At 37.6% G+C, this 144,179-nt stretch overlaps 3 protein-coding genes across 3 annotated transcripts; 1 reads left to right on the top strand and 2 right to left on the bottom strand.

The window, feature by feature from the left end:
• Positions 1 to 70,635: 70,635 nt before the first annotated feature.
• LOC140167886 (spermidine synthase-like) lies at positions 70,636 to 96,337 on the bottom strand. The gene is made up of 8 exons (XM_072191172.1): positions 96,121 to 96,337; positions 92,748 to 92,868; positions 87,676 to 87,768; positions 83,081 to 83,234; positions 82,377 to 82,460; positions 80,459 to 80,604; positions 78,727 to 78,849; positions 70,636 to 72,675 (listed from the first exon to the last, which is right to left on the bottom strand). The coding sequence occupies exons 1-8, from the start codon at positions 96,258 to 96,260 to the stop codon at positions 72,646 to 72,648; spliced, it is 891 nt and encodes a 296-aa protein (XP_072047273.1). The 5' UTR covers positions 96,261 to 96,337; the 3' UTR covers positions 70,636 to 72,645.
• A 5,693-nt stretch (positions 96,338 to 102,030) lies between these two features.
• Positions 102,031 to 108,323, bottom strand: LOC140167164 (ciliogenesis and planar polarity effector 2-like). Its single transcript, XM_072190537.1, has 5 exons — positions 108,232 to 108,323; positions 106,959 to 107,093; positions 105,880 to 106,032; positions 104,494 to 104,618; positions 102,031 to 102,712 (listed from the first exon to the last, which is right to left on the bottom strand). The coding sequence occupies exons 2-5, from the start codon at positions 107,059 to 107,061 to the stop codon at positions 102,257 to 102,259; spliced, it is 837 nt and encodes a 278-aa protein (XP_072046638.1). The 5' UTR covers positions 107,062 to 107,093; positions 108,232 to 108,323; the 3' UTR covers positions 102,031 to 102,256.
• Positions 108,324 to 130,614: 22,291 nt separating this feature from the next.
• LOC140168681 (uncharacterized) lies at positions 130,615 to 143,578 on the top strand. The gene is made up of 9 exons (XM_072192091.1): positions 130,615 to 130,747; positions 132,515 to 132,687; positions 132,916 to 133,149; positions 134,123 to 134,387; positions 134,425 to 134,535; positions 135,322 to 135,418; positions 137,502 to 137,558; positions 138,264 to 138,386; positions 139,376 to 143,578. The coding sequence occupies exons 2-9, from the start codon at positions 132,525 to 132,527 to the stop codon at positions 140,315 to 140,317; spliced, it is 1,992 nt and encodes a 663-aa protein (XP_072048192.1). The 5' UTR covers positions 130,615 to 130,747; positions 132,515 to 132,524; the 3' UTR covers positions 140,318 to 143,578.
• Positions 143,579 to 144,179: the final 601 nt, after the last annotated feature.

Here is a 144,179-nt window from a genome sequence, read left to right as displayed (position 1 = left end):
CCTCGTTCCAAATATACGCATCCGCACACTACCAACTGCACGCGTGCTGCATGCGGTGCGGCACGCGTGCTGCTTGCATGCTGCATGCGTTCAAAAACTGTGTGCCATTTTCGTAAGGGCACTGGCTCTCTGGTAAATCCGGTATTGCCAAATATTTCTTGTCCATTACCCGTGTTAATCTATTTATTTATTAAAATGAACCATCTATTAAATTCCTATAATACAATGTATAGGCCTATGTAGTGTATTTGATAACAAATTTGTTTTTATTTTTGATTGGAATTTGGGTTCCATTACACGATTTCATAATAAGATATGTTTGGGCATGGCGGAATTAGTATATGATTAAAAATAGACATACTCTTAGGCCCCCTTTTTTAATGTTTGTAGGCCTACATTATTGATATCAATATTTATGTACAAAATGCAAAAGAATGTATATATATTTGATAAACATTAAATTTGATGTTTACTCATAATTATGTCTGGAAAGTCAGGGAAAAACTAAGGAGTATCGGTATTTAGTTTCCTGGGAAAGTGGATCAGATGAGCAGTGAGTAAAAACATTTGCCCTAAATATTTATTTGATTTTTATTGTTTTATGAATTTATTAGGGCTACTGGTAAAGTGCAGAAAAAAACCTCCAAACGCACTCTAGGATTTTTCATCAGCAGCAGTAGAAATTTCTCTTGCATAGATTTTCTGGTGACCTCGCTTGGATTTAGCAAACAATGAACCGTCAGGGTTATAGCGCGTTATTTAATCTGCTTCAACTCGTCATGGCACGTATATATATTTATTGCACGTGTAATACTTTTTGACGTCACGAAAAGTATTGTACATACAATATTGTACGTACAATACGGAGTCTGAAGCTAGCCTTAGCGAGCATGAAAAAGAGCAATGGTGAACAGAAGAAAAAGATTCACCCGTTCACTCAATCATGAACAAATTGAACTGGAGCACGCAATATATCATGTCTTGAGTTAAAAATGATATAAGAATAATAATAGTAGTAAATCAATAATAAATATGAAGTATAAATAAATTAGATTAAAGCAATAAAAGTATTTAATGGAGGATATTTATAGATAGAAAAAAAATATAATTGAACAAAGTGCAAATAAATTAATTGATCCATGGATAAGTAGTGTAATAATCAGCATGGTAAAAGAAGATGGTCTCACAAACAGAGAGTTTGCTCTGAAAGAAATCAGTGAATGGATGGTACAGCTAGCAGGTGAAAAGGGCAGTTAGACCAAACAAAATGGGTGCAATTTCCATTGTTCTTTGCCCTACAGTGTGCGTACGCATCGTAGTTTGCTCAGGGCACGTGCATTTTAAATTGCCTACCGCATTTCATATACAAGAAAGCCATTGAACAGTGTAGCGGCTCGTTCATGCATATCGGTAGACGATGTCAAGTGGCCTATAAATAAAACCATGAATGAAATAAGATTGTATAACTATTTGCCGTCGTACATGTAGTGTGATGTCAAAATCGATCGATGCCAAGTTAAGGTTAAACAATATCTTTTCACGCTTTGTCAGCTCAAAAAATATATTATCATCTTACACGTAAGAAAACATGCATACCAATCATGTGAAATAAAAAAAATTCAAAAAAGGTGTAAAATGACCATTTTAGCTTATTTTGTCACCTTCAGTCATCTCCTATTGTTAAATGTGTTTACCGATGCTTGGTAACAAATTTGATTGACAGGCAGTAGCTTGTCATCTGTCATGCGCAACACAATTATCTCTATTATAAAACATACTATAAAGATGTCAGCCTTATGTCAAATCATTGCAGTTGCAAGCTCGACCGGCCCAAGACGCACTCGGCCTCAAAGACACTGCCCATTGTAATGCAGCCAGAAAAACCCGACCGGCCCTGTATAGTTTTTGAGGCCTGTGATTGGTGGGGTGGAGGGGGCACCCAGGGGGAGTCGGGTGGGGAACATCTCCAATTTTAAAATGAAAACCTTAGAATACTGACTGGATGAGTCGGCTAGATTTGAGAGAGATTGCGATTTCCAAACGAACGTAGCATCGACCGTACGTGGAATCTATTCAAAATCACTCTCCTGTGATGGGATTTTGAATAGATTCCACATACTTCGATGCTACGTTTAGAAATCGCTATCTCACTAATGGTACTCATTTAACATGCAGAGATGTCACATTTACGGATTTTTCTCAAATCTCAGAAAGTTTCCGGATCTAAGAAAATCTCCAATTTTAAAATGAAAATTCCTTAGAACCCTGACTGGACGACTCGGCTAGATAATGGTACTCATTAAACATGCATGTGGTCAAATTTTTATGTTATTGAGACCACCTTTTCATGCCCAAAATTGATGAATTTTAGTCCATTATCGGCCCAGCAGCTATACTGATTGTGTCGGGTTTTGCGTTCAAAAACTCATCTCTTTTTCTTCAATGAATATTACCCAAGTAAGAAGAATGTAATGTGTATTAATGAACGATGACGTTTGAGATGATGCTGGACTGATCGTATAGGCCTATGTATACTCTAATATCAAGTCTAGTCATGTTTAAGTTTAAATGGAAGCAAACTTGGGTCAACAGGTTTGATATGAACCTTTTAGCTGTATCCTTTGGCTTTATGTGGCTGTCGGGGTGGACTTGGGGTGGGGGTGGGGGAGGGTGGTTGGGGTGGGTGAGTGTGTGTAGACCTATGTATTTCCCTTGGGATAGGCCTACTATTTTAGTCCCAATTTGTAGTGCTAGTGACATCACTCTATATGTTTAACAAATTACTCTTATCATACAATGTATTCTTCATGCACACTAGTACCCCCCATGTGGCCCCTCCCACACACTCGAAGTTGAGGGGGGTCAAAAATTTAATGAATCATTGTTTTTATATTGCGCATTATATATATATCAATAACGGTCATGTAGGCCATGTTATTAGGCCAATAAAAGACTTTGAAGAATGTCTCTCATGTACAAAAGTATAGGAAACTGAACATTTAAAACCACCTGTTTAGGGTGAAGGAAGCATTTTTTCAATATATTTTCTAAAACAGGGTTTTATGTCAAAAATGGTCTCTTTTGGGGTGCTACATCTGCTAAAATGTTTGTCGTCCTGAAATTCTAACTACTGTCAAGGCCCATGGTGGGGTGCCTGCCGGTTGGTGGGGTGGGGTGGGGGAGGCAGTGGATGTGTATTTCCCTTGGGATAGGCCTACTATTTTAGTCCCAATTTGTAGTGCTAGTGACATCACTCTATATGTTTAACAAATTACTCTTATCATACAATGTATTCTTCATGCACACTAGTACCCCCCCCATGTGGCCCCCTCCCACACACTCGAAGTTGAGGGGGGTCAAAATTTAATGAATCATTGTTTTTATATTGCGCATTATATATATATCAATAACGGTCATGTAGGCCATGTTATTAGGCCAATAAAAGACTTTGAAGAATGTCTCTCATGTACAAAAGTATAGGAAACTGAACATTTAAAACCACCTGTTTAGGGTGAAGGAAGCATTTTTCAAAAATGTCTAAAACAGGTTTTATGTCAAAAATGGTCTCTTTGGGGTGCTACATCTGCTAAAATGTTTGTCGTCCTGAAATTCTAACTACTGTCAAGGCCCATGGTGGGGTGCCTGCCGGTTGGTGGGGTGGGGTGGGGGAGGCAGTGGATGCCCAGCACAAAAAAAAAAAGGTTAATTATTGTCTTATTATTAACTTCACATATACTCAACATCAGCCATATTGTTCATGTAATAAAGCCAAAAAACTTTTTTTAAGAGTGTCTCTTGTACATAAAAGTATAGGAAACTGAAAACTTTAAAGCATGTTTTCTGGAAGAAGGAAGCACTTTTTATTAAAAGTATAGAACAAGTCAGGAGCTTTGAACTGTTCTTTTTACCCTCTGAAATGGCCTTTACTGTGGTGCTAAATGTGCAGAAACCATCTGGCTTCGGGGGGCTTCGCCCCCCTCGACCCCTACCCCATGATCGTACATCCCGACCTCCATCATCAGGCACGATTGTTTTATTATGCTCGGCACTCGACCATGCAATCATGTGAATGAGAGGGAAATTCGTAAAAAAAAAATATAAAAGGTAGCCCACCTTATGGACCCAGGCCCGTTAAAAGCAAAGCCGAACGTAACAGAGACCTTAGGCCTATATCCGGGAGGCCTATAAAAGTGAGTCCGAAAAAAACGAAAGGGCCTTTTTACGGGCTCCTCTGACCCTCCAAACTCCCCGGCCAAACTGGACCCTTTACCGCTCCCTACTCCCCTCCCCCCATTTTGGGATCCGTGCAAAATTGGTGCAATGGCCAACAGCAGTGTATAGGGGGGGGGGGGGGAAAGTTATCATTTGATCTTTTACAGGAGGCGGAGGGGCTTGATTTTTACACATACGGGCCTACATTAGGCCTATTCTCCTACCCCGTGCGCACTACCAATGTATTCATGAAACTCCCTATTTACTATTAGGCCTAGGCCTATTTCATTGAAGTTTTGCAATAATTTTCATGCTCTTTTGCTATTGTATTTCTTCTATGATATATTTTGTTCTTCTTTAATATTAAAAAAATATACATATTTATTGCTTTACGTAGGCATATTTATCTAATTTCCTTTATTGTATAGGCTATAGATTTATTTTAGAGAAAGGGAGCTCTCCAGTGGTGTGGTCATAGGGGCATATTCCCCAATCGATCTGTCTTAAAAATTCCCGTAGGAAAATTGTCGAAAAACGGCTCGTGCCCCTCCCCCCAATCAGACCCCGGTGCGCCCCCAATAATGGTCGGTGCCCCCCCCCCATGTGATGACCCACACTACGCCACTGATCTGTGGTCATACATGTAGGGGCACAGGGTCACATATGCAATCTGAACATTTAGAAAATCCCATAGGAAAATATGGTGACCTACGCTACGCCACTAAGAAGAGAGGGTGCATGAGAAATAAGTGGAGGCGGAAGAAAATAAATAAATAAATAAATAAAAAAACGGCATAGAAATTGGAAATAGTTGTTTGTCATAGTGGCGCAAATTGGTATTGGGTCGAGTTAGTCTTGGCCATGCCGTTAGTGTCACCCGAGGTCGTGACCTCTTATTTATCGTGTTTATGAAATGTGTGTGCCGGAGAAACATCTCGAGGAAATAATACAAAATTGTTAAATTTTCACCATTATGCTGAAATCATGCAAGTATTTAATTGTTGGTTGCAATGTCACACTAATCATTAATTACCATGCCCATTGTGCAATCAACAGATTGAAAGATAAAGCTAATACAAATGATTTTGTTCACGTGTTTGACTTGTCATGGCCGTAACCCGAGTCTTGAAATCCGTGAAAATGACAGCATTGATGTGACAAAACGCACAGATATTTCATTTTTGGCGAATCCTAGTGAAATTAGCATACCACGTGTGGGTTAAGAAGGTATCATAGAAATAATGTAGCTAAGAATTTTGGCGATAACATCAGACACAAAACGAATATTATTGTTGCAAAATGACAATAAAGTGGTACCAGATTTCACTCAAATTCTGTCAATGCATAAGCTTATAAAATGAAATTCACACAAGCTGTGTTTTAAATTGGTAGCAACATTATTATATTGACCTGTTTATAGTCTGCAGCCAAATCGAGAGAGAAATCGGGGCTTGTGTCAATAAATTATGGCCTCTGTCACAAAAATCTTCATGCTCATGATACGTGAACAAAATTGAAACACTTTCAAAGTACATTTGTGTATGAGCTAAATTAATAAATAATAATTAGTAATAATGCTTAGAATGTTAGCTTCGAGATGACCTATGATTTTTAGGCCTACGATGTTTATTTTCTGAGGAAAAAAAATGGTTTAGGTGGCTGCGTAACAGCCAATTTGAACCTAGAACCATCCAAATTCAGCGTAACCTTAACTGGTTTACTCACGGAACCACGATCAAAACGAACACAACACAAAGCCAGTGGATTTAAATTGGCACAAATTCGTACAAACTGTATAAACTCTGTTTTTTACTGATCATAGGCCTACTCCCTTCGCCATCCGACACCAAACTCTTATTTTGGTTATTTAGACAACTCAGTTAGCAACCTGGACAACCGATTCTTTTGTTCTGCAAGGCTCACTCAGTCATTTAATGAGGCAATACAAACGATCGAATTTGGTGTTGAAATGAGCTAAATTTTGAGTTACACCTTTTCAATGTAAAATTAATTTTCTCGGCCAAATAAAAAGCAATCATTTTCATTTTTTCAGTAAATGTCAGGTCAAATTGTAGTGCTTGATACTGTATTTTTTTTTTCAAATCCTAGTCGTAAACTTAGGCGTGAAATTCAGTCATTTCGTGTAAGATTTTCGATTTTGATAGGCTTAAACTCTGCCCGCGAGCCTTTTTTGGATCAACCTTTTAGCTTTTCAAAGTAATATAGTTCGCTAATGAAGGATTTTTCCCAACTTTCTAACGCACATCACCGTGAGCGATATATCATAGTTTTGTCAGAATTTCCGTTTTGATTCACCATTTTTACTCCCGCCTGAAAATTTTTCAAAATCAACGCGTGAAATCTAAGGCTAATACTAGCATTGTGGATCGATATCCCTGGGTTTAATAGGAATACCGGCATGGGTACAGTGTTGCCAGAAGTTCAATATAGCAACGAAATTCCCAGGCCTATAGCGCTCCAACTGATCACAGCGGCGTAGCTGGGATTTTTTCCAAGGGGGCAAGCCTGTATGGGGCGGGGCCCAAATCCACCAAATTTCCCTGCACTTGGGGGGGGGGGAGGGGGCGGGGCCCAAATAGTCCATTTTTGCCAGGCTTATTGAATATAATCGTATGGTATACAAATATTAACCGTCTATGAGTGTGATGGTCGAAATATAATCACGAGGTGAAAGATGGATTGTTCCATTCCACGAGCCGGAACGGCGAGTGGAATGGAACAATACATCTTTCACCGAGTGATTATATTTCGACCATTACACGAATTTAAGACAGTTAATATTTGTTTTATATCACTCATGCATAAATTCTATTACTAAAATACTATTTAAGGTAGGAAATACATTTTTTCATCATCATAACACCATGTTTTGCCGTGATATATTTCACATTTTGGGGTCCACCCCATAACTAAATCGGCGAGTCCAAGAGTCAGCGCACGGCTTGGCGCAGGCGCACTACGCCAGAGCACATGATGGTAAAGACTATCACACGGAGTGGGTGATAGTAAAAATGGTAAATGGTAATCAACCAATGAACTGTCTAGAATTTATGTATGAGTGATATAATATTGCATATCGTATGGATTCTCCATCTCTCTGCCCCTCTTCTCCCTCTCTTCCCCTCTCTCCTCTCTTTTTTCTTCTTTCTCCCTCCTTTTTCCTCTTTTTTTCCTTGCACTAGGGGGCGGGGGCCCAAATAGGGAATTTTGCCAGGGGGGAAATTGCCCCCCTGCCCCCCGGCAGCTACGCCACTAACTGATCATGTTTATAGCACGATGAGGATCTTTCATCAAGTGAGTGATTAATTATTTGATTTCATCATCACTGTGATCATCGGACCAATGTGTTGAAATTTGCTTCTCCTCAAAACAACTTTGCCCGACAATCTTACATGCAATTGGGCAATATTTTTAACAAAACTTTCTTTTACAAAACATAATATTACGCTGTATGTTTTATGATCAAGCAAACTGTTTGGAACACACTTCCAAATAACCTTCGTAACGCCCCCAGACTTTTGTTATTTAAACGCCAGCTTAAAACCAATCTTTATAAATTGATTGTTTTCATGTTTGTTTGTAAATTTCGTGCTTTACGCGCTTTGAGTTCCTCATCAGAGATTGTGCCTTATAAGAACCATTCATTATAATTGTTAACTTAAACAGGTTTTTGTTTTTTAACAAAAACCTGTTCAAGCAATTATTTAAAATTGCTTGCCTAAAAACAGAATAACTTGGATGTTAATACTTGACGTAGTGTTTCAATTGTCACGAAGGTGACTGGGTATGGTGCCTTTTGTTTGTGTTTGTTTGAAACTGCCCTAATGAAGCAGCCAAAACAATACAAGGTTAAACATGGAAGTTTATAAAAACCTATTAAATAACCTTAAGGGAAAAAAACATTTGTGGCAACAATCATGACAATAAGCCTTGCATTGGAAGTCATGGTTAAAGTGTGTTGAGTACCACCCCAAAGTTTCCCTACATACACCCCACTACCCACCTCACACACCTCTGCACCCACCCCACCCATAGGCCTACATGTACATGATATTACATAATAATATATAGCATAGCTATACATTTAGGTATACGCCTACATGTCAAATTAAAAACAAACCCGAACACAAGTCTGAAGGTAATGAAAATGGCAACCCGCGATGGGGGCGGGGGGGTAGGTCATACAAAATTCACCTGGAGATAGGAGGGACAGAAGATTAAAATCCCGTATAATAACACGCTAATTTTTCTAGGTTTGGACCGTGGATTTTCTCATGGACCTCAAGCGTGCGTCTCTTTTAAGAGAAAATACGGACTAACCTAGGTAAACAAACAAACAGACAGACAAAATGGTTTTCATAATCATGGAATCCATATAAATTGAAATTGCAGGCTATCACGGGAGCAAATTTTAAAATTCACCTCATTTACCAGAAAACCCAATTGGGGATTTGGGCTACTAAATCGCTGGTCGGGCAATATTTGCTTTTCAATGGAAAATTGCCCTGGATGACAACAATGAAAATATCGACTATTTCTGCTGGTTGCTCACGAGATAAAAGTACTGAGTTTGACATTTTCGGAGCATGAAGGGAAAAAGGGTAAAATAAAAACGGAAATTCTGACAAAACTATAATATATAGACCCACACGATGTGCGTTACAGAGGTGGGAAATATCTTTCTTTAGCAAACTATATTAGTTTGAGACGCTAAAAACCAATTCCGTAAAAAGCTCGCGGGCGAACTCAAGGCCTATAAAAATCAAAAATATCACACTAAAAGACACAATTTGATGCTTAATTTTAACACCAGGATTTCAAAAAATATATATATCCAAGCACCAAGTTTTTAACTGACATTACTGAAGAAAAAAAAATATTGCTTTATATTTGACCGTGAAAATTAATTTCATAGCAAAAAGGTGTATCTCTGAATTGTGCTGATTTTAACATGTATCGATCGACTTTTAGCGCGACTAAGCATTTCTAAAGAATCGGTTGTCCAGGTGGCTTACTGAACTAATGACATACACCTGTTAAAAAATACTCGTTTAAAAAACCCCGCAAAACATCTTTATTGAGGTTATGCATATAACGTATCAAACCGTGAATATGACGGACTACTCAAATGCATTCAACAAAAGCATGATCCAATCTACCGCGATATTTAGTCTCACACACAATTTAGCAAATGCACTACGATCATATAGGTTGATGACAACATTTGATTGAATGGACTGGACTGCGCCATGACTACGGTGAAGGACACCGGTTAAAATCCTTTGTTTGGAGCCAATCGATAAAAGCATGCAGGGCATCTATAGATATATTTGTTTCAGCATAGCGCCACCATAAATTTATTGTAGTTAAGTTTCCAGGCGAACGGCATTATGAGGTCCGCCCGCACAATGCCGTAACAGGTAACCCGTATGGCGTTTCCAGTGAACGCCTCTTCGCAATCTCTCTAATATCTCAACTATCCGACGCAACAATATCTATTTCTCACTCAGGGTTGTCTAATTTGCTAAATCTTTCTCTACGAAAATATTGAAACAAAATTGATACATTGATAATAGTGACCGCTTATGGGTTCGAATTTCAACCAGCCTAATCATGAAGCTCCCGTGGCCAAGTGGTTAAGGCATAGGTCTCGTAAACCTGAGGTCCTGGGTTCGATTCCCAGGCGGGATCACTTTTTCTCCTTGTCTCCTTTATTAATTGCGACGGCGAACCTGGTGAAAATTAATGTTTATCAAAATTGATACAATTGGTGATTTGCATCTTCCTTTTGGTCTGTTTTATAGACAAGCGTAAAAACATTCAACCAAGCCAAATGTCCTGGTTTCATTGTTCATTATAAAGGTTTCATGGTATCGATAGTCAACCTTAACTATCAGCATCTGGTGATAAGGCTGAGATGGTTGGTGAGAGTCAAGGTTGTAAAGGAGGGTGTATGGAAGGAGGAGGATGTGGAAGCCTCTTTGTCTAGAGGTTGGGTCCCAGGCGAAGGAGACGAAATGTAGTGACGAAGGTGCATGAAAGAGATATGCGGAGAGAAAACCAGTACTGGGAGGGGGACATAGTGGTGAATGAGATGTTTGTGGAGATCGTTTACTATGGAGAGCATTTGGTGTCCCCCGCGTATTGTCTAGTCAGTGAAAAATCAGTGAAACCAACTGGCAACTCTAGTAGAAGACCTTCTAGAAACACTGATCTCAGCAACATCTCACACACCATTACCCACTGAGGAAGGAACAAGTTTGTTCCGAAATATTTGGGAAAATAACCTGGTGAGTGCAGTTGAATGTTTTAATCTTTCTACTTCTTAAATTAATAATGTAGTTAGTTTACCTGTTTTTACATTGCCAGAGACCATTAATCTTCCTACATACAAGTACAGTAATAATGTAGTTTTACCTGTTTTTGCAACCTGTCTTTGCAAGTAGAGTAATAATGTAGTCTTACCTGTTTTTGCAATGCCAAACACTAATCGTCGGCTGTATTCCACAGTGGCGTATCGTTGGGCAGAACGACGAAAAAACTTTTCTAGAAAATCGGGTATAAAGAAATGGCAATATAAAACCGAGTTATGTAAATCAGTAATAATGTAGTTTTACCAGTTTTGAGTCAGGATTGACCTAGAGTATGGTAACTCCACCTGGAGTGGAACTTCTGAGCGTAACTATGAGGTTCATGAGAGCGTCCAAAAGGAGGGCGGCTAAATTAATTTTGGGCTACCCAAATCTTGATTACAGGGAGTTTGAATAAATAATTATTATCTCTCTTGCCCCTGATTTTGAGACGTGAAATGTCCGATCTATTTTTGGATGTAAAAAAAACGCAGTGATTTATAGTGCGCTACACACACGCACAACGCCGAGACGTTGGTCCACAATCCTCAGTACACTTTACAGGTTGTTGCTGACCACTACGGCCCCACATCATTCCATAAACCATTTAACAACAAATCAAGGACTTTGCTGCTTCAAAAGCGCACACCCTAGATATCCATAAATAACCCTCGCAACCAGGATCAGCTCCCCAAGTTTCGCACGGGTTTCGACGAGACAATTAGCAGTTAGTTCCTTGTCCAGGGGAATTTCAAGCTAACTCAATTTTCCCACGAGAGCGTACTAGGCACCGTCAGGGTTCGAACCCGCAACCTCTCGCACAATAGTCGAACGCCTTATCGATTGAACTTGACATGTAAACATGGTCAGCATGATTTTATTTGGTGCCAAATATGTGCAATTCTACTCAACTGACCAGGATCATCGCACCAATAGATTATCGTCCGATCACTTGAAACTTATATACAACTCAAATTTCTAAATCCGAGTCTCACAGGCTTACCTATTTACAGTCAATGGTCTACTTGGGGAATCAGCTTCTCCGTTATATCTGCCGTATCTTCATCCAATTTAAAGTCTCAGGTTCAGTATTTTCATAAGGCAAAATTTCTATATTGGCCATGTTCCTGCTGATGTTGCGCATCTGTTCATCCTGGTCGATCACGCGTTCTTAGTTATCATTCATGTATGAGCTTTTAACTATTACATTCCATAAACGTTCGCCTAATGACACAAACTAAAAGTGCCATCCCATAAAAATCCCACCAGCTAATAAGGGCACATACCCTGAATTCTTGCTGGGATTTTTAGAGGAGGGAGCTCTCTATTGGTACATGACATTTACCCCAAGGCAAAGGAGCCCAGGTGCGCCAATAGGCCTACGTTTACGGTAATGTATTCTAATTGTGCAACAAGATCACCTGATCACTTGATTTATCTTTTATATCTCTTAATATTTGTATGCCCAAATTGTTATGAAGTGTAATAAATAAATAAATAAATAAATAAATAAATAAATAAATAAATAAATAAATAAATAAATAAATAAATAAATAAATAAATAAATAAATAAATAAATAAATAAATACAAGCATACATACATATACGAATTTTTATTCAATAATGAACAAATATATTTGGGCCACCAAAGCGGCATTATAAATCATTACATGAATAAATTACAAACAACATGAAAATGAACAAGAAGAATTAATTGATTTTGGTGAGCCTATTTCGCAGTCTCCAAATGATGTTGGTTCCAATCATGGAACAGAAAGAGGCATACTTGGCAACAGCCTTGGAAACACGTTCAGGGAAGCCAAGTTTCTTCAACCCACTTCGGAAACGGTGATGAATATGACCGAGTGACCCAATCACGAAGACAAGGATTTTGCAATCAAATCCGCACAATGTGAGCAAGTTACAAAGAGGAGTATACTTTTGGAACTTTGTGTTGTAACTTTCCTCAATGAAAGCATCCAAAATGAAACACTTCATGTTTTCGTGATCAATGAGAAATAAGTCCTGAAAGATGTTTGCGAATTCAATTTCATCATCGTCATTCGTGATCAGGGCACCCGAGATGATCTTTTCACGGTAGATATCACACCTGTTGTATTTTTTAATTTCCTTTTCAATGATATTGATGATCCGGTTGTGTCTTGAAATGTAATTGTAACGAAATTGCTGGCAGCCGTTTGCTACATGATTTCTGCAAAGAGGGCACGACTTGCTGACCTGCATTATACATTATTAAATTAATTTATAAATAAAACATCGTACGTAACCTATGAATGTTATTGAACTATTTTCTTGGAAATTAGACCACTTTGTCAATATTTTGACGTCTTTAACTAAGACACACGTGACACAGTAAGGATGACAGAGCATCATTATTTCTTCGTATATTTTACCTTATTGTATAAGTTATAGTAATGTTACAAAGATATCATCTAATATTGTATGGAATCTCTTTTGCATATAATTAGTGGAAAAATATACCTCAAAAATTATTTCACTGCGCGCGGGTTATTAAGTTAAAGGCTGCCACATTTGGTCACAATGTGGAACAAAAAATGGATAAAATCAGTCATGCTTCAAATATTACTCTTGCCCGCAGTTTTAAAGTAACTTGTCCATAAAATTTGGCACATTTGTTAAGAAAAATGTAGTTAAATACCTAAACGAGCTCGTTAAAATTTGCAGACAATTATCCATATTTAGGGCCTAAAGACCTTAACACTTTTTCAAAAAAATCTCTTCATTGTTTGTTGGAATAACAAACAACTGTAGGCAAATATTATCAAGATCTGTTGGCTAGAAGTACTTTCAAAACTGCGCGCAAGGGTAAAAAAGCCGATATTGGATGTTTCGGTTAAGAAGAATGGTTAATCACTAAAAAGTAGTAAATATTTAAAACAAATTGCACCTTTAAATAACTTTAAAAAATGCCAAACAAAAATACATAAGAAATACCACGAATATTACAGTTTGGTTATAGTATAGGAAATTGACAATTTCGTCAAATTTCGCGTGCACGAATTACACTTTACATAAGTGCAATTTATAAATCGGATTTAAATGAAACAAAGCATTTGAAAGCGACAAGTGTACATTCTCATAATATATAAAAACCTAAAATGGCATTTCTACTACTACTCTATTTCCTGATTTTACCTGGCAGGCTTTTCATTAACAACACCCACCTGAAGGCCAGTTTGTAGTCAGACGTTTTTCCAGGCGAAAACCGCAGCGACATACGTCGCGTTTCCGTTTCTCCACAACGATTTGCGGTTCCCCGCTGGGATTTGGGTTATCGGCTGCGATTTTCAATTCAATTTGATTTGTTTTGGAACTTTGTTCTCCTTCGATCTCTGGTGAGTAATTTTTGTCGCTGCAGAAGTCGCTGCGAAAACTTAGCGACAACGGTAAAACACCGGCAAGACGTCAGACTATATACCGGCATTTAGGTGAATGGAATGTAGAACAATTGCATTTGTTTGAATGTACAGTACAGCCTTTCAAATCACACCCAATTTCATACAGTCAATGTATGTCCATCATTCCAATTTCTCTTTACATAGACGTAATTTTTGCTGTATCTAATAATTATACATTACATAATACACACACATACAATATAATTATCTACTATTTAGACAAGTGTACGATACCAAACTCAAACTTCACTACTTTTCTTCCAAGGGATAGGCACTCAAGTATTTACATATGTGATCAGGCTATTCTAGTTGAAATCCATACACACAATGTGAAAGACATGACCTTAATCTTCTACACAGGGTGTGTGAAACTTTTAAAATGGGATTGCCTGAATGGGTGCCTCCATTTGAAATATACACCCTGTATAGGAGATTAAGCATGATGCAGTCATGTCTACAGTAGAATTCATCTCGACCTTTGCAGGACTTAACCCCATTAAAAGCTATTAAACCAAGATAACACTCATTGAAACAGCTCAACTGATTAAATCGAATCTTCTCTGGTTGTGCACAAGTGACTGTTTTCATGTGCGATATCGCAATAAAGCTGGTATTCATAGCTTCAGTTGGGTAACCGATTATAAAGGAAACGAAAGGAAACAATGTTATGTGTGGCTTTGTTCACGAAATCAGACAATGTCGTGCTTTTTGTAAACCAGCATTCTTGAAAATGAGCAACATAATGATTTTTGACTTAACACGGTTTAGAAATAATTTCTTCATATTTTTGGTGTTATCTGTCGTTCACATGTCCTTCCTAAAACACAAAAGTACGACCCTCTCCAAACACCTAAATTAGCTAAAAATTTAGGACATGTTACAAAACTTTATTTTCTAGAACCTATTTAGAATAATTTAAATGTAGCTTTTACCGGTTTTTTTGTTGTATTCTTCAGAAGTGAGCGGTCCGATACCAATATTTTCGGTCAAATCTCCATTCAAATAACACGGGGAGTTGGCTAGCTATGCCTTGCCCTCACTCATATTTTACAAAAGTGCGACCATTTCTGAACATCTAACCTAGCTGTAATTTTAGGTCATGTTAGAGAAATATATTTGCTAGAAGTTTTGGAGAATAAATAAAATATTGGCTGGTTATTTTTCACACAGTGATGTTAACTAGGCAAGTGTCCATTCTCCCAACATACATCATTTGTAGGGGTCACGCGTCAATGGTGAGAGCACTGTGTATTGTGTATAGGAAAACGGACAGTAACTGCAGTATGGGTCATGTCTTTGATATCTGGTGTATAGATTTCAACTGGAATATCCCGTTTAATATTGTTATCAATATCCTAATTAAGTTACTATCAGCGACCGTACACAAACTAATTTCTTCTAAGCAACTATCATTTCTTTATAACCCAGTGTTTTGAAACTTCTAAACGCGTAACGTGGTGTACTTGCGCAGTTTCTAGAAGAACCCCCTTTCTTGTCCCACATGTGTGAGTGAGTGCCATCCCCTTTGCTTTGCTAATCAGAATATCTAGTTCTAGATATTCTGTTTGATGATTTTACATTCTATTATTTTTTAGAAAACAATAAATATAGGTGTGCTTACATAAATATAATACATGCAAATAACAATTACCGACATCACTTAAGGGATCTAAAATGAGCGTTTATTGCGTTTCGACAGTATTTTTTGTGGGACATGAGAGCACCTCAGACCTATCGAATTGCATTCTGAATACGGCGCATGTCTTTCTGATATCAAATAATTTTCATTTTTTGAATATCACAATATAATACCAATTTTATGACAAATTATAAAAATTTGATATTTTTCAAATTTTTGATATATAACAGTCCTCGAAGTAAATTATATAAATCTAATGATATATTCTTAAAGTGTATGTAGCTGGAAGGAAAAGCCGACGGTCAATTGAATATTTTGACCTTTCATATTGAAGATATGGATTTTTTCCCAAAAAGACCTAATTTTTTTTTTTGTTTTTTTTTATAAATTCATTTCTTCTATACGATATGTCTAAATTTTCTATTGATCGTTGGTTTTTCATCCCACATACATACACTTTAAGTATAAATCATCAGATTTATAATGTTTACTTCGAGTACTGTTAAATATCAAAAATATCAATTTTAATGATTTGCCATAAAATGTGTATTAAATTGCGAATTCAAAAATCAAAATTATTTGATATCAGAAGGACATTCTTCGTATTCAGAATGCGATTCGATATGTCTGATGTGCTCTAAGGTCCCAAAATAAATACTGTCCAAACGTTCATACCCCAGCCCTTAACGAGGATACATTTGATATTTTAGTCAATGATCTTTTTGTATATATCTGTCCGTACGGACACTCACTGTAAAACGAAGGTACATTTCATTATTTGACAGTTGGCACTAATGTTTTCTTACTTGATTTGTGATGTTTTCAGAAATACTCCATGAGATTACTATATTCCTACTTATCCTTCACTTTTAAGCTTCACCTTCAATTTTACAATTATTTACACTTTTTGAGCTCAAATCATCGGTAATAAAACAGTTTATATCAATCATTTTCAAGCAATACATTGAAGTAAAATTGAAAGGCATTGTAAGTAGGCCGATATCAAAATCGCTTTCAATAATATTATTACTTATTTTGTTTTTATCGCATCCCAAATATATGCCTATTTACTGGAAAATAAACTCATTTCAGTTATCACTGGTTATAGCGACACAATCTTCAAACTGGTCCCGTGAGCTTGAAGATATTCTTATAGTCTGGTTAAGTAATTGAAAAAAAAACTCATGTTGCATTTTCACAGAGTAGAGTTTATAGAGTTGATGCGGCTAGCTAACCTGTGTGTTTTAAACATCCATCTCTTGAAGAAATTGGAATCACTGAAATTTTTCATCGTAAAAGGAAATTAATTGCTGTCCAATAAACGACACATTGGCTCAGTTCAATCGACATGATACTTTGGTAGAAATCTATTTGTGACTCATATTATATTCCAAATATGATAGTGAGATACACCCCCGTGGCGGATGGTTATAATTGAAGACCGAATTAAAAAGACTAGTTTGCGTCTGACGTCAGGGCAACGGTGCAGTGTGATTGGTTGCTGACCTGCGCAGTACGGCATTTTTGGTCTGGTTTACAGGACGTCAGACGCAAACTAGTCTTTTTAATTCGGACTTCAATTATAGGCGTGAATATCACACCCACTCTCCAAATACGGTGCTACGGTTCCTAAACTTGCTTATTTCTCTTTCGTAATGTTTGTATATTTTATACAATAATTAATAGGCTACATATTCTTTTATTCATTACTTTGTAGTTATGTACTGTAGGAGCTTAAGGCTGCAGGCAGGATCGCTCCAAGTGTGAAATTTTAGACATTGTTTTGTATTGTATCTTTAAGTGTAGTGATGATAAGTATATATAAAAGTATACATATAATGTGTCACACGGAGGGCTGATAAAATGACAATCAACCAATGAACTGTCTAGGAGTTATGTATGAGTGATATAATATTAGTCCATTCGCTTAGCGCGGCGTTGCTCCATTTCTAACTCTAGTTGTTCTCTTGCATTTCTCTCTTTCTTTTTCTTCTTCCTATAATCTGATATCTCACCATGAATCACGTACAAAAATGGATTTATAGATGAATTTATAGGTAGTATGAAGCCTATTATCCATGCGTACATTTCTGGGGATATCTCAATAACTTTACCCTGTGCAAGGATGCACGCAATACACAAGGGAACCCAACAACAGAAGTCTGTAAAAACAACTGCGATCATTTTTCGAGCCTTATAAAGTTCATCCATTACGGTCAGCGTTCTTCCTGCCTGTTTTGCTGAATTTCTCATGTTTCGAAATATTTCAAAATAACAAATTGCTACTACAATAAAACATAAAAGGTTAACCCCGATAAATATCACAATGGAAAATAATGGGGAAATACGGCTGCCTATAATTTCAGCAAAGACATGTGTGACATTTTCTTGAATTGGTTCTTCATGTATAGTAGCATTTTGCAAGAAATCCACAGAGGTACCGTCACCACTTAAAACTGCTCTAAAGTGTCCTTTGGTATCAAAAATAGTCGCATTAATCATTTTGTAATCATTCTTTAATATGGTTACGTCTCGGCGAATTATTGGGATACCAATGCATACTTCAGAAATGACAAATAGTTCATCGTCTGCATTTGCAGCAACGATGGAAATTACACCAAACAATATGGCTACCAACCAAGCGAATGCAATACAACTTCGAGCCACGTTTATCGTCATTTTGCGTTCAAATGGGTATTTTATTGCCAACATACGATCAATACTTATCAAGGTAATAAAAAATACAGATCCCTCACTAGATAATATTGATAAAAACCCAGCAAGTTTACAAGTAAGCCCTAGTCGCCATATATGGGTATATGATGGAAAGAACTTCCCATAGTATAAATCAGCAATAACTAAAATGAGCATGTTAACACCCATGAGCATGTCTGACAGTGACAGGTGTGATATGAATAAGGTTTGTACTTTGTTTGTTTGTGTTTCACGTGTCCGTAAGTAAAAAGCAATTCCATTTGATACACATGCGAATAGTCCAAGAATCCACATTGAAACCCTGATAGAATAATACGGTAGCATTCTATTGCAAGTTAGATATTCAGGGCGTGGTTTTTGAGATATACATTGCGCATTACCAATAAAACAGCAGGTTGAATATTTGTCTACCAAAACAGTAGAAGTTCGTAAATTTTTGAAAGATTTATGCGTTATTTTGTACAACCCATTTCCTCTGAGGTCTATGGTTTCAACTTTGCTATAGAAGGCTTTATGCTTGATTCTTTGGATACCATTTTCAGAGATGTTAAGAATTTGAAGGTTATGTAAGTGAAGAAAAACATACATCGGCAGTTCCAAAATATGGTTATTTGAAAGAAACAGCGATTGCAAATTTTCCAGTCCGCGAAAAGTTTTTGATGTTAAGTTTTTAAGTGTGTTCTCACTAATATCCAATACCAACAAATTAACTAGTGTTCCAAATGAAGGTATAGTTTTAAGTAAGTTTGCGCTCATATTCAAATAACTCAACACGACAAGAGTTTCAAATATATCAAAAGGAATAGTCTTCAAACTGTTTTCAGATACATCTAAGCTTAGTAGATTTGAAGTAAACATAAATAAATCCTGTGGACATTGACCTATGGAATTTCTGCTTAAATCAAGCAGTTCTAATGCAGAGAAGGAACTGAAATTTAAGATCGAATTTATCTTCAACTGATTACTTCTTAGTCTTAAAAACACCAATTTCTCAAGTCGTGCAAAAATGTCACCCGATATTGTGGTTAATTCATTATGACCCAGGTCAAGGTATTGTAGTTCTTGCATTGAAGTGAATAATTCACCTGGTAATGTTACCAAGGTATTATAACTAAGGTCAAGGGCTCCTTTAAACCAAACTAGTGAGCCGAACATTCCATCCGGCAATGTGGTCAAGACATTATAACTCAGGTTAAGGTGTCCCTGTATAAACCTAACTGAGGCGAATACACCATCCGGCAATGTGACCAACTCATTATGACTCAGGTCAAGAATTCCAAATAGGGACTCAACTTTGGCGAATATACCATCCGGCAATGAGGTCAAAAGATTATAACTCAGGTCAAGCGTCCCCCCTCCAATGTAAGTGAGGTTCGCGAATATCCCATTCGGCAACGTAATCAATTCATTATGACTCATGTCAAAAGTTCCATGATAAACGGCGTCATGTATTAGTATTTCCTTAAGTGAGGCGAATATTGCATTCGGCAAAGAGATCAAATCATTATGACTCCAGTCTAGAGTTCCTTGTAGACTCATAGTTGAGGCGAATATTCCATCCGGCAATGAAATCAATTCATTATGACTTAGGTTGAAGGTTCCAACCATATACTCAACTGAGGCGAATGTGCCATCTGGCAATGAGGTCAAGTTATTATAGCTCAGGTCAAGGATTCCCCAATTATGCAGTTCCCGAACTGAGCCAAATATTCCATCTGGCAATGTGACCAAATAATTATGACTCAGATCAATGGTTCCATATATATCCCGTACTGAGTCGTAAATTCCTTTCGGCAAGGTGCTCATATCATTATAACTTAGGTCAAGGGTTCCATAAATTTCTACTGCAGATGTGAATATTCCATCCGGAAATGTGATCAGATCATTATGACTCAGGTCAAGTATTCCGTATAAGTCTGTAACTGAGGTGAATTTTCCATCGGACAATGTGATGAAGTCATTATGACTCAGGTCAAGGGTTCCAAATATTGCCAAAAATGAGCCGAATATTCCATCCGGTAATGTGGTCAAGTTATTATGGGTCAGGTTAAGAGTTCCGTGTATGTTCCTTAATGAGGCGAAAATTCCACCTGGTAATGTGATCAAGTCATTATGACTCAGGTCAAGTGTTCCTTGTATGTCTGTAACTGAGGTAAATTTTCCATCGGACAATGTGATCAAGTCATTATGACTCAGGTCAAGGGTTCCAAATATTGCCAAAAATGAGCCGAATATTCCATACGGTAATGTGGTCAAGTTATTATGGGTCAGGTTCAGGGTTCCGTGTATGTTCCTTAATGAGGCGAAAATTCCACCTGGTAATGTGATCAAGTCATTATGACTCAGGTCAATGGTTCCAAATATTTCCCAAACCGAGCCGAAAATTCCATCTGGCATTGTGATCAAGTCATTATGACTCAGGTCCAGTGAACCCTGTATACCCGTAACTGAGGAGAGTATTCCTTCAGGCAATGTGGCCAACTCATTATGACTCAGATCAAGGGTTCCAGGTTTTACATACCATGTGTCGAATATTCCCGGTGGCACTATGGTCAAATTATTCTGACTTAGGTCAAGGGTTCCCATTATTGCCCAAACTGAAGTGAATATTTCATCCGGCAATGTGACCAACTTATTATGACTCAGGTCAAGGGTTCCACCAATAACCCATAGTGAGGTGAATATTCCATTTGGCAATTGGGTCAAATTATTATGACTCAGGTCGAGAGTTCCCCATATTTCCTCTAGTGACGTAAATATTCCACCTGGTAATGTGTCAAGGTCGGTACTATTACTCAGGTCAAGCGACCCAACTAGTATTCGCATAGAGAGGAATATTTCATCTAGTAATGATGTCACGTTATAGTGACTTAGATCAATTATGGGTCCCCATATATCTTCTATTGAGGTGAATACTCGATTTGGTGATGTGACCAAGTCATTATGACTCAGGTCAATGGTTATGTCAATTACATGCACTGAGGCCAGTATTCCATAGGACAATGTGGTAAGGTCATTATGACTTAGGTCAAGGGTCCCGTTAATCACAAGTAATGAGGGGAATATCTCATAATATACTGTAGTCAACATATTATGGCTTAGGTTAAGTGTTCCTTCTATTTCCTCTAATGAAGTGAATACTAGTCTATTATCTGGGAGCCTGTTCAAGTTATTATGACTCAGGTCAAGGGTTCCCCGTATTTCCCGTAGTGCATAGAATCCACTGTGTGACAACTCGATCAGATTATTATGACTCAAGTCAAGGGTTCCCCGTATTTCTTTTAGTACGTCGAATCCATAGTATGGCAGCTCTTTCAGATCATTATGGCTCAAGTCAAGGGATCCCGTTATACTCTCTAGTAAAGAGAATGTTTCACGTGGCAGTATTTTCACAATCATATTATAACTCAGGTCAAGAATCCCGTTAATAATACGTATTGAGAGGAATATCTCATATGTAGTCAATCTATTATGACTTAGATCAAAGGTTCCCCGTATTTCTTGTAGTGAATACAATCTATAGTCAAGATAGTAGTGATAGTATGGCAGCTCCATCAGTTCATTATGGCTTAAGTCAAGGTTACCCGTTATTATCTCTAGTGTAGAGAATGTTTCACTTGGCAGTGTTTTCAAATTATTATAACTCAGGTCAAGAGTCCCATTAGTCATACGTATGGAGAAGAATATTTCATATGGTACTCTAGTCAATTTATTATGACTTAAATCAAGTGTTCCCCGTATTTCTCGTAGAGAATAGAATCCATAGTATGGCAGTTCGATAAGATCATTATGGCTTAGGTCAAGGATTCCACTTATCATATCTAGTGATGAAAAGAATGGTTTACTTGGAAGTATTTGCAATTTATTATAACTTAGGTCAAGAATCCCCAATATTCTTGTTAGAGAGGTAAACATTCTATGTGGCCATGTTATCATGCCATTATGACTCAGGTCAAGGGTTCCCCATATTTCTTCTAGTGAGGTTAATATTCCATCTGGCAAGGTGGTCAGGTCATTATTACTCAGATCAAGTAAAAGAACCGTCATCTTATTTTGTACAATGAATATTTCGAACAGGTTCACGCGTAGTCTGGAAATCTTATTTTGGCTCAGGTCAAGATAATACAAACTACCCAATGAACTTAATATGTTAGATCTCAAATTAGTCAAAGAGTTGTAACTTAAATCAAGTACTTCTAGATGTATTAGGTTATGAAAAACAGATACATGGAGTACTTGAATGTTGTTGTGGTATAAGATTAAATATTTCATCCTGGTAAGATCTACAAACGCATCTTGTTGAATGTTGCGTAAACCGGTGTTAGCAAATGATAAACCTTCAACATTTCGTTCATACACTATCAAATCTGCAGTCTTTTCATCTATATTGCATGAATACCGCCATTCTCTATAACCCAATGTACACACGCAAGGCACGGGGCACTTACATTTGCACATGATTAAGTGTCCAGTTACTTTAAACAAGATGTGGCCATCATCGTCATCGTCATCATCATCATCATCATCATCATCATCATCATCATCATCATCATCATCATCATCATCATTTACAATATATGACGAGGATACTTCAAATGATGATGAGGACGAAATATACGATTGGGAAGATATTTCAAATGATGACGAGGAATGGTCATATGAACTATATGACGAGGAATAGTCATATGAACTATCTGACGAGGAATAGTCATATGAACTATCTATACTATACGATGGGGAAGGTTTTTTAGATCCCTTAACATTTGAAATATATTCATCCTCATACTTCCAAATACCAGTTTTATATGACTTTATTTGTTCTATTTGCCTGACATTATTTCTATAAAGGGTCACTTCACATCTAGGTATCTCATTCAATAAATCAGACGAGCTTCCAAAACATGATGACGTTTCAACATCTTCACTGCGTAATTCGAGCAATATCTCGGTGTTCTGAAAGTGAAATCTGAAATTCTTCCCACTGATCACTGTCATACAAGGAACATAGTCACCTGATATCAAGACATATCGACCTGCGCAATTCTGGGTTTCATTTGCAAACACTTCTATATAGAAATAAGAGTACACGGTTTGAACACCGATATGTAACATCTTTATAGAAAGAGCGGCACTGGTGTTGGTAGTAACCAGTATACTGCATTTTCTAGGGCCAGTGAATGCTCTCAATTGGATCGGATGATTAGAAAGTGCAAATACTTGATTAACGTCACATACATTACTTGCATTTTGGTAGGTCTCAGAAGACACCAAAATGTCTGGTGTAGTGACAGAAACCAAACTGGCTTTCGTAACATAGTCTGTCTCACTTGGGGTGTACGGTTCCGTGGAGGTTGGGGTTCCATCGTCAAAAGAGTCTTCACAATTGACACTTGTTAACCAAATCATCAAAACAAGAATTATTCGTGTTTGGAGTGCTGCTTTAGATGATTTTGTAAACAATGTGCCAAGCGGATTTCTCTGACGGCGTTCACACATCTTTATTTGGATGGAATTCACTACAACGACAGATTTGCTCTTGCTACGGCCTGTCAATAAGTATTATGTTCCTTAAGTATCCACTTCTTGATAGTAATTACAGATATACATGTACAAGAAAATAAATAGCTTACATCATCCCGACTAAGTACAAACTGCTCATTGTTATTACTATTATTATATGATATGCGGCACACTACATACAAAAAAGACGAAAACTTGTCCAACGGCGAAGACTTCTGATACTTCTGGCTGATGGCATCCGTATTTAACACTGCTTTGACCTGTCAATGACAAAACGATCGATATAAACTTACTATCACTCAACAAACAAAACAATAATAAAATTAATCAAATAAAACGAAATGTTATTGATTCTACTGTTTTTCTTTAAAATTCATGCTTAGTATACCTTCCATTGTCTTTTGTAGGCATGTGTTGTTGATTCTTGTATTGTTTGTAAATGTGTTGTTGATTATATGCATAACATGCAAGCGACTTTGACCAAACGAAAGACAGTCGAACCTCATTATGCATGCACGCTATTGTTGAATATTAAATATTCATATTCACATTGCGGTCCAATAAGTACGTAAGTAATTAGTATTTGATCTATTAAATATACGGAAATAAATACTAATTAAACTAATTCATCATTCTTGGATCTTGAATATGCATATCTGTGATGAGAAGTTTTGAATGAGAAACCGGACATTTTGGTGAGAAACGGCTAAAATGGAAAGAATTTAAATTTTCTCATTCTTTTGGATGAGAAACTTCGTGGTGTGTGTGTCAATCATTATTGTCTTATTAAAACTGGTTAGAATTGGTAATCCCCACTGAGCTCAAAACAAACATTATTATTTTCTCATCCAAAAGAATGAGAAAATTAAAATTCTTTCCAATTTGGTCGTTTCTCACCAAAATGTTCGTTTTCTCATCCAAAATTTCGTCCAGTGGATGGAGTCATATTTTATAGTACGTGTATAGTGTCAGCATCATCGCGTGAATCGGAAAAGTGGTGGCGCTTCGGAAAAGTGGCAAGTAAATGATTTTAAAACGATAATTTATTTGCGGTGCAATGAACAATATTTTGTGGTATCTTCTGATTTACGTGCAGTAAGCAATATGTACAGAGAAACTGACTCAGGGTCGTTTTATCTTTTCAGTCGGTTCCTGTTTCAGTTTTGGGTTTCGGATCTCATTGTTATTTTGAAGTGTTAGCATGGTACGTGTGAACAACCCTTTTATTGTAGTCTTTTGTTGCTCACTGAAAAGTTGAACGAAGACAATTTCTGTTTTCGGATTGGTGATCGAGTTATGTTAATTTCTGACATGAAAGCGTGAGATGAGAGGGTTGGTGCCAATCTAGACAAAAGAAGTGTCTAAATTTTACGGTCGTAAATTCGTGATAATTTGTGCGGCTTCAATTGAATTGCGTTTGGTGTATAGGCACTTCCGCCTGTCATAATTGGAACAAGCAGTCAATAACAGTCAATATAGTTGCGTCTTTTAGCTCGAATTTTAGACTTCGTTCGTTGAAATCGTTCAAGAAATAAAGACACGACATCAAAAAACACAACGAAGATGCCAATTTAAAGTTGCAGTTTGCGCCATTGCAAGCCCTATTGATTTGTACACAAGGCACACTGCAGTTACTGTCCGTTTTCCTATACACAATACACAGTGCTCTCACCATTGACGCGCGACCTTTACAAATAGTCTATGTTAGAAGTATATTGCATTTGCCTAGTTAACATCACTGTGTGAAAAATAACCGGCCAATATTTTCACTATTCTCCAAACTTCTAGCAAATATATTTCTCTAACATGACCTAAAATTACAGCTAGGTTAGATGTTCAGAAGGGGTCGCACTTTCGTAGAATATGAGTGAGGGCAAAGCATAGCTAGCTCATAGCTAGCCAACTCCCCGTGTTAATTGACCGAAAATATTGAGCTATATTGGTAACGGACCGCTCCGTTCTGAAGGATGCCACAAAAAACGGTACAAGCTACATTTAAACTATTCTATGAAATTCTCGAAAATATAGTTTTGTAACATGTCCTAAATTTTTAGCTAATTTAGGTGTTTGGAGAGGTCGCACTTTTGTGTTTTAGGAAGGATATGTAAACGACAGATAACACCAAAAATATGAAGAAATTATTTCCAAACCGTGTTAAGTCAACAATCATTATGTTGCTCATTTTCAAGAATGCCGGTTAACAAAAAGCAGGCCATTGTCTCATTTCGTGAATAAAGGTCCACATACCATTGTGTCCTTTCGTTTCCTTTATAATCGGTTACCCAACTGAAGCTATAATACCAGCTTTATTGCGATATCGCACATGTAAAACAAGCTTAAAACAGACACATGTGCACAACCAGAGAAGATCCGATTTAATCAGTTGAGCTGTTTCAATGAGTGTTATCTTGGTTTAATAGCTTTTAATGGGGTTTAAGTCATGCAAAGGTCGAGATGAATTCTACTGTAGACATGACTGCATCATGGCGTTCTCGATCAAGAGAACTAAGGCCGTGCTTCCATTAATTAGCATGTTAAAACTAACGTCCGTTTCTTTAATTCTCAACCAATTTTAACAAATAAGGTCTTAAATCAGAACTAAAAAGTATAGGTAGTGACTGCTTGTTTTAATTTTGACATATTTGTCTTTCTTAGGATGAGGGGTGAACATAACTGGTACCTTAATTCTTTGGCTTACTGTACACCCACCGGCCAACCTACAGCACACCTATCTACCCACCGTACAACCTACAACACAGCTATCATCCCACCTATTTACAACACACCTATCCAGCGCCTATCTATAACACACATATATACAATTATCTACATACAACTCACCTATCCACCCACCGTCCAACCTACAGCACACCTATCCACCCACCGGCCAACCTACAGCACACCTATCCACCCACCGTCCAACTTACAACACACCTATCCACCCACCGGCCAACCTACAACACACCTATCCACCCACCGTCCAACCTACAGCACACCTATCCACCCACCGGCCAACCTACAGCACACCTATCCACCCACCGTCCAACTTACAACACACCTATCCACCAACCGTCCAACTTACAACACACATATCCACCCACCGGCCAACCTACAACACACCTATCCACCCACCGTCCAACCTACAACTCACCTATCCACCCACCGTCCAACCTACAACACACCTATCCACCCACCGTCCAACCTACAACACACCTATCCACCCACCGTCCAACCTACAACACACCTATCCACCCACCGTCCAACTTACAACACACCTATCCACCCACCGTCCAACCTACAACACACCTATCCACCCACCGTCCAACCTACAACACACCTATCCACCCACCCTCCAACCTACAGCCACTTATCCACCCACCGTCCAACCTACAACACACCTATCCACCCACCGTCCAACCTACAACACACCTATCCACCCACCGTCCAACTTACAACACACATATCCACCCACTGTCCAACCTACAAGACACCTATCCACCCACCGTCCAACCTACAAGACACCTATCCACCCACCGTCCAACCTACAACACACCTATCCACCCACAGTCCAACCTACAACACACCTATCCACCCACCGTCCAACTTACAACACACCTATCCACCCACCGTCCAACCTACAACACACCTATCCACCCACCGTCCAACCTACAACACACCTATCCACCCACCGGCCAACTTACAACACACCTATCCACCCACCGGTCCACCTACAACACACCTATCCACCCACCGTCCAACTTACGGCACACCTATCCACCCACCGTCCAACTTACAACACACCTATCCACCCACCGTCCAACCTACAACACACCTATCCACCCACCGTCCAACCTACAACACACCTATCCACCCACCGTCCAACTTACAACACACCTATCCACCCACCGTCCAACTTACGGCACACCTATCCACCCACCGTCCAACTTACAACACACCTATCCACCCACCGTCCAACCTACAACACACCTATCCACCCACCGTCCAACCTACAACACACCTATCCACCCACCGTCCAACTTACAACACACCTATCCACCCACCGTCCAACCTACAACACACCTATCCACCCACCGTCCAACCTACAACACACCTATCCACCCACCGTCCAACTTACAACACACCTATCCACCCACCGTCCAACCTACAACACACCTACAATCCATCGCCCAACCTACAACACACCTATCCACCCACGTCCAACCTACAACACACCTATCCACCCACCTATTTTCAACACACATATCCATCACCTACCAACAACACACCGATTTACCCATCTAGTTACCCACCTAATACAAAATACCTATCCAGCACCTACCTACAAAACACCTATCCACTACCTACAATACAACCTTTTCATTATTTCTCCAAAATCTACCTACTGACATATTTTTGACCTTCTACCTTTTCTTGTTTTTGATGGAGTATAGATATTTGGTTCAGTAAAGCTTAAGACGGTTATGTGAAAAAAAAAAAAAACCGAGATATGTAGATTTTCCTAAATTATATTGAGTTATTAGTTTTTACCATCTTACTGAGTATATTCTACACTTACTTCTGTTAGTAGTTGTCCAAGCCGGAATTGAAGCTATTGAAAGATGATCGATCTCTACCCAAACTGTAAAAATCAATAAAGATTTATTAGTTCCATTGTAGTATATACCGTAAAATACCGAAAGTGTGTATTTATCCCCTTTAATTTTGGGGACCGTTGGCCGATAACACCAATCTTGAATCAAAACGGGCATCTTTCATACCAGTGGCAAAAATGTATTTTTACCTTCACCTACATGTAGCACGACAAGTAACTATATTTTTATTTTTTAATTATTTTTTATGTCAAGAATGTCTAGGCATTTTAAAACAACTGCAATCTAGGAGATAACACTGACGAAACTCCGGCGGACAGCACAAGTGAGAAGGTGACGGGGGGCGGCGTTGGTCGGGCCATGTTTACAGACAATAACAAAACCTAAGGGACCGTTCACAAACACTTGTAAGGGGGGGGCTGATGTAAAAAAATTTCATCGCGAAATTTTTCGCCCCCCCAACTTACAGACCTCAAAAATTTCAGGGCCCCCTTTTTGACATGAAAATTATGGGTCAACCCCATAGAAAAGCATATAAACTTAATTTTTCCAGGAAACTGTGTGGTCATTTTTTTCAGGCCCCCCTTGGGAGGGTCAAAAATGTTCAAGGCCCTCTTACAAGTGTTTGTGAACGGTCCCTAAGATCAAAAGTGCTCTGAAATATACTTCATTAATTTTTGGTCAATTTTAGTTTTTGTGCTTGATAAATTATGTGAAAACCTTAACAATCGTAGGCTAATTACATGCATAATTCTCAATGTTCGTTCAATCTGCACAAAATTACACAGGATTTAATGATATACATAAAGATATATTGTTGGTTGATGCATTTTGGTATCTGTTATTTTGTATTGTTTTGGACAAAATAAGGGTTTCTTAAGCTTAATATTGACTTTTTAAAACATTCTTTGACGCTTTTTTTATTGACCAAAAAGGGCTTTAGATCGCGTAATTATTTGCTCACTTAATAATGGTCGTTGCATGCTCACTATTCAATTTCAAAAATTCAGTTGTTAATGTGTAACTACTTATATTTCGTCGCCAGAGTGCTACACTATCGTAAGTGACATTTTTGGCCAAAATGAGATTTTGACGAATTATGGAAGGCCATATAAAAACGCACATTTTAAACCAAGTTTTAAGTTTCAAAATTGCTTAATTATTTTTTAATTAATAAAATAAAATATCGTAAGTGCAATACAATTTTAATTAATGCATACAAGACTATCGTATGTGCCACTTACGATAGTCTTGCACGCTAATTATGTTTTTCATTTGCTGCAAGACCATGTGCCACACACGCTACTTTATTGGGCCTAAACAACAAAATCACGGAATGCTACACCACCGTAAGTGCAAAACAGTCTCTAACACATCACTGGCTGTGACGCTGACGGCTGTATGCGTTGTCATCATGCTGGCTAAGTTCATAGCTCCCATGACTGGTAATAGAGACGATAAATCCGGTGTTTTTAGTTTTAGATTCAGTAATAATTCTTGAGAGATTACGGCAAAAGCTGTCTTGCTAATGGAAATATTATGTGCCAAAATAAATTAACACTTGTTAAGAAACATAAAATGACTAATTGGGCCGATATTACGCATATCCTAATTTAGCAATGAATGCTACACTATCGTATGTGGAACATGCGATAGTGTTGCACTCAACACTTATTTCTATTTGAGTGCAACACTATCGTATGTGGCACATACGATAGTGTTGCACTCTACACTCATTTCAATTTGAGTGTAACACTATCGTATGTGGCACTTACGACATCTAAATCAGTAAATAATTCATCGATTTATTAACTTTAACACCATTTATATAGTTTATATTATTAAAATCAAATTGCTTTACATTCCCATGTCATTTTATGGCTACTTGGAAACAAACGGCTACGCTAAACCATAGATATATTTTAGTATCTATGTTTTCACTTAATCATTGATGGGAATTCATTGATGGAGATAGAAACAATGTACTCACCAAGTTGTATGCTCGGGGTTGTATGTATTGGTCGTCCTTTGGACCCTCCGAAACATCACCACGGACTCAAAAGTAAGTATATAATGAATATACGCGTATATCGAGTTTAATTTAAAACCCAATTTAATAGCAAACCAAAATTTCGGATTCCAGGGCTAGAGCCTCAGTAAAACTGAAATACCTTTGCTACAGAGATAATAGAATACCTCGATCCCGTGCAAAGAGAGACACAAATGTGTAACTATTAAAGTTGAACAGATACTAAGATTTGTAAATCGGTAATGTTCAGTTACTGAGATAGCAGCGACGCTTTAAGTACACTAAGAAGATGCGACAAGGCACACGACTGCTAACGTTAGTAAAAAGTAGCAATAAGGCGTGGTAGCACCCACGTGATTACGTCATCGATCTCAGCCAATGACAATCATCCACAATGCTCGGCGTTGTTAATAACTCCATGGTAAAATTCTGTAGGGTGGTGTCTGAAATGAAAATCTTACGATTTGGATCACTTGCTCTGATAGTCACGTGTTTAACTTAAAAAAAGAAGAAGAAGAAGAACTAAATTCTAAACCTACGCATGTTGATAGGCTATTCCACTAAAATTCACACTCCCCTGTGGAAAATTTAGCTAAAGTCTTCCACAGAGGGAGTATTATGTTTCAAATACAATAGACAATTACATAAATTCCAGTTGAAATACTCACTCCAGTTGCGGGAGATATCGGTAAATTCATGCACAGGGGGAGTATGGTTTTCAAAATAATCAACCATAGCCAATTCAATTTGAGAAACATACTCCCCCTGTGGAAGACTTTTCTTACATATTACTCAGAGGTATTGAATTTTTCATATGGAATAGCGCAGGCTTTATTTATCCTTGGAGTGACAGGCGAGTAACGTGAAATAAATGACTTCTTATTCTCTGCATAAACTGCGCCAAGGCTCAGAAGGTATTTTTGTCGGCGCAACGAAAAAAATCGTTGATAAATATGAAGAAAGAGTTAGAAAGCTAATGCTATTTCAGTCGAAAAAATAAATAAAAATCGATTGTGGAACACCGTGAGCTGTGCACGATAAATATCTAAATATGATATTTCTAGTGATAGCTTCGTGTTTGTCTGTTAGTACTGCGCAATATTCAATGTATGATTTATAATCTTTGTAATTTCGAGCCTGGCTTTGCTGGGCAAATTTACCAATTTTATTATTAATGAAAATATATAAGAACTCAACGCTCATACCTCATCCAATTTTAGGTCTCTTACGGTTTCTTTTGTTTTCCTATTCTCTCATTCCTACATTCGTATTATATTTTCTTTTCTTTTTTTTAAAGTAGGTGTTTGGTGGTGGTGGTGGTGGTGGTGTGTGTGTGTGTGGGGGGTGGGTCAAAATACCGTGCGCTGCCTTCACAAAGCTGTTGTATTTCTTGTAGAATCAAAACTAAAAGTAAAAGCAATTGTTTCTCTTTTATCATATTTGAGCACAGCGAAAATGATAACGTCGGCTTATGCTATTTTCTTATTTAAAGTTTAAAAGCGTATTCTCCGGGAACTTTGGTTTAGTTTAGGGGAGAGGGGACCTTCTCAGCAATCAGGTGTCCTCCATGTAGTAAACTACTGTCTCACCGAAATACCCTCTTGCAATTCGGAATGTAAAAATAGTTGGGTAATTCGTAAAAATAGTTAGGTAATTCAAAGCTATTTATTGCTTGAGAAAAGTGACATCAAATATGTTCGCAAAATAAATAACGGAACTGGAAAAATGAAACTCACACGTAAACCAATACAATACAGGGCGCTATAATACAGTGATTTTTGGGTTTGAGTTAGCATCTAGCTTTCCTACATCAATGGAATCAATGATTTTGGGCAATCTTACATCTGAAAGGATAAAACTAGAAATGGTTCCATTTGTTCTATGCCCCATATGCTTCCCACGAGGGGTCGAAGGTCAAAATAGGACCATAATTTAATATTTGTTCTATCACGTTGTAATGATGTTCCTCTTATGGCTTGGAATAAAAAAAAATTCATATTGCACTATAGGGTGCTTAGTTCAGGAGTTATGTAATAAATATCAAGTAAAAGGAATGTCAAATATCTCATGTACAGAAGCCACAATTGCAAAATGCACTGATTCAATCGAATTTTGTCTCAAATTACTCCTCTCGGCAAACCAAATATGAAAATAATTTATTTGAGAAATGTTTAACCTCAGAATCGGATGAAAGCATTGGTCAAATGTTATGCTTGTACATGCAAAAACCCTGAAGAGGGACATGACAATACAAAAATGCAATAAAATTATGAATTAAGTACCATAAGTACCAGACTTGAGTCCTGTTTAGCAGGGACAGTCTGTGTAGCTCAGTGGTAGAGCGCTCGCCCGACAAGCGAGAGGTCTGGGGTTCAAGTCCACGCACAGGCAGGTATATCCGGAGTTTTTACCCCGGTGTGTCTGCCTATGCATGTTATGTTTCCATTTGTAAATTCATGTTTAAATATGCTAGTGTGCGATGCGTAATTCTTCTTTCCCCTGTAAATGAATTAAGTATATGATTGAGATTTCTTATGTTAAGGGGAGTAATTTGAGACCAGTTTCGATGAAATCCAACCATTTTTAATTGTGACCTGTGTATGATATTTTTGACATTTGACCTATTCGACCTTATAACCATGATAACTCCTGAACTAAGCACTGTAGAAAAATATGCAATTGACTTGTTTTATTCCCTGTGATGAGAGTAACAATTTGAGATTTCCTGTGTCATTTGCTAAGCTTCGTCAAGGTGGTAGTTCTGTAAAATCCTGCCGTCCATTGAAGATTTTGGTGTAAAATCGCTCGCTAGAAATTGAGTTTGGGCGAGCGGTGGCGAGCGAGAGCGATCGCTCGTCTCAAACGGCAAGGCCTGTTTAAGGATGCCAAAAAACATCGGTTCCACGAATGTAGGAAAATAAAATCCCAAACCCATAGTGCCCTGTACTATATAGAGTTCCCGTGAAAACGACTCTAGCTATTTTGATGACAATCAGGACGTTCTGGCATGGATAGCCAAGTAGGATGGCCGTGTGGCATAAAATAATGTCTCAACTATTGAAAGATTTGCAGACAGTTGTAGGATAAGGGTGTGACTGTTCTTTATAATTATGTTCTGGTGCGGAGATAAATAAAATACAGTTGAAACTGAAAAAAGCAATATATGTACATCTGGTTGTGAACAAGACACTGAAAGTCGGGTTCTGTTCCCGCCCCATCCGTCTTAACATAACTCTTCGTGTTTCAATTTTTTGGAACTGGGTGTCACCAATGGCCACCTGAGATACAGATTCAACATACTCAGTCCAAGCAGGTATATTAAAATCACTCTCTCTCTCTCTGTGTCAGGTGGCGCTGTGTAGCGCTGCTGTGGTCTTCACAAAAGTACGCCATCTCACTCGATCTGATGCCAAGTGCGTTGCACCTTGCATTCCCTGGTTAGAAACCAGCTTCACGTCATTAGTCCAAGATGTTGGTGGACGTCCTCTTCCTCGTTTGCCTTCCATAGCCCCTTGCAAAATCTGTTTTTCTACACCTCCATGTTTCCTGACAATATGGCCAAAGTACTTCAGCTTTCTCTCCATTATGCCGCTTCTGATGGTTAGACTTGTACCAATCTTGTCGAGGATCCAGGAATTTGTTCTCCTGTCTTTCCATGTCACTCGTAGAAGCCTCCTGTAACACCACATCTCAAAAGCATCTACTCTTTTCCTATCATTCTTGGTCATAGCCCAAGACTCGCATCCATAAGTGGCAATGGAAAACACAGTTGCACGAAGTAGGCGTACCTTGAGGTCAATGGATAGGCCTCTGCTTTTCCATATGCTTGACATGCCCTGCACAGTTGTCCTTGCAATAGCCAGTCTTCTCTTAATTTCAGTTGTGCTGTCACCACTGTTGTTAATCATTGAACCCAGATATTCAAATTGCTTCACCTCCTCAATCTGCTGTCCATCTATCACAAACTCATCACTTTTCCGCTCTCTGTCTACAACCATTATTTTTGTCTTCTTTGTGTTCAGGAGAAGGTGTTTTTCTTCGCTGGCCTCTTTGATGCGCTTCAAAAGTTCAATCAGCTCTACTCTGCTGCTACAAATAAGAGTGGTATCATCGGCGTACCTCAGGTTAGTAATTCTTGTACCGCCAAACTTCACTCCACCTTCAAACCCCTCCAAAGCTGTTCTCATTATGTCTTCAGAGTAGATGTTAAATAGGTTTGGTGATAGCACACAGCCCTGTCGTAAGCCTCTTCCAATCTTGAACCAATCTGTGTCTCCACTACTTGTTCTGACTGCCGATTCTTGGTCTTCATATAAGCAGCTGATCAGATCCACAAGATGACTTGGGAAACCCATCTTTTCATAGTTTCCCACATCTGAGGGTGGCTAACACAGTCAAAAGCTTTACTGTAATCTATGAAGCACATGTAAAGAGGAAGTCTATGCTCTCTGCATTTCTCAATCACATTCCTGATATTGACAATTTGGTCCCTAGTACCCCTTCCTTCACGAAATCCTGCCTGCTCATCAGCTATTTCTTCCTCCATTTTGTTCTTCATTCTCTTGATGATGATCTTCAGAAGCACTTTACTTGCATGACAAATCAGGCTGATGGTCCGGTGATTGGCACACTCTTTCAAATTTCCTTCTTTGGCAGTGGAATAAATACTGCCCTGCACCAGTCTCTCGGCCATTTCTTCTTTTTCCAGATGATACCACATAGACGCCACATTAGGTCTATCCTTCTTTCCCAGTTGCCTTCCACAACTCAGAAGCTACATTATCAATGCCAGGTGACTTAGCATTTTTCATTTGTTCCATGGCAAGCTCAACTTCAGATCTCAATGGTGGAGGTTCTTCCTCACTCGTTTCACACTGTACATACACCTTTTCATCTTGTGCCTCAAACAGCTGGGAACTATACTGAACCCATCGCCTTTTGATGTCTACACTTTCGGTAAGAGTGTTACCTTTCTCATCATTTATAACATCCATCCTGGGGGTCCACTTCTTGGTAAGTTCTTTGGCAATACCAAAAGCTATTTTTGAGTCACCCTTACATCTTTCCATTTCCACACATTTCCTTTCGATGTAGTTTCTTTTGTCCTCCTTAACACTTTTGGAGACCTCTTTGTTTAAGCGTGCCCATTCTTCCTTTCCTCCATCTGCCTTTGCTCTCTTCCTGTCATCAGCTAGGTTTAAGGTCTGCTGAGAGATCCACAGCTGTTTCCGTTTCATCTTTCTAGGGATGTACTTCTTTGCTGTGCTCTGGACTGCTTCTTTCATGTCTTCCCACAATTCATTTGGGGTCTGCTCCTCTTCATTAACTTTCAGTAACTCGTCAAACCTGTTCTTCACATCTACTGAATATTGAGTGGGAATGTTGTCAACATCATACCTGGTAGGTGGTGCATTGCCTCTCTTAGCTCTCAGTTTTAGTTTTACTTTGGCTACAAGTAGCTGATGGTCACTACCACAGTCAGCGCCTGGTCGTGTCCTGACATTTTGGAGTGATGTTCTCCACCTCTTCCTGACCATGATGTAATCGATCTGGTTTCTTGTTCTATCTCCTGGGCTCATCCAAGTCCACAGTCTCCGTGGATGATGCTGAAATAACGTGTTCCCAATGACTAGGTTATTAGCTTCACAAAATTCCTCCAGTCTGTCTCCACGTTCATTTCTGATCCCAAGTCCATATTGGCCTATACACCCAGTTTTCTCCTTCATTTTGCCAATCTTAGCATTCCAATCCCCCAGTACGATGAGTAAGTCTCTTCTAGGTATACTATCCATAACTCCTTGTACCATCTCATAGAAGTCTGTCATCTCGCTCTCTGATGCATCTGATGTTGGTGCATACACTTGTATGATAGATACATTTAAAGGATGTCCTTGCAGTCTTACAGTCATCACTCTTTCATTTATTGGATTATATCCCAAAACACACTTGGCTGTGGTTCTTTCTATTATGAAACCCACACCTCCTCGTTTCCTTCCAGTATCTTTTCCAGAATAGATGAACATACTTCCATCATCTGTAGTGAACCTCCCTTGACCAAGCCACCACAACTCTGTTACTCCTAGGATCTTAATATTGTTTGCAACCATCTCCTTCTCCACAACTTCAATCTTTCCTCCTGACATACTGCGTACATTCCATGTAGCAATATTTATTAGCTTCCTTAAAGGGGTGCTGTTCCTTTCCTTCCTGGGACCATCAAGAACAGGACTTCCTGTAGCAGGCTTTAATCCTGATCTGTCATCACCAACAGGTGTACTCTGAGCAGCATCTCTCTCTTCCCCAGTAGCCATTGACGTATCTTCCGGCCTGCGGGTCGCACCTTCCGATACCATCGTTTTCTTTTGACTTTGTACTCTCATGCTTACATTCAAGGCCAAATAGTACGGTGGGTGGCCAGGTCCTTCCGTACCAACAGTAGAGGGCCATTCCTGAGTTCTTACAGTACTAGCCTCCTCTTGACACAAACCATCTCCCTGGATGCCAGATATGAGCTTTGTGTAATTGTGTTTTGTCGTTGACCATACGGTTGATTCCTCCGGCGCAACACATACATCAATGCTGTTGACCACTGACGACTATTTAAACCATAGCTAGTATTCGCTATTTACCCATAGCTAGAAGGTTCACCCTACAAAAAGTGTCCCTTCCTTCTGCCTACTCATACCACACTGGCGAGGTAACATGGTAGAGGCTGGATGAGCTCCGAGTTGGAAGAGAGGAGTTCTTGAAGTCAGCTCTTGCTGTTATACTGACAGGGGTCTCAGCGCCCCTGAGAATCCACATCCTACACAAACACTATGATTGGGACAGCAAGAAAGAAAGATGAAGAGAAGAAGTAAAAGTCACAACACAAGCTGGCACCCACACTAGCTTTTACCCGACAAAAGGAAATGGATGATGTTGTCCGTCTGTGGACAACCTTTTAGTCCACAGTCCGGATTTAATTTGACAGTATCGCCCATTTCCTGATGCCCGTGTGGGGTTACGCCGTCACACAGACATATAAAAAATATAAAGGCTTGCTTGCCATCCCGCCAAAATAGTGTCAGAAGTGGGATTTGAGCTAGATTTATAGTATGCATTACCTATGTCGGGGAGAGTAGGAGAGGAAGTAGAGGAGGGGGTAATGGTTGTCGTAAGAAATGATGGAAAAGGCATCGGAGAACGTTTTGTAATTTTCAGGAGGCGTATGTGTTGAGGATAGAGGAGAACTCGGGCCATATATATTAGGAGGAGAGAGTATTATTATAGAAATGGCATTGTTGGGAGAAGTATTAAGGGGTTACCACTGATGGAACGCACTGATGGGGGAAGATAGTGGCACAAACCTTTAAGAAGGCAAGGAAGTATAAACTTTAGTTTGGAGGGAGATGAAGGTACATAAGATTTGATCAGAGTGATTGAGGTGAACAGAGGGTTAATGATGGAGGAGTTGTGAGTGTAAATGGGACGGAAGGGGTAATTTATGACCAGATTCTGGTATTTATGTGATTAATGTGAAGATGATGGAGGTAAATAGGGAAATAATGAGGGAGGCGTGGTGAGGGGGGTGATAGAGTTACGCAATCTAATGTTCAGATATCGGTAGGCCTATATTTTAAGCGAATAGATAGGTATAGCTATATATTTTACCTTCATGCAAATTCATTGCTAAGTTTTAGGTAAAAAGAAACTATGTTTTTGCTATGCAAAAAATGCGTATAGAGGTTGTAATATGGGTGGTTGTGAAGAAATTCCAACCAAATGGCCATTAATTCCGTATAGGAAAATAGACACTTGAGTTTCTCTATTTTTGAGAAACTTATAGAAAGCTATCGTAGGACGCGTTTCGATTAATGGTGATCAAGGCTTAGTTGATCTTTTATTAATCTCATCAGCTACATTTTGCTCAGCTTAATTTTAAGATCACCTAGTATTTTGGTATATTTGTTCACAGTAGAAACATGGATCTGCATACCTAATTAACTTAGGTCTAAAGTGCCTAACTTTTGACATTTGCAGTTTGGTCCATTTTTAGTGACAGAGTTTTTCTCTAAAATGGCAAATGCAATGTCTATTATGACATTGTGTAGGCCTATGCTAATATTTAGTGGCAGAAATCATGTTCTACTATGAAAATTAAGCATGAGTGGTTTTGATTTCATTAAAATTGATGTCTTTTCTTTATTAGAAAAGAGTAGACCTATTACTAGGCCTACATGATCATGATAATGAAAATCTAGTTGGTACAATAGGTATAAAGTTTGTATTTGGTATAAACTGAGGAGTAGGCTCTATAATTTAAGTGCCTTCATAGTGAATCAATAAGTAGGCCTTTATGATTATGCTACTTTTAGTCCATTTAATTAAATCCATTATGTTGCGTTGCTTAAGCGCATTTTATATAATGGAGTAATTACTGGTCTCAGTAAAAAGCATAATGTTTGAAAAGGTCACAATAATGAAATCACGGACAGTTTAACCAAAAACTAGTGTCACGAAATGTCATAAACCCGTGCTATAAGAAAGAAAGAAAGAAAGAAAGAAGGAAAGAAGGAAAGAAAGAAAGAAAGAAAAAGAAAGAAAAAGAAAGAAAGAAAGAAAGAAAGATTAAGAAAGAAAGGAAGAAAAGAAAAAGAAAAAGAAAAAAAAGAAAAAGAAAAAAGAAAAAAGAAAGGCTGAGAAAAAGAAGGAAAGAAAGGCTGAGAGAAAGAAAGAAAGAAATAAGAAAGAGAGAAATAAGAAAAGAAAGAAAGAAAGAAAAACGAAAGAAAGAAGCAAAGAAAGAAAGAGAAAGATTGTAGTATCCCTGTCAAGCAAAATTGCTTTGATTTTTGGGATATCTACAAATTTCAAATGTCTCCCTAACACAAAATATTCTGCATCAGAAAATGTTTTTCATTTGCTAAGTTTATGACGAATTTTTTGTTTTTTTTGGCCAAGTCCTGAAATGTTTTGGACTTCTTGGATTTTAAGAGTATTTTGGAATTTAAGTGACAGTTTCTGGACTTAATTTTGTCCTTATTTTGTCTCTTAACACCCTTGTTTTGAAACTTTCTTTTATTTGCCATTTTACACTATCAAGTATCAAACTGTTGATATTTTGTTTGACTCAAGTAGCATTATGGTATTTTCTCGCATATTTGACACATAGATCTCTCTAAAAAGAGCCAACTTTAGATTTTAAGTTGGCGAGCTGCATCTGCTTTGGTTTCTCTTCTAGTCCTTCTTGGTCTTGAAACTTCTTCATGATTGGCTTGGTGATTGGTTTGGTGATTGGCTTGGTGCTGCATGCCTTTGGTTTCTTCTTCTTGTCCTTCTTGGTCTTAGAAGACTTCTTCAGGATTGGTTTATTCGGCTTGGTGATTTTGCCGTTCTTCACAGGAACTACTGCCACTTTTCTTTTTGGTTTGGTGGTCGAGTCGCTGTCGTAACTACTACTGGTAGGGCCTATAGCTGATGCTGAGGTCATGTTGACGGTCAGATGGCCAGTGATGTGATAAATTTATTATTGAGAGAGGAATGTGTCAATTCTCTAAGGTCGCGCTGTCTAAAATGTTGGCGTGAACGTGCGTGTACGCTGCGTAGTAGCAGTTGCGTATACGCGTTAGCGAGTAGCCAAGTTTAATTAGACAGTTGCGGGCTGCTGAAATGACTGCATGGAGCCAAGACAGCAAGTTTAAGAGAGGCAAAATTCAATTGAAAGAGACGATCAAAACTGAGTACCGATCACCATCATAAGAGCATATACGCATGAGTATTTTAGAAGACATAATCTGATTCCATGCTTCCTATTTTTGGAGTATGGCAATCAGAATGTAGATATAAGTAACCATGATTTAGGTGACTTTGCTAGGCTAAATTAGTCCTCAGTTCTGTCTATTTGAGTTAATATGCCTTAATGTTTTAGGCGTATTTGAGAATAAACAGGAAAGATGGATTTAGCCTATAAAGAAATGTTCATGATATTATGGTTTGTATGAACATAATCTATTCTCTAACCTGAAATAGGTTAGGCCTAAAGACAGGTTTGTGATATCGAACGTATAGAGATTCCTTCGCTAATGATAGAGTCATCAGGAGAGAATGCCAGCGCACTTTCTATCGGATGTCCTATGTCCAAAACGAAGGAGCATAAAACGGAGAAAAATGGTGAGGGGGGTGATAGAGTTACGCAATCTAATGTTCAGATATCGGTAGGCCTATATTTTAAGCGAATAGATAGGTATAGCTATATATTTTACCTTCATGCAAATTCATTGCTAAGTTTTAGGTAAAAAGAAACTATGTTTTTGCTATGCAAAAAATGCGTATAGAGGTTGTAATATGGGTGGTTGTGAAGAAATTCCAACCAAATATAATTAATTCCGTATAGGAAAATAGACACTTGAGTTTCTCTATTTTTGAGAAACTTATAGAAAGCTATCGTAGGACGCGTTTCGATTAATGGTGATCAAGGCTTAGTTGATCTTTTTATTAATCTCATCAGCTACATTTTGCTCAGCTTAATTTTAAGATCACCTAGTATTTTGGTATATTTGTTCACAGTAGAAACATGGATCTGCATACCTAATTAACTTAGGTCTAAAGTGCCTAACTTTTGACATTTGCAGTTTGGTCCATTTTTAGTGACAGAGTTTTCTCTAAAATGGCAAATGCAATGTCTATTATGACATTAATGTAGGCCTATGCTAATATTTAGTGGCAGAAATCATGTTCTACTATGAAAATTAAGCATGAGTGGTTTTGATTTCATTAAAATTGATGTCTTTTCTTTATTAGAAAAGAGTAGACCTATTACTAGGCCTACATGATCATGATAATGAAAATCTAGTTGGTACAATAGGTATAAAGTTTGTATTTGGTATAAACTGAGGAGTAGGCTCTATAATTTAAGTGCCTTCATAGTGAATCAATAAGTAGGCCTTTATGATTATGCTACTTTTAGTCCATTTAATTAAATCCATTATGTTGCGTTGCTTAAGCGCATTTTATATAATGGAGTAATTACTGGTCTCAGTAAAAAGCATAATGTTTGAAAAGGTCACAATAATGAAATCACGGACAGTTTAACCAAAAACTAGTGTCACGAAATGTCATAAACCCGTGCTATAAGAAAGAAAGAAAGAAAGAAAGAAGGAAAGAAGGAAAGAAAGAAAGAAAGAAAAAAGAAAGAAAAGAAAGAAAGAATAAAAGGATAAAAAAAGGAAAGGAAAAAGAAAAGAAAAAAGAAAGAAAGAAAAAGAAAGAAAAAAAAAAGAAAGGCTGAGAAAAAGAAGGAAAGAAAGGCTGAGAGAAAGAAAGAAAGAAAAAAGAAAGAGAGAAATAAGAAAAAGAAAGAAAGAAAGAAAGAAAAACGAAAGAAAGAAGCAAAGAAAGAAAGAGAAAGATTGTAGTATCCCTGTCAAGCAAAATTGCTTTGATTTTTGGGATATCTACAAATTTCAAATGTCTCCCTAACACAAAATATTCTGCATCAGAAAATGTTTTTCATTTGCTAAGTTTATGACGAATTTTTTGTTTATATTGGCCAAGTCCTGAAATGTTTTGGACTTCTTGGATTTTAAGAGTATTTTGGAATTTAAGTGACAGTTTCTGGACTTAATTTTGTCCTTATTTTGTCTCTTAACACCCTTGTTTTGAAACTTTCTTTTATTTGCCATTTTACACTATCAAGTATCAAACTGTTGATATTTTGTTTGACTCAAGTAGCATTATGGTATTTTCTCGCATATTTGACACATAGATCTCTCTAAAAAGAGCCAACTTTAGATTTTAAGTTGGCGAGCTGCATGCCTTGGTTTCTCTTCTAGTCCTTCTTGGTCTTGAAACTTCTTCATGATTGGCTTGGTGATTGGTTTGGTGATTGGCTTGGTGCTGCATGCCTTTGGTTTCTTCTTCTTGTCCTTCTTGGTCTTAGAAGACTTCTTCAGGATTGGTTTATTCGGCTTGGTGATTTTGCCGTTCTTCACAGGAACTACTGCCACTTTTCTTTTTGGTTTGGTGGTCGAGTCGCTGTCGTAACTACTACTGGTAGGGCCTATAGCTGATGCTGAGGTCATGTTGACGGTCAGATGGCCAGTGATGTGATAAATTTATTATTGAGAGAGGAATGTGTCAATTCTCTAAGGTCGCGCTGTCTAAAATGTTGGCGTGAACGTGCGTGTACGCTGCGTAGTAGCAGTTGCGTATACGCGTTAGCGAGTAGCCAAGTTTAATTAGACAGTTGCGGGCTGCTGAAATGACTGCATGGAGCCAAGACAGCAAGTTTAAGAGAGGCAAAATTCAATTGAAAGAGACGATCAAAACTGAGTACCGATCACCATCATAAGAGCATATACGCATGAGTATTTTAGAAGACATAATCTGATTCCATGCTTCCTATTTTTGGAGTATGGCAATCAGAATGTAGATATAAGTAACCATGATTTAGGTGACTTTGCTAGGCTAAATTAGTCCTCAGTTCTGTCTATTTGAGTTAATATGCCTTAATGTTTTAGGCGTATTTGAGAATAAACAGGAAAGATGGATTTAGCCTATAAAGAAATGTTCATGATATTATGGTTTGTATGAACATAATCTATTCTCTAACCTGAAATAGGTTAGGCCTAAAGACGGGCTTGTGATATCGAACGTATAGAGATTCCTTCGCTAATGATAGAGTCATCAGGAGAGAATGCCAGCGCACTTTCTATCGGATGTCCTATGTCCAAAACGAAGGAGCATAAAACGGAGAAAAATGGTGAGGGGGGTGATAGAGTTACGCAATCTAATGTTCAGATATCGTAGGCCTATATTTTAAGCGAATAGATAGGTATAGCTATATATTTTACCTTCATGCAAATTCATTGCTAAGTTTTAGGTAAAAAGAAACTATGTTTTTGCTATGCAAAAAATGCGTATAGAGGTTGTAATATGGGTGGTTGTGAAGAAATTCCAACCAAATGGCCATTAATTCCGTATAGGAAAATAGACACTTGAGTTTCTCTATTTTGAGAAACTTATAGAAAGCTATCGTAGGACGCGTTTCGATTAATGGTGATCAAGGCTTAGTTGATCTTTTTATTAATCTCATCAGCTACATTTTGCTCAGCTTAATTTTAAGATCACCTAGTATTTTGGTATATTTGTTCACAGTAGAAACATGGATCTGCATACCTAATTAACTTAGGTCTAAAGTGCCTAACTTTTTGACATTTGCAGTTTGGTCCATTTTTAGTGACAGAGTTTTTCTCTAAAATGGCAAATGCAATGTCTATTATGACATTGTGTAGGCCTATGCTAATATTTAGTGGCAGAAATCATGTTCTACTATGAAAATTAAGCATGAGTGGTTTTGATTTCATTAAAATTGATGTCTTTTCTTTATTAGAAAAGAGTAGACCTATTACTAGGCCTACATGATCATGATAATGAAAATCTAGTTGGTACAATAGGTATAAAGTTTGTATTTGGTATAAACTGAGGAGTAGGCTCTATAATTTAAGTGCCTTCATAGTGAATCAATAAGTAGGCCTTTATGATTATGCTACTTTTAGTCCATTTAATTAAATCCATTATGTTGCGTTGCTTAAGCGCATTTTATATAATGGAGTAATTACTGGTCTCAGTAAAAAGCATAATGTTTGAAAAGGTCACAATAATGAAATCACGGACAGTTTAACCAAAAACTAGTGTCACGAAATGTCATAAACCCGTGCTATAAGAAAGAAAGAAAAGAAAGAAAGAAGGAAAGAAGGAAAGAAAGAAAGAAAGAAAGAAAGAAAAAAAGAAAAAGAAAGAAAGAAAGAGAAAAAAAAAAAGAAAAAGAAAAAAAAAAAAAGAAAGAAAAAAAAAAGAAAAAAGAAAGGCTGAGAAAAGAAGGAAAGAAAGGCTGAGAGAAAGAAAGAAAAGAAATAAGAAAGAGAGAAATAAGAAAAAGAAAGAAAGAAAAGAAAAAACGAAAGAAAGAAGCAAAGAAAGAAAGAGAAAGATTGTAGTATCCTGTCAAGCAAAATTGCTTTGATTTTTGGGATATCTACAAATTTCAAATGTCTCCCTAACACAAAATATTCTGCATCAGAAAATGTTTTCATTTGCTAAGTTTATGACGAATTTTTTGTTTATATTAGCCAAGTCCTGAAATGTTTTGGACTTCTTGGATTTTAAGAGTATTTTGGAATTTAAGTGACAGTTTCTGGACTTAATTTTGTCCTTATTTTGTCTCTTAACACCCTTGTTTTGAAACTTTCTTTTATTTGCCATTTTACACTATCAAGTATCAAACTGTTGATATTTTGTTTGACTCAAGTAGCATTATGGTATTTTCTCGCATATTTGACACATAGATCTCTCTAAAAAGAGCCAACTTTAGATTTTAAGTTGGCGAGCTGCATGCTCTTTGGTTTCTCTTCTAGTCCTTCTTGGTCTTGAAACTTCTTCATGATTGGCTTGGTGATTGGTTTGGTGATTGGCTTGGTGCTGCATGCCTTTGGTTTCTTCTTCTTGTCCTTCTTGGTCTTAGAAGACTTCTTCAGGATTGGTTTATTCGGCTTGGTGATTTTGCCGTTCTTCACAGGAACTACTGCCACTTTTCTTTTTGGTTTGGTGGTCGAGTCGCTGTCGTAACTACTACTGGTAGGGCCTATAGCTGATGCTGAGGTCATGTTGACGGTCAGATGGCCAGTGATGTGATAAATTTATTATTGAGAGAGGAATGTGTCAATTCTCTAAGGTCGCGCTGTCTAAAATGTTGGCGTGAACGTGCGTGTACGCTGCGTAGTAGCAGTTGCGTATACGCGTTAGCGAGTAGCCAAGTTTAATTAGACAGTTGCGGGCTGCTGAAATGACTGCATGGAGCCAAGACAGCAAGTTTAAGAGAGGCAAAATTCAATTGAAAGAGACGATCAAAACTGAGTACCGATCACCATCATAAGAGCATATACGCATGAGTATTTTAGAAGACATAATCTGATTCCATGCTTCCTATTTTTGGAGTATGGCAATCAGAATGTAGATATAAGTAACCATGATTTAGGTGACTTTGCTAGGCTAAATTAGTCCTCAGTTCTGTCTATTTGAGTTAATATGCCTTAATGTTTTAGGCGTATTTGAGAATAAACAGGAAAGATGGATTTAGCCTATAAAGAAATGTTCATGATATTATGGTTTGTATGAACATAATCTATTCTCTAACCTGAAATAGGTTAGGCCTAAAGACAGGGTTAGTGATATCGAACGTATAGAGATTCCTTCGCTAATGAAAGAGTCATCAGGAGAGAATACCAGCGGATTGTCTACCGGATGTCTTATGTGCAAAACGAAGGGGCATAAAACGGAGAAAAAATGGTGAGGGGGGTGGTAGAGTTACGCAATCTAATGTTCAGATATCGGTAGGCCTATATTTTAAGCGAATAGATAGGTATAGCTATATATTTTACCTTCATGCAAATTCATTGCTAAGTTTTAGGTAAAAAGAAACTATGTTTTTGCTATGCAAAAAATGCGTATAGAGGTTGTAATATGGGTGGTTGTGAAGAAATTCCAACCAAATGGCCATTAATTCCGTATAGGAAAATAGACACTTGAGTTTCTCTATTTTGAGAAACTTATAGAAAGCTATCGTAGGACGCGTTTCGATTAATGGTGATCAAGGCTTAGTTGATCTTTTATTAATCTCATCAGCTACATTTTGCTCAGCTTAATTTTAAGATCACCTAGTATTTTGGTATATTTGTTCACAGTAGAAACATGGATCTGCATACCTAATTAACTTAGGTCTAAAGTGCCTAACTTTTTGACATTTGCAGTTTGGTCCATTTTTAGTGACAGAGTTTTTCTCTAAAATGGCAAATGCAATGTCTATTATGACATTGTGTAGGCCTATGCTAATATTTAGTGGCAGAAATCATGTTCTACTATGAAAATTAAGCATGAGTGGTTTTGATTTCATTAAAATTGATGTCTTTTCTTTATTAGAAAAGAGTAGACCTATTACTAGGCCTACATGATCATGATAATGAAAATCTAGTTGGTACAATAGGTATAAAGTTTGTATTTGGTATAAACTGAGGAGTAGGCTCTATAATTTAAGTGCCTTCATAGTGAATCAATAAGTAGGCCTTTATGATTATGCTACTTTTAGTCCATTTAATTAAATCCATTATGTTGCGTTGCTTAAGCGCATTTTATATAATGGAGTAATTACTGGTCTCAGTAAAAAGCATAATGTTTGAAAAGGTCACAATAATGAAATCACGGACAGTTTAACCAAAAACTAGTGTCACGAAATGTCATAAACCCGTGCTATAAGAAAGAAAGAAAGAAAGAAAGAAGGAAAGAAGGAAAGAAAGAAAGAAAGAAAAAAGAAAGAAAAAGAAAGAAAGAAAGAAAGAAAGATTAAGAAAGAAAGGAAGAAAAAGAAAAAGAAAAAAGAATGAAAAAAAAGAAAGAAAAAAAGAAAGGCTGAGAAAAAGAAGGAAAAGAAAGGCTGAGAGAAAGAAAGAAAGAAATAAGAAAGAGAGAAATAAGAAAAAAGAAAGAAAGAAAAAACGAAAGAAAGAAGCAAAGAAAGAAAGAGAAAGATTGTAGTATCCTGTCAAGCAAAATTGCTTTGATTTTGGGATATCTACAAATTTCAAATGTCTCCCTAACACAAAATATTCTGCATCAGAAAATGTTTTTCATTTGCTAAGTTTATGACGAATTTTTTGTTTATATTAACCAAGTCCTGAAATGTTTTGGACTTCTTGGATTTTAAGAGTATTTTGGAATTTAAGTGACAGTTTCTGGACTTAATTTTGTCCTTATTTTGTCTCTTAACACCCTTGTTTTGAAACTTTCTTTTATTTGCCATTTTACACTATCAAGTATCAAACTGTTGATATTTTGTTTGACTCAAGTAGCATTATGGTATTTTCTCGCATATTTGACACATAGATCTCTCTAAAAAAGAGCCAACTTTAGATTTTAAGTTGGCGAGCTGCATGCTGCTTGGTTTCTCTTCTAGTCCTTCTTGGTCTTGAAACTTCTTCATGATTGGCTTGGTGATTGGTTTGGTGATTGGCTTGGTGCTGCATGCCTTTGGTTTCTTCTTCTTGTCCTTCTTGGTCTTAGAAGACTTCTTCAGGATTGGTTTATTCGGCTTGGTGATTTTGCCGTTCTTCACAGGAACTACTGCCACTTTTCTTTTTGGTTTGGTGGTCGAGTCGCTGTCGTAACTACTACTGGTAGGGCCTATAGCTGATGCTGAGGTCATGTTGACGGTCAGATGGCCAGTGATGTGATAAATTTATTATTGAGAGAGGAATGTGTCAATTCTCTAAGGTCGCGCTGTCTAAAATGTTGGCGTGAACGTGCGTGTACGCTGCGTAGTAGCAGTTGCGTATACGCGTTAGCGAGTAGCCAAGTTTAATTAGACAGTTGCGGGCTGCTGAAATGACTGCATGGAGCCAAGACAGCAAGTTTAAGAGAGGCAAAATTCAATTGAAAGAGACGATCAAAACTGAGTACCGATCACCATCATAAGAGCATATACGCATGAGTATTTTAGAAGACATAATCTGATTCCATGCTTCCTATTTTGGAGTATGGCAATCAGAATGTGATATAAGTAACCATGATTTAGGTGACTTTGCTAGGCTAAATTAGTCCTCAGTTCTGTCTATTTGAGTTAATATGCCTTAATGTTTTAGGCGTATTTGAGAATAAACAGGAAAGATGGATTTAGCCTATAAAGAAATGTTCATGATATTATGGTTTGTATGAACATAATCTATTCTCTAACCTGAAATAGGTTAGGCCTAAAGACAGGTTTGTGATATCGAACGTATAGAGATTCCTTCGCTAATGATAGAGTCATCAGGAGAGAATGCCAGCGCACTTTCTATCGGATGTCCTATGTCCAAAACGAAGGAGCATAAAACGGAGAAAAATGGTGAGGGGGGTGATAGAGTTACGCAATCTAATGTTCAGATATCGGTAGGCCTATATTTTAAGCGAATAGATAGGTATAGCTATATATTTTACCTTCATGCAAATTCATTGCTAAGTTTTAGGTAAAAAGAAACTATGTTTTTGCTATGCAAAAAATGGTGAGGGGGGTGATAGAGTTACGCAATCTAATGTTCAGATATCGGTAGGCCTATATTTTAAGCGAATAGATAGGAATAGCTATATATTTTACCTTCGTGCAAATTCATTGCTAAGTTTTAGGTAAAAAGAAACTATGTTTTTGCTATGCAAAAAATGCGTATAGAGGTTGTAATATGGGTGGTTGTGAAGAAATTCCAACCAAATGGCCATTAATTCCGTATAGGAAAATAGACACTTGAGTTTCTCTATTTTTGAGAAACTTATAGAAAGCTATCACAAACCCGTCTTTAGGCCTAACCTATTTCAGGTTAGAGAATAGATTATGTTCATACAAACCATAATATCATGAACATTTCTTTATAGGCTAAATCCATCTTTCCTGTTTATTCTCAAATACGCCTAAAACATTAAGGCATATTAACTCAAATAGACAGAACTGAGGACTAATTTAGCCTAGCAAAGTCACCTAAATCATGGTTACTTATATCTACATTCTGATTGCCATACTCCAAAAATAGGAAGCATGGAATCAGATTATGTCTTCTAAAATACTCATGCGTATATGCTCTTATGATGGTGATCGGTACTCAGTTTTGATCGTCTCTTTCAATTGAATTTTGCCTCTCTTAAACTTGCTGTCTTGGCTCCATGCAGTCATTTCAGCAGCCCGCAACTGTCTAATTAAACTTGGCTACTCGCTAACGCGTATACGCAACTGCTACTACGCAGCGTACACGCACGTTCACGCCAACATTTTAGACAGCGCGACCTTAGAGAATTGACACATTCCTCTCTCAATAATAAATTTATCACATCACTGGCCATCTGACCGTCAACATGACCTCAGCATCAGCTATAGGCCCTACCAGTAGTAGTTACGACAGCGACTCGACCACCAAACCAAAAAGAAAAGTGGCAGTAGTTCCTGTGAAGAACGGCAAAATCACCAAGCCGAATAAACCAATCCTGAAGAAGTCTTCTAAGACCAAGAAGGACAAGAAGAAGAAACCAAAGGCATGCAGCACCAAGCCAATCACCAAACCAATCACCAAGCCAATCATGAAGAAGTTTCAAGACCAAGAAGGACTAGAAGAGAAACCAAAGGCATGCAGCTCGCCAACTTAAAATCTAAAGTTGGCTCTTTTTTAGAGAGATCTATGTGTCAAATATGCGAGAAAATACCATAATGCTACTTGAGTCAAACAAAATATCAACAGTTTGATACTTGATAGTGTAAAATGGCAAATAAAAGAAAGTTTCAAAACAAGGGTGTTAAGAGACAAAATAAGGACAAAATTAAGTCCAGAAACTGTCACTTAAATTCCAAAATACTCTTAAAATCCAAGAAGTCCAAAACATTTCAGGACTTGGCCAATATAAACAAAAAATTCGTCATAAACTTAGCAAATGAAAAACATTTTCTGATGCAGAATATTTTGTGTTAGGGAGATTTGAAATTTGTAGATATCCCAAAAATCAAAGCAATTTTGCTTGACAGGGATACTACAATCTTTCTCTTTCTTTCTTTGCTTCTTTCTTTCGTTTTTTTTTTTTTCTTTCTTTTTCTTATTTCTCTCTTTCTTATTTCTTTCTTTCTTTCTCTCAGCCTTTCTTTCCTTCTTTTTCTCAGCCTTTCTTTTTTCTTTCTTTTTCTTTCTTTCTTTTTTTCTCTTTTTCTTTCTTTCTTTCTTTTTTTTTTCTTCTCTTTCTTTCTTTCTTTTCTTTCTTTTTTCTTTCTTTCTTTCTTTCCTTCTTTCCTTCTTTCTTTCTTTCTTTCTTTCTTATAGCACGGGTTTATGACATTTCGTGACACTAGTTTTTGGTTAAACTGTCCGTGATTTCATTATTGTGACCTTTTCAAACATTATGCTTTTTACTGAGACCAGTAATTACTCCATTATATAAAATGCGCTTAAGCAACGCAACATAATGGATTTAATTAAATGGACTAAAAGTAGCATAATCATAAAGGCCTACTTATTGATTCACTATGAAGGCACTTAAATTATAGAGCCTACTCCTCAGTTTATACCAAATACAAACTTTATACCTATTGTACCAACTAGATTTTCATTATCATGATCATGTAGGCCTAGTAATAGGTCTACTCTTTTCTAATAAAGAAAAGACATCAATTTTAATGAAATCAAAACCACTCATGCTTAATTTTCATAGTAGAACATGATTTCTGCCACTAAATATTAGCATAGGCCTACACAATGTCATAATAGACATTGCATTTGCCATTTTTAAAAAAAAACTCTGTCACTAAAAATGGACCAAACTGCAAATGTCAAAAAGTTAGGCACTTTAGACCTAAGTTAATTAGGTATGCAGATCCATGTTTCTACTGTGAACAAATATACCAAAATACTAGGTGATCTTAAAATTAAGCTGAGCAAAATGTAGCTGATGAGATTAATAAAAGATCAACTAAGCCTTGATCACCATTAATCGAAACGCGTCCTACGATAGCTTTCTATAAGTTTCTCAAAAATAGAGAAACTCAAGTGTCTATTTTCCTATACGGAATTAATGGCCATTTGGTTGGAATTTCTTCACAACCACCCATATTACAACCTCTATACGCATTTTTTGCATAGCAAAAACATAGTTTCTTTTACCTAAAACTTAGCAATGAATTTGCATGAAGGTAAAATATATAGCTATACCTATCTATTCGCTTAAAATATAGGCCTACCGATATCTGAACATTAGATTGCGTAACTCTATCACCCCCCCCTCACCATTTTTCTCCGTTTTATGCTCCTTCGTTTTGGACATAGGACATCCGATAGAAAGTGCGCTGGCATTCTCTCCTGATGACTCTATCATTAGCGAAGGAATCTCTATACGTTCGATATCACAAACCCGTCTTTAGGCCTAACCTATTTCAGGTTAGAGAATAGATTATGTTCATACAAACCATAATATCATGAACATTTCTTTATAGGCTAAATCCATCTTTCCTGTTTATTCTCAAATACGCCTAAAACATTAAGGCATATTAACTCAAATAGACAGAACTGAGGACTAATTTAGCCTAGCAAAGTCACCTAAATCATGGTTACTTATATCTACATTCTGATTGCCATACTCCAAAAATAGGAAGCATGGAATCAGATTATGTCTTCTAAAATACTCATGCGTATATGCTCTTATGATGGTGATCGGTACTCAGTTTTGATCGTCTCTTTCAATTGAATTTTGCCTCTCTTAAACTTGCTGTCTTGGCTCCATGCAGTCATTTCAGCAGCCCGCAACTGTCTAATTAAACTTGGCTACTCGCTAACGCGTATACGCAACTGCTACTACGCAGCGTACACGCACGTTCACGCCAACATTTTAGACAGCGCGACCTTAGAGAATTGACACATTCCTCTCTCAATAATAAATTTATCACATCACTGGCCATCTGACCGTCAACATGACCTCAGCATCAGCTATAGGCCCTACCAGTAGTAGTTACGACAGCGACTCGACCACCAAACCAAAAAGAAAAGTGGCAGTAGTTCCTGTGAAGAACGGCAAAATCACCAAGCCGAATAAACCAATCCTGAAGAAGTCTTCTAAGACCAAGAAGGACAAGAAGAAGAAACCAAAGGCATGCAGCACCAAGCCAATCACCAAACCAATCACCAAGCCAATCATGAAGAAGTTTCAAGACCAAGAAGGACTAGAAGAGAAACCAAAGGCATGCAGCTCGCCAACTTAAAATCTAAAGTTGGCTCTTTTTAGAGAGATCTATGTGTCAAATATGCGAGAAAATACCATAATGCTACTTGAGTCAAACAAAATATCAACAGTTTGATACTTGATAGTGTAAAATGGCAAATAAAAGAAAGTTTCAAAACAAGGGTGTTAAGAGACAAAATAAGGACAAAATTAAGTCCAGAAACTGTCACTTAAATTCCAAAATACTCTTAAAATCCAAGAAGTCCAAAACATTTCAGGACTTGGCCAATATAAACAAAAAATTCGTCATAAACTTAGCAAATGAAAAACATTTTCTGATGCAGAATATTTTGTGTTAGGGAGACATTTGAAATTTGTAGATATCCCAAAAATCAAAGCAATTTTGCTTGACAGGGATACTACAATCTTTCTCTTTCTTTCTTTGCTTCTTTCTTTCGTTTTTTCTTTCTTTCTTTCTTTTTCTTATTTCTCTCTTTCTTATTTCTTTCTTTCTTTCTCTCAGCCTTTCTTTCCTTCTTTTTCTCAGCCTTTCTTTTTTCTTTCTTTTTTCTTTCTTTCTTTTTTCTTTTTCTTTTTCTTCCTTTCTTTCTTTCTTTCTTTCTTTCTTTCTTTCTTTTTTCTTTCTTTTTTCTTTCTTTCTTTCCTTCTTTCCTTCTTTCTTTCTTTCTTTCTTTCTTTCTTATAGCACGGGTTTATGACATTTCGTGACACTAGTTTTTGGTTAAACTGTCCGTGATTTCATTATTGTGACCTTTTCAAACATTATGCTTTTTACTGAGACCAGTAATTACTCCATTATATAAAATGCGCTTAAGCAACGCAACATAATGGATTTAATTAAATGGACTAAAAGTAGCATAATCATAAAGGCCTACTTATTGATTCACTATGAAGGCACTTAAATTATAGAGCCTACTCCTCAGTTTATACCAAATACAAACTTTATACCTATTGTACCAACTAGATTTTCATTATCATGATCATGTAGGCCTAGTAATAGGTCTACTCTTTTCTAATAAAGAAAAGACATCAATTTTAATGAAATCAAAACCACTCATGCTTAATTTTCATAGTAGAACATGATTTCTGCCACTAAATATTAGCATAGGCCTACACAATGTCATAATAGACATTGCATTTGCCATTTTAGAGAAAAACTCTGTCACTAAAAATGGACCAAACTGCAAATGTCAAAAAGTTAGGCACTTTAGACCTAAGTTAATTAGGTATGCAGATCCATGTTTCTACTGTGAACAAATATACCAAAATACTAGGTGATCTTAAAATTAAGCTGAGCAAAATGTAGCTGATGAGATTAATAAAAAGATCAACTAAGCCTTGATCACCATTAATCGAAACGCGTCCTACGATAGCTTTCTATAAGTTTCTCAAAAATAGAGAAACTCAAGTGTCTATTTTCCTATACGGAATTAATGGCCATTTGGTTGGAATTTCTTCACAACCACCCATATTACAACCTCTATACGCATTTTTTGCATAGCAAAAACATAGTTTCTTTTTACCTAAAACTTAGCAATGAATTTGCATGAAGGTAAAATATATAGCTATACCTATCTATTCGCTTTAAATATAGGCCTACCGATATCTGAACATTAGATTGCGTAACTCTATCACCCCCCCCTCACCATTTTTCTCCGTTTTATGCTCCTTCGTTTTGGACATAGGACATCCGATAGAAAGTGCGCTGGCATTCTCTCCTGATGACTCTATCATTAGCGAAGGAATCTCTATACGTTCGATATCACAAACCCGTCTTTAGGCCTAACCTATTTCAGGTTAGAGAATAGATTATGTTCATACAAACCATAATATCATGAACATTTCTTTATAGGCTAAATCCATCTTTCCTGTTTATTCTCAAATACGCCTAAAACATTAAGGCATATTAACTCAAATAGACAGAACTGAGGACTAATTTAGCCTAGCAAAGTCACCTAAATCATGGTTACTTATATCTACATTCTGATTGCCATACTCCAAAAATAGGAAGCATGGAATCAGATTATGTCTTCTAAAATACTCATGCGTATATGCTCTTATGATGGTGATCGGTACTCAGTTTTGATCGTCTCTTTCAATTGAATTTTGCCTCTCTTAAACTTGCTGTCTTGGCTCCATGCAGTCATTTCAGCAGCCCGCAACTGTCTAATTAAACTTGGCTACTCGCTAACGCGTATACGCAACTGCTACTACGCAGCGTACACGCACGTTCACGCCAACATTTTAGACAGCGCGACCTTAGAGAATTGACACATTCCTCTCTCAATAATAAATTTATCACATCACTGGCCATCTGACCGTCAACATGACCTCAGCATCAGCTATAGGCCCTACCAGTAGTAGTTACGACAGCGACTCGACCACCAAACCAAAAAGAAAAGTGGCAGTAGTTCCTGTGAAGAACGGCAAAATCACCAAGCCGAATAAACCAATCCTGAAGAAGTCTTCTAAGACCAAGAAGGACAAGAAGAAGAAACCAAAGGCATGCAGCACCAAGCCAATCACCAAACCAATCACCAAGCCAATCATGAAGAAGTTTCAAGACCAAGAAGGACTAGAAGAGAAACCAAAGGCATGCAGCTCGCCAACTTAAAATCTAAAGTTGGCTCTTTTTTAGAGAGATCTATGTGTCAAATATGCGAGAAAATACCATAATGCTACTTGAGTCAAACAAAATATCAACAGTTTGATACTTGATAGTGTAAAATGGCAAATAAAAGAAAGTTTCAAAACAAGGGTGTTAAGAGACAAAATAAGGACAAAATTAAGTCCAGAAACTGTCACTTAAATTCCAAAATACTCTTAAAATCCAAGAAGTCCAAAACATTTCAGGACTTGGCCAATATAAACAAAAAATTCGTCATAAACTTAGCAAATGAAAAACATTTTCTGATGCAGAATATTTTGTGTTAGGGAGACATTTGAAATTTGTAGATATCCCAAAAATCAAAGCAATTTTGCTTGACAGGGATACTACAATCTTTCTCTTTCTTTCTTTGCTTCTTTCTTTCGTTTTTTCTTTCTTTCTTTCTTTTTCTTCTTTCTTTCTTTCTTATTTCTTTCTTTCTTTCTTTTTTTCTTTCTTTCTTTTTTTCTTTCTTTTTTTCTTTCTTTTTTTGTTTCTTTCTTTTTTCTTTTTCTTTTTCTTCCTTTCTTTCTTAATCTTTCTTTCTTTCTTTCTTTCTTTTTCTTTCTTTTTTCTTTCTTTCTTTCTTTCCTTCTTTCCTTCTTTCTTTCTTTCTTTCTTTCTTATAGCACGGGTTTATGACATTTCGTGACACTAGTTTTTGGTTAAACTGTCCGTGATTTCATTATTGTGACCTTTTCAAACATTATGCTTTTTACTGAGACCAGTAATTACTCCATTATATAAAATGCGCTTAAGCAACGCAACATAATGGATTTAATTAAATGGACTAAAAGTAGCATAATCATAAAGGCCTACTTATTGATTCACTATGAAGGCACTTAAATTATAGAGCCTACTCCTCAGTTTATACCAAATACAAACTTTATACCTATTGTACCAACTAGATTTTCATTATCATGATCATGTAGGCCTAGTAATAGGTCTACTCTTTTCTAATAAAGAAAAGACATCAATTTTAATGAAATCAAAACCACTCATGCTTAATTTTCATAGTAGAACATGATTTCTGCCACTAAATATTAGCATAGGCCTACACAATGTCATAATAGACATTGCATTTGCCATTTTTAGAGAAAACTCTGTCACTAAAAATGGACCAAACTGCAAATGTCAAAAAGTTAGGCACTTTAGACCTAAGTTAATTAGGTATGCAGATCCATGTTTCTACTGTGAACAAATATACCAAAATACTAGGTGATCTTAAAATTAAGCTGAGCAAAATGTAGCTGATGAGATTAATAAAAAGATCAACTAAGCCTTGATCACCATTAATCGAAACGCGTCCTACGATAGCTTTCTATAAGTTTCTCAAAAATAGAGAAACTCAAGTGTCTATTTTCCTATACGGAATTAATGGCCATTTGGTTGGAATTTCTTCACAACCACCCATATTACAACCTCTATACGCATTTTTGCATAGCAAAAACATAGTTTCTTTTACCTAAAACTTAGCAATGAATTTGCATGAAGGTAAAATATATAGCTATACCTATCTATTCGCTTAAAATATAGGCCTACCGATATCTGAACATTAGATTGCGTAACTCTATCCCCCCTCACGATAAACATTGTAGTTTCTCAAAAATAGAGAAACTCAAGTGTCTATTTTCCTATACGGAATTAATGGCCATTTGGTTGGAATTTCTTCACAACCACCCATATTACAACCTCTATACGCATTTTTTGCATAGCAAAAACATAGTTTCTTTTACCTAAAACTTAGCAATGAATTTGCACGAAGGTAAAATATATAGCTATTCCTATCTATTCGCTTAAAATATAGGCCTACCGATATCTGAACATTAGATTGCGTAACTCTATCACCCCCCTCACCACGGTATATGGTTGAGTAGTGTATGAACACCAATTCGCAATGCAATGGTAGCAATTGGAAAAACGCGTGTAAGAGAGGCTGACTGATGTCATGCTAAGAGTAGGGATGACCAATGAACCATCAACTTGATTAGAACACTCCCATAGACATGCAGGGAGCTCAACTGTGCACTGCTTGCACAGACATTTCTAAATTGAGCTCATTCTTTTATTTGTCATAATTTTTCTGCAAAAATTGGGGATGTTAATGCCAATTATGTTTTGTAACTATCTTGCAAATTACAGCAACATAACTTATTTCATTTTCCTGTAAGTGCGAGTCAAAATTGGTCCATCGACACAGTGCGCTTAATTGCCAGTGGCTGAGTTCAGCACTGCTCAAGAATGGCACAAAATATTCATGTCAATAAGATCAGGTGAACAACGTGGCCTACTGAGCTGTAATTTGGCAGATTTGCCAGTAATACCTCTATCATACTCTCTGTAAAAAGGTTAAAAAATTGAACAAGTAGATCTTGAGTTACAAATTAAATCACCAGCTTCCCTTTGGAATTTCCATACTCCTTTCGAATCATGCTAAGAAGACACCTTTCTGAACATAAATGTGAAGTTTCGTGCTCATTCGATGTATTGTTCACCTGATTTCAACCCTAAACGTTTTCTTATATTTAGGCCTATACCATCTACAACTTGCTGCTGGCTATACCTTGTTTAGAACTTTCAAAAGAAGTACCTGAATGTGCAACCATAACTGTTTCAAAATAGCCCGCGAAAGTCATGCAGCTAACTTCGAGGTCATGCATCGAATTGTATTGAATAAGGAATACTACGGGAACCAGCACCTTTTGTTAGAAGTCACACATGAGCATGATGAGTGAAGTGGATTGTTGTGAATGAGTCAATGACCTTCAATGACACTTAAGATTTTCTTTGCATACACCTACTAATTGGTCATATTAAACCCAATAACATTGACATTTTTGGTTGTGAAAAAAAAGTTCACCTGTTCTTAGTGCAATTTTTATTTTGTGCCATATCGTCCATCTTGGATGATTTTTGCCAAATGTTCTCTAAATGCATGATTTCAATGCCTCGGTTTGAAAAAATAATTTATGCCATTGACTAGTAAAGTTCCATTTCATAAGAAACCCCTTTGATACTTTCACAATATGTTGTTTCATGTTTGCATATATGTTAAAATAAAGAAATATATAAAGGTAAATAAAGGTAAATATATGCTTATGCCAATTTCCAATGACCGGTCAGAATGGAAAACTTTGAAAATTCATAATTCGTAAAGTTTTTGACCGATTTTGACCATTTAACCACCAAAATACTTCTATTGATGAGTTCTATCCAGAAAACGATCTTTTGTAGCAATAGGGGCAACATGACATTTTGATGGTTATCCCTACTAAGAGGCACAAGGCCAAGGGAAGTTTTATCCCGAATTATAGATGTTGGCGGCGGGGAAAGAGGATGGGTGTATTGTGGGAGAAGAGGAACAGGGAGGAGAGAGAAGAGACTCACAATATTCAGAACGGAAGTGTGAGTTGGACAAGAAAGTAGCTGAATTAGACTAGAGTCCGAAGTTTACCGTTTTCTAAAATCCATTTTCCGTCTTGTAAAATTTGTAAATCCGTGTTTCATGAATAAAGCTTAAAATGTATAAACAATGATATTTATGTCACAATAAAGTGTTCAATATCGCGATCAATATGCTCTGATTGGAATATTCTCACGATAATAGACCGACTGTTACAATGTTTGGAGGGATATAGGGGTTTCATGCCTATTATTAAACAGTATTTTCATCATAAAAATTGACACACACAACTCATGATTGTTTTTAACATTTATTTCTCTTATCTTTTAACAATTTTTGTCACATCATACAAAAATGTCATTTTTCGTGCTGTACCTCCAATTCCGTGATTTTTGTCCGTAAAACGGAAAACTTCGGACTCTAATTATTAGACGCGCGAAGAGCCACTTTTGATTCAGAACTTGAGGCATTAGGAAGAAATTCAAGGTAGTGAATAACAAAAGATAGATAGGAGAATAAACAGGGGAGAAAAGTAAGAGAGATAAATGACAGAAAACCTGCGAGCAAGTGTTAAAGAGGCAGACAAAGTTAAAGAATGGGATGCTCATGCTGAGTTGATGGGAAGAGAGAACGGGGGTGAGTGAATTAGAAAACCAAATAGATAAGAGAAGCAAGTCGACGGAGGGGCAAGGTTTTCCTGCTGTCCATGGTGAGATGGTGTTGTAAATCGCGGAGATACAACTAAGAAGGAGTATGACGATTGTGGAATCGGAGTGATGCCAGAGAAAGGCCCTTTAGAATTAGATGGTGTCGGGTGGAAGGACTTTCATTTACATTGCAACGCATGTAGAGCTATGTAGTGAGTACAACATAGTGCAGTTATATTGCACAGCAAACATGATTCGAAATTTGCAGTACGTAAACCTGTTTAACAGGAAATTACTCCAGCAAAATCAATCGATAAAGTCTAGCCCATCCTCCACATTGAATGGTGGACTGCACTTATGCCCAAATATGGCACTTGCCAATCAATAATCACCCACTTGAAATCCCCTGACTCGCTCCACTGACCAAAGTTATGGACAGCTATGGGAGTTGTTTTTGCTGTTATCTGTCATTTACATATCAGGGAAGATGGCCTATTCAGTTTTAACCCGGGGTTTTAACCTACATGTAATGTATACATTATTATTCTTGATTGACAGCAAGTACAAAAAGTGGTTTAGCTATAATGATCTTCGGAAGAGAGCGGTCCACAAGTGAGTGATAGTCACTAAAAGTTGCATTCAATTTACACAGGTAATTTTGCAGGCCATGCCGTGCCCTTTAAAGCAAAACACTTTGACAGCTGTTTAATGCAATGGCGAAAAATGACGTTGCACGAACTGCTATCCCCCCGTCCAAAACAGACATTCATATCGCATTATGTCGTAAGACGACACGATCTTGCCTACAACGCCTTTTCGCAAGATGATTTTTGGACGGCATTCTCCACACAAATGATTTGGCAATCTGCCCGTTCGAATTCGTGTCGAAAAAAAAAATCGAAATTTATTCACTTCTTCTTATCTATACTAGGTCAAATTGTAACCCCCAGAATGGATTTTATTACATGGTGGACTCTACTTGTTCTATTTGGATACTTTGATTCGCTTCATAACACAACAAACATAAAATTTTTCTGCATTTTCTAATGCGTTTTTTTTTTGTCATTTTGGAACATCATTTTTGCGACCAACCGCAACGTAACCGCCTTACGGGAATTCCATGCCTGATCAATTCACAATGGATTTCACCCTCTGCCTCTAGAGGGCATACTAACTAGTTTATCATCTTCTGATAAGGAGGAATTCTATTCATCACTATCTGACCACCCGGATGGTATGAAAAGGCACAACATCCATCTCATCCTCGGCGATTTTAATGCCAGAATAGGAACAGATAGTCATCTTTCTCATCCTTGGGTCATTGGTCCATACTGCTACCATGAGTCAACAAATGACAATGGTGAGCGCCTGGTCAACACTTGCCAGGAGTACAATCTCAGACCAGCCCAGATGAGATTCCCCCAACCCAGGAACCGTCTCTGGACTTGGACCCATCCAGCTGGATCAACCCATGCACAGTTAGATCACATTCTAATAAACAGCAAGTGGGTAAATTCTCTCCGCAACTGTCGAGCATACAACTCAGTAGAAGTGGACTCCGATCATCGTATTGTGAGCGTCCGTCTAGCTGCCAGTCTGCGAACAAGCAAAGGAAAACCTTGCAAGAGACCAAAATTCAACTAGAAGACGTTGCAAGATCCTGATACAAAGGAGGAATTTCAGCTGGAGCTATCAAACAGATTCCAGGTCTTGAGCATGGATGATGCCACACCCATCTCTGATAGGTATGAGACCTTTGAAACAGCGGTTCGTGAAGTTGCTGAGAAAGTTATTGGAAAGCAAGAGCCATGCGGACTGCCAAGTTGGGTATCAGATTCAACCATCAGACTTAAACTTGAAATGGATGAAGCCAAAAAGCGGTACTCCATTTCAAAGTCTCGTCAAGCTAGAGAAAGATGGAGGAACTTGAACACCAGCCTTAACAACTCTTATAAAGCTGACGAGCTTGTTACCCTCAATAAGCAGATGGAAGACCTGAAGCTGGCCGACGAGATGGGGAATTACACCACCACCTGGAAAATCATACACTCGCTTTCTGGGAAGAACTCAAGGAAAGGGGTGAAAGTCAAAAAGAGGGATGGCACAGCCCCAACCAGTGACCATGAACTGCTTGAGGAATGGATGGAATATTAGCTCACTTCTTAACAACGACAGTGGCACAGCAGCTTCAGAACTTCCTGCACCAGCTGTTGAAGATCTTCCTATCATCACTGAACCCCCAACTCGTGAAGAAGTAGTCAAAGCAATAGCAGCCATGAGGACCAACAAGGCAGCAGCATTGGACTGTGCTATAACTGCTGAAGCACTTCAGGGAGGAGGGGATAGCATGATTGATAATTATGATTCTCAAATTCTGCATGGAAGTATTCTCAACGCTGACACCGCCACGTCAATGGGTCACAAATGTCATCATTCCTCTACCAAAGAAAGGCGACCTCTCTCTCATGACAAACTACCGTGGTATTTCGCTTATGTCCATTGCCGCAAAGTGTACAACAAGATCCTTTTGAACAGGATCCGACCTCACATTGATCCTCTACTGAGAAGCAACCAGGCTGGCTTTAGATCAGGTCGCAGCTGTGCTCAGCAAATACACATTTTGAGGAGGATCATGGAAGGCTTCAAGGAGTACCAACTTCCCTTGACAGTCACTTTAGTGGACTTCAAAAAAGCCTTCGACTCCATCAACAGGTCCGTCATGTTTTCAGTGCTGCGGCATTATGGAATACCAAAGGTTGTGGTAAATGCCATCCAGGTGCTCTACAAGGACTCCAATAGTGCCGTTATGGTAGATGGAAGTATCTCAGAGCCTTTCCAAGTAACAACTGGGGTGCTTCAGGGTGATGTGTTAGCACCATTCCTGTTCATTATCCTGGCAGATTACCTTCTGAAGAAATCAACTTCTGGAATTGACGCTGGAATTGTTACCTACCCACGTCGGTCAAGCAGGTATCCTGCTAGGATGCTGAATGACCTGGATTTTGCTGATGATATTGCCCTGTTGGAATCTTCCACAGCCCGGGCCCAGTCACAGCTTACTAGGACTGCAACTGCAGCAGCAGATCTAAGCCTTGTCATCAGCGCACCTAAGACAGAATATATGACTGCAAACTGTAACGCCCAACCAGCACTTGAAGTCTATGGTAGTACCATCAACCATGTCACAGACTTTAAGTACTTGGGTTCCAAGATGGGCTCTAGTGCTGGAGACATAAAAAGAAGAAAAGCACTAGCCTGGGCAGCTTTCTGGAAACTGGAACGCCTTTGGAGAAGCCCATCCCTGCCAATCGAAACAAAAATCAAGCTGTTTGAGACAACTTGTGTTACTGTCTTTCTGTACGGGTGTGAGTCATGGGTAATCACCAAGGACATGGAAAACAAAATCAATGCCTTTGCAACATCTTGCTACAGAGTCATGTTAAACATCAAGCGTGTGGATCGGATTCCAAATGAAACCATCTACAATCTGACCAACACCACTCCACTGGTTGCCAGAGTCAAGATTCATCAACTTAAATTTCTCGGCCATATACTGCGTCTTGAAGACGACAAGCATGTGAAAGAATATGCCCTTTATATTCCACCACATGGGAAGAGGAAACCGGGACGGCCGCGCACACTGTACTTACAGTATGTCCAGCACCTCCCGGGAGATACTGAAGGGATGTTGCAGCCAAACAAAATTGTTTCGCTTGCCCAAGATCGCAATAGTTGGAGAAAGCTTGTAGTCGCCTGCTCCGCAGCCGACTGATGATGATGATGTAGCATGCGGTTGGCGTTCCCGTAAATTTCGCAATCACTCTAATATTGCTATATGTGCGTTGTCTACTCTTCATCCACTTCCTTTCGAGCTTACGTCGCTCTCGCTTCTCAGTCCAGATTTGCTCATCATACCAAGGAGGCCTAGGATGAACAAGATGCGATCTTGTGGCTGAAGGGGCATAATTACCAAGTACATTCAAAGAAACATTAAAATGCTCCAACATATCATTACCATATGGTTTACATCACCAAGCTATTACAGCGTTATTTAAAACGTTTGGTAAGAAAACGTGCAACAAAAATATCTTTAAAATGTTATCAAAATGATATTTTAAAACATTTTTGCCAAATATTTCGTCAACACTGAAATAACATATGTTAGAATATTTTGCAGTAAGTTTTCAGAAAATGTTTTTGCATGTTATGAAAACGTTTTATACCATTTATATATAACCCGACATTTAAACGTTTTCTGGCAACATTTTTTAACCTTTAATTTGCAAATGTCGAAAATGTGCGTTTGCTGAGTTTATATTTCAAGTTAAAGGTGTTTCTAAACTTTCCTAACATGGGAAAAAATAAAGACTACCTAAATAAAAATCCCTTTAAAAAGGCATGCGTCTGGTCCAGAGAGAAGATTGGGTGCGTTGTGGGCATGGAAACAGACCTGAAGAATCAGGAATCAAATACTAGTATAATTATGTACTCTCATGGCGTTTTATTAGTCGACATATAAAAATAAATGTAGTTGGTGGTAATTAAATATAAAAATGATAAGAAAGTTTTGACATCTTGACAATTATAGGGGTATTAGAGATATAAGATGCACTTGAGTTATGTCTGAACAATTATAAAAAAAAGACTTAAGTGAAATGTGCAAATTGTATTGTCTAACTGATTGTATACTGTTTGAATAGTTTAGTAAACTGTTTGAATAGTAATATGCTGGTGGAGCAGCGACAGGTGTTTTCTCTAATTTGATAGATACTTTTTGACACCATTGACCCCATATGACCTTTGACCAAGGATGACCTCTGATTGATGACCTCTGACCTTGAATGACAAGTAATTAATTAATTAATAATAAATAAATTTAATTAAGTAATTATTAATAATTAATTAAGTAATTATTAATAATTAATTAATTAAATTTATTTATTTATTTAACTGAAAACTCTTTCTTTCTCCATTTATTAAGGGTTAATATATTCAACCAATCCCTGTCACAAAATAGGGCCACAAAAATGGTTGTGTACTTGAGGACAACACAACAATATATTTTTTTGGCCTAGTTTCATATCGCCAGTAATGGTAATATGAGCTCTTAGCTCATATGCATGTGTGGGATGGAGAAAGTTCACTGACATCGACCTAGGCCAGGTACGCTCTGCCGTCTCTGTCTCAGTATGTCAATTATCACTGTATGTATATCTTCAGCTGAGTTATAACAGATAACTTCTAGAATGTGTCACTGGAACTCACTGGGGATTTAATTCCAACACTATATCAGCGTCAGGTCCCGTGGGACCAGACGCGAAAAGAAAACTATTAATTATCCAACCTCAGTGGCAGCTGAGATTGGATCAAGTATTTCATTTCTCTTGACCCAAAGGCTGACAGTAAAATTGTTCACTTGCTTTTTCGGAGTGGCCTTCTTTTCTTTGTTCTCTATCTTCAAATCTGTTTCTCACTTCTCTTTCCATATAGGCCAGCATGCTTTATATAGACTTTTTAGCCTGGCTTGAGCATTTTGTTTGAGCCTGGTCCCATCAAACAAACAATCAAAACCCTTAAACTTCGGACACCATAGCACCTTCCCTGGCTAAAATAAATTCAAACATGGTAAAGTGTAGCGCAATTTTCCAAAAAAACAAAACTGTTACAATTTCTCTAAAATGTGGGGGAAAGAATTTTTTTTACTGATTTAAGTTTAAAATAAATAGGCATAATTGATTTGACAGAGTAGCTATTTTCTGCAAGAGGTACCCCAAGATATGCCCACATTCAGCAACTTTTGGCACTAATTAGTTGCACAAAGCACCAAAGTGGCCCAAGTGGTTTTACAACTACAGTAATTTACATGATTGACAATTTTTTTTATTGTAGACTACCAATGGGCTATTCCAGTTGAAATCCACACACCCCCTATGGAAGACATGACTTAATCTGCCACACAGGGGGTGTAAATTTCAAATGGAGCTACCCATTCAGGTATACCCATTTGAAATTCACACTCCCTGTGTGGGAGATTAAGATCATGTCTTCCATGGGTGTATGAATTTCAACTGGAATAGCCCAAATCAGAACAACAAACATGGTGCCATATTTTGTGCAAAATTGCAAATTTTATTGTTTCAGAATACAATGTGCATCCCACTCATCAACAATATAACATGATGTAGCGCTAGCCAAACATAGATTTTGTGGCAGCCTATTGGGTCTACTGCATTTTACATGGAAAAATTCAGGGGAGGTAAAGTTTCAATTGATTGTTACACTCTTCAGTGAACTGTTAGCATTAAATTGTTAAATCAAAATATCTTGTGAACAAATTCTCATATTGAACCTGCATCTATACTTTATTTCACTTCAAGTATGATAGGGACTAACTTCAACGATTGTATATGGTTAACGTTGCTGCACACTTCTGTGCTGAGCAACCACCCCCTTGTACCCGTACTGTGTGTATACTATGCAGGATGCACACAATTCAAATGGGCTATTCCACTTGAAATCCATACACCCCTACGGAAGACTTGAAATTTAACCTATTCCTCTACACAGGGAGTGTGAATTTCAAATAGGGATACCTTAATGGGCAACTCCATTTGAAATCTACTCTCCCTGTGTGGGCAGTTAATGTCATGTCTTCCATAGGGGGTGTATGGATTTCAACTGGAATAGCCCAATGGCCCTACTAGGCCTGGCATTTTCGGTAATTTTGTACCCGGGTACCCGCCGCAATTTTCGGGCGGGTAACCGGGTACCAAATACAAAAAAAAAAAAAAAAAAAAAAAAAAAAAAAAGTTTTTTATTTTTTCGGTTTTGTACCACAGCAAAAAATAAAAAAAATAAAAAATAATAATCATTCATAGAGAACTAAAAAAAAAAAAAAAAAATTTCAAGATATTTTGTTATTTTTTATATGAAAATTGATAATTTGTATTCATGTCATAGTCTATTAATGATTTCAAAATGTATTGAATTTGAATGCATTTTGAAATCATTAATAGACTATGACATGAATACAAATTATCAATTTTCATATTAAAAAAACAAAATATCGTTGAAAATTTTTTTTTTTTTTTTTTTTTTTTTTTAGGTCAACCATGAATGATCCTAACATTTAGGTCTAGGTCCAGGACACTACAAAACCGAAAAATAAAAACTTTAAAAAAAATTTTTTTTTTTTTTTTTTTTTTTTGAATTTCGGGTACCCGGGGAGGGTATTTCCTACCCGGGTAATGTAATCTCGGGCGGGTACCCGTTTACCCGACCGAAAATGCCAGCCTTAGGCCCTACCAAGACAAAGAAGAAGGTTTTAAAAGAAGGTTTTATGCCTAGTGTTATGGTATCTATACCACATAACTACACACACCATTATACATAAAAATATACATTGCATACAATAGGGGTGGGGGATGATGCAAAATGCGCACCAACATCACTCGATATACATGTATGCTGTGATATTAACAAATAGGGAGGGGAATCTAGCAAATTATGCATCAACATCATCACCAAACTTTTTTCTTCAGTTTTTATTGTCATTGATTGTGTTTTGTTCCTTATTTTTTATTTATCTATTACATTTTTGCCAACATTTGATTAGATTGTGACACCTGATTAAAATAATCTTACAGCTCAACTTACCATAGTTTGCCTAACCAGACAGTCCATGCCAAAATTGTTACTACACCTTTACATTTCATCGAATCTCTTTTTGATGTCTGTCATTTTGAACATCACATTTGAAAGATGTATGCTAAGTAGAAACTTTATTTTGCAATTTCATAATTTGCATATTATTAGCATATTTGCAAGAAAAACATGAAAATCAATAAATACCTATATTTTCACAATTTCAATATTTTATTAGAAATTAAGCATGTAGGCTGTTTGTTATGACTTGATGAATGAAGCTGTTAATACAGATTTTGATATTTTTGCTTATTTTTCCTTTTTTGCCCCAAAATGTGTAAAAATCAACATTTTTTGGATGACCTATATTTTCTTTGAATATTTATCAAATTTCTTAATTGAGGTATAATACAGTGCAGAAAAAGATGTCAAAAAAAATCTGTTAAAACATATTTCCAATAAATTGTTCCATTTTCCATTTTGGATTAAATACTCAATTTTCATGCGCGGGATATTTGAAACATAAAATGAAAACATGTCCATTGCACTATTTTCCTCGAGATGTACTATAATATCAAGGTTACGGATATATTATAATCCCTTCTTATCTTCACTGATCTATCAGATACCTATTGTTATGAATGATCAATGAAAAGGTTCAGAACTGGGCTACTAATGGTCTGTCAAGTATCTATAGTTATTTTCATGACTGTGTCAACTCAAAAATCATGCAAGGTCGAATGTAGGAAAAGTATGATCAGTTGAGCTGTACAGGTTTTGTTTATTGAAAATTCTAAAAATATTTTCAAGAGAGGTTCAAGCTATTACCCTAGCATATAGGTGTCGACATAGCACACTTAATCAATACGACCATACAGCCCTGGAAGTGGCAGTGTCATTTGTTTGATAATGTGGTAAACACTTTTACACTTGAAACTCTAAAGTAGGTAATGGTGCCTCCAACGGACAAGGTACAAAACACACCAAGGATCAAAGGATGATACAAGAGGATACCTAGAATATATAAAAACAGAACGATTCGAGCCAGGTATACCAACTTGGTGTGGGGAACAAAGACAAAGACAAGATAAAAACTAATGCAGTATGTAAACCAGAATGGTGTACATGCACTGTTACGTCTGCATTAGAAAAAATCCAAAACCACAGGGATGGTAGACGAAGTTAACTTGAACTTGAAACTCTCTTAGATATGGAACTTACAGCTACTTGTACAAAACTTGGGGTGCTAATTCTGGCTGGCCATAATAGTTTATTGTGGTAAGGCTAGGGTGTGCACTTCATAGCTGCTAGTCCCTGAGTTGTTAACTGGTTTATGCCATAGTTCGTCGGCTGTATTCCATAGTGGCGTATAGTGATTTTTGGTCATTTTTTTTTTTTTTGGCACAAATGTTTTTAATGATGTTCCCTTTCATTTTTCTGAGTCTCATCAGTCATAATTAGCTAATTAATTAGTAATTAATTAATTAAATGCGGCGTATAGTTACAAAGTGACATTTTTTGTATTCCATAGTGGCATATCGACCATACGCCACTTTGTATACACATTTTATAATTAAGAAATATTGGCAAAAATTAAAAACATTGTATGTCATAGTGGCGTACACGTATCGGACCTATACGCCACTATGGAATACAAACGACGAAAAGTAACGCCATAGAGATTACACGGCGACCGAGGTGGCATAAGGTTAACGTTAGGTTAGGGTATTGCGTTTCGTTTGTTTTCCATAGTGACATCTAGTTTTGTGCTTTTTATTTTCAGTTTGCCAGCAATAGTATGTATTTATTTCTTTTGAAAAATATATAACAATAAAATCTATTTAGTTTACTACAGAATTTTAACATCATTTACAAAATATAATGAATGTCTGATTTACACAACTCGATTTTAATTTGGCATTTCTTCAAACCCGATTTTCTCAAAAAGTTGTTTATTCGCGGCGCCCCACTATATACGCCACTATGGAATACAGATGACGAGTTGTCAGAAACAAACCTGTAAAGTGTGCAGAGAGTGTGAATTTCAAATGGGAACACCTGAATGGGTGCATGGGTGATTCCATTTAAAATCTACACCCCCCTGTGTGGAAGATTAAGGCCATATCTTCCATAGGGGGTGTATGAATTTCAAATGGAATAGCTTAAGTATGCAGAGGCTTTGTGGATTGGAATATTCCAGTTGAAATCTATGCACCCCTATGGAAGACATGACCTTAATCTCTCACAGAGGGGATGCAGATTTTAAGGAGTCACACATTCAAAGTAACCCCATTTGATATTAATACTCCCTGTGTGGAAGATTAAGGTCATGTCTTCCATAGGAGGTGTATGAATTTCAACTGGAATAGCCCATTTTGTAGCAGACGACACTGAATGGGTGGCTCCATTTGAAATTCACACTCCCTGTGTGGAAGATTAAGGTCATGTCTTCCATAGAGGGTCTATGGATTTCAACTGGAATATCCCATTTTGCATCCCACACTAGTATAAATCACTAAGGGTAACTGCACAAACTTGGATGTCAATCCACCAGCAATATACACTTCATGGTATTTCCCTGATTTCCTCGGATTTCCAGTAACTTCTCACCGGACTAGAAAATACCTAGACTGCTGCCCTCTGTCGGTCCATATTTAGGTTGACCACTTATGTGTTAAAAAAGTGTCTTGACTTTTCCCCACAATCTTGGAAAAAATGCGCAGTTGTGTCCAAATACACTCTTTGCAATGCACATAAACTCACCCAGCTGCGATTCAAGACTTCCCGCTTCCAAAATAGTCCCATACCCTACTTTGTGAACTTGCTATAAACAAGTAGTGTTCTGTTTTTTATTTTAATACTCCTTGTATCCTGTATGCACAACGGCCATCCAATCCCCCATTACTGAAGTGTATTAGACAATGTTTTTTCTTTCTTCTTTTTTATAATTCTATTTTAAAAGTGCAATATTAGTTTCTATAATTGAAATTTTATATCATTCTGTGTGTTATATAGATGGCATTCTTAAATTTTGCATGTTTGTTATTTTTACTTACGGGGCACCATTTGATAAATGTTAATAAAACATAAATATGAATAAATTAACGTTTTGACCATGTTTATTTTTTGATCATATATTTAGACCTGCCAACCTACCAAAGTCAGAAAGAGGGACATGGAGATCAAAACCCTGAACATGTACACAAACCAGCTAGGTACCCACAAATTCAAAGACTTCAGGTGTGCAATACTTTCAGAATTCAGAGGTTTTGCGGGTCAGAATTTATCACAATAGACTAAAGAGAATGCTATAGCAATATTTTTAAAGTGAAATTTGCATCATTTTCTGCTGTTCTTACATTTAAATTTGCCATCACTGAAATTTTCAGAAAACATGACTGTCCCTCTTTTTCACTTTGGTAAACCCCAAATGATGGACAGTCCCTCATAACGAGGGACAGTTGTGTTAGACCAGAGCGTGATCCCGTCATAAATGGTGCAGTAAGACATGGGCGCCCATAGGAAGTTGCATACAGTGCATGACCAGTCACAGGAAAATATTTTCATGATTGCTAAATTTTTTAAGTTGTCACTAACAACCATCTCACAATGTATGTGCGCAGTTTGCCCGGGGTGGGGCACTCATATATGAAAGTTGTAAGCATCCGTGTGAAAGAAAACACAGATTTAGGGTGGTTTTGAAAAGCAAAACGTGGATCAGCGATTAGGGTCTCAAAACACTCATTTTACTAAAAGGGGTGTTTTTTAAGGACGATCCTCAAATTATCAAATTATTCGGTACAAAAGAGTGGTTTCTGAGCAATCAGAGCCGACTTCAACAGCGCCAATTTTAAGCTTACCGATATCACTGTACCGACACACGCAATGTCTATCCTTGTTAGGGGCAAATTTCAAACCAATTCCTTGCTTAGGGTGTTTTTATTTCAGTAAAATCCTTGTTTAGAGTTAGTTTGACAAATTTTCGACATCCTAGCTTAGGGTCATTTATTAAAGACAATTCACACGGTTGCTTACAACTTTTATACAGGAGTGATCCCCCCCGGGGCAGTTTGTAGACGATGAATGATTCAATCTAAGAATCTCAGGTTACACAATCTATACTACCTGTCACTTAAGATTGCATGGTAGTAACGTCACTGCATGCATGTTTTACGTTGATGCCTTAGAAAATTCATGCAATTCTCGGATCACATGCTCATGTGTAATGGCCGCACAATTGGAATGCTCTTTCACAATGTACAGAGATGCATTTTGACGTCCCTACCAATCACAAGGTGACAAGCAGTATACACAAAAAATATCACATTACAATATCCTAAAATATGATAATTTTTAAAACAGTCACCCTTTGTTACATAAATCGCAACAAAATAACTTTTTAAAAGTTTCCCATTAAAATTGGGTTCTTAATTCCTTCATGTAACATGGAATGGGCTATTCTAGTTGAAATCCATACACCCCCAATGGATGACAGTACCTTAATCTCCAACACAAGGGGTATAGATTTCAAATGGAGTCACCCAATCAGGTAACCCCATTTGCTATTCACACTCCCTGTGTGAAAGAAAAATGTCATGTCTTTCATAGGGGGTGTATAGATTTCAACTGGCATAGCCTATTCTGTAAGTTACTATCATCCATCAATGAAATCTTAACAGTATGCCCACTCTACAGTTTGTCCACATCGAAGTACACACGATATCTGTGGCATCGGGGGTCAATGCTTTGCATCACACGCACTGCGTGTTAAAAAACATGACGCGTTAGAGTATGGTGCGAATGGCAAGTACAAATCGCGCAGCAGTTGGCGCGCTAAAGAAGCATTTACTCACCCATTGCACCGACTTAATTATTCTTATACCTCAAGTCTCTGAGGTCTATTTACTTTGTACTTCTATGTGGACAGACTATATTTCAACAACTTTGTACCAACCGTTGTTTATTGGTGATCCACACTTTGAATGTAGCGTATGCGCGAGCACAAGTTAACAGAAGCGTGCATACATGTTACTTGTGAGCACGTACAAGCTCATGTTGAAATCATTAATTTGGAGGAAGTGACTAAACATTGACATTTTATTCTGTAGTTTTATTGCTCATGATATCGAGGGTGTTATGCATAAACGGTCTATCAGCAATAGCTGCTGGGAGTCATGTCTACAATATAGAATGCAGAAATGGTCAAATTGTCTATAGGGCAGCTATTGCATATAGCATATTTAAATGAACTTGTAGAAATGTATTCACCAACTCGTAACCTCCGTTCTACTACAAAAGGACTTCTTCAAGAAACAGTTGCCAGAAACCAGTGGGGTAGCAGATCATTTCATGTTTCAGCTGCAAACATTTGGAACAATCTGCCATTTTCGGTTCGCTCTGCCAAGAGCTTGTCTAGTTTCAAAACAAATTTGAAAACACATTTGTTCCAAAATGCTTTTAATTGACTCTTTGCATATCATGAACTATATAACACTGATGAACTGTTTTTTGTTATTAATTGTTATAATATGTTTGTATCATTGTACATTGGTTGTTTTTTGCAAAGCGCCATGAGCGTCTCTCGATGGATACCACCGCTTTATTAAGTGTACATTATTATTATAGGCCTTTCTAGCACTAAACACTTCATATCATCAATCTTCTTGTAATACTGAGTGGCAATGACTACAATGACATTACCCATGATATAATCATGTGAATTAGACTATCTTATAAAGCTTGATGAAAGGGATTCAATTATATTTCACCGTTGCTCATCACCATTCAACAACTCGCGTCCACATGGAAAGCCGACTCGGATGCATCATTGCTAAACATTGATGAACAAAAGGAAATATGATTGAATCCCTAATTGAATCCCTAATTAGTGACTTTTCCAAGCTGCCAACCTTGTATGCCAGTTTTCAAACATAAATTTTAAGTTCTACGACATTATACAGTAGCACCTACACATGACCTTTGACCCTGACACCTTGACTGCTAATCTTCATCTTCGACATCTTCCAACGCCTACAAAAAAGAAACATGAGAGAAATACAAAGTCACAGTACAATTGGTAAAGAAATTGAAAAATCACGAAAAAAGCTAAAGGCTGCAGGACTTCTACTATAAACTGAGGGGATCAGACTTACTCCCCATTCCAGAAAACTGCTGTACTAATTTTTTGGGATAAAAAAAAACATTATCCTGTTTTGCCAAGTGAAACATAGCCAAAATCCTAACCCTTCAGTCAAATTTTAATATTTGGCCAAATTTTGGAAATAAGGGCCAAAAACATGTATTTTTCGTATGCTGTGGCAATGACGCCCAAAGGCTTGTTGTTATACACATGACGGCATGCAATATACAGTCCGACCTATGACTTTTTTAGCAACGCCAACTCTTTGTTTTCCACAGGGTGGATGGTAGTGCAACCATTGAACCAAACGATTATTTTCATTTGGCCCTATGGTCTAATTCAGTATGAAAGTTACGTATTAAATGTTACTAATGTTAAGAAATGTTACTATATCAACGGGATCAGGATCACACGCTTGAGTAATGAACCACGGTCGGAACAAAGTATATGGCACTCGAAGGCATACCACAATAGCATGATCCGGTAACCAAAAGAATTACGTAACCATGGTAACCACTTCAATGCTGAATACACACAGTTTCCACAAACTTACTAGATGTGACGTAAATCAAAATTTTGCTCCTAAAAAGAAGATTGAAAAATAACAATTTAGCCAAAATTTTGGAGGACTAATATCTGTTCCTGCTTCGATTACACCTCTTGTTACTTTCGATTAGAGTGTGTGATTAAACAATTCTTATCAAAGCAAGGCTGTATTGTTTGCAGTTTTATTTGCTCCATTACATTCTCACACACAAATCTCCTGACAGTGAATGGTTTCCTAGATATCTTACCTTTCTAGCAAACTCAGGTAATGCGAATGCAGCCCTGTGAACATCTGCATTGTAATAACGTAATTCTAATTTCTTACCTTTCTAGCAAACTCAGGTAATGCGAATGAAGCCCTGTGTACATCAGCGTTGTAATAACGTAATTCTAATAATCTAGCAAACTCAGGTAATGCGAATGCAGTCCTGTGAACATAGCGTTGTAATAACGTAATTCTAATCTAACAAACTCAGGTAATGCGAATGAAGCCCTGTGAACATCAGCATTGTAATAACGTAATTCTATAGTTTCTTACCTTTCTAGCAAACTCAGGTAATGCGAATGAAGACCTGTGAACATCAGCGTTGTAATAACGTAATTCTAATTTCTTACCTTTCTAGCAAACTCAGGTAATGCGAATGAAGCCCTGTGAACATCAGCATTGTAATAACGTAATGCTAATTTCTTATCTTTCTAGCAAACTCAGGTAATGCGAATGCAGCCCTGTGAACATCAGCGTTGTAATAACGTAATGCTAATTTCTTACCTTTCTAGCAAACTCAGGTAATGCGAATGCAGCCCTGTGAACATCAGCATTGTAATAACGTAATTCTAATTTCTTACCTTTCTAGCAAACTCATCAGGTAATGCGAATGCAGCCCTGTGTACATCAGCATTGTAATAACGTAATTCTAATTTCTTACCTTTCTAGCAAACTCAGGTAATGCGAATGCAGCCCTGTGAACATCAACATTGTAATAACATAATTCTAATTTTTTACCTTTCTAGCAAACTCAGGTAATGCGAATGCAGCCCTGTGAACATCAGCATTGTAATAACATAATTCTAATTTTTTACCTTTCTAGCAAACTCAGGTAATGCGAATGCAGCCCTGTGAACATCAGCATTGTAATAACATAATTCTAATTTCTTACCTTTCTAGCAAACTCAGGTAATGCGAATGAAGCCCTGTGTACATCAGTGTTGTAATAACGCAATTCTAATTTCTTACCTTTCTAGCAAACTCAGGTAATGCGAATGCAGCCCTGTGAACATCAGCATTGTAATAACGTAATTCTAATTTCTTACCTTTCTAGCAAACTCAGGTAATGCGAATGAAGCCCTGTGAACATCAGCATTGTAATAACGTTAATTCTAATTTCTTACCTTTCTAGCAAACTCAGGTAATGCGAATGCAGCCCTGTGAACATCAGCATTGTAATAACGTAATTCTAATTTCTTACCTTTCTAGCAAACTCATCAGGTAATGCGAATGCAGCCCTGTGTACATCAGCATTGTAATAACGTAATTCTAATTTCTTACCTTTCTAGCAAACTCAGGTAATGCGAATGCAGCCCTGTGAACATCAGCATTGTAATAACATAATTCTAATTTTTTACCTTTCTAGCAAACTCAGGTAATGCGAATGCAGCCCTGTGAACATCAGCATTGTAATAACATAATTCTAATTTTTTACCTTTCTAGCAAACTCAGGTAATGCGAATGCAGCCCTGTGAACATCAACATTGTAATAACATAATTCTAATTTCTTACCTTTCTAGCAAACTCAGGTAATGCGAATGCAGCCCTGTGAACATCAACATTGTAATAACATAATTCTAATTTCTTACCTTTCTAGCAAACTCAGGTAATGCGAATGCAGCCCTGTGTACATCAGCATTGTAATAACGTAATTCTAATTTCTTACCTTTCTAGCAAACTCAGGTAATGCGAATGAAGCCCTGTGAACATCAGCATTGTAATAACGTAATTCTAATTTCTTACCTTTCTAGCAAACTCAGGTAATGTGAATGCAGCCCTGTGTACATCAGCATTGTAATAACGTAATTCTAATTTCTTACCTTTCTAGCAAACTCAGGTAATGCGAATGCAGCCCTGTGAACATCAGCATTGTAATAACGTAATTCTAATTTCTTACCTTTCTAGCAAACTCAGGTAATGCGAATGCAGCCCTGTGAACATCAGCATTGTAATAACGTAATTCTAATTTCTTACCTTTCTAGCAAACTCAGGTAATGCGAATGCAGCCCTGTGTACATCAGCGTTGTAATAACGTAATTCTAATTTCTTACCTTTCTAGCAAACTCAGGTAATGCGAATACAGCCCTGTGTACATCAGCATTGTAATAACGTAATTCTAATTTCTTACCTTTCTAGCAAACTCAGGTAATGCGAATGCAGCCCTGTGAACATCAACATTGTAATAACGTAATTCTAATTTCTTACCTTTCTAGCAAACTCAGGTAATGCGAATGCAGCCCTGTGAACATCAGCATTGTAATAACGTAATTCTAATTTCTTACCTTTCTAGCAAACTCAGGTAATGCGAATGAAGCCCTGTGTACATCAGCATTGTAATAACATAATTCTAATTTCTTACCTTTCTAGCAAACTCAGGTAATGCGAATGCAGCCCTGTGAACATCAGCATTGTAATAACGTAATTCTAATTTCTTACCTTTCTAGCAAACTCAGGTAATGCGAATGCAGCCCTGTGAACATCAGCATTGTAATAACGTAATTCTAATTCCTTACCTTTCTAGCAAACTCAGGTAATGCGAATGCAGCCCTGTGAACATCAGCATTGTAATAACGTAATTCTAATTTCTTACCTTTCTAGCAAACTCAGGTAATGCGAATGCAGCCCTGTGAACATCAGCATTGTAATAACATAATTCTAATTTCTTACCTTTCTAGCAAACTCAGGTAATGCGAATGAAGCCCTGTGTACATCAGCATTGTAATAACGTAATTCTAATTTCTTACCTTTCTAGCAAACTCAGGTAATGCGAATGCAGCCCTGTGAACATCAGCATTGTAATAACGTAATTCTAATTTCTTACCTTTCTAGCAAACTCAGGTAATGCGAATGCAGCCCTGTGAACATCAGCGTTGTAATAACGTAATTCTAATTTCTTACCTTTCTAGCAAACTCAGGTAATGCGAATGCAGCCCTGTGAACATCAGCGTTGTAATAACGTAATTCTAATTTCTTACCTTTCTAGCAAACTCAGGTAATGCGAATGCAGCCCTGTGTACATCAGCATTGTAATAACGCAATTCTAATTTCTTACCTTTCTAGCAAACTCAGGTAATGCGAATGCAGCCCTGTGAACATCAGCATTGTAATAACATAATTCTAATTTCTTACCTTTCTAGCAAACTCAGGTAATGCGAATGCAGCCCTGTGAACATCAGCGTTGTAATAACGTAATTCTAATTTCTTACCTTTCTAGCAAACTCAGGTAATGCGAATGCAGCCCTGTGAACATCAGCATTGTAATAACGTAATTCTAATTTCTTACCTTTCTAGCAAACTCAGGTAATGCGAATGAAGCCCTGTGAACATCAGCGTTGTAATAACGTAATTCTAATTTCTTACCTTTCTAGCAAACTCAGGTAATGCGAATGCAGCCCTGTGAACATCAGCATTGTAATAACATAATTCTAATTTCTTACCTTTCTAGCAAACTCAGGTAATGCGAATGCAGCCCTGTGAACATCAGCGTTGTAATAACGTAATTCTAATTTCTTACCTTTCTAGCAAACTCAGGTAATGCGAATGCAGCCCTGTGAACATCAGCATTGTAATAACGTAATTCTAATTTCTTACCTTTCTAGCAAACTCAGGTAATGCGAATGAAGCCCTGTGAACATCCGCATTGTAATAACGCAATTCTAATTTCTTACCTTTCTAGCAAACTCAGGTAATGCGAATGCAGCCCTGTGAACATCAGCGTTGTAATAACATAATTCTAATTTCTTACCTTTCTAGCAAACTCAGGTAATGCGAATGCAGCCCTGTGAACATCCGCATTGTAATAACGTAATTCTAATTTCTTACCTTTCTAGCAAACTCAGGTAATGCGAATGAAGCCCTGTGAATATCAGCGTTGTAATAACGTAATTCTAATTTCTTACCTTTCTAGCAAACTCAGGTAATGCGAATGCAGCCCTGTGTACATCAGCATTGTAATAACGTAATTCTAATTTCTTACCTTTCTAGCAAACTCAGGTAATGCGAATGCAGCCCTGTGAACATCAGCATTGTAATAACGTAATTCTAATTTCTTACCTTTCTAACAAACTCAGGTAATGCGAATGCAGCCCTGTGAACATCAACATTGTAATAACGTAATTCTAATTTCTTACCTTTCTAGCAAACTCAGGTAATGCGAATGCAGCCCTGTGAACATCAACATTGTAATAACGTAATTCTAATTTCTTACCTTTCTAGCAAACTCAGGTAATGCGAATGCAGCCCTGTGTACATCAGCGTTGTAATAACGTAATTCTAATTTCTTACCTTTCTAGCAAACTCAGGTAATGCGAATGCAGCCCTGTGTACATCAGCGTTGTAATAACGTAATTCTAATTTCTTACCTTTCTAGCAAACTCAGGTAATGCGAATGCAGCCCTGTGAACATCAGCGTTGTAATAACGTAATTCTAATTTCTTACCTTTCTAACAAACTCAGGTAATGCGAATGCAGCCCTGTGAACATCAGCATTGTAATAACGTAATTCTAATTTCTTACCTTTCTAGCAAACACAGGTAATGCGAATGCAGCCCTGTGAACATCAGCGTTGTAATAACGTAATTCTAATTTCTTACCTTTCTAGCAAACTCAGGTAATGCGAATGCAGCCCTGTGAACATCAGCGTTGTAATAACATAATTCTAATTTCTTACCTTTCTAGCAAACTCAGGTAATGCGAATGAAGCCCTGTGAACATCAGCGTTGTAATAACGTAATTCTAATTTCTTACCTTTCTAGCAAACTCAGGTAATGCGAATGCAGCCCTGTGAACATCAGCGTTGTAATAACGTAATTCTAATTTCTTACCTTTCTAGCAAACTCAGGTAATGCGAATGAAGCCCTGTGAACATCAGCATTGTAATAACGTAATTCTAATTTCTTACCTTTCTAGCAAACTCAGGTAATGCGAATGAAGCCCTGTGAACATCAGCGTTGTAATAACGTAATTCTAATTTCTTACCTTTCTAGCAAACTCAGGTAATGCGAATGAAGCCCTGTGAACATCAGCGTTGTAATAACGTAATTCTAATTTCTTACCTTTCTAGCAAACTCAGGTAATGCGAATGCAGCCCTGTGTACATCAGCGTTGTAATAACGTAATTCTAATTTCTTACCTTTCTAGCAAACTCAGGTAATGCGAATGCAGCCCTGTGTACATCAGCGTTGTAATAACGTAATTCTAATTTCTTCTTCTCCTCATTGGTCCATTTATGTATTGGTTCTCTGAAATTTGTATCCTGCAAGGAGGAGAAACAGAAATTTGAAAAGTATGTTGCTATGGTTACAATAGCCTGATCTCTGATTGGGCTGTTCTATTTGAAATCTGTCATAATCCTGTGGAAGATTCAAGAAATGTCTTCTACAGAGGGAGTACATTTTTCAAATGGAATTGTCTAGGGTGAATAATAATAATAATACAAAGTACTTTTTAGTGCATTACAACAGAAAAGCTCTCAATGCGTTTTACAAACATATCTTAAAAATTTGAAACCTTTACTCCGCCTGTAATATGGCTTTTTCTTTATCTTCCACAACTGGAGTATTCAAATTGAATTAAGCCAATTATCTGTTCTATTAGCTAAATCTTCTACAGGAGGAGTGCAGATTTAAAAAAAAAACCATTCACAAAAGGGAAATTGCTTAAAATGATGATGATTACAAATGTGAGCGCATGCATGGTTAATTACACCCCCCCCCCCTTGTTGACAGGACAGCACCCGCATCAGACGACGGGCACGGCGGCCCGAGATCAACCTTCTCTACTGCTGACCGAAGCACAACCAGACCCTGCTGGGAAGCTAGGGCTAATAAAGATTAAGAAATTGTTGTTAAATGAAGGTACATGTATTTTATATTTTGAAGGTCTCGTAAATAATTACTATTCTGAGGCTAGAAGTCCTCCTGACCTAACCTCCCTGAGGTAGATCCAGGGGTAGAACTTCAATTAACAAAGCATGTATTAAAGAAGTTATATGCAAAATCATTAAAAATTCCGACAATAAATTCAAAATACATGTACACACAGCATTGTATTTCCAATCTTCCATAAGAACAGAGACATGCCTTTTTTTGTATGACTGAAACAGCTGTAACGAACAGCTTGTACACATCTAAGTTTGCCCGTTAAATATCGGTCGTAACTATAGAAGTAAAAAAAATATCTTTTTTCTTTCTGTATTGAATTTTATTAATAAAACAAAAAATTTTATTAATAATAATTTTTATGAATACCAGTTGTCATAGCCCATTGAGCAATTTTCATTATTAATTAATATCTTGTTATTAAAAAGTTTGTTTGCGCAACTTAATTGCTGATATATATGAAGTGTATAATGCAGCTGTAGTTTATATATTTATTAATATTTTATTTATACAGAGCAGTTTCATTAGCACAAAAGTAATGTTCTACTCTCCCAGATGACTTGTTAATGTTATACCATTAAAGTATCGTATTGAGATTAATTTAGAAAATTAAATCAAATTTCAAATATAGCTGAAGAAACAATGTGGTACATAGAGCTTGAAATTAATTTAATTAAAAAATTTACATCAGATCATTATCAGAAAATGGTATTTTGATATGTAAGTGTATCAGCAAGAATGCAATTTATTTTATAGTTAAATATACTGAACATTCTACTCAATGAATTTGATGGAAATGATGGATGATCTTTCTTTTTGTGCAGTGTTTTCATACCAATTTTATAAGGAGTTTTTTTAGACCACCCTGTATATTTCACTAAAAAAATTAAAACGGGGGAAATAACAACTTGATTTTAATGTTTTTTATTGGTTTTACATTGGCAGTTTATGAGTTTGCAATTCAAACAGGCTTATTTCACTTACTGGACTTGTACTGCAGAGCATAAAACCAATTTGGCCACTGGGGTAGGTAGGTATAGTACAGTATGCATAGTCTACTACTTTGTATAACCTCCTACAAAACTTGTGCATTTTCTTGATTAAGTCCATATGTAACCATACACATTCACCTGCAGATAAAGAGAAGATAAAATAATGAGTACTACATGCTGATTGGTCACAAGAAGACTATGAAGATTTATTGAGCCAATCAGTAATATGGTAAGAATGTTGGTAGGGCTGAAGAGGCTTAACCCCATGAGTACTACCTGCTGATTTTACAAGAAGACTATTATGATTTATTGAGCCAATCAGTAATATTGTAAGAACGGTGGTAGGGCAGAAAAAGCTTGACTCCATGAGTACAACCTGCTGATTGGTTACAAGAAGACTATGAAGATTTATTGAGCCAATCAGTAATATTGTAAGAATGGTGGTAGGGCAGAAAAAGCTTGACTCCATGAGTGCAACCTGCTGATTGGTCACAAGAAGACTATGAAGATTTATTGAGCCAATCAGTAATATGGTAAGAATGGTGGTAGGGCTGAAGAGGCTTAACCCCATGAGTACTAAGACTATTATGATTTATTGAGCCAATCAGTAATATTGTAAGAACGGTGGTAGGGCAGAAAAAGCTTGACTCCATGAGTACAACCTGCTGATTGGTTACAAGAAGACTATGAAGATTTATTGAGCCAATCAGTAATATTGTAAGAACGGTGGTAGGGCAGAAAAAGCTTGACTCCATGAGTACAACCTGCTGATTGGTTACAAGAAGACTATGAAGATTTATTGAGCCAATCAGTAATATTGTAAGAACGGTGGTAGGGCAGAAAAAGCTTGACTCCATGAGTACAACCTGCTGATTGGTTACAAGAAGACTATGAAGATTTATTGAGCCAATCAGTAATATTGTAAGAACGGTGGTAGGGCAGAAAAAGCTTGACTCCATGAGTACAACCTGCTGATTGGTTACAAGAAGACTATGAAGATTTATTGAGCCAATCAGTAATATTGTAAGAATGGTGGTAGGGCTGAAGACGAAATACCTCATGAGTACTACCTGCTGGTTGGTTACAAGAAGACAATTAAGATTTAATGAACCAACCGGCAACATGGTAAGAGTGCTGGTAGGGCTGAAGAAGACTAAGCTTAAATATTTAGAAGCTGTATTTTAATCTCAGATTAATATATTGTGTAATTATCAAATCAGAAACAATGTAGAATTAAACTGACCATACTTAATTAGCGCAGGAAGTGTTTGAGTTTTATTCCAATTATCATATTTTGAAAGTCAAACTGGAAACCTTTCATACAATTACAAAACAATTCCCCAAAACAGGAAAAATACAACAGCAGTGCAGTATACAGTACTGTAGCATGGTTCAAGACATGACAATTTCAAGAACTCATACATTATAAGTTGGAGGCTGCTGTCATAATAGAGTGATCTCTAAAATGCTCACAACTTGTAAAGCAACAGTATAATGTATGCTTTAAAGGCATTGTAAAATATCTAATCAAAGTCAATCAAAGCTATGATTATCATTATTCCAGAATTCCTACCTTGTCTAAAATAATGCCACCCAGTTTTAAGGCATCGTTCATAAATTGGACCTAGGATCAAACCTTGGGGTACACCACATATAATACACATCCTGGCTATTTTTATTATCCGCATTATTTCAGAATTCCTACCTGTGTACAAATAATACCACCAGGTTTTAAGGCTTGCTTTATAAATTGGGACCTAGGATAAAACCTTGGGGTACACCACATATCATACACATAATTCCTACCCTGTGTACAAATAATACCACCCGGTTTCAAGGGTTCCTTCATAAATTGGACCTAGGATCAAACCTTGGGGTACACCGCATATAATACACATACTGATTCTTACCCTGTGTACAAATAATACCACCCGGTTTCAAGGCTTCCTTCATGAGTTGGTAGTACGGCTCTTCAAATAAAGCTTCAGCTGGACCTATGAAAAACAACACAAAATCCAATCAATTGAGCATACACATCTTTACACCCTAGCCAGATATTACTGTGTTAATGCATTTATAACCTATGTAGCTATGGCCCTACCCACTGCACTGACCTGTTACTAAAATGACTTTACACAAATGTGTGAAAATTTGTAATTTCATTATCCTGAGATTGGACAAAATTAGAACAATTGTGGACTAAAACCAGGCCAAAGGATGATGCACATTACAACTTTCGGTCAATTTTGTCCCAGTATTTTAAGCCCTTTTTTGGGGGGTCTATATGGATATACTTTAGTATGTTTTGTCATTGGTATTGGAAAGTAGCAAGTACCGTCAATCAGTATCATCTGTAATTAGGCCTAAAAAAATTGTTTGATTGGCGTAACATAAACAAATAATTTGGGTAGGTTGGTCGGCAAATTCATTTTTTTCTAAATTTTTTTACACACATTTTGAGCTGTAAATCGCGTATGATAAAGGCTTTGGAACTTTTTTATTTTTTTGCAAAAAATATTTAAAAAAAGTCTAGGTTAGGGTAGGTCGGGTTGTGCCAATCAAACAATTTTTTAGGCCTTACTACAAGTGAGTATTGCCCATCCCTAGGATTTACCTTCTGGATCTGATGAGTCTGTGATAATAACATCAAATTGTTTCTTATGTTTATTCATAAATGCAAATCCATCTCCTATATGTTGTTCCAGTTTATCGCTGTCATATCCCTTAGACATGTACTGCAGATACTTCTTGCTTACTTCTATTACTTTCTGAAAATACAAAATGGGGGAAAATTTGGGATTAAAAATGTGACACACTCTAATACACTGTGGCCAATTTCTATAACCCCATACTACCTGCTGATTGGTTGCAAGAAGACTATTGTGATTTATTGAGCCAATCAGAAACATGGTAAGAATGGTGGTAGGGCTGAAGAGGCTTAACCCATGAGTACTACCTGCTGATTGGTTATAAGAAGACTATTGTGATTTATTGAGCCAATCAGCAATCAGTTAAATTATCTTGAAGCTATATTTTAATTGGTCACTCAAATATGTGACACGATCTGGTCCATGGGGGCCAAAGGAGGCATTTTGAAAATTGAGTTATTGTAATTATTACATTGGGCCTATACATACAATAGGCTATCATTTACTGAAAACACCAAAGACCTAGCATACTTGGTTCTAAAGATATGCAGTTTTTTGATGTCTATTTTCTTATGTATTTTATTGTTTTTTAACTCCATATTTTTACCTTTATCTCAGTTTCAAATTTGCACGCCTTTGGCCCCCATGGACCAGATCGTGTCACATATATATATCATGTAATTAAGCAATCAGACCACCTATCTCGTTGGAATGAGTTTGAAGATTTGAATTACCACCATACTATATTCATAACCTCATTAATATACGCAGCAAGTGCAATCCAATCACAGATAATAACTTTTAAATAGGCGGACGCAAATTCAGGTCATTGAAAAAGTATAATGACCGCGCCTCATGACGTAGCTAAAAGTACACTCTACAATGACCGCGTTACGTGATGTGTTACGCGTTCGAACAATTTACGTGGACGCTGGCCGCTGTATTTGGACTTCGCATGTTTTCAAATTAAAAGAAGAAAATGTGACGTAAATTGAATTTAAAAAAGTGAAAAGTGACGGTTATGAATGAGGTTAATGACTTTGCATCACTTATATCCCTTATATATCGGAATATCCCTCGGTTCCAAAGCACAATGTTTCACAATACCCTCAAAACAACTGATGCGCAGTCATTAACCTCTAAATATTACATATTTTGCAATGCTGAAAACCCTAGCATTCTTGGAATTTACTAGAATTACATATCTGTTTAAAAAGGGAGATTTTAAAACCACGCTGGACCCTATGGTATTTCGAAGTTAATCTGGGATCAATTGAAAAATAAAAGCTGATGCCATTCATGTATGTCTGATGTTGGTTTTTAATGGGGTTATGACCAAAATCCTCTTAATGAAATCACTTTTAATACAGCTTAAGAGTAGCCAATTGAGTTCAGATTATTAAACAAATATTTTTATTGACTATTATTATAATGTTTTGGAGTTGGTAAGTACATTATAATAATAGTCAATCAAAATATTTGTAGTTTCCAAGAAGAGACCCCAGAAGTACATTGTATGGTTCACATGAGATACACCTACATGTAGTACACCTTTATGGGGCCCATAACATAATTTACATATAGAAGGAAGATATGGCTTTTTGTACAAATTCAGAATCTACACTCAAATATTTAAGCAAGGGTTGTGTGGTGCACAATGTATGTAGTTTGGGAGAAATATGATAAGCTCCTTAAATCAAATTTCCGCACAACGACACATTTTTCATGCCAACGCTCCACCTCTAAATTTTATGTCGCTGCTTTTTTTTTTAAAACAAATTTTCATGTTTTCATCAATACTTAAAGGGGTACTACACCCCTGCCCAATTTTGTGCCTATTTTTGCATTTTTCTCAAAATTATAGCGCATGGTGACAAGAAGATATGTATATTATAGGGGCAAGGACTACAACAACTGCACTGGAAATTTTATTTCAGCACAGACAACAGTTCTGGAGTTACAGTCAAAAATGAGGGAAAACCAATATTTGATCAATAACTCAATAACTACTTGGCTTGAGTTGCTGAATTTTCAGTGCAGTAGTTGTGTAGTCCTTGCCTCTATAATATACATATCTTACTTGTCACCAATGCGCTAAAATTTTTGATTAGATTTTAGATTAGATTTATTATTATCTTTTCACTCATTACATGATACAAGAATAATACATAAGAATAATAGTAATACATTATAAAGATATAAGGAATAATACATATAATAAACTATGGAAATGCATAATACGGCGATGAGTGAAGGAATTACAGTTGAGGCCCAAAAAATGCAAAAAAAAGGCACAAAATTGGTCAGGGGTGTAGTACCCCCTTAAACAAAGAAAAATAAACCATTCAGAGGTAAAAATGTATGGTATGTGTGCACCGCCTGGTCAGTTGGCACAGAATGACCCAAGTTCCATGGAAAAGGTGAAGGCTCTACTTCCATCATTCTGAGGACTATAAATTGTATAATCTCCGGCAAGGTCCTTCAGTATTCTGCCAATTTGGCGCTATTTAGTGTAAACACAGAAGTAGGGTTCTGATTGGCCAATTCAATCATGTCGTCATCAAATCAGCACCTCAAACGCCCAACAAGCTGTAGTACCAAGGCGGGGCTTAGACTTAGTTCTTTTTACGTACACGATAAGAAGAAGAGCAGCTTTAGCCAATGCTAAAGGACCTTGCCGAATAATAGTATCACTATTTAGTTTCTGATCAAATAAAATCATATTTATGGGTGCAGGAGAAGAACTTGATGTAAATAATAACATTGTGTAAACATATTGACAGAAAAAGATGTCAATTATCAATTTATATATACACCATTGTAAGCACTGGGTCATCATCATCACCATGCCTCCTCTTTTTTAATTTCACATGCATGTATTATTTATGTATAGCCTGTAAAGTTCTCAGTGTATTGTAGGCTCCTTCTATTATTTCTTCCTGACCTAGAAGGAGCCTACAATACACTGAGAACTACAGTGTTGTGAGCTATGGTTGTGAGTAAGACATAAAAACTGGTTGGAATCAGCCCCTGGGAATCAGCCATTTTCTCTGGCTATTTTCTCAGAACCATGACTACGAAGAGAGGTAGTAATCTGATATTATATTGCGCACTTAATGCGCAGATCAGAGATAGGTGGACAGGATATGAAGACACCTGAATAAAAAAATAAATAAATCGAGAAGCAAAAAACAACTAGAATCTTAGAATCTGAGTACAAGCCGACTCTTGAACTTTGACCCCTATGACTGGGTCACGGATGGGGTCAACTGCTCTTGCATTGTGCTTAGGATGTCATAAGAAATATTCCTAGTGAATTTCAGCTTAATCGGAACTTATACATGGATTTTGATTTTTTTTTAAATGTTTGATTGACCTTTTGACCCCCTTAATGACCTTTGACCTCAATGAAAAAAACACCTTATGTACACCGACAAAATGCATTGTTCCAATTTTAATTTTAAAATTCTACTATGTTCAGTTGTTGAGATAAAAATTCTTGAAGTTATTTAGCTAAAAACAGGAAGTGACCCCTTAATGACCTTTGACCCCCAAAATAAAAATGCCATGCATACATCAGGTAACACTGATTCATGCATGATGATTATATTACTCTGGTCTGTTTACATTTTGAGATACAAATTTTTTGAACATTTTTGATAATTTTGGTTTTTGACTGGAAGTAACCCCTTAATGACCTTTGACCCCAAAACTGTAGGCATCCTAAAGACCCTGGCTAGTAGCAATGCATGTGTGCTAATGGCGACTCTCTGCTATATAATTTGTAAAGACATGCAGTGATTTTTTTAATATTTAAAAAAAAAATTTCAGACTTTGACCGGAAATGACCCCTTAATGACCTTTGACCTCAATTCGTTTTAGGAAGTTTTAAGCACTGCCACATGTTGATTCATATGCATGAGTCACATGATCATTGCATTTAATTTGTGGAAGGAGTACTTTAGCATTTTTTGTGAAATCACATTTTTGACAATTATAGCTAGGTCAAAGGTCACAGCAAAGTCAAAGTCAAGGTTTGGCGTAGCCCAGTGGTCTTTTGGGTCAAGTTTGCTTGAAATCTGTCAATGCCTTGCCGAGCTAGATGCAGTTGATTGGTTGCCAGAAGAAAGAAGAAGAAGAAGAAGAAAGAAAGAATTGGAAGAAGACAGAACAAGCCGACGTTCCGTCGTCGGCTTGTAAAAAAAACCAAAAAACCAAAAAACACCATCCCAGAGCCCAAGAGCCCAGATGCCTCGAACTGAGGCTAATGCATGCAAAGTTTCAAAATATAGCAACATGACTGACCCCACCCATCCAGAAATACTACTTTTGCCAGGGGACTGTCTTTTGGAATTTGCAGGAGAGCATTCTCTTCTGGAGTCTTCAAGCAGAGCTGTTTTAGAGCATTTACAATAGAATGTAAGGAGGAACGATCACCTTAAGGAGAGATAAAAACCACTCTCCTATATCAGATTTAAGGTAAGCAGTAGAGAGCGATTGCTCTTGCTCTCCTCAAAAGCCAGTCCCCGTTTTGCCTGATTATTTCTTCTTTGTGCCATACCTCATCTATTTCACATTGAATAACTTTTTCCACACGAGGATGTTTCACAACTTCCCGTATCACTCCGCCATCTCCAGCACCAATCACCAACACCTGTAAAGTATGAAATCAGAAATATTAATAATATTAAGACTAGGGGTCTGTTACCATCAAGCAAAATTTTAAATATGTGGACAAACTCAAAAAAATAGAAATCCTTGATTCTTTTAGCATGGAAAGGGTTTAGGGGGGACATTTTAAAAATGACATTTAAAAAGTTGCACTTGGCCTGTTGGCATGGTAACGGAAAAAACAAATTTTAGTCAAAAATGACCAAAATTTACCATTTTCATTTTTGTAAAAGGGCAAAGTTTGGTCGAATGCCACAAATAAATAAGATGTGATATAAGTTTTTATTTTTTTTCTTCAGATAGAGGCATGCTTTGGTAGTCCTTGCAAATGAAGAAAGAGCTTGTCACTCTTTTAAAAGATCCAATCAGGGGCTGTGCAATAATGATAAGCCCTGTAGGAAGGGTAAATATGGGAGGGGGGAGGGTGTCCAAGAATTTTGGCAACCCCCAAAAGGGGGGAGCAATTTTGGCAGGTCAAAGGGGTGAGGGGTCTAGTACATGAACCTATACCATGGTTCCTAGCCATCGCAGAGGAGCTCATAGGGTAGTGTCAATATACCGGTAAACGACATATCTGATTTGCCCAGGTTTTTGTAAGTTTGCCACTGCTTTTAGCATCAGACAGCTAGATACCCGGTACCGGTACAAACAACAGAGTTCACCAACTCTACGAGAACACCAATCAGGGGCTGTGCAATAATGATAAGCCCTGTAGGAAGGGTAAATATGGTTGGGGGGGAGGGTGTCCAAGAATTTTTGGCAACCCCCAAAAAGGGGGAGCAATTTTGGCAGGTCAAAGGGGTGAGGGGTCTAGTACATGAACCTATACCATGGTTCCTAGCCGTCGCAAAGGAGCTCATAGGGTACTGTCAATATACCGGTAAACGACACATTTGATTTGCCCAGGTTTAAATTGTTTGCCACTGCAAGCTAGGTGGTGGCAATGGACATTGGAGAACATTTACGGGGCAGACTATACTACAGACACGCTCTGATAAGGGCTTAGAAAAACAGTGCAGAAATGTTCAAATATGCAAAATTCTTTGCTCACTACGCTTGCATTATACATGTACATATCTAGACCATTATTATAAGGTTTGCAAATTGGGAACTCAAACATTTGGCATGTACGGGAGGGGGGGGCAAAGATTTGTTGGCAGGCCGGAAGGGGCAAGCAATTCTTTTTTTTCAAGTTTTAAGCCTAGCCCTAAACATCAGGAAGCATGTAAAGTTTCATCTCCAGCAGATGTATCTTCAGGGAATTCAACACCAGAAAATGTTAACCAAGAAACATTTGAAAATCATCAACATCATGAACTATGTGCTGCTTTTAACATCAGGCAGCTACTAGTACTAACCCGGTACAAGCAACAGTGTTCACCAATTCTACGAGAACACCAATCAGCAATAGGAAGTATGTGAAGCTTTATCTTAAGTAGATGAATCTACTAGCTACGGTGGATTCAAGAGGTATTGCAAACGCTATTCAGTTACCCAAGGAAACGTGTACATCGACATACATAAAGCATTGAAGCATTGACGCTAGGAGCTCACATTCAGTCAGGAAAATATGACAAAATTACAAACATCAAAATTAAAAAGCCTTCCAGCCAAGATACATTGTAAGAGGAAATACAAACGGACAGCAATGCATTCTTTCTGAATCAGAGATACATGTATGATTAGGTCATGAATTGGCCCTACAGGTTATATACCACTAATAGGCATGGGCGATACATGGAAATACGACGAGTAACTATTTGTTTGCATGGCATCTGAAACGACTGCTTTAAAATCGCTGAAATTGACCAAGTAATATAGCCAAAAAAAGTACTTTTTAGGGTTTGATGCTTCAAAATGGTATATTTTCTCTCATTATATGACATTTTTGTTGTAATAGTACCAAAATTATACGCACGGCTACGGTTTTTAGGAAATATTTGCCCTACCATATTGTAACTTTCAGCTTCGAGTGCGCACTGCCATTTTGAGGTGTTTACGGTTCAGTGCGTTAAAACAAGAAAAGTCTCAGGTCAACCTATGTTGAGTTTTTGATCATTTGGCATCTAAATCATATAGTTTCACCTGATATTAGTGGCATTTAACTGTGAGAGTTCTGAATATGAGAAACATCCACCCGAAATTAGCCATTTTGCCATTGAAACCCGTGTAATACATAATTAGTGGTATTTAACCTATAGTCAGCAAGAAACAAACAAACCCAATTTCCAAGAAGCAGAAAGAATTTATTATTGATGGGTATGAGCATGGAGAGGTCACTGGGAATCCGGGCTGGGAATAGAGAGACCCTTCTGCTGTTGCAAAGCAAATGCGTTTTTTGGCGGATGTAAAATAGCAACAAGAGGGCAGATACAATGGTATATCAAGAGTGCCTAAAGCAAGCGGTGCAGAAACCAGAACTTTATCATCCCATTACTCCTATTACTTTGGGGACAAATAGATTATTTTGAGTACAAGATGACAGCATCAAAACTCTCACATCTGTCAGGCACTGTTCATGATCTCATTAGAAAATCCCACACATGAGCGACTCCGTTTATAATTCTAACAATCTACACAAAGTAAAGACTTGAGCATCACTATGGGTTGGCAATGGCTTCACTATGTCCACATTTAACTTTCCAAAAAAAAAAAACCTGTGACATTGCATTTTAAAAACAATAAGTCAAGTGCATTGTCCAGTCCCCCATGTTTTTATAAACATTTTTCTATTGTTTTGTACAAAGTTTGATCTTTCTTACATTTGAGATTTGTTTTCAGTATTATGCAGTCTTAGAACTAAATTTATAGATAACATTGTATAAAACAGAGAAAAATATTACTTGGTATGTCAGTTGCTGTTGTTGCTATAAAGGTAGAAACAACTGGTAAAAAGGACTTTAATATTATAAATCCACGAAATTATCACATTCTTATTATGTTTAAACCACATATATTTAGATTATTGGTGAGGTATTTCAGATAAAGTCAATCAATGAGTCCAGTAGTGAATATAGGCCTAAATAAGAAGTAGAAATGATTGTTATACATGGAAACCCCTAGCCTACTCCAGATTAGTGACCAACTTAAATATAATGTGTTTTATTTGGTTTCAATAGTTGTAATCGATTTATCCATTGTTATAGGAAGAGTAGATATTGTAAAAGACAGATAACCACCACCAAGAAATTAATGCCGATGGTAACCATTTTGCGGCCCAACTTTGCACATTTTTCATGCATTAAACCATATGGCTGGGGGAGGGGTCACTTTCAGTTTACTAAGTGAAAATTACTTAAATAAATGATAACCAATGGATATGATGGGTCAATGAACTCTTCTGGGTATATTATTTGCAAATCACAAGCCAATTAAGGATTTTTTACACTGTGAAAGTGCTATGTAATTAGCTAATTTTTATCGAAAATAGCGAACTTTCTTCAAAGTAAAACTTCGTTATGGGGTAAAGACCCCAATGTTTTTATTGGTTGGTTGATCAGCCCCATTCATAGTCATTCTCATCCAACCCCTGACTTTAAGCAGCAAACTTCTTCTTGAGAGTTATTGAATTTCAAAGTTATACCACTTTTACTAATGAAAAAAATTGCATTTTGCATTGCATATTACACAATATTCTAGGTGGGTGAGAAAACTGGCAATACTATTTTTGTAACGTTTAATACATAGGTATTTATCAGCAGCAATTTAAATTGTTCCATACCTCTAGCAATTTCATTAGTGCTAGCTAGAAAAATGTGTCTTTTTGAACTGTAAAATTGAAAAATGTACTTTCCTGTGGCAATCTTCAAAGAACCGTTACCATGGCAACAAGGATTTTCGAATTTTTGATCAATTTACAAAATCATTAGACCCAAATACCTTTCCTATCACAAGATTTAGGCAAATTCCATGAACCTTTATTTTTGGCTTTGTCCGCACATTGCTGAATTGATCCAGACCCATATTTCAAACGGCCTTTGATGAACCAGAGATTAACTTGTTAACCAAGCCCCTGGGGTGAATTACATACCTTCATGAACAAGTGTAACGCAAAAAACAGCATCACAGGTATATAATAACAAAGCATTTTAGGACTAGTGTATTTTGTAATGTCAGAGAGGGCTTGCAATGGTCCCCTATATGTATATATATGTGTATGCACTGAACAGTGCTTTTCACTTGATAAATATCACAGTCATTGTTTATGGGGCTCCAATATTGGGGGTGGATCGATCACCTTTAGTCCCTGAATATTTTGAGCCCTGACAAGTAATTAATCCCTACACCATCAGCTTGCATGAGATCACAAAATAATTCACAGAAATAGGTCAAACTAATGTATAGCACAACTGAATTGACAGCGAAGCTCGGCTGTCAATTCAATTGTGCTACATGTATATATACACAGTTGGGCCGATTTTCCCAAACCACCTTATTTTTTAATTTATTTTCTTATTATAAACACTGTTCACAGATTTTATACAATCTGTGTCCAATCAGTTTCAATTACATTAAATTATCACCATAGAAACCATTGAGAACCAAACCTTCCCATAATAGGTGTGCACAGCTTGTATTAAAATGAAAACATAATAGAATTGTTAAGGCCTAAATAAACTCACAAATTGTTTGATTAGCGTAACCTGACCAACCCTAAAAATAGGGTTGAAAGAAACTTTTAAAATAAAATAATTCACTGACGTTTCGTACAAAAGTAGGCTACTTTATCAAAGTGATGAAATAGAGAATAAAAATAGGGGCATTTCCAATCACCAAAGATGTGCCAAATGAGTTAAATATTAGCACTAGTTAATTGGAATTTGATTTTTTGGTTCACTATTCAGGGGCCAGTTTCATGGGAAAAGTGTCCCCTGGTTAACTAAAATTGAGATGGAACCAGGGGCCATTTCAGAGTTTCTGGGTGCCAAACTTATTTTCACCCTTGGGTGTATCCCTACTCACATTGGTTGGATTTGGATGGCAGTTGAGAGGTAAATGTGTTATCATCTCTTGGTAGCTGAATTCATCTCTCTCTGTACACTGAATAGCACCATCCAGCACCAGGACGTTGCCATAGGTTTTGCTGTAAAAAACAAAAAAAACACACCAAATTTGAAGGTGTCTGTCACCCACTGCACAGTATTTTTTGTGGGGCCTGCGCCTGAGAGCACATCAGATGCCAAATTGCATTCTGAATACAAGAAATGTCTGATCAAGTACGGTAATTTTGATTTTGAAATTTAAAAATTTATATTTTTGATAATCAGTCCTCGTCAACCTTTATTCCCACAATTATCGCTCCGTGAATATGCAAATTTATGACAAAATCAGGATTTTCCTAAAAATGGGGAAAAATGGCAAATTTTGTGAATCTTTTAAAGGCTGTATACATCTTCGCAACGGATTGTCCGATTGAGTTAATTCAAAAAGTTTTTAAAATCATTTTGCAGCAGGAATAATCTTGACAAAAAAAGTAATTCCAGGGGTGGGTTTGAAATTTTCATGTGACCACCCTACATGTACTTTCATCAAAAAGATTCTGCTAGCAAAATTCCCCAAAACGGCATTTAGGGGTGTTTCTAGATCTTAGTCTCATGGCGATAGCAGCTTTTTTTAATGGAACTGCTATCAAAATCCCTCTAAAATTCCACGTGCGACTGGCTCATCACCATAAAAAATCATATATTTGGGTCAAGTGAAGTATAGAAAACATATATTTATGTACCAGGTTTCCTTCACCGACCTGTTCTTGAAAAAAAATTCAAATTTCTATGTAAATATGCATTGTGTTTGGGCCCCGGTCTCGGCGAATTTTGCTGACTAGCAAATGTGTTAACTAAGGTTTGCCTGGGATACCTACTTTAACTTCACAATTGAAATGTGCGTACAATCTATTCAAAATTGTTGCACGCTATGCGCGCCTTCTTTACACTTACAATGAAAATTTTAACGCGCTCCATGCACTTTCTTCACTCTAAGTTTTGGTAGCCTCGCACCTTAGTTCCGCAATAAATAATTTGTATTGAGTCTGTGTAGGTGGAAGGGGGGGGGGGTCATAACATTTTTTGACCCAAGATGGGGGGGGGTAAAAACATTTTGCCCGCGATAGGGGGGTCATAAAAAAATTCTCCGGTCACCGACATATTTGGGACCCCCCTTCCGAAGAAAATGCCAGCCCCCTAATGCCTACACTGTAATTACATAAATTAGGTACATGCCAGGCAGGGTTCCCGTTAAGGTTTTAAAAATGTGCGTCCGTAATGACGCAAGTTTGCTGACGAGCTTGCAAAAACTTGCGTCCAGACAGATTTTTGTGCGTCCATCTGAAATTCACGATTTATTACGATACACACGTACCCCGGGTCTACACCTCGCCAAATGTTGATTGTTAAAAAAAAATAAAAGTACATTTTCGCCGTGATATTCCATCTCCATTCGCTATGATAATTTTTCTCATTTCTGTGTCAGTTTTGGTCCGAAAAGAAACGTGGTCAAAAACAGGTGCATAAACATGAGCAAAGTCTGTCAATCTTGAGCAAATTTTCGTTCGTAATTTTACTTCCGCATTTCTTTTTTAAAATTAACGTGGTGTTGATGCTACAAAGCTAAAACACGCGCTGCCACAAATAATACGAAAAAGGGTTATCATTTGGATTTTGTCTTTAAAATTGCTTTTATTCATCGTAACAATAATACTAATAAAGGAAACCTAGATTATTTATGAGAAAATAAACATAAAATATTAAAAATTGAATATTGTCAGGTTGTGATAAATAATTAAACATTAACCGCACGTTATCGGCACAGCTGTAAACAAATCCGTCGGGACTTCCCCAGCTCAGGCAATCATACAGCGATCGTTCGGAAAGCATGCAAAAAGTGCACGATTTCCTGACGTTGCATTTACAAATATTGCAGAATTTACTTCAATCCTTAGCAGGTGGGTCAAAATTTTGGGGCTTTTATTATCTTAAAAATATAAAAGAATACAAATTTCTTATTTTTATCATCAATTAATGATAAAATTTCGAAGTTTTTTTCTGCGTCCAGATGCATGTGACATGGACGCAAAATACTTGATTAGCCATGTGAACTTGCGTCCAAATTTGCAAAATACGCGTCTGGACGCGATGACGCACACTAACGGGAAGCCTGATGCCAGGTGAATTCAAATTTGCCATCAAACTGCATCATTTTATATCAAATTAAAGCCCTTGAGTAAAGAAAGCCAACACTGAAAACCTTTTTGTCATAGCACTTTCCGTAGCAAAGTTACATCTATATCTAGTCAAAGATTGACTTTCATCAAAAAGATTCTGCTAGCAAAATTCCCCAAAACAGCATTTATACGGGAGTGTTTCTAGATCTTAGTCTCATGACGATAGCACTAGCAGCTTTTTTTAATGGAACTGCTATCAAAATCCCTCTGAAATTCCATGTGCGACTCTCTCATCACCAAAAAAAAATCATATATTTGGGTCAAGTGAAGTACATGTATAGACAACATATTTATCAGTGAAGGTTTCCTTGAGCAAGCGGTTCTTTTAAATTTCAATGTAAATTTGTATTGCCGGTTTAGGCCATTTTCATTTTGACTGACTAGCAGTCTAGCAAATGTGTTAACCGAGGTTTCCCTGTCATACCTAGCCCGACACATCATGTAGGTAACCCAGGCAAACCTTAGTTAACACATTTGCTAGTCAGCCAAATTCGCCGAAAATGTCAATGCATTTTTACATAGAAATTTAAAACAACTGGCCGAAGAAGGAAACCTACATTATATGTTTTCTATACTTCACTTGACCCAAATATATGATTTTTTATGGTGATAAGTCACTCGCACATGGAATTTTAGAGGGATTTGGATAGCAGTTCCATTAAAAAAAGCTGCTATCATAATGAGACTAAGATCTAGAAACACCCCTGAAATGCCGTTTTGGGGAATTTTGCTAGCTGAAACTTTTTGATGAAAGTCAATCTTTGACAAGATGTAACTTTGCTACGGAAAGTGCTATGAAAAAATGGTTTTCAGTTTTGGCTTTGTTTACTCAAGGGCTTTGATTTGATATATAAAATGATGCAGTTTGATGGCAAATTTGAATTCACCTAGCATACCTACATCATGGCCCTACGTTGCTCCTTCCTCACGCGGAGAAGGCCAGTGGAAATCGTAGCGACGGAGGTGTGAGTACCTCGGGCTATCATATCATACCTACATAAATTATCATTGACAAATTTGTCATAGAGTGTAACTTCAAAAGCCAGTAACACTGTAACAGTGAGCAAATTTGAAGCTAGACTTCTCAAGCAAAATACAATTAAACATAAAACATACCTTTTAAAAACCATGACATCTTGATATTTTGATCGTTCGTGAAACAGGACTTCTTCAACTTGTAATGACATCGCTTGACCCGGCCATAATTTACTCTTTTCACTGAACCAGCCGTCAACAACGTTGTTCATACTAGTCATACTCAGCTTGTTTTTGCATACAATCGGCAATTAAATGTCAGACTCCGTGCGATGCACACATGCACGAATCAAATCGAGCTTATCTCAATATCTGCAATAGTGTCGCACAGCTGCACAGTAGTCGACAGTCAGGCAAGCACCAGCTAGATGTGGCCAGTTCGCACACTGACACTTTACAATATTACACAATAATGATATAAATTATAAAGATTGATAATTGTTGATGATGCATGGATGATGATGATCAGACTTTCAGTTTCACGTGTCCACCATGCATGCATGCCGTTTTATTTATTTCTTACACGCGATTACGCGAATGAACCTTGACCCTTTGTCCAGCGTATGGAGTATATAACATGCGATCGCTGCCATAAATGAAGAAACCGACATATCAAGTCTTACACCGAAACAGACAGACTCAGACACCGTGCCGGGGGGCTTGAAGGGGTGGTGACTGATGGTGATGCAATAATTAGGGGCTGTGCAATAATTATGAGCCCTGGGGAGGGTAAAATTGGGAGGGGGCGGGCAAGAAATTGTTGGCAAGCGTCAAGCAAAAAAAGGAAGGGGGGGGGGGGCAACTTGGCACACAATGATGGGGTGCCTTTTTTAAAAAAAATGCTCTAAAAAGGCCATAAGGAAAATAGTTCGGAAATACTTAAATATACAAATTTCCCGTTTCCACCCCGATACACCTGAGCAAACATTTCCTCCATCCAAGAGCTTCCAAGCAGAGAACAACAAGCAGTGAATGTCTCCACCACAGTATTTGAGTACATGGTTGAGTGCATAGCAATGTGAGAGCTGTGGAGCTTCTAGCAGAAAAGCTCAAAAAATGGGCCTCTTTGATTGGTTTTTGTCGAAACCTCAAGTGTTCCCTTTCCGGCATCCAATCAGATTTTTTTAATATCAAACGAAAGCTAACACTTCCCCCCCTCCCCGGACTTCCCCCTAAAAACACTTTTAGTCACTAGGTCAACAGATAATGCAATTAAATGTTATTATAGCAAGGCGAATGTGGTAAATCTGTTGAAAACTACCTATCCAAGCACATTTTTTGACCAAAATGTAGGTTTTAAAAGTCAAAACCTCAAGTGTTCCTTTTATGTCATTAAATGAAAAAGCATACTTATATTGTCCATACACTAGATAGTCACTAGAATGAGCAATGGCCATTTCTCTTTAAATTGCAAATCTTGTGTAAAAAGTTACTATTTTTGCCTGTTTTGTCATACGGTTGTAAATTCAAAGAACTATGACTACTGCAGTAGACCCATTTTAATTTATCATCCCTCTTATCCCTCAAATCCACCAATCCTGTTCTGATCCAATAACAGCTCATGTAGCTAGCCTAGCTATCCATGAAAAGTAGTCTCCTGGGGGAAAAATTTTGTACGGGGGTGTGCCACACAGACTTTTGGATGCTGACTTTCTCTATACCTACTTTTTGCTGTTTTTGCTACCCAAATAATCAGTACACCAATTTTTAACAGTCTATAATATCGAATTGATTAATTCGAATTAAACAATTCATCAAGTGGCCATGGGCAGCGCCATTAGACATGTTACAAGACTACCAAGTGACAGGTGATGGACCGTACACACACAAAAGAATAGGCACTTTTTTGATAATTTTCATCAAAGTTATTCAAAACTTACCCAAATTTGTCATAATTGGGCGCTTTAAGGGCACTTTTGCCAGAATGCGCCCAATTGGGCGCATTGGTCTCCACTGAAAACCCACTCATCGATGTACCAAAATTGTTGAAAAGGTACCCCAAAACCGTGGCACATCCCCGTATACCTTCTACCAGGAAGAACCCCTCCGGGAGTAGTCTACTGTAGTAGACCATTATCATTTCTCTAATCCCTCTGACCATGGAAAATCCACTGAATCCTGTTCTGATCCAATAGCTATAGCTATAGCTTAGGGACTGTTCACAAACATTTGTAAGGGGGGGGGGCCCAATGCAAAAAAATTTCATCATAAAAAATTTTCGGGACCCCCTTTACAGACCTCAAAAATGTCAGGGCCCCCCTTTTTGACATGAAAATTATGGGTCAACCCCATAGAAAAGCATATAAACATAATTTTTCCAGGAAAATCTGTGGTCATTTTTTTCAGGGCCCCCTTAGGAGGTTCAAACATTTTCAGGGCCCCCTTTTTGCATCAGGCCCCCCTAACAAGTGTTTGTGAACAGTCCCCTAGCTAGCCATGAAAAAAAAAAAGTTTCTCTGGGCAGGGCAGTCACAGGGATGTGTTGTGTTTTATGCATGGAATGATAGGAATTGTTTAGGCCGTGTAAAATTAATATTTTGGTTCTCGTCCCCCCCCTCCTCAATTTCTGGGATTTGTCAGATTTTTTTTTTTTTTTTAGATTTTTCAATTTTTTTAGACTTTGGAATGATTTATGAAATCTTCATACATATAAATAAGTTTATTAGAGAACAAGCATCACTTCCAAGACTTTTTGTGGTACTCTAGGGGGTTTATCCCTCAGAATCTCACATTTGAAAAAAAAAAAAAAAAGGCCTCATCATTTCCTCAAGCACTGTTGGAGAAGACCAAAACTACTGACAATGCTAATTTTACATTGAAAAAAAAAAAAAAAAAAAAAAAACCTCCCTCCCTCATCAATTCATGAAAATCCTTCGGACGAGAATCAAAACATTAATTTTATACGGCCTTATTGTTAGTAATGCACTCCAGTCTATAGGATCAATTAAATATATCTAGATATGCATAATGCAGGCCCTAGCTACTAAATGTTTTGGGCACGGTTTTTATATAAATACCTACCAAAAAGTAATTACCCCCCCCCCCCTTTATTATGAAATAATAATTCAAAATTTCTGTTTCAAAATTTAAAAGTGAAATAGCAAAATGAAATCCAGTTTTGTTCTGCAAATGTTGATGCTTCATTTGTCTTAATAGCCCAAAATTTGTTGCTATGGTGACCCTTTGAATAAAAAAGATGCAGATTTAAAAGTTGCACCTAAACCCATTGAAAATGTTGCTTTTGTTGCTAGAGTGCCTGGTCATCACTGGTCACCAGGCCAGTCATCCTTGACCAGTCATGTAGAGAATGTAATGGTACACTGAAAAGTAGCTTTTATAGTGCAACTTTGGCAAATGTATCTTTTTCATTCAAGGAGTCATAGACAAGTTAATTTAAAGACCCATTCAGTGATCACAGCGAAAATGTAAAAAAAATTAAAAATGTTTATGAATTGCTTAAAAGTTAAGCATATATGCTAGTTCATTCAAATTGTCATTTGGTATTTTTGAAATGAAAAATTTAGCAAAAAAATGAAGAAAACGGCAGTATTGGGTGCATTTGGTCAAAAGTGCCCCTAGTATTAAGGCAACCATTTAAGGCAAATTTGGGTGCTATTTGTGAAAAATTTGTATGATACTGATGGGTTGCAAAAACAGCAAAAATTAAGTATATAGAAAGTCAGCATCCGAAAGCCTGTGTGGCACATTCCCGAACAAATGTTTTCAAAAAACCCCAATCGACCCCACCCTGGACGCTAAATTTCTTTCTGTAATAATGGGCTGCTGGGGGAACCATAATAGGCCACAATACATCTTTAGGGTTATACTCTGATCAGCTCGTAATAGGCGGGACTCATAACATCGTGGATTGATATAGAATTGCGTCACCGAGCACCACTAATAATACTCGATTGCGTACACACAGTTGGGTGAAGCACCTTCGCGAACTGTGCTTTGCGTAATGCGTGAATGGCGTATGCTTTTGTGAATTTACGTGAGCGTAAGCATGGTAAGTTTGGACTTAATTCACTTGCGCAATAAAAAAAAACAGAAAAATTCCCACCTATTACGAGCTGATCACAGTATAGTGTTAGCGTATTGTGGGCCATTATGGTTTCAGAACATAAATACGCGCCTGGACATCCGGGGGGGGGGGCAACTCAGTTACAAAATTGACAAATTACACATGTTGTACAGTTTTAAGATTTTAATGTTACACAGGTCCACATCAATGTGACACTTCTCATGCAAAGGGTTGATTTTGAAGTCGCATTGTGTCTGTCTGGCTCCAGACTTTTGTAACAAATTTACATGAGCTCTGCAGCGCCAAACAGCAACAGTACTGTAGTGTAAGAAAATCAACCATCATTGGGTCGATCCTTCATGTAATTATTTCGTGTAAACTAATCCTAACCCTAATCCTAACCCTAATCCTAACCCTAATCCTAACCCTAATCCTAAACTAACCCTAACCTTAACCCTAACCCTAACCCTAATTTCGTGTAAAATTACATGAAGGAATAACCCATCATTGAAGGGCTATTCGGGACCTGAAATCTATACGTGCCCAACTCAGTTGCACTTGGACACAATCGGGCACTTTTTCACGCTGCAAGATAGAAAAATTTCACGCAAGGTAGTAAATCTCACGCCAAGAGCTGCAAAAGTAGTAAAATCTCACACGGCTCGTCAAATATTATAAAAATGGTCAAACGAATGGCTTCAATTGGGCCTTTATTTTGTTATTTCCATCTTTAACCATGAGGGCGGAACATCCTCCTCCAGTGCTGTACCCAGGTCGCTCCTACCCGGGTGGGGGGACCGGGAGGGGGATGGAGAAAAGGTGAATTTGGCCACCCCCTTTATCAACAGCCCAAAAAGGTTGACCCAACATTTTATGGATAGTTTGAAAGTGAAGAGCAAAAAAAGGGATAATAGGTGCTAGTGCTAGCAACCTAAAAACAAAATTTTTTGTAAAATTACATTTGTTTTACAATTTTTATACATTTTCCACCCATATGGAAAAGTTTTCCTATGAAAGTCTCTTTAAATAAATTATACTCGACTCCAGTGTGTGCACGCTGTGTGTACAGAGGCGTTCAAGGTCAATGCACAATGCATACATTACCACACAACACACTAAGCAGGGCTGTACTGAAGAGGGTATGTTTTTTCCTACGGTACGACAGCATTTTGTTTGAGCCAAGTCAATCAGACTGACTATTATCAAGTGAGGGCCGTCTATAGCACGCTACTTTTATGACTCACACGGGGTGCATGTCAGTGTTTTGGGAATACCTTGCGGTGATTAGTACTCCTGTATGACGAGGTCTTTCATCAGATTTCCTTGAAAATCAGGGAAAGTAAAGTTTAATATATACATGAGACAATTAAGAGTGAGCCAAAACATAAAAGACATTCCCTTTTATAATAATTGGAAGTTGAAAGTGAAAAAAGACAATTTTCTCCCATTGCTTAAAGCAATATTATAACATTTTCAAATAAAATAGATTAGCATTTCTTTGCCATAAAATGTTAGCTTTTACTGTCAGATATATCCCTTTTATTTTTGAGCCGAACAACTACGGCAAAGCAAAGAAAATTGGAATTTACTACCAGCGAATATGTCGACAATACGTACCACTCCTTCGATCATGTTGTGGTACGACCCTTTGTTGTATATCACCGCCCCGCACGCCGTGACGTACTGTGTGTTATGAACATCGTGTATGCGTTCGACTAATAATTCCATCGTAATAATAAAGCGCTGAATCAGCCTTTAATTCAAAATCACGGATTTTGACAAAACTACAGCACTTAGAGTCTTGATTTTTGCAGGGTATATTGGTTTAATAAAGTACAATTTAATCGTAAAAAAAGGAATTTTAAAAATTCAGTGAGGGCGTCTTCCTCAGCAAATGTTATAATATGGCTTTAACTGTGGGACCCCTTTTATTTGAGCAAGAGAGACTACTTTTCCATATGTTTTCTTTCCATGTCTCTGATTGGCCCAATACATGATACAGCCCTCTTTGTAACCAATCACAGTAGTTCTTAGACATGTTAGAGGTCTTATTTGAGTTTCAGTCAGACACAGGTAGCATCATCCAAATCATCCACAGTTGGTGCACATGCCTTGGGCCTACTGACTTCTTCCCATATCTCTGATTGGCTCAATACATGATATAACCCTCTTTATATCCAATCAAAATAGTTCTTAGACATAGGTAGCATCATCCAAATCATCCACTGATGGTGCAGGTGTCCTTGATGGCCCTGGAGGTCGTCCTGTAGGACCTCCACCACTTTCCCTCCACGTTCCTGAAGGAACTTTACCTTTAGTCCATAATGATTCCACCAATCCATTTAGCAATGGCGCCACATCGTTTATTTCAGCAAAATTATCGACAGAATACAACAGATCATTCTCTTGTGGCTTGTTTATGTTTTTCACTTTTAATATCGGAACTTGCCACTGATCTTGAAAATCCTGAAGTTCTGCCGATGTGATTTCGCTGTGACTGTATTGGTCGTACTTTGTGCCAATTACGATTTTCGTAAATGAGGCTCCTGTTTCTGACAGTTTTGTCATCTGGTTGCGAAGATCTTCAAAACTTGGTCTGTCCGTGAAGGAGAAGAGAAACAGAACAGCACTGGCTCCATCTTGGCATGCCTAGTAGTGTGTAAGATATGTAAACGATGTAATTAATGTTGGGAAGTCAAAATAGGGAAATAGGGAACTTGGTCTGTCCGTGAAGGAGAAGAGAAACAGAACAGCACTGGCTCCATCTTGGCATGCCTAGTAGTGTGTAAACAATGTGTAAACGATGTAATTAATGTTGGGAAGTCAAAAATAGGGAAATAGGGAACTTGGTCTGTCCGTGAAGGAGAAGAGGAACAGAACAGCACTGGCTCCATCTTGGCATGCCTAGTAGTGTGTAAGATATGTAAACGATGTAATTAATGTCGGGAAGTCAAAAATAGGGAAATAGGGTGAAGAAGATGTACTTATTTCAGAACCAAATTGACCTTTTCAGTTGTTGAAATGTTCTATGAATGCTACATTCAATAGTAAACTTGAGTATTATTGCATTGACCCTTTTATTGGAGCCTTTTTTAATACTGCAATTTTATTTTAAATACATGCATAGAGGAGGCATATACCCAACACGGAGCAGCTACCCACCCCTGGCCTATCATCTGCCACTGTCCTATTGTCCCCCAAAGACCCAACTTGTTGATAAAACCTACCACCAACCAATGACCTTATCCTGATTTTGTTGACTCTGGCTGTATATGTGACATGATCAAGGGGAATGAGTCACATGTCGACTTTGTTCGAAAAATGAGTTTTACACAAGTTTCTAAAGAGGACATTTAGAGCTTTCAGAAACTGAAAACCCCATGTTGATACGACTTTCCTTTGCAAAGTTACATCAATTTATCAATCGCTGAAAACAATAAAACAAAAGAATTTTAACACTTTCTTTGCCAATATCTCAAAATCAATATTAGCGACATCCGACTCATTTCCCTTGATCGTGTCACATATGTTCTTTGCCCGGGGATCTCAACTTTAGTTTGTGTGGGGATGTGCGGCTGGGACTCTGAAAAACTACCCGACTTTTTAATACCCAAATTTGATGAAAAACAAATTATACTAATTTTGGGAACATTTCACAAATTTTGCTTAAAAACAATGAAAAAATGGCACTTTATCAAAAAAACCAAATTTTCATGAACTTGAGGGCCATCAATAAACCAAAATGGCTGAAAATACACCCAAGTCCAAACTATGGCTGAAAATGCACCCTCAAATCCGCCGCACATCCTCTTAGCCTCATTTCCACTAAGTACCCTCCCCCACCTGGGTTCTTTCTTAATGCTTTTTATGGAAATAAAATAATAATGTGAATAGAAATGAATTTGAATGAAAAGTTTTTAATGCTTCAATCCTGATTTTAAATAAAACTCCTTCTCTGTCACCCCTGCATCCAGTGGCGTAGCTGGGATTTTTTCCAGGGGGGCAAGCCTGTATGGGGCGGGGGCCCAAATCAAAAATTTTGCCGAAAAGGTTGACCCAATTTTTTTCCCGGTGGTTTGAAAAAGTGAAGAGCTACGCCACTGCCTGCATCTGGATTTCATTAGACCATTGCAATTGGAATCTGCCATATCTCTGCAGAAAACTTTAAAAGAAAAGTCTTCCACAGAGGGAATATGTTTTTCAGATGAATTGGCTAGGGTTAATTATTTTGAAATGCATACTCTGCTGTATCTAGTTTTACCAATATCGTCTACGTAGGGATCTTCCACAACTGGAATGAGTATTTCAAGTGGAAGTTACCCAATTATCTATTCTGTTAAAAACCCATACTCCCTCTGTAGAAGACTTTAGCTAAATCTTCATAAAGGGGAGGGAATATGGACTTTAAATGGAATAGCCCATGTACTTACAGGTAGTATGTGATCAAATTTCTTGATAGCGTTTTCACCAGCGTCCCAGAACTGAAGTTTAAACAGCACTATCTTGCCTGATTCCTTTAGCTTAGCAGGCCAATAGGCAACTGACGTTACAATACCTGTGTGGTGGAGAGAAGTGTGACTTGTATTATTACAAATTATAGGAATTTTATACTCTGTCTTTGGAAATGTATGAAAAAGCCCCGGGAGGGTCACTCCAATTGTGGCCTGTACACCATCCGCGATAATAAAAATGCGTAAAAAGGGTAGTTTTTCGTGGGTAGGCACGATACGTGTTTAGGGTGTCAAAAACATGAAAAATTAGAAAAAAGGGTAGCAAATTGCAATTGCTAATATGCGGAAATGAAATTTAAGGTATGAAATTTGATGCAAGGAACAAAATCCTGGCGCGTGTTACCTGTTTAGCGTATCGTTTTAGGCTAGGGTTAAATCCTTGTTTAGGGTGCTTTTCAAAAGTTGATTATCGAGGATGATGTACGGGCCACAATGGGAGTGACTCCCCCCTCCGGGAAAAAGCTTACTCCTCTGTTTCCCTAAAGAAAAACAGAGGAGCTGTTTGAACCAGTGCATGGTCATTAAAGTTAGCAAGTCATCAAGAGGAGCTGTAAAGCACTCTTCTACATGCCATTTTTAAATTCTTAAAAGAGTAGCTATAGAGGAGCAATCACTCTTTATACGCCTTAATATAAAAGGCAGTGTCTGGAATTTGGTTTTTCAGTTGAACCCTCAAACAAGCATACAAACAAAACAAGCAGTAACAAACACAACTGATATTGACCAAGAAAAAAGTAATAGGCCTATGATCGGCCTGTCCATTATGAGAATAGACAATGGGCTGTACAAATCCACACACCCCTTAATCTCCCACACAGGGGTGTGGATTTCAAATGGAGTGACCCATTCCGGTAACCACCTTTTGAAATTGACACTCCCTGTGTGAGAGATTTAGGTCATGTCTTCTAGATCTTTTCCAACATTTAGAACATAATACTTAGGCCTAAATACCCAATCAGTGCTCTCAGTGAAGTGTAAACAATTTAAATTGTGTTTAATTTGCTTAAAATGGATGTACAAGACATTAAAATTGTCATTACGTATTTTTGAAATGAAAAAAAACTGGCATTACAAAAAACAAAAACAACTGCAGTTTAGACAAGATGAAGCCTCATATCATTCAAAATATGCCAAGGTCATTCAGTAAGTTTTACCTCCTTCTTATAACTTTGGTTCTGATGTTACCTACACATATCTGCCAACTTTGAACTTCCCAGTTCATTGAAGGCTGCAATCTTTGCACCCCCTATGCCATTGAAGGATATGTAACAAACAAGCACAAAAACAGACACAAACCGAGCATACCTGGTGTTTCATTGTGGGTAGTAGGTACTGATTGTCCTGTTAGCTTGGCAACAGTGCTGGATTTACCCACACCTGCTTTTCCAGTTATAAACAGCTTGTATGATGCTGTTTCCATGGCCACCTGAAGTGAGAACACGGGTCTCTCCAACAAACCTGATGGGATAATCAAATTATTTTTAGCTTTAGGAAGTGATAAATCAGAGTAGGACTGCAACAGAAAGTCCAAAATCTGAACACCCACAGGAGTGTGCCCAGAAACATTAATAGACCCCAGGGTGCGCACTGCACAGCAGAAAGAAAAGTACCAAAATGCCCCAGATATGTTGATTTTGCATGTTGGAGGCAATTAAGGTTAGCAACCATTTTAAACTGTTGCGATTTGGTAGTTCACATCATCTTGCGAATGGTGGTATCACAGATGTACTTTTTTATAGGTCCTGTGGTTCTTGAGTTATGCTGCAAAGAGGGCTGATACAACAACACTTTGGTAAAATGTACATAACTCATTAACAACAAAAAATCAAGCAAGTTTGTAAAGTATATGATTTGTAGAATGAACTTTTACAAACATCAAAGTGTTATTTTTCGATAGTATATTGATTTAGATATTTTGCTTTCAGGGGTTCTCAACAGTTTTTATAATTTATATACCGTACTGGAGGGCGATTTTTTAACCCAGATCATTTATCAGGGTCAGTATATCTCGGGCTTGAGTATAACGGGTGGGGTCCTGGGTGGGGTGCAGGGGACAAAGCTGTGGCATTTAAAGAAATTATAATGAAAATTATGCAGCCAGAATAAATGATATCTTCTTCTTCTTATGTGCATACCTCAATTTGAGTATTGTCGCACAGGCACAGGACACAGCTAGAGATTTTAAAAAGCCCCCCCTAAAAGTTAAAATGTTAGAGCATTATACTTAATCGTTCTTGACAAATCTTGGAGGCCATTTGAAATGACTATGTGGGCTGGAAAAAGTCACCTATATCTTATAAATGTAACAGGAAACTGGGATTTGACTTTCATTAGCCTACATGTAATAGTAATATAATATTACAATGCATATTAACAATAATCACCATATATTTTTCTCTTTCCCTGCCTGACTATTGCTGAGTAGTACTGTCTGCCTTCTGTGGTCTTATACCACTCATATTGAATATGGGAACTGTGGTACTCCATTGGCAAATTTCAAACTTTCAATTTGGAACCATCTGAAAATGGAAAGTATAGAAAAGTATGATGTTAAAAATATTAACTTTATAGTTCATTATAAGCATTATTTAACGGTGTGTATTGATCTGAACTGAGTATTTCAGGCTAATACAAGACTTGGCTAAAACGGCAATCTGAACCAGGGGGGTCGGATGCGATATATTGCCATTTTTGACGTCACCATTGCATTGATTTCACATAATCATGAAATCTTCAAAACAATTTTCTAATTAATTATGTGTTCTGTTCTGTGGTTTCAGAACATGACATATGTAAAGACATGCATTACTTTAAAGTGCCCCACTGAAGTACATGTATGTTGTTTTTCAATTTGTAAACCACCTATTTTGAATGGGCAGTCAGCCTTGTAGTTTTACACTTCAGCCTAACCCTCGTACGTCACATGTCGTGTGTTGCTCGAGAAGTCTAGCCAAGAATTTGCTCACCGATAGATTCACATTCTACATGTTCTAGGCTAGAGACCATTGCATTCAAAATCTAGTCGGTTCGCTGAAGCATGACACTGTGTAAAGCAATGGAAGTTCAGAAGTAAACACAGCCGATCAAGACAGGTGATCGCATCAAAAATGTTGCTGAAATTACACTTCAGCAAAATTTTAAACTAAAACTGTCCACAATAGGCAAATCTTGCTCAAAAATACAGTTGACTCATCGAAATATTAAACTTTCATCCAAATTTCAACATTAACAGAATAAATAACCTCCGGTGCAAAAAGTGCACCGCTGTCCGACGGAAAAACGAAAGCAACGTATTCTAGCATCGAATGCGTAACTATCGTGTCACATGTGATCATGTTCAAATTCAAAGCTAGAGAGTTCTCGAGTAAGTTGTGTGTCCTTTAATTATTGCCTGATGATCTGAACTCTGAATTCACATGGATTTGATTCATATACGTACTGGCTTGACTAGATCGAGTGATTGTTAATATAATATATTACTTCCATGACTTCATTCAATTCACATGCATGATTCAGTAAGCTTAAATTTCTTGACTTTTACATGCTTTAATAAAAGCAAGTTAAGCTTAAACATAGACACGGCTAAGCCGATCTCAGATTGCACATGAACAGAGCAACAATGCACAATTTATTCTTCTGTTTATTTTGGCAACTTACGTGCTCCTTAGTCCATGGTAAAATGATGAAAATGATGATCACAAATCACAACAATCTTTTCACTTTCAGCATTGATTGTTTACTCATCTATTCACAGACCGTATCTACAGACCGTATGACGTGCAGTGACACGGGCTGTTTGTAAACAATCGAACGGAACCGAATTCTGCATGTCTGGCATAATTTTGTTCATTAGACAAATTTTAGTTTGGTTTTATCTCAGACAACTACTGTAGGTATGTAAGGTATGGAATAAGAATGAAATGAACGAATGTTATATTGTAACGGAACCCCCAGTAGGCTCCTCAGTAGGCCTACTAATATTGAAAACCGTCATTTAAACTTCGGCAGCACTAATCACATTTTTATCATATTTTATAATCTATTCATTTAAATCTTTATTTCATTTGCTTAGGTATCGCGTGCTTGCTTTGCAGGCGCAGCGCGTACGCAAATTGCGCGACCTAATTACTTGCGCGATATAGAAAAGAAATGCCGTTTGTGTATCTTGGAACGGCTGAGTTGCGGCCCAGGCTTTGTACCGGGTGGACGTGTATTGCATGTCTTGCAACTCACACTTCGACACTCGGACATTCTGATACTAGATTCGCTGATCCTTTTTAGGATCAGCTACGTGAGTGTTGTAACAATTCGTAATGATTCGTATTTAATATAATATCTGACTGGAAATGTGCTTATTAATTTATGTATGATTTTTGTATACTTTTCACGGAGACTCAGTAAACGCGGATTAATCCGAGTGAGTGCTCGCTTATGGCGTGATCAGGTTTTTGGCTTTTCTATTTTTAACTTCAGTCAGTAAATAAATACGCATCATCGATAAACATAATTTCATAAATCATTAATTTCTTTAGTTAATTTATCTCATTAATTGTCACGATTTTCTAATCATCACATAGGCCTTTTAATAATGTCATAAATGTATTTTAGAGATCGGCGATAGAGTCCGATACTCGATTTCCATAATTTCTTGAGCGTGGGAATTTCCAGCAATCAGCTGTTGATTTGTAAACAAAGCCCACGATGTTTCTTAGTGTAGTAGTATTCTATTTATGAATAACTCGTGACTTTTACAAGATGAATTGACTAGTTTTAGTGATTAATTAATGTCGATATTTTACTGATAATTTCAGTAACAAAGGAAAGCGTTGTAAACTGGATATATAATATATTGTGTATTTGTTGTGCATTGTGAATGTGAAGCTTACAGTCTATGCTGGGAAACCAGTACAATATAATACTGTTGATCATTTTATATGTTGTCATGAGTCACCTTTATTGATCTCATTTCTTTAATTAAGTTACTTAAATTAATTAATTCACAATCCGTGGCAAATCACAATCAATCCAACAACCATCTCCTAATTAACGACGACCAGGTATTTATGCTATTCATGATCCTGACATTTAGGCCCATATTTCACATCGATCCTTTGGGACTGTCACGCTACCATATTTAGTCCATATTTGTATTTGTAGGCCAAGGCACATCCGTTTCATTTGGTGGCAGCGGTGGGATAGAAAGTCTTTTTATCAGATTTTCGACCTGCATTATTATAAAATTGGCTACAAATAGTGTTAATAAAGGATCAAGGAGATTTAAACGATGGATCTTCAAGTTAAGCATAAAAACTTCATGTTTAAGAGCAATTAACCTCAACAACTTCAAACTCGAAAATCAACTTCGAAATTCGATCACGTGACTCGAAACTTGAAAATCGGAATCGAGATCACAATGAGGTGTTCTTTGATACCAACTTGACACAAAGTTGGAATAGCGGACTACACACATGATTACACATGGCAAGTGCTAGACGCTACAAAGGGTACAGTATTTGACGACAATGCTGTAATAACTTAAGCATGTCGAACCCTTCATGTAACTGAACCATGGTTAAACTGAATCCGAACAAACTAGTACCAACAATGAACTCCCGGCTTACTTGGAAGATCTTTACTTTGGGAAAAATCCAAAGAAGGTCTATCTGAGAGCCAACAGTGTCAAGCCCTAAGATTCATCATCAAAAATCAAAACAGTTTTGCTAAATCCAAAGATGATATGGGCCTGATCAACGTTGTTCAACACAAGATACATACCGGTGATGCCGCACCCGTAAAATGTAGAGCGCACTAGATTACCTATTCAATTAGTTCGAAAATTTAACTAATGCCATGACAGTTACCACTGCTGCCAACGAGTCTCCAAACTCAACAGACATGCAAGAAAAGCATGAACAATGGCACATAGCCTCTTTACACAGTAAAGTTGGTCAGATTGAAGCAGCTATAGAATGCATTGTCAAAATGTTGACTGAAGCTCGTTTCAGTGATCCAAATGTGTCGGCTTCAAAGTACCAAAATAGTAACGAGCAGGATAACCTGGCATCATTCAGTGAAGCCACTGCACACTCTCAGTCTAATGACTCTGAGTATGCACCAAACAAGCCTGACATCAAACTAGATAAATATGATGGTACAACATCATGGTCCAATTACCTGCTACACTTTGAATTGGTAGCAGACTACTATAATTGGAATGAGTACGAGAAAGCTATGCATTTAGCTGCAAATTTAAGAGGTACGGCACAGGGAGTATTAAGTGGCGTGAACGCTTCAAAAGACACAACTTCCAATCACTGGTAACTTCCTTGAACCTAAGGTTTGGTCATGAAAACCAGGAAGAATTATTTTGGATGAAATTAAATAATAGAGTCAGAAATCCTAATGAAACTTTACCTGATCTGGCTCATGATATTCGCACAATGGTTAAAATAGTCTTTCCTACAATGCGGATTCTTCCACACAAGCATTGGCAAAGAAATACTTTGTAAATGCTATACAAGATAGCCGGGTAAGACTGAACATTTGACATGCCAAACCTGCCTCTTTTAATGCCATGGTACGAATAGCAGTGGAAACAGAGTCTTTTACAAGGCTGAAGAACTCAGAAAATGTCATGTACATGTAGAGTCAAAAACTATCATTGACAAAACAATTATTGACTTGATAGATGACATTTCGAATCTAAATAAATCAGGTACATGTACAAACAACACCTGAACGAGTAAAGAGAAAATCTCCTTCAGCTCAAAGGCGAGCCTGGAAAAGGCGAACTATCCGTTAACTTATAGAAACATTATGGTGGCTTCACATGTGTAACATGCGCAGATTACACGAGTTTCATGGTTACACCTCAAACCATGTTAAGAATTGTCACCACAAGAAATAATGAAAAGAGGTTTAGTGACTTCACATGTGGAAAGTAGCACGAGTTTCATGATGTATTTCATGTTAAGAATTGTCACTATAATTAATTAATATCAAATCAAATGTTGAAGAGTGCACTTACCGAGGGCCCCGGTAATGGCATGATTTTTCTTTTGATTTGGTATGATGCAGTTCAAAAGTTTAAAATGCTTTTGAACAAACAATATTGTTCAATGATAACAAGAACAATGTATTTTATAATTTAACCTCATCAGATCTGTACAAGATTTCATTGTACACCAAAACTTGCAATAATTTGATTGCAAATGATAATTTAACTTACTGAGCCTGCTCTAAAAAATGACTGAAGCTATGGCTTCAGTGTAACTTTGTTTACAACCACCAGGTGACGACGATGGTGTGATGTTCCAGATGGATGTTCTACTGACTCAATCCATGAAGACAATGTTGGAAAGCAGGCTGTTCTACGACTCATCATCACAGACATTTTAAATTACCGTGAAAACCTCAAGACGGAGACCTCTCAAATAAACCACCTACAAGCCATGCACTACCATGACTACAACTGCAAGCAGAAGAGGAAACTACCAAGAGCAATTTATCATTTGCAGAACTCATGAACTTAAATAATTTCTTCTTGTGTTGTGTGATTCCTGATAGAAGTGCATCGGAGTGGCAACGAAGACAACGACGAAGTCAAAGACATGTCATTGGCGAAGAAGATTACAACTTCAGTGCAAGTGTTCCAGAATACAGTTCCTACCTGAAGATTGACGGTTTGAAGATTGGACACAGCCTGACACAGTCATCATCAACCAGGAAGGATGGATAAACCTTTTTATATTGTTATGATGAAATGAATTTGTATATTATTTTATAAGCTTACATGTCTGTATAAACTGTAGACAAAATTCATGAAATTGCATTAATTTGTCACCACTTTACCTTTCAGTCTTCAATGTTTCACCATGTAAAAATACCATTCTGTAGTCAGTCAACTTTTATACAGAGAGACATTATAATATATTCCACAGAGACATGGATGGACGTCATCAAGCAGTGTTGAAATTTTCGCATTTTGATGGTTCACAAAATATAATCCTGGCTGGAAAACATTGCTGGAAATCATTTAAATGATTATTGGTGAACATCAACCATACATACAAGTGTTGATAGAAAATTTAACTGCTCGCCACAGCAGTCGGTACATTTTTTAATTGTAAATATCGTACAACTGTTTTGACAGTTCGTTATTGATTTCAAATGTTATTGTTTGGCGATCAGCTGTTTCAATGAATGAAAATTGAAATGACATGTACGTGTGCGACGAACCATTCATGCTGACGCACATGTGTGTACATGTTTACAACTGTACATGTTTGTTTCCAAGGTAAATAGCGTAAATTGAATGTTTCTGGATATAGATTTATCTCACATGTTTAAAATATGTGCTATTCCTCACCATAAAAGGAGAGTTTCTTATAAATTATCACCTGTTTTGCAAACACGTTTAAAAATATGTTTATGTAGATGTGAGAATCAGAATTCGTACCAGAATTCATTATTTTGGCTGCTCAATTTTGCAAATTCTAAAAACGCGCCGAAAGTAGTTCCTGCTTATGGGATACGGGCTGTCAGTAGCAGCTCAAACATTTGCGAACATGTAAACATTGGAAATAATTTGAGCACGAACTGTTTTTGTATCTTTTCAATCATCTATGTATTTCATAATTCTGGATACAGTTCTCGTGTGCATTTAACGCAATTCAACTGAGGCAATTGTTAACCAGGAAGTTAACGTAAGCACTGATTAACTCTCGTTCTTCATGACTTTTCATACTGTTGTTTTATTTTTTTTAGTAAGCTTAAAAATATCTGAATGTCAATGTAATTTACGATGAACCAGGAGATGACTGTAGATTTGCTATTCAGTGACATTATGATGTTGGATGTCCGTAAATAGTCCGGATTCCTGAGATGAGATTGGATGATGGTGGATTCCTTTGCTCAGGAATGGCATTACTGGTAATTGTGATGTTTAGGACTTGGTTTTATAGTGGATGTGGCAGTAGATCTACAGTCTGAAAACTGGTGTTTATTTATGTATTTTTTATTATGTATATATCTTTTCAATATTACCTCGTATTTTGAGGACAAAATGTTTTCTTAGAAGGGGGTAATGTAACGGAACCCCCAGTAGGCTCCTCAGTAGGCCTACTAATATTGAAAACCGCTATTTAAACTTCGCAGCACTAATCACATTTTTATCATATTTTATAATCTATTCATTTAAATCTTTATTTCATTTGCTTAGGTATCGCGTGCTTGCTTTGCAGGCGCAGCGCCATACATAAATTGCGCGACCTAATTACTTGCGCGATATAGAAAAGAAATGCCGTTTGTGTATCTTGGAACGGCTGAGTTATGCCCAGGCTTTGTACGGGTGGGCGTGTATTGCATGTCTTGCAACTCACACTTCGACACTCGGACATTCTGATACTAGATTCGCTGATCCTTTTTAGGATCAGCTACGTGAGTGTTGTAACAATTCGTAATGATTCGTATTTAATATAATATCTGACTGGAAATGTGCTTATTAATTTATGTATGATTTTTGTATACTTTTCACGGAGACTCAGTAAACGCGGATTAATCCGAGTGAGTGCTCGCTTATGGCGTGATCAGGTTTTTGGCTTTTCTATTTTTAACTTCAGTCAGTAAATAAATACGCATCATCGATAAACATAATTTCATAAATCATTAATTTCTTTAGTTAATTTATCTCATTAATTGTCACGATTTTCTAATCATCACATAGGCCTTTTAATAATGTCATAAATGTATTTTAGAGATCGGCGATAGAGTCCGATACTCGATTTCCATAATTTCTTGAGCGTGGGAATTTCCAGCAATCAGCTGTTGATTTGTAAACAAAGCCCACGATGTTTCTTAGTGTAGTAGTATTCTATTTATGAATAACTTCGTGACTTTTACAAGATGAATTGACTAGTTTACATTAATTAATATGGATATTTTACTGATAATTTCAGTAACAAAGGATCGTTGAAAACTGGATATATAATATATTGGATTTGTTGTGCAATGTGAATGTAAGCTTACAGTCTATGCTGGGAAACCAGTACAATATAATACTGTTGATCATTTTGATTTGTCATGATTGTCACCTTAATTGATCTAAGTAACTTTAATTAAAGTTACTTAAATTAATTAATTGACAATCATGACAAATATACAATGAATCAACAACCATTATATTGTACTGGTTTCCCAGCATAGACTGTAAGCTTCACATTCATGATGCACACAAATACACAATATATTATATATCCAGTTTACAACGCTTTCACTTTGTTACCAAATTTCAGTCCAATATCGTATTAATTAATCACTAAAACTAGTCAATTCATCTTGTAAAAGTCACGAAGTTATTCATAAGGTGTCAGGACGTTTCGCCCCACACCAGTACATACCACTACCAGTTCACAATACCACATACCACGACCAGTTCGCCCCAATACACGTACATACCACGACAAGTTCGCCTAATTGACTCACTGTGTAAACTGTAAAGTGCCTTGAATGTAGTGCATGCGGCCAATCAATACAGCTTCCAATTGTTTGCATTTAGGGCATATATTCATGTATTATGGTATAATCAATACGACCTCCCATCGCTATTCAGCGTGTCACCTCTCGAGCAGAGGATGATTTAAGCACTTCCCAGCAAGTCTTGCGGTTAGCACAGCTGTGTGAGTGAACATGACACCACTGCCCGCCCACTGCATACACACGTGCATGGTTAAAATTGAATTTGGACTGATATATTTACAATAAATACACATTCAAAATGCCAGTCGATTTCACATTTTATGTTATCTACAGAAGGTGTGAATTATCCTTCATGCATACATCACTTTAGATCTGAAATCGACCAAGTAATAATGACACACGGGCAATTCTAAAACAACATCTTTTGCACAGAGTTCAATGGAATTTGAAAAGTAAAGTGGCAGTTGAAACTCTAGTGATAACACTTTTACAGTGCATGATGGGGCTTCCTTAAATCATCCTCTGCCTCTCGAGTGCATGGATGTATTTTTAGTGTGCTTTTAGTGTAAATATTAGGCCCTAGGCCTATAGGCTCTAATAATAGAATCTTTAAAAATAATATACAATAATATAACAATATTATAATAAATATAATAATAATAATAATTATTGCAGTAAGAATAATTTATAGTACTATTATTATTATTTTCATATGATAAAAAAAAAAAAATTACTATATACATTATGATTTACAAAATACAATATTTTAACTCTTGCCGACACCTACAAGCTTGAGTTGGGGTATTTATGTACAAGTACAGTAATAATGAATTACCGGGTGTATTTGATGATTTCTTTGTACTACGTTCCAATATTCATAATTACCAAACGAGTAGATTCAACTTAATGAAGAACAATAAAACATTTACTGACCATGCCATTCGTACTGCTGGTCCAATATTATGGAATTCATTGCTAAACTCTATAAAAACAGCCAATTCAGTGAAACATTTCCGAAATATATATAAACGTGACTTTGATCTCAAAATATGATTAATTCTTGAGCATTGTGTTTCTCATTTGTTTGTTTTTATTTCTTTGATGGTAACATTTCTTTGTTAAAGTGGGTGACTCCCTCTGGCCTTACTGGCCTTCTGGTAATGTAGACCTATATCGTTTTATATTATAGGCCCTATCAGGCTTTGGTGGGGCGGCAGCCCGGGGGGAGGCACTCCAACTTTGGAGGTGACGCCTATGTAGGGCTGTTAAGACCCCCTTTTTCAGCATCGCTCTCACCCAAAGACCCCATATTTTTTTGCGAACACATGCTCTGTCACCCGAAGACCCCCTATTTTTCCATTTGATCTGTCACCCAAAGACCCTTACAAGTTCAATTTGAACAGCAACTTTCATTTTTCACTGATTTTGTTACTTATTTTGAAAAAAACAATGAAATTTGAAGCCATTTAGAACTAGAAATTCGATTTTCAAGGTTTTTGTGGTGCTGTTTCGGCTCTCACCCAAAGATTCCATTTAAAAAAGGTCATGTTCTCACCCAATGACCCCATATTTTTTACTTTTTGCTCTCACCGAATGCCAAAAATCATGCTCTCACCCAATGACCCCATATTTTTTACATTTTGCTCTCACTGAATGCCCCTTAGTGCGAAAGTGCCAGCCCTACACCTATATCCATTTCATATTGAAGTGCCCCCCGGCGGGCGGCAGAGAGAGGCTTTGCCTAGGGCGGCAAAATCCCTAGGAACGGCCCTGGAATTTGGAAGTTTTACGAAGTGGTCTTTTACTGTTACCAAAAATAGGTATGTGTTGTTTGAATTGGCTAAATTAAAAATACCATTGCTGCCCTTGTCATCATGTCAGTTATTATTTTAACAACTTTGGATGAAACTGAGTTTGTCTTATTTTTCAGAAAATTAATTTAGAGGATGTCGTTTGCATGATCAGGCTGGCCATACACATCACTTGTCTAAATTAATAATTCTATTATTATTGTTATTGTTGTTGTTGTTGTTGTTGTTGTTGTTGTTATGTTTCTTTCTTTCATCTATCATGTGTATGAATATACCTTCCTGCACATTATATTTTCTTTACTGATTTCTAACAAACACCACCGTCAAATACCGAGACAGAAAACTCAAATTTGGATTTATGCGCGCAAAAGTAACATTTTCCATTTCCGCGCTCGATTCTTCGAGGGGGGGGGGGGTGTTCGTGAAGGTGTGTGTTGTGTATAGAGTGTGAGGTGGGGTGTGTGTGCGGGAGTGGATGTAGAGAAAACAAATAAACAAACCAAGGTCAATGAGAACGATTATAGAATTTCAGGAGAAAGAAAACGAAACACGCGCGCAAAAGTATCATTTTCCATTTCCGCGCTTAATTCTTCGAATATGCCCATGTGTGTTCAATACGGCTCATGAAAGTGTGCGTTAGGCCCATGAAAGTCAATTCCGAGTTTATCGTCCCTTTTTTCCCAGGTTGGTGAGGGTGAGGTGACTTTTTCATTTTTCATTATTTCATCAGATTTCATTATTGACCTAAAATGCGTGTTGATTTAAAGCCACACTCATAGGCCTACATGTTATTTATAAACATGTTTTTATATGGGTAGGGACTAGAAAAGTTAGAAAAGAGCCTGGTTTTGCTTCCAAGTTATGAATTTATATGTTGTACAAACAAAAATATATGTTTCCAATTGCTAAAACTTTTGAAAACACTGATATTTTGAAAATAATGAATTATTTTGGCATTTTTGACAATTTGACGCGGGTGTTTTTGGTTTCCAAAAAGTGACACGGGCGGGGGACGATAACTCGGAATCGACTTTCACGCGCCTTATGTGCAGTGGCGTAGATTTCTTTTTGACATGGGGGGGGGGGGGGAGGTAGAGTTGGGAAAACAATTCTTGGAAGTCAAGTCAATTAATCCAGCACCTTTTTGGCGACAGAATAAACTTTTTTTGGATTTTGCTATTTTGAAGCTAAACTGATGAAATATGGTAAAAAGGTAGAATAAAGTAAAAAGTTCGAACCATATGATTGCCGACCCAGTAGGCCTATACACTACCTTATTTCACTTCGGTCGTGATCGGACCGTTCATTGCGAAACAAAATATTGCGATGTAGCCTACTGAGAAAGCATCTCCGTTAGGTCATGCTCCACGGCCGTTTGGCCTTTTTTGCACTAACGGACGCGTCCATTACAACGGCCGTTACGGGGTTTTGAGTAGGCTAACTTAGATACCTGCAGCTAATATGTATTAGCGTAGGCTATGATATAAATCAATAAATATAGGCCGACATTTGTATTGACATCATCGAGTTAAAAATCCCGCCTTAAAATTGTTGGCATATTGAGAGGATTAGGACACAGCGTAAGATGTGCCTTGGTGTTTAAATCAATCATAATTGGTCCGTGATTTACAGGCAAGTCGCAGAAATTAAGAACAAAATGAATCATGATAACTGTCAATTACAATTATCAAAATCATATGTAAGAATACGTGTAGGCCTACATATAAATGTATTTGAAACATAAAAATTACAAAATTATATAATTAAAATAATAGGCTAGAATTTCAATTAAAGATAGGCCCTATATATAATAAGTTATTGTAGAGAGTTGTAACACGCATATCAAGCTGTATGAGGATGAATAATTATCTGAGACTAATTTTTAAAATTGTTATATCTTTGATTATTTTAGAACATCACAGTTTAGAATGACCAGAAAACTTTTCTGACAGTTGTTACTATAATAATATTTGGCAAAGAATAACCAAATTAATATTTGATCGAAATCGTATTGATACTGGGCTTTAACCAGTTTTGCAAACAAAATCATTGTATTTTTCTTCTTCGCGGCACTGCCTCCCGATACACCTACGTCGCAAACACAAAACACGGGCCCGTAATTCTCGGGGTCTTAATCAAATTGAGAGCATACTAGTCCTTCTTGTCAAGCAATCGATCGTACATCAGTGTGTATGCGGCCGCGGGCCCAGGGACTTGTCAAGCAAGGTACGCCTACTTTTGCGTGCTTTGGTACCATTGATTGAACACATTCACACCCGGCGTTTTCGTGGAAGTGGTAGCAACCTATCACTGTCCGCCGCTAACATCGCGCGGTGCAAAAAAGGGGGCGAAGCGAAAGTCAGTGCACAGCAAAACAAAACATTTCAAAGCTGCTGCTGGCGTTTTTTCTTCTCTGATTTAATATGTTTATAGGACTGCAAGTTTTGAAAGTTTTGAACATCTCAAACTTAAAACTGACTTTGAGTCGGTAAAATAAAAATACACAAAACTCGTTGTTTTTATTTTATTTTATATGTTCTGTTTTGCCATATATTATATAAATTATTATATTTAGCTATTTGAGCCTCAATGATTTCCTTGACGGAACTGTTATGTTTGATCGTATTGATTCAGTGGCATTGGTAGCTATTGGTCGCATGCACACTACCAGGGCCACTACGGCAACGTTACACAGTGAGTCAATTGGGGCGAACTGGTCGTGGTATGTACGTGTATTGGGGCGAACTGGTCGTGGTATGTATTGTGTATTGGGTGAACCTTTTTGGGGCGAATGTGTTTCGGGGTGAGACGTCTCGCATTCATTCATAAATAGAATACTACTACACTAAGAAACATCGTGGGCTTTGTTTACAAATCAACAGCTGATTGCTGGAAATTCCCACGCTCAAGAAATTATGGAAATCGAGTATCGGACTCTATCGCCGATCTCTAAAATACATTTATGACATTATTAAAAGGCCTATGTGATGATTAGAAAATCGTGACAATTAATGAGATAAATTAACTAAAGAAATTAATGATTTATGAAATTATGTTTATCGATGATGCGTATTTATTTACTGACTGAAGTTAAAAATAGAAAAGCCAAAAACCTGATCACGCCATAAGCGAGCACTCACTCGGATTAATCCGCGTTTACTGAGTCTCCGTGAAAAGTATACAAAAGTCATACATAAATTAATAAGCACATTTCCAGTCAGATATTATATTAAATACGAATCATTACGAATTGTTACAACACTCACGTAGCTGATCCTAAAAAGGATCAGCGAATCTAGTATCAGAATGTCCGAGTGTCGAAGTGTGAGTTGCAAGACATGCAAATACACGTCCACCCGGTACAAAGCCTGGGCCGCAACTCAGCCGTTCCAAGATACACAAACGGCATTTCTTTTCTATATCGCGCAAGTAATTAGGTCGCGCAATTTGCGTACGCGCTGCGCCTGCAAAGCAAGCACGCGATACCTAAGCAAATGAAATAAAGATTTAAATGAATAGATTATAAAATATGATAAAAATGTGATTAGTGCTGCCGAAGTTTAAATGACGGTTTTCAATATTAGTAGGCCTACTGAGGAGCCTACTGGGGGTTCCGTTACAATATTGTCTATTTGGCCAAAAAAATCATGCGATGACCAGCGATAAAGGCCAGCAATTAACGGTTGCCTTGAACATGTATAATTTGTGGAAGCTTAAAAAAATGAAGGAGGGATCTGTACATGTATCTGTATCTGTCTTGTCACGTACAATCACCATCTCTGGTTGTCGCATACGTTGGGGGGGGGGGGGGGTCATGTGCAAAGTCGCGGTTAAATATTGAAGTGGGCCTTTGAAGTCAGCGTCTTGCTGTTGATGGTTTCTAGATCACATGTAGATTGGTCTTGAAGGTCTTGTCTTGACGTCGGGTGCGGTGCGTCGTAGGTTCTGGTCGAGTTGGTTCCATTCACGAATGGATATAGCGAGTGCCTGTAACAGTCTTTGTTTGTGGTGATTATGTTGTAAGATAAGGCCCCCGATTGCCTGGTCCTGGGTTGACTGGAAGAATTTGTATCTCGAAGATGACATTTGATGTCTTGGTATATCAAGCGTAATTTGGTCCTACGGTCCTGAAGAGGTTCCCACTCTAAATCAGCAAGAATTTTAGTGATACTGGACTCCCTGCTGTAATCACCAACAGTAAACCTGGCAGCTCTTTTTTGGATTCTTTCTAATCCCCATCTGATTTGTGCTGTGGATCCCAGATCCCGGAGCAGTACTCAAGCTTGGGTTTTATCAGGGACTTGTAGGCAATAGACTTGGTGCTGTTGTTGCAGTAGTATATATTTCTCTTCAGCAAACCCAGCATTTTATTAGCCTTGGTAACAGTTTGATTGATGCTAAGTTCAACGCCGAGGTACGGGTGATGTTATATGTTTCACCTCCTCGAGGATATGGTGACTAAGGGAGGTTGATTTTCAACTTTTTTTAGATATTTGATTTGAAACAAATGGAGATATCTGTGACTTGCCATAACATTAACTACCATGCAAAGAAAAAAATTCTACCATCAAGCATTTTTTGAGGAAATCCATTTTAATTTTCAAAAATAAGCCTGTCGAATTCGGCAGCTTTGCACCACATTTACTATGGGAAGTTTGTATAATGTGATATTAAGTTCCTACGTTTTTGGTATCAATATATTACATGTGAAAACTGTTTCATTCCATTGATGTGAAAAATAACCATAAATGTATCAGATCCCAGAAAATTTTCAAATTTAAGCCCTTATCACACCTGGGAGTGCTGTATTTTTGTAGGCCTACTCTTCAACCCCAAAGTATGCTTCTTTCTTGCTCATTATGTTCAACTTAACAATTGTTCCAATGTTATCCATACAAGATATAGGAGTCATTCTAATATCAACAATAACATCATAGTTCTCAATTTCAATGACCCCACTTCATTTTAACTTCTGCTTAGATTCCAAGGCCATCATACTGTTGAGTGTAAGATCCCTTAATAGAAGCAAAGGAAGGTCTCATCTGACGACTCACAGATTTGGCTATGATGTGACTCTGCCTTGTTTCCAGACCATACAGTGTGGGCAGCTTCAGATGTCAGCTTCACAGCTCTTTCAACACTCTGGGAATGTGACGGCATGTCAGACAGCTCTACTTTGGAACCATTCAGCAATGCTTCTTGAAGCACCTGGTCAGGAATGTTTTCTGAGACAGGCTGATAAGTTCCGACCAATGAGTGGCTTCAGTATTAATTGGTGTGATCTTCTTTAAGCGCTTCTTTGCTGGTTCTTCACTTCTGATAGGCAAGACTTTCTTGAGTGCAGTTTCTCTCACTTCTAAATCATCAGACTTCACCATGGAGTACAGAAGTGAGAGAAACTGCACTCAAGAAAGTCTTGCCTATCAGAAGTGAAGAACCAGCAAAGAAGCGCTTAAAGAAGATCACACCAATTAATACTGAAGTACATGCATTGTACTTGAGGTTCAAGTACAAAATGCATTGTACTTGAGATTCCTGAAAACGATAGATTGGATCTCTTCAGACTACAGCTTGATCCTCTGGATCATGTTGAAAATGTACAGTTCCTGGTTATGGAACTTGCTGTCCCTTTTGATCTTAAACCAACTTAATACTGCATACACTTCAACAATGAACTTGATAGCACGGTGAAGCCTTTTTTGTAGGATAAGCACCCCTGGTCCACAGACACATCAACCAACATGCATGATTCAATGGTCCTATCTTCCAGGCTGCAAATCTTGGGCTGACCTTTCCATAGGAAATGCCATGAATATACTCTAGCAGAAGCCTCTGGTCACTACAGAGATCATCCAGTGACTCTTCATCAAATTCCATCTGATCAAGGGAGCCATTCACCTTTGTGGAATTCACCTGTGGCAAATCCTGATGAATCAGTTTCACACAATGTTCCTATAGATGGCCAGTGAAAGTGGGTGGACTTTTAGTACTGCCATCAAGGTGCTTATAGGCCTATAGCTCTGAAAGGAAGCTCATTCTGATGAAGTGAACAGCCAACAGTGTGTAGTTTCCTCTTAATATCATTTTCATAAAAACAAACTACCCTCAACATCTTAACATCCTGCTTGTATTACTGACGGCTTTTCATTTGACCTCTGTACCATTCCTAAAAGCTCCTAAAAATTGACATAGGCCTAAATAGCAATTTAAGACTCGATAGTGACATCATAATCATTAGAATTTAGTACTTACTGATGGTATTATGCCATCAATATAGAAAAGAAACATTTGCCTTCAAAGTAAAAATAAACTGATACCAACTAATGAGCTGGGCTGTGTTTATAATTCCTATAATACAAGTACTTGTAATTTAGCCAAAAATCTCCCATAGTGTAATACTGTGCAAGGTTGCCGAATTCGACAGGTTTATTTTCCAAAATATATTTGGATTTCCTCAAAAATCACAGTAATTTCCACAAAAATGACTTGTTGCAATGGTGTTTCTACATGGATTCACAGATATCTCCACTTGTTTCAGACCCCAGTTCCAAAATCAACCTCCCTTAATGGTGACCCATCTTGTAATTCTTGGTAACTGGATTCCTCTTGTGAGTGACTCTCATACTGAAGCACTTGGAAGAATTAAAAGACATCTGCCAGTCTCTCTCCCACTTGACTAAAGCATCAAGATCTTCTTGGAGTTTCTCGGAATCCTCGGTGGATTGTATTCTATTGTAGAGAATACAATCGTCCGCAAAAAGTCTGACCTTTGAGTGGACTTTAGACGGCAAATCATTAATATATGCCAAAAACAGTAGGGGTCCCAAGACTCTACCTTGGGGGACCCCGACGTAACACTAGCTCTGGTGGGCGATACTCCTTCCAAAACCACCTGTTGGTGACGACAAGTAAGGAAGGACTCAAGCCACTTCAATGTGTTGTTTCTGATTCCCATATATGATGAAGCTTCGTCAAAAGACGTTGGTGAGGCACTGAATCAAACGCCTTGCTGAAATCCATAATAATTAGGTCCGCCTGGCCTTTATCATCCAAAATCTTAACAAGGTCGTCAACAAGAGCAGATAATTGAGTGTCACAGGAACGTCCTTTACGAAAACCATGTTACACGTCAACCAATATGTGATGTTTATCAAAATGATTCATGATGTGGTGATGCAGGATATGCTCCAAGATCTTACATGGAATTGATGTCAACGAAATTGGTCTGTAATTTCCAGGGTTACTTCTATCGCCTTTCTCATGAAGCGGAGTTACGTTAGCATCAAGCCAGGCATCAGGTAAACATCCCGAATCAAGCGATTTTTGAAAAATCTTGTTTAACACAGGAGCTATGAAGAGGCGCAAACTTTCAAAATCTTCGCTGGTATAGCGTCTGGGCCCGAAGCTTTATTTGGATTCACATCTTGCAAAAGTTTCTCAACACCCTGCGTGTTAACGACAATATCTGGTCCGTCATATTAGGAAAATTATTTTTGTCCTCGTCGGTAAATACTGATCATGTCTAGACTGCGGAACTCAGTCCTCATAACTCGTCACTTATCTTTTGGTCATTATATGACTATCATTTGAGGACTGAGTTCTTACCTTACAGCTTCCGAGGTCCAGTTACAGACAATAGCTTGGGATTATTGGGGCAGAGGTCAATGAGGTTATATTTTGAATTCTTTCATGACCACTGAAGCATGCCTTGTCTTGTCTTGTCTTGTACGCTTTCTATCCAACTCCCCTTGGTGGAGGGGTAACGCGGATAGGTTGGTGGTGCGCTATGTTGAGATGAAGTTATTTGAGGTAGAGGTTGGTTATTGCTTGCTTGAAGAGGTTGCTGTCGTTGATGCTGGTGATGTGTTGATCGAGAGGTAGTGAATTCCAGTCTCTTGTCGTTATCGGAATAAATGAATTCAGAAAACAGTCTTTATTGGCTTGAACTGGTATGTAGCTATTGATATTTGAGCGGCGTGAGAACCGAGTGACCGGGCGAAGTAGTTTTTGTACCGGGATTGCAAGGAGACCCTCCCGTGCCTTGTGGAAATTAGTGAGCCTAGCAATTTTCCTACGGTTAACTAAGGGTTCAATGTGTAGATTGGACATCATATCTGTCACACTGCTGTAACGGCCATAATTAGTGTCTGACCGATCAGGTCTTTATCTGAATCGGCCGATTGACCGATCAATTCCCTCTTTGATCTGCCGATTTGATCACCGATTACCAATTCCCCAATTGTAAACAATGGCTGCCATCGCCGTGAGTAAATTTCACCCATATGTTGAAAGGGTACTTGTACAGTATGTACGATACGCAAAGTATTACCATAATTGTGTATGCTCTGAGCACAAAAAGCACACTCCCGTATTCATTTAAAATACTTAATTTGACCATGATTTTTCTCGGTTCAATTTACCTTTTCCCCCTGATGTCCGAGTCCGTCGAATCATTCTATCGCCCCCGCGATCGCCCCATTTTAATATTGTGTTTACGTTCAAGTCAGTGTGAGTTTTGCACACGGCCCGTAGCTCTCTCCAATCTGACATGCATGTGTTTGACCCGGAAGTAAGAACTACAATTGTACATGTTCATCTGTTAGCCATACGGTTGTACGTACATGTAGATGCGGGGAATTACTGGTACATGATTATCTCAGCTGCGTGCCTGAATCACGGTATGATTATAGGTTTATCCCCTACAAAGCTTGTTCTTTTGCTAAATTTCACTTGATTTAACTAGTTTAATTCGATATACCAATAAATGAATACTTGTTAAGCTTCAACAATTACTTTCATGATATTGGGTGATCGGTGCATTACATCGGCGGATGAGGGAAAAATCGGCCGATGCAGATCACTACCGATAAGCTATAATAATCGGCCCGATTCGGAAGCTACCGATCTGATCGGTCAGTCTCTAGCCATAATCATTCATAATGAACCTAACAGCTCTCCTCTGAATAGATTCGAGCTTATCAATGAGAATTTGAGTATATGGGTCCCATATAGCGGCTCCATATACTCAAGAATAGGTCTAATAAGAGTTATGTATGCTAATCGCTTGATGCCCCTGCTACATGGTTTCAAGTTTCTACGAACAAATCCAAGGACGTGCGGTTGCTTTGGCCTTTGCCGCAACGCGAAAGATATGTTGATTCCACTTTAGATCACTGGAGATGTCCACTCCCAGGTAACTGTGGCAAGAAGTGTGTTGAAGTTGATGACCATTAAGTGAATACTCGAACTGATGTGGTGATCTGACCTGGGAAATCCTCATGACATAGCATTTCTTCTCATTAAATCTCATCATCCAGCGATTTTGCCACTCAGTGAGTTTGTTGAGATCTTCTTGTAACTTATTGGCAACTTGTGGTCCAGTTATGGTGCGATATATGACGCAGTCGTCTGCGAATAGACGTATGGTTGACTGAATTCCATGAGGTAAATCGTTAATGAAAATTAAAAACCAGAGTGGGCCTGTCACAGTACCCTGGGGTACACCAGATGTTACTTTAATCCAGTCTGAACTCTCTCCATTAACAATGACTCTTTGCTCTCTCTCTGTCAGGAATGACTTGACCCAGGTGTAAAGCTTCCCTGTGATTCCATACTTGTTGATCTTACTAAGTAGGCATTGATGTGGGACTTTGTCGAAAGCTTTTTCGAAATCCATGATAATCATGTCTGTTTGCTTGTTGGTATCAGCAGTGGAGGTCAAATCATGCGTGGTGTTAATAAGCTGCGACTCACGAGAATGACGTTTGCGAAATCCGTGTTGTTTCTGGCAGAGGAGATTGTGTTGGTTGAGATGATTCATAACTGTGGAATGAACAATATGTTCCATGAGTTTAAAACATATGGATGTAAGACTGACCGGATAGCTCTGACACTTAAGGGATCTAAAATGAGCGTTTATGGCGTTTCGGCGGTATTTTTGTGGGACATGAGGGCACCTCAGACCTATCGAATTGCATTCTGCATACGAGCATGTCTTTCTGATATCAAATAATTTTCATTTTTTGAAAATCACAATATAATACAAATTTTATGACAAATTATAAAAATTTGATATTTTCAAATTTTTGATATATAACAGTCCTCGAAGTAAATTATATAAATCTAATGATATATTCTTAAAGAGTATGTAGCAGGGAGGAAAAGCCGACGGTCAATTGAAAATTTTGACCTTTCATATTGAAGATATGGATTTTTTTCCAAAAAAGACCTAATTTTTTTTGGTGTTTTGGGAAAAAAAATCCATATCTTCAATACGAAAGGTCAAAATTTTCAATTGATCGTCGACTTTTCATCCCACCTACATACACTTTAAGTATAAATCATCAGATTTATAAAGTTTACTTCAAGTACTGTTAAATATCAAAAATATCAATTTTAATGATTTGCCATAAAATGTGTATTAAATTGCGAATTTCAAAAATCAAAATTATTTGATATCAGAAAGACATTCTTCGTATTCAGAATGCAATTCGATATGTCTGATGTGCTCTAATGTCCCAAAATAAATACTGTCCAAACGTTCATACCCCAGCCCTTAACGTGCACAGGATTTGACTCTTCCTGTACACAGGACCACCAGCTTGGCGATCTTTTATTTTAGACCACCTGATCTATATAAGGTTAAAATTACGAATTTATCAAATTAAACTTTCGCATCAAGGTTAAACATGTTTTAGCAATACAAACATACCTTTTATTTATTTGAACAAGCTTTATTTTGTTCAAAAATCCATGTTTTTATCGCAATTTTTGACGTACAAGAGCTGAATGCAAAACCGGTGATGCAAACTCCAACACTTCGCATAGCATGTGAGCTTTTGATGTACACTTGTTTTGACGGTGATTTACGCTCGCGTATCAAGCATTTTCAAGCGCGTTTGACAGGTTGTTAATGTGTGACGCAATTCTGCATTTATTCAAGATGGCGAATTTCTCGAAAAAAAGTGATGTATTTTTCTTTCAAAAATTCCCTCATTTCACAAATTCTTTGTCACTTTCCACTCATCTGATCATCTTATTATGTGACGGAAGTGATACTGATTTTATGAAGGTATGTTTCTTGCTTTTCTGATAATTTTAAAATTGTTTTTTGAGACAAAAACTTCCTAGCAGAATAGCTGTTTTCACTTGTTTTCAAAAAGTTGTTTTAACCTTGTTTTTTACCCCATAATTTCCCTCATTTATCGAAGCCCTGTCCTCCTTGACTTCGAAGTGTTTGGCAACTGTTGAACCTTGATGCAAAAGTAATAATTTAGTCCCTATATAGCGAGGGTGGTCTAAAAGAAAAGATCGCCACCAGCTTTACGTGACTTTCCGAACCACGAGACACCATTCATACACTACACAAATGTACGTATATCGCTGGTGCTACGTAGTGTATGGGGGCGAAAAGGAATTCTACAATTATATTCTATGTACTGCTTCGAAGCAGAGCCTGCTTCACACTTTCAGAGAAAATATCTCTGATACACTAACCTCACAGTAACTGAACATAATGGCAGGATTCCCGACCTTCTAGGAACATTTTGGGATAGGTTAAGGGGGTACTACACCCCTGGCCAATTTTGTGCCTATTTTTGCATTTTTCTCAAAAAATATAGCGCATGGTGACAAGTAAGATATGTATATTATAGGGGCAAGGACTACAACTACTGCACTGAAAATTCAGCAACTCAAGGCAAGTAGTTATTGATTTGTTGATCAAATATTGGTTTTCCCTCATTTTTGACTGTAACTCCACAACTGTTATCTGTGCTGAAATAACATTTCCAGTGCAGTAGTTGTAGTCCTTGCCCCTATAATATACATATCTCACTTGTCACCAATGCGCTATAATTTTTTGAGAAAAATGCAAAAATAGGCACAAAATTGGCCAGGGGTGTAGTACCCCCTTAATGAATTCTCACCATAAGCAAGCCCAAGGCTCGAACCCACGCAGATTGTATTATCCCGGCCGACGGCTCAGCGCCTTAGACTGCTCGGCCATCTTGCCCTCGGCCATCTCCGCCCGGCCATCTCGTCAACACTAGAGTTGACATGGCCAAGACCGCTAGACTGATTGGCTGGGACTTGGGAGCATGAAGTTTAAAGTCTTGATTGTCCATTGAAGTCAGGTGATTGATGAGTTTTGTTTTGAATGTCGTCAGAGTAGGTGCGTCTAAGGCGTCGTGTGGTAGGTCGTTCCATTGTTTCGTAGTTGAGGGGAAAAAGCTTAAGTCATAAATGCGGCATCTGGTAGACAAACGTTGAAAAGAAAGAGCATGAGTCCGTTTACATTAGGTGTTGGTTGATGTCGTATTTATTTAAAAATGTCATTTGAATGAACACATCAGCTACCAAAAACTATACATTCTGGACATTTCAAGAATATCCAATGTTGCATTATTTGGAAGACGCAGGTTTTTCAATCAATATCAAAATTAAACCAATCATGTTTCAGTGCCTATAATGAGCTCCAGATTTTGCATTCATAGGTTTGCTCACAGGCCCGTATGCAGGATTTTTTTTTTGGGGGGTGCTGGTTTTGAAAAAATGGACTTTTACCCAAGGAATAGAGGGAGCCGATTTTGTGAAAAGTGGACTTTTTTCCAAAATTTGAACCTTTTTTGACGAAAAACCCGTAAAAAACCTGATTTTTTTGCTCGCTACGCTCGCAAATTCTGAAACTTTGGGACTTTTTTTACACTTTGGCAACGCACCCCCGCACCCCCCGTGCGTATGGGCCTGTTTGCTCATATTGCTCTCTGCAGACATCAGAACTCCAGTAGACAATATGATGAAAGACCTGGACTAGGTTAAACTTAGCTGTAGATGTGAGCATCAACTACTTATTTTAACTTTCAAATGTCTCGCACACATTAATATTGCTCCGGCATTCTTATCCTGAGTATATTTCTTCAAATCTTACTTGACTAGTTCTAATCAATCTAAATACACTGGGGGTCAGTGTCAAACAATTTGGTTGTTCTAATATGGAAAACTTCTGGAAAGAAAACTTTCCTTTAAAGATCGTCAGTTGCATGGAATAAGCTTCCTCCAGACCTTCGTATCAATTTTTAAAATGAATGAGCCGGTTTTTGTATTTAATTTGAACTCAACATTATCACATTCTATTTTGCATCATGTTTGGTTCCTATTTTGTAATATCTATTGTCTATTATCATGTATCAGGTCTTCCAGGGAGACCAGTACATTTGTATTTATTTTCTGAATACATATAACAAATAAATAAATAAATAGGTTGGTGTTTTATGTTGGAAATGTGAGGACGGTAACAAAAATAAAATAATTTAAATTATAGTATGTGTTTTCACACCAATATTGAATAACCTATTGACTTGTTATTGATTGAGTAATTAAATTATCAATAATACATTTAATTATAATTGGTGAGCGCTTGGTGAATTTTGATGAAAACTGCATCTGCCTTAAATGCCAATATTGAGCCACCATGTGTCAGTTCCCATACATGCAGTATGTAAAGGAGTAAATACATTGTTAATTTTGAGGCTACATGTAGCTGACTATAAAAGCTGAGACGGGCACACAGACATTGTGAGGAGAAGAGTGTATACATGTATTCTTGGGTAGTTTGTCAGTCAGTCAGTCAGTCAGTCAGTCAGTCAGTCAGTCAGTCACATTCATTCATTCATTCATTCATTTAGTCAGTCAGTTATTTTTTGTACATGTATTAGAAAGTATTGTTGATAATAACTTCATCCAAACCCTTCTCTGTTGATTATCTGCCCTCAGCTGTGGTTGATTTCATCGTCATCTGTTGTAGTGTTTGGTATGTAGCCCAAGTTGTTTGCAGGCCTCTGTGGATTGCTACTATACAGGTGGCTTCAGTTTTTGAAACCTGAAAGGTAGGTGAGCTACAAGGGAGGTTATTCATATATTTTCATGACTAAGCGGATGTTTATGCCCTCGGGCCAATAAATAATGATTTAGTCATGAAAATATATGAATGAACCACAAAATAAACTCAATTCTCATAACTGTCAACTTGGTTGCGGTAGATATTGTCACAACAACATAATCTGACTCATACACTCCAACCAAATTGATGCTATAGATAGTAGGCCTACAAATTGGGCTATTCCAGTTGAAATCCACATTTCCCCTGTGGAAGATTTTGGAAATATATCCCGCAGTGGGCATATGTTTTTCAAATGTAATAGGTCAGATGTAATCATTTTGAAACCAATGGAGTGAGTATTTCCAATGAAAGTTACCCAATTGTCTATTATATTCACAATTGATACTCCCGCTGTGGTAGACTTTAGCTAAATCTTCCACAGGGATAGTGTGGTATAGCCAGTTACATGTAGTGGTGGTTGTGATTGTTCTTTATCTTCAAACCTATTTCTCACTTTTCTTTGCATATTGGCCAGTATGCTTATAAATATAGGCTTTTTAGCATGTTTGAGCATTTTTTTTTAGCCTGGTCCCATCAGGACCCAAGCTGAATTTGGGCAATTCCAAGCAACATCATTCCCCAACGCGAAGTTTGCACATGAATTCTTATTAACCCTAACACTGGACCCTGCTTTTTGGGATCGGAAGTCAAAGAAGATCCGAAAAAGTCAAGGAGAAGAAGAATTTTGACTTGGCACCCCGAGATTCAACCTATGACCCTCGCATGCCAACCGAACGACCACGGACCGGTAGCTACACGGGCTATTGCTGCCCCGCCAGCAATTCCGTGCTCATATAACACTTCGGCTGATTGCGTCATCGCAGACCCTGGGATTCATGCATGCGCAGAATTTTTCATCGTAAGATTTTTGGGTGTTAGGGTTAACATAGGCTCTAATCTGGAAAAATACATCTTAGTTAACCCTAACACTGGACCCTGCTTTTTGGGATCGGAAGTCAAAGAAGATCCGAAAAAGTCAAGGAGAAGAAGAATTTTGACTTGGCACCCCGGATTCGAACCTATGACCCTCGCATGCCAACCGAACGACCACGGACCGGTAGCTACATCGGGTTATTGCTGCCCGGCCAGCAATTCCGTGCTCATATAACACTTCGGCTGATTGCGTCATCGCAGACCCTGGGATTCATGCATGCGCAGAATTTTTCATCGTAAGATTTTGTAAGATTTTTGGGTGTTAGGGTTATGCAGCAGCCAATTAGGTAGGTGAATAGTATAATGGAAACTATTTTGGGTGAGTGAAAGATTTCCAAACAACCCTAATTTGCATATGCAAACTTCGCGTTGTAGAATGATGCTTGGAATTGCCCATTTACTCTCAGTTTCTCAACAAGGACCAATTAATTCCTGAGCAATGTGGTTTGAAACTGATTGGGAAAAAAACCCAAAGTCGCTCGTTACTGAGTGTAAATTCAGCTTCAGTTTCATATGGCAAAACTTTGACATGGGGATTGTAAATTGTGGTGTTACTTTCAAGAAATGTGGTTTTTAAAACCACATTTTAAAAACTGCAGATTTAAAAACAGCCACTCATCATTACAGTAGAGGCATACAATGTACAGGTCCTGATTCTGATGTGATCAGGCTCAAGCAAATGAAGTGTCAGCTTCAAGTGAAAGGAAATTTGTAATGCAACCTCAACTGCTAATGCCATCTAGGATTACCTGGATGTGTTTCTTTCCTTCTCTGTCCTCAGATTTGTGAATATGGAAGATAGCAGCCTGGATGCTACTGGTCACCATGGTGATGATGATGTCATCAATACGCTACCAGAGGAGATTTTAGAGAGAATATTATCCTTTTTGTCTCCGTATGGTGAATGTAAACAAGCATCAGTGGTGTGTAAGCGATGGCATCGAGTCATACAAGGTATGTTGATTAATGCTCTGCATGCAAGCCATAATAGGCTTCAACATAAAAAGTCCAAGTTTTGAGATATTTTCTCAAAATATCAAAAACTATCTTATAAAGAGCCGCTGAATCAATAATCAATGCTTGTTTGTACTCATTTTAATGCATTTTTCATGCTGACTCCAAATATGGTCATGAAAATATAACGATTTGTATTTTTCATATTTTACTCTTGTATCTTACTAGGAGTGTTGCAGCAGAAGGCACAGGCTTTCCAATCTGCAACAGCAGAGGGCAGGCTTCAATGGAGTTATGATGAGTGTCCAGTGACCCCGCTAACTGCCCGTCATTCACATAACATGTGTCGTGTCGGTGAACAGATTTACATATTTGGAGGATGTTCGTCTTCACTGACGGCATTTAATGACATGTGGAAGTTGAATTTGCAGAACAGAACTTGGAGCAGAGTTATAGCATTAGGTAAGAAGAATTGTCAGCTTCTTTTTAACCCCTTGAGAACTACCTGCCGATTGGCCAAAAAGAAGTTTTCATTATCAATTGAACCAATCAGCAACATTGTTAGAATGATTCAACACAAAAAAAAATTGGGGTGAACTATTTGCAAAGCTCCATTCTGATTGGTGCTTAAAGTGAAGATATCATGTAATTGACCAATCAGAGGCCATGTTAGATCAGCAGGTAGTGCTCAGGGGGTTAAAGTGTTTTTATGGTCTTTTAAAATTTTGAATTTATGTCCCTTAAGCGGCCAATATAGCAAGTGGGATTTCTTTCATTTTATCTCCTTATTTCGACTTAAAATGATCAAAAAACCTGACAGTAAGTTGTTACTAATGTTATTTCATAATTTTTGGCAAAGAATAACAAAATTAAAATTTGTCAGAATTTAACATTATGGCTTTAAGGGGACTAGGGGAGGTTGCATACATGTATCAAAAGCATGTACCATTTTTGTGATATTTCTATTTTTTAATGACACATATAAGTTTTGAGTGTGAAATTATAAAGTCAACTTTGTTTTTTCAAACATAAATTATGTGGTTTGTCATCTAATTTGACAAACAATTGATAAGAGTCTAGCTGCCACATTCAACCTAATTTCCCTCAATTATGCTTTGCTGGAAATCGGCACGAAAGGAAGTCACCCATTGTGACATTTGGTTAACTTCAACTTATACTACAGCCTTTTCTTGGGGAGTCCATGAATAAATCCTCTACCCTAATCAGAAAAGATGGGACAAAATTAATTTTCTTACTAAAAAGTCCGCCTAGGCTTTAAAAAAACACACTCTTATTTCATGGTTTGTGTTGAAGGAAAAGTAGGGCCCATATGATAAATTAGCAAGATTTATTTAATCCTCCACTGCATTTGTGTCCACCTGTGAAAGAAAATACTAGAAAATTAACATCATTGTCCCATTGTTTCTTTTTGCAGGTTCTTACCCATCCCCCAAAGCAGCTGCTACCATGGTAACCTACAAAGATACCTTAATTCTCTTTGGAGGCTGGGCTCCTCCAGTGCCTTATCCCTTACACCAAGCCCCACATATCTTCAATGAGTTACAGGTGTTCAATATTAAGGAGAATCGTTGGAATCTTGTAGTGACTAACGCCAACCCACCACCGGTAGCTGGTCATCAAGCTTCTGTTGCTGGCAATAAGATGATTGTGTTTGGTGGCATGATTGATGAACATCATAAGTAAGTATGTGTGTTTATTTCCTGGGACGTGGTGGAGGGGGGGGGGTTGTGTGACTAACTCATATCCACCTCCGGTAGCTGGTTATCAAGCTTCTGTTGCTGGCAATAAGATGATTGTGTTTGGTGGCATGATTGATGAACATCATAAGTAAGTATGTGTGTGTGTTTATTTTCTTGGAAGTGGGGTGGGGAGAGGGATGTGTGACTAACTCCTACCAGCTACCAGTAGCTGGTCATCAAGCATCTGTTGCTGGGGATAAGATAGTTTTGGGGGCATGATTGATGAACATCATAAGTATAAAGTGTGTGTGTTTCCTGTGAAGTGGGGTGGGGGTGTGACTAACACCTAACCACAGCTTGTCATCAAGCGTCTGTTTCTAGGGAGAAGGGGTGTGTGTGTGTGTGCGTTTGTAAATGCCTCCAAACGAGGTCCTACATAATTATGGATACACGCCATGCAACGAGGACACACCTCCAAACGAGGACATCCTCGGTTTGTTACTATGACCAGGATGACGTAAATGATGCAAATATGCATATAAGATAGCATATAAGATAGGTCCCCCATAGAGGGTATAGGACGGATCACAGTTGGATAGTAAGTTGTCTGGTGTGTCTGTGTGAGGTCCACGATGTGTCGATTAAAAACGGGTGTTTGAGTCCTCGGTTAGATCCTCGTTAAGTCGAGGTCCTCGTTTGGAGGTATTTACAGACAGGGGTGTATGTGTGTTTCCTGGGAAGTGAGGGGGGGGGGAATGTGGGTGACTATTTAACTCCTATCCACCTCCAGTAGTTGGTCATCAAGCTTCTGTTTCTGGGGAGTAAGTGTGTGTTTGTTTGTGTGAATGTGCATAATGTGAAAGAACAGGAATCGGCAACATTCCTTACAAAGTTTAACTTAAAACTCTTTTTTTTTTTTAATTCTTCCGTACAGATTAAGTGACCTTTATGTGTTGGATTTAACGATAATGTCATGGAGACTCATCAATATCAGTCAACATAAACCTAGTCCTAGATACGGACATGTACAGGTAAAAACTATTTCTACTTCTTATATGTGCTTTACCTCAATGCATTGAGTATTGCCAGTCTGGCTTTATGTGCACAATTAAACCCCTTTTAGAACTAGCTCCTTTAATTGTGCATGTAAGTCACAAAATCATGAAAATGGAGCTATTGTCAGTTTCTTCTACAGGGGGGGGTTTTCTATACCCTCTGTGCAAGTTTAATGTTGTAGAGCATTGAAACTGCAAGAAAAAAACACCTCCTTACATTGAAACTATGTAACCATAAAAACCTTCCTCATCTTTATCTCAAAATGCACTCAATGTGACCCAATCCCTTTTCAGAACTAGGAACTAGAAAGCTCCTATATTTTTCTTTTAAAGACCCAGTGAAATTTTAGGCCTGAAATTTTTTGTTTTGGTTTTTAATACAGTATGAAAAAAAAAAATCATGGTAGTTTGGTGGTTACTACCCAAAGATGTTTTACTTTAGTAAAACCTAGATAAGCTGATGCCTATACTGATGCACGGCAGTGAACGTAAACGTTCCGGCTGAAATCCAGAAATGACGTCATTTGTTCTGGTGCTGCCACTTCCGGGTAACGCAGGGAGAAGAACATGCCTTTTGCAAACAAAATGGCCGACTCGTCCCGGCCCCTTTCCAGCGAAAATACAGCTTATTTAGCCAATTTGAACATGGGTCATCGCCAGAAATATTTTCCTATGCATATTGGACTAACACCTCAGCTATATGGTATTTCACGATATAATTAGGGATTCAATCATGTTTCACCGTTGTTCATCACCGTTTAACAACGATGCGGCCGCGTCGTCTGCGTGGTTTACTTCGCGAGGGCAGCTTTAGCTGCCCGAGCCGAAGTAAACCACGCAAACGCTGGGCGGACGCGAGTTGTTAAACGGTGATGAACAACGGTGAAATATGATTGAATCCTTTCAACAACGAAAAGAAGCTAAAGATCGTATAATTCACGATTATTTCACGAGGAAATGTCAGTTAATCATTGTCACTAAGCCTTACAAAAACTTCGATAATTTCTCTGTTAATATCATCAATAAAACTACTGAATAAAACGGCAAAATTTAGCCGCTATCTGAAAATACTGAATTCAACTTGTAAGCTTGCATACGCACAAAGGTTCCAGGCATGACGAATTTTCGCGCTCTCGCGTAACGCGTAGTCTCGCTTCGCGTTCGTGATATCGCTTCAGTAAAAGTGTGGATTCATCACGGATTAACAACGGTTGGCTCCTGTACAAAGGTATAGGAGGAGTTGTTGAACAGTAATTAAAAGAAAACTGCAAACGTTCGTTCGTCGGATGTTTGACGAAGTGACCAGCTCTAATGACGTCACTATGTAAACAACATAGAGGTATAAATAATTAATTAGGTAATACCAAATATGGAGGTATCCAAAAGTATGCTAATTAGAACAGGTTAGAAGGCACGATGAATCAGAATACGATCCTGGTATCCAGTTCTATGCAAATGAGTTGAAGGAGGTTACGTGAACATGTAAACTTATGCGACTCTTGTGTATACCGACCTCTGTGTTACTACCCCAGGAGTTGTGTGCATTTTTGCTTCTAGAATCCAAACCAGTAGAGCAGGTTAGCTCAAAACTTGTAATCTGAATGTTTGGGTGATAATCCTCAATGTGCTACAATCAGAACACCCACCTATATTAACATTGGCTGATAAGGAGGAGGCCTTCAAGTTTTGTCAAAATTCAGATTTTTACATGATTTTAATATAATGAACAAACATACATACTATAACATACCCTGCAAAATCTGTGTCCAGTTGTTGAATTCATTTGATCGAAATATTAGACAAATGTATATACCAGAATGAAATCCATACACCCCCTGTAGAGGACATGACCGTAATCTTTCACACAGGAAGAATGAATTTAAGTTGGGGTTACCTGAATGGTTGACTCCATTTGAATTCTACACCCCTTATGTGGGAGATTGCAGTCATGTCTTCCATAGATGGTGTATGGATTTCAACTGTTATAGCCCAATGATGATGTCAACCAATAAGAATAATAATCATTCTTGTGACATGTTTTGCTGGGTTTTTTTTTCAGTATTTACTTGGAGACAAACACTTACTCATAATAGGAGGCTGTGGTATATCCAATAAGGTAAGGCACCACAACCAATTGTGTTCCATCTTTGGATCGACCGTCGATGCTGCTTCAATGAATTAATGAACTATCAACTAATTAATCAGAATTACTGGTAAAATTGTATTGATCAATATCATTACTTGAACAGATTCATTGTGTAATCACAATTAACAATAACCAATTTATAAATAATAAGGATCGCCCAAGCATCAGTGGTCGATCAAAAGATCAAACTAATTTGGTTCTGTTGCCTAACGCTTTGTTATCACTGATTTTGACCTAATTAGCTAATTGTGACCATCCACATGTGTAGGAATGTCAATCCGAGCTTGTTTCAATAATGGGATGATTACGATAAATTACACTTATTCTATTCTCTACATACAAGCAGTCAAGTTAGCTCAATCAATAAAGCATTAAACTGTTGCATTAAATTGTTCTGTGGCGATGCAAGTTCAAGCTGATTTGAAATTCCCATAGGTAAGGGGCTTACTGCTTATTGTCTTGGTTACCCCTACAAAATCTCAGGGAACTGATCCTGGCTGTGATGGTTTATTATGGTTTTTATAGGGTCTGTGCTAGCTGCAAGTCCCTGATTGTTGCTAAATGGTTTATATGGCATGTCTTGGTCACATTGGTCAACAAAGTGAAGTGAGGTTTGTGGGTTTATGCTTGTGCGTATAGCAAACTATAAATTATTGCGTTTTTGTTTCTTTGCAGACACTGTCAGATGTGTGGTTATTACAAATAGGTGACAGTGATGATGATTGGCAGTGGGTAGAGATTGAAGTAAGAAATCAGGAGCACTCACCACCTGTCATATTTGGTCATGGAGCATGTCAAGTAAGTAATATGGGATGGATTCAATGAGGTAGAACACCAGTCTAAGTCTCTGTTTTGTATGCTGTGAATTCTTGCATATTCATGAGGGCCAGCGTTGCCTGCCTTCGCTTTTTTTTAACGAGAAAGACCGTAAAAATATGCAGTACATGTATGTGCGTAGCAGTTTCATTTTGATGATCAGCCCTCATAACTGGGCGATACTGAGACTTTGGCTGTTTATTATGGTTGTCTTTATCTCTTTAGTCTATGAGATATAATCAAAGAGTATGTACTGACTCAGCCATGTTTGTGTGTTGCCCAAGGTAGGGAAATAGTGTACGCCCAGCAAACCTTGATTTAAAATGCATACTGATATGCTTTCTGCATGTCACATGTTGTGCCAAAATGCATGCTATAGTTTGATCACCTCGTAATCGCCGGGCCTTATAACATCGTGGATTAATATCTATATATTTTTTTTTGAGAATTGTCTTGTGACGTCTTGCCAGAAGCATCACAAATTATTCATTCAAATCCTATATGTTGTCTATTTTCTTTAACACACAAAATTAGTCCATATAGGTCAACTATATCACTCTTTAATGTGGGGCTACTTTTCGGCGCAGTGGTAAAACCTAACAATTCCCGCCGATTACGAGCTGATCAGACTGGACGCGCAGATCTTTGTAACGATCAAGCTTACAGATGTGATTATCATTTGATTTTAAGGAGCTCTTGCTGATAAATGCAGGTGGTATATATTTGCTCTCTATGAGCAGCATGAAACAAATTTACTACTAATGCATTGAAATTGCTCCATGGAACTTTCAAGAAACAAACTTAGTTTTCTTTACCGTAATGAGATGCATTTGTAGGATTGAAGAAATGATGTACATTGATTACATATATGTTAGATAAATCCAATGTGAATGTCACTCATGATTCCTTTAGTCTTACATCAGATAATATCACATAATAAGCTTCACTTTTGATAATTTGTCTTAATTTAGGTTGGTAACACCATCACCATATTCAGCAAATCAAAGAATCCAAATAAATCTGCGGCCATGAGACGATCACAAGTGACAGCCAGTGCACCACGACCAGCGCCCTCTATCCCACGACCAGCACCTGCACCAAACGCAATAGAAAGGCCTGCAGCCAATATAAGGCAAGAATTGCGCAGTCATGGTGTGTTACTCAATGGGACAAAAAAACGGACGCATAGTGATCCGTCAAATAGTGAAGCTAATCAACCATGTAATGATATGGAATGTCAACCTTCAACTTCAGGTCAGAGGTCAGGTCAAAGTTCAACTGATTCTCAGGTATGTGATGAATTATTACATACTAACAGTTTCAGTGCTACTAACATGCCGAGTGTGGGGACAAGTAAGAATGGGAACAGCGGAATTGGTATCGGATGTGCATCAAATGTTTGTTTCAGGAGACGCATGGTACAACCGAATACTACAAATTCAAAGTGCAATACACAAGAAACGAAACCGTTACAGAAATCCACCTTGAATCAAGCACATATGGGGCAACTTGGACCTCGTAAAATCATAGGCAACAAAAAGATGGCTAGTAGTATGAAGCCAACATTTACAAATAAAGACAGTAAATGTTTATGTAGTAATCAGACAATGAGCAGATCGCCAGTGACAAAACACTACTTACAACAATATGTACTAGACATATCAAGTGTAATCACAGGTAGCTATGTAACATGGCAACCAATCAAAGACAATGACAGTGATAACAAAGTTGCTGCTTCAAATCGGCCAATCACAGTGGGTGTTTCAAGCCAACATGGTCCGCCCACAGAGAGGTGTTTTCCATCGATTTGTGAAGGTCGTGGGGAGTTGATCATGTTTGGAGGTTTGCTGGAAGATTCAAACCAGTTTAATTTTGGTAAAAGTGCAATTAATACTGTGTATTATGCAACTTAGAATGTATGGACAGATATTAGAATATTGAGATAAGACATTGTAGAATTAAAAAGACTAGTTCATCTGACGCCACCTGTCAATCAAACTCCCCACACCGCTTGATTGGTTAGTAGTGCGGAAATGGAAGGTTGATTCATCTGGTGCCTTCGTCGGAGGTAAAGGAATCACAGAAAATGGCGAAAAATTATCGTACACAGACGAGAGAGATGATACAGACCGCGTGCAAATTAGTCAAAGTCTCAGCTTCACCTGATAATGAGGGCCGATTGTTCCATGAAATGCGACAGGCGAGATTGCTACGCAATTATCGCGTTTTTTCACGGTCTATCGCATAATAGCGAAAGCATGCAGCGGCACGCTCTACCACGTATACGTGAATACATGCAGCGCTAGCGTGATTGTTAGACACGGCACGATCGAACAATCAGCCGTCATGAATATGCGAGAACTCACATCATACAATACACAGGGACTTTTGACTGGTTGTACGCGGTCCGTACCTTTCTCCTCTGTGCTATGGTACTTTAACAAGGCAAGAAGCAACTTTTCTTGGTATTGTTGATATCATTGATGCCTTCAGCAAAGAAAGGTTCCTATCACTAAGACCTAACTTTTAAGATGGTTTGTATGTTTGAAGGTGCAAAATTAAGGCACACTATTTTACCACTGCGTTCAGAAACTCAATCATCACAACAACTCATAAACAAATCATTTCTGAGTTGATTGACAGGTGACATCGGACGCAAACTAGTATTTTTATCTCTGGCTCCGATTATAGTAAATGCCTGAAACTTTGAGGACACAAAATGGCTGCACAGCGATGACTCCTGATTGGCTAGAGGACCACCGATTTGGACCATCATGCTGTTACAATTTTGTGCTATTAACCTAGTCTCAGGGCCCAGCCTGCATGTGGCTCAATCGCAAACATACAGAAAGCAACTGTCAATGGTACAAAATTCTGAAGCATGATGGTCCAAATCTGTGGCGCTGTTCATGTTGGTCTCCAACTTGTGATTGGAGTGTCGCTTGCCCGGTCAAGCGTGGAATATGAGCTGTAGCATATATTTATTGCTTAAGGGACGTATTAAGGTTTCACCTTTGCTTCTTAATCATTGGGGATATTTTAGGATAAACACTGTTAAGTGACATAATGATTCACTTGTATGTACCGTAAGTCTAAATAATAGGCACCATATAGCAGGAGGGTGAGAGTTCATATGACAATTTGCAAAGGTTAAGTCACATAAGCACTTTAATATAATGCAATATTATTCTCAATCTCATGTATGATCCAGCAAATAAGCAAATCACTGTATATACCTTTTAAGTACCCATTGTTTGTGAATTATTGTTCTGAAACTGCCCTTATCAACTCCCAACCCTCCTGATGAAACATATTTCAAACAAGGATTGGTCTATTCCAGTTGAAATCCAAATACTCCCTATGGAAGACATGACCTTAATGTTCCATACAGGGAGTGTATGACTCCATTAAAAATCTACACCCCCTGGGTGGGGAAAGTCGTGTTTTCCATAGTGGGTATGTGGATTTCAAATGGTATAACCCATTTTAATATCACACAATGAAGAAGATCAAAAATGAGAAACTGATCCCAACAAATGACCTTTATATTGTTTTTGGCCAATGGACCAATGTGTTGGGCATCACTCTCTATCTTGCTTTTCCTACTCCACCCAGTGTAAAATGGGGAGCTGTTTAGTCATACCCACTTTGGAGGTGACGCATATGTAGAGCTGTTAAGACCCCCTTTTTCAGCGTTGCTGTCACCCAAAGACCCCATATTATTTTATGAACGCATGCTCTTTCACCCATTTTTCCATTTGATCTGTTACCCAAAGACCCTTAAAAGTTCAATTTGAACAGCAACTTTCATTTATCACTGATTTTGTTACTTATTTTGAAAAAACAAAGAAATTTGAAGCCATTCAATGTTCAATTTGAACAGCAACTTTCATTTATCACTGATTTTGTTACTTATTTTGAAAAACAAAGAAATTTGAAGCAATTCAATGTTCAAGGTTTCTGTGGCTCTGTTTCGGCTCTCACCCAAAGTTTCCATTTAAAAAAAGGTCATGTTCTCTCTCTCACCCAATGACCCCATATTTTTTACATTTTGCTCTTACCGAATGCCAAAAATCATGCTCTAACCCAATGACCCCATATTTTGTACATTTTCCTCTCACTGAATGCCCCGTACTGCGAAAGTGCCAGCCCTACTTCATTGAAGTGCCCACACCCACCGGCCGTCATACTGTGTGCCATTATAATTGGCTGATGTGATATCCTAGTAATAATAATAATAAGAGCAGTATAATTTAAACCATGTCGGTATATTACAACGCAAATGGTACAAAACTAATGCAGTCAAAAACAAACAAAAATCCTAATAATTATATAATTGTAATGAATAGGTTACATTTTAAACAGTAACTTGTTCTATTTCCTTTTTCATTGCTTCTTTGCCCATTTCTTTATCAACACTGATGTTGTTGTGATGACCTTCTATATACGAGTTGTATACAGAAGGTCCTTACAACAACAGCAGTGTTGATAAAGAAATGACAGATTTCGAAACGTCCACAGTAAGTGCTGTTTTTATTGGACTAGAACTATGAAATTTGTCTCTAAGTTCTTGCCCATGTTATAGAGCACACCTGGCTGCATGTTAAGCTGCGCGTCTGCGTGAATTGTTTACAATGATCTTGCGTGTCGGCGCATTGCAAAAGTTTGCGTCCGCATGTGAAGGACTCAATGGATTTGCCAATTTTGTGCATGACATGATTTTGTGAGTTGTCTGTTTTATGAATGAGAACAAAAGTATTGTTTTGAGATCAAGCCGTTTCTTTATTGCCTTATATATAACACGGAGATAGTATTCTTTTTGTGTAGAAGATCTTGGTGTGCCGCCTCATTGCTATCTAATGCTATCTGTTACAAGGCTGGGTCTTAAAACAATAATGTTATTCTATACAAAGCAGCTCAGTCCCAATCAAAACCTTCCATGTACAAAAAGGTTTTCAAATTTGAAAGTTTCACAGTTACTGACAAAACATTTAATAATTTATAGCTTGATTAGCATGTATTTGGCAGGCTTTATAACATCGTTTTAATATCAATATATTTTATATGGAGAATTGTCTTGTGAAATCTTGCAGAATTATTACAAATTAATATTTGAAGTCATACTTTGTCTACTTTCTTTAACACACATAATATAGACCAGACAGATCAATAATATCCTTCTTAAAGGGGCATTTCGTGATCCACAGCCTCATCCCCCACTTTTCTCAAAAAAGTTGAGATTTTTATATCACTGGAAACCTCTGGCTACATAATGTTTATGTACAAAATATTTCTTGCAGATTAATTCGTTTAGCAAAGATATCGTGAAATTTGAATTTCGTTCTGGTGCACCAGAACGAAATTACAACGCATTGTCTATGGAGCAGTGTAATACACATAATCATGCATAACTCATGAACATAAAATCGGAATCAACTGAAATTTTGGGAATAGGGTTTTTTCGTGGATATCTAATGAAAAATGACATAAATAGAGGATGCTAGGATCACGAAATACTCCTTTAACGTGGGTCTACGTTTTGGAGTAGTGATAAAAGCCTAATAATTCTAGCCGATTACAAGCTGATCGTCAAAGTATACAATGTAGGTTCTGCAATCTGTAAACTTCTTTCTGCCAGGGCCATAGCAAGTGAGTCAACAAAGTCCATGGGCCTAGAGAGTTCAGGGACCTGAACAAAAGCGAAAATGAAGTGGGTTATTGATAGGGCTGACAAAGGAGATGTTAAAAGGGCCTTGCCCTGCTCCTTGTCTATGG

Source organism: Amphiura filiformis, chromosome 13, assembly GCF_039555335.1.
Source record: "Amphiura filiformis chromosome 13, Afil_fr2py, whole genome shotgun sequence".
In the NCBI taxonomy this organism is placed as follows: domain Eukaryota; kingdom Metazoa; phylum Echinodermata; class Ophiuroidea; order Amphilepidida; family Amphiuridae; genus Amphiura; species Amphiura filiformis.
Note: the sequence above shows the minus strand (reverse complement) of the source record. Positions and strands in the feature narration are given on the sequence as shown.

Excerpts from the sequence above, each read along its gene's own strand:
- LOC140167886 (XM_072191172.1), bottom strand. The coding sequence starts at position 96,260 with ATGACTAGTATGAACAACGTTGTTGACGGCTGGTTCAGTGAAAAGAGT. Across the intron at positions 92,869-96,120 it reads GATGTCATGGTTTTTAAAAG|CAAAACCTATGGCAACGTCC; the intron begins GTATGTTTTATG and ends TGTTTTTTACAG. Across the intron at positions 83,235-87,675 it reads TTCAATGTGAAATAGATGAG|AAAGTAATAGAAGTAAGCAA; the intron begins GTATGGCACAAA and ends TTGTATTTTCAG.
- LOC140167164 (XM_072190537.1), bottom strand. The coding sequence starts at position 107,061 with ATGGAGTACCACAGTTCCCATATTCAATATGAGTGGTATAAGACCACA. Across the intron at positions 104,619-105,879 it reads TACCCACAATGAAACACCAG|GTATTGTAACGTCAGTTGCC; the intron begins GTATGCTCGGTT and ends TCCACCACACAG. Across the intron at positions 102,713-104,493 it reads AATTTGATCACATACTACCT|GCATGCCAAGATGGAGCCAG; the intron begins GTAAGTACATGG and ends ACACACTACTAG.
- LOC140168681 (XM_072192091.1), top strand. The coding sequence starts at position 132,525 with ATGGAAGATAGCAGCCTGGATGCTACTGGTCACCATGGTGATGATGAT. Across the intron at positions 134,536-135,321 it reads ATGATTGATGAACATCATAA|ATTAAGTGACCTTTATGTGT; the intron begins GTAAGTATGTGT and ends TCTTCCGTACAG. Across the intron at positions 138,387-139,375 it reads TTGGTCATGGAGCATGTCAA|GTTGGTAACACCATCACCAT; the intron begins GTAAGTAATATG and ends GTCTTAATTTAG.